The 121,961-nt window shown below is 40.6% G+C and overlaps 6 protein-coding genes across 13 annotated transcripts; 3 read left to right on the top strand and 3 right to left on the bottom strand.

Annotated features, from left to right (window-relative positions):
• Nucleotides 1–11: 11 nt before the first annotated feature.
• dync1h1 (dynein, cytoplasmic 1, heavy chain 1) lies at nucleotides 12–29,678 on the bottom strand. The gene is made up of 77 exons (XM_088432705.1): nucleotides 29,376–29,678; nucleotides 28,547–28,634; nucleotides 28,113–28,286; nucleotides 27,789–28,044; nucleotides 27,512–27,698; nucleotides 26,710–26,981; nucleotides 26,346–26,573; nucleotides 25,387–26,040; nucleotides 24,665–25,087; nucleotides 24,404–24,583; nucleotides 24,088–24,237; nucleotides 23,859–24,005; nucleotides 23,633–23,773; nucleotides 23,376–23,552; nucleotides 23,171–23,281; nucleotides 22,962–23,081; nucleotides 22,634–22,873; nucleotides 22,401–22,556; nucleotides 22,170–22,283; nucleotides 21,978–22,088; nucleotides 21,685–21,894; nucleotides 21,457–21,603; nucleotides 21,222–21,388; nucleotides 20,969–21,142; nucleotides 19,977–20,331; nucleotides 19,685–19,879; nucleotides 19,228–19,510; nucleotides 19,051–19,151; nucleotides 18,028–18,187; nucleotides 17,693–17,933; nucleotides 17,447–17,630; nucleotides 17,037–17,249; nucleotides 16,618–16,856; nucleotides 16,331–16,487; nucleotides 16,031–16,255; nucleotides 15,730–15,960; nucleotides 15,485–15,625; nucleotides 15,167–15,400; nucleotides 14,868–15,074; nucleotides 14,653–14,774; nucleotides 14,356–14,521; nucleotides 14,098–14,261; nucleotides 13,872–14,001; nucleotides 13,651–13,784; nucleotides 13,432–13,546; nucleotides 13,188–13,349; nucleotides 12,901–13,115; nucleotides 12,625–12,829; nucleotides 12,243–12,416; nucleotides 12,041–12,160; nucleotides 11,839–11,959; nucleotides 11,484–11,679; nucleotides 10,483–10,600; nucleotides 10,179–10,394; nucleotides 9,878–10,090; nucleotides 9,594–9,721; nucleotides 9,295–9,448; nucleotides 8,931–9,077; nucleotides 8,488–8,638; nucleotides 8,161–8,414; nucleotides 7,871–8,005; nucleotides 7,681–7,775; nucleotides 6,999–7,173; nucleotides 6,832–6,907; nucleotides 6,600–6,760; nucleotides 6,414–6,525; nucleotides 6,021–6,205; nucleotides 5,727–5,840; nucleotides 5,439–5,609; nucleotides 4,548–4,765; nucleotides 4,366–4,469; nucleotides 2,589–2,797; nucleotides 2,286–2,439; nucleotides 1,684–1,826; nucleotides 1,407–1,575; nucleotides 486–610; nucleotides 12–410 (listed from the first exon to the last, which is right to left on the bottom strand). The coding sequence occupies exons 1-77, from the start codon at nucleotides 29,623–29,625 to the stop codon at nucleotides 282–284; spliced, it is 13,923 nt and encodes a 4,640-aa protein (XP_088288831.1). The 5' UTR covers nucleotides 29,626–29,678; the 3' UTR covers nucleotides 12–281.
• Nucleotides 29,679–30,034: 356 nt separating this feature from the next.
• On the bottom strand, nucleotides 30,035–34,186 carry tmem30b (transmembrane protein 30B). Of its 2 annotated transcripts, none has more exons than XM_088434083.1 (8): nucleotides 34,076–34,186; nucleotides 33,605–33,803; nucleotides 33,295–33,402; nucleotides 32,594–32,701; nucleotides 32,426–32,516; nucleotides 32,204–32,341; nucleotides 31,435–31,641; nucleotides 30,035–30,713 (listed from the first exon to the last, which is right to left on the bottom strand). In XM_088434083.1, the coding sequence occupies exons 2-8, from the start codon at nucleotides 33,791–33,793 to the stop codon at nucleotides 30,535–30,537; spliced, it is 1,020 nt and encodes a 339-aa protein (XP_088290209.1). In that variant the 5' UTR covers nucleotides 33,794–33,803; nucleotides 34,076–34,186; the 3' UTR covers nucleotides 30,035–30,534. The 2 variants fall into 2 exon arrangements, with proteins under 2 accessions (XP_088290209.1, XP_088290210.1); XM_088434084.1 differs by having other exon boundaries at nucleotides 34,156–34,179.
• A 414-nt stretch (nucleotides 34,187–34,600) lies between these two features.
• On the top strand, nucleotides 34,601–46,744 carry kdm1a (lysine (K)-specific demethylase 1a). 6 transcript variants are annotated; one of them, XM_088433730.1, is made up of 23 exons: nucleotides 34,608–34,664; nucleotides 35,224–35,260; nucleotides 36,191–36,224; nucleotides 36,330–36,489; nucleotides 36,601–36,770; nucleotides 37,391–37,524; nucleotides 37,613–37,691; nucleotides 37,783–37,875; nucleotides 38,363–38,469; nucleotides 38,565–38,646; nucleotides 38,729–38,823; nucleotides 39,924–39,941; nucleotides 40,746–40,888; nucleotides 41,266–41,356; nucleotides 41,447–41,581; nucleotides 42,646–42,719; nucleotides 43,604–43,715; nucleotides 43,783–43,915; nucleotides 43,993–44,180; nucleotides 45,091–45,205; nucleotides 45,661–45,788; nucleotides 45,863–46,009; nucleotides 46,170–46,744. In XM_088433730.1, the coding sequence occupies exons 2-23, from the start codon at nucleotides 35,231–35,233 to the stop codon at nucleotides 46,371–46,373; spliced, it is 2,472 nt and encodes an 823-aa protein (XP_088289856.1). In that variant the 5' UTR covers nucleotides 34,608–34,664; nucleotides 35,224–35,230; the 3' UTR covers nucleotides 46,374–46,744. The 6 variants fall into 6 exon arrangements, with proteins under 6 accessions (XP_088289855.1, XP_088289857.1, XP_088289856.1 ...); XM_088433731.1 differs by lacking the exon at nucleotides 35,224–35,260 and having other exon boundaries at nucleotides 34,602–34,664; XM_088433727.1 differs by having other exon boundaries at nucleotides 36,191–36,490; nucleotides 36,605–36,770.
• Nucleotides 46,745–47,886: 1,142 nt separating this feature from the next.
• luzp1 (leucine zipper protein 1) lies at nucleotides 47,887–93,043 on the top strand. Its single transcript, XM_088433742.1, has 8 exons — nucleotides 47,887–48,144; nucleotides 71,736–71,793; nucleotides 81,013–81,380; nucleotides 81,473–83,690; nucleotides 84,114–84,670; nucleotides 84,746–84,892; nucleotides 91,820–92,040; nucleotides 92,938–93,043. Exons 3-7 carry the CDS (start codon nucleotides 81,258–81,260, stop codon nucleotides 92,018–92,020), a joined length of 3,246 nt encoding a protein of 1,081 aa, XP_088289868.1. The 5' UTR covers nucleotides 47,887–48,144; nucleotides 71,736–71,793; nucleotides 81,013–81,257; the 3' UTR covers nucleotides 92,021–92,040; nucleotides 92,938–93,043.
• An 11,158-nt stretch (nucleotides 93,044–104,201) lies between these two features.
• Nucleotides 104,202–108,204, top strand: ptafr (platelet-activating factor receptor). The gene is made up of 3 exons (XM_088432364.1): nucleotides 104,202–104,247; nucleotides 104,557–104,607; nucleotides 105,176–108,204. The coding sequence occupies exons 2-3, from the start codon at nucleotides 104,593–104,595 to the stop codon at nucleotides 106,379–106,381; spliced, it is 1,221 nt and encodes a 406-aa protein (XP_088288490.1). The 5' UTR covers nucleotides 104,202–104,247; nucleotides 104,557–104,592; the 3' UTR covers nucleotides 106,382–108,204.
• On the bottom strand, nucleotides 107,098–110,970 carry LOC148412671 (uncharacterized). Of its 2 annotated transcripts, XM_088432366.1 has the most exons (7): nucleotides 110,881–110,970; nucleotides 110,758–110,808; nucleotides 110,596–110,645; nucleotides 110,376–110,532; nucleotides 108,698–108,823; nucleotides 108,589–108,616; nucleotides 107,098–107,848 (listed from the first exon to the last, which is right to left on the bottom strand). In XM_088432366.1, exons 1-7 carry the CDS (start codon nucleotides 110,924–110,926, stop codon nucleotides 107,722–107,724), a joined length of 585 nt encoding a protein of 194 aa, XP_088288492.1. In that variant the 5' UTR covers nucleotides 110,927–110,970; the 3' UTR covers nucleotides 107,098–107,721. The 2 variants fall into 2 exon arrangements, with proteins under 2 accessions (XP_088288492.1, XP_088288491.1); XM_088432365.1 differs by having other exon boundaries at nucleotides 110,376–110,645.
• Nucleotides 110,971–121,961: the final 10,991 nt, after the last annotated feature.

A 121,961-nucleotide genomic window follows, 5' to 3' on the forward strand; every position in this document is an offset into this window, starting at 1 on the left:
TGCACAACTCATTTTAGTCCAGCAAGCTTTATTCAATGTAAAACACAACCTACCTTTACTTTCATATAAAACCTGATCTTCCTGCCAACGGCCTCTTTCCACACACAATTCCAACTGACAACTTCCTCAAAACTTTCTCACAGACTTACAAAAAAAGCATATATGTACTACTTCTACTACTGGACCACAAATGAGTTGGAGCAAACTAAATTGTTGATTAACAGCGGCGCATAAAAGTGATAGTATGGGTTAGATTATGAAAGTTTCTGACATGGATTTTACTACTCCGTGCAAAGGACAGCCACGCCGCGCTCGTAGAAGCTGTGGGGATCCTCCTTGGTGGCGATGTCAAAGTCCACAGTGAAGATGAGGTCGGACCTAGTGAAGTTCAGGTACACGGGCAGAGTTACCTGTAGGGGGGAAAAAAAGACACGGGTAAGCGGATTTGGGGGGGGGGGGGGGGCTGTTAAGGACGTGCTTCCTACCATGTGCCTCTTCTCGCCATCGCCTTGCTTGATCCAGCGAAGCTGCGTAAGCGGCAGCTCGGTGGAGATGGATGTGGACAGGGACAGCTTGTTGTTGCTGCATGTCGCCCCCTGCAGTTTCAGTCCTGCAGTGCACAATTTGTGTCAGTGTTTGGGAAAGCTGCTAACACATGCACGTAGTTCACGCGTGTCCAACTCATTTTTATCGTGGGCCATTGTTGTTTTAGTTTCTGTCAGAGGTAAATTTTAAGTGTGTTTGTCACACGCCTAATTTTGAAATCAGAGGCCGGCAAAAACTGTTCAAAAGAGATTGTGACTAAGAAAATTCTTGTTTTATTTTTAGCTCTTAATTTTTTAAAAGTTGCAAGTTTGGAATTTTAGCCACAAACTTGAATTCAAATCAGCATTTAGCAGGCCAAATAAAATAATCTGTGACATAGACCATCCTAATAGCTCCACTGGTTCTGAATAGGGTTGAGATCAGTGGATTTGGCTCTCTAATTCCATATAAGGAAAATCTTCAATAGTAAAATAAAAAAATTAAAAAAGACATTCGAATGAAGTCATGCGAAGAGAAATGAGTACTTTAAAAAAGGGAAATGCCTTTCTCTTCTACTTTCCCAACAACCCAAAAGAAATGTTTTTATTCTAGCGAAAAAAAATAGTATTATATAATATTGAATGACAGTTTTTGCCACATTTTTTCAGGCATTGGCATTGTTATAATTGTAAATCTTTGCAGAAGATAAAGAATACATGCATTTTGTATTATTTTTTAATATTTGGCATGGCAACAATGTGCCCTGAGAAAAGTTATACACGCCCAAGGAGACTGTAAGAAATTTCCCAAATTAAGATCGAAGCAAAGTTTGCTGGGTAAAAATTAGACACTTTTAGTAGCTGCTGAGTGCTCGGTCAGACCTTTGATGCCGAAGCTACACGCATCCAGAGTGGCGCCCTGAGCGTTGGTGACGTTAACCTCCAGGCAAAGCTCCTCCAGAGACCAGCTGTTGGCTTGGGCCACATACTGGCGCGTAGCGGTGATGTACGCCTCAGGTACAAACAGGCTACCCAGGCACACGTGGATGTTCTGGAAAAGCGACAGGAATAAAAAAAATGATTTGGGCATTCTTTTGTGCCGTGGGTAAAAAAAAATTACAATACGCTTGTTGGAGGGCACAATAAGTCAATGATTTACCTTCAGTTCTTTAGCGCCCCCGCTAGCAGCTCCCTGTGAGATCTGCTGCAGCTGTTTGATGCGTTCGCTGAAGTCCGCCACCCACTGGATGACGGTCATGGAGATGGGCACGGTGTAGCGACACCAGCTGCGAGGGAGGATGCCTAAAATGCACCAGCCAAATGGAAACAAATCAAGATCAAGAATTTTAGTGCATTTTATTATGCTTTTGTCAAGTGTTTGCCTTTTTAAGCAATGCTGATTTATCCTCACGTTTAAACGTTTTTTTGTATGTATCCTGAAATAATGAATAAAGGCTGAAGTATTTTACCATAACCCTTGGTTAATACAAACACACACAACCTGCTGACTATATTGATATATTATCTATAAAAATAGTATAACTAAACCTCTATCCTTTTATCACATTAACAAAAAAAAAGCAACACAAATCAACGTTCAACAACAGCGTTTATATGGGTTACAGCTTAGTCTAAAACTGAAAAAAAGTGCATCAAAGTGCCAGTAATTTTTATTTATTATGAAAATTCTTATTTTATTGCGATTACACTTGACATGACCAACCCCCTCCCCCCACTGCCATATCGGAATGTGCCTTGTACCTTTGACTAGGTCACTAATAAGTGTGCGTAGGTAGTTGGTCTGCTTCTTTTTGCCCTGGCACACTTGCACCACATCCGACAGATCCTGACGGACCTCCTGTAGCATCTTGCCGCCCATCTTCACCTCGCGCTCAAAGAAGCGGAACAACGGGTCCTACAATCAAAGCACACGGCAGCAAGTTACAGAAACAGCTTCCAGACTTGTTGGTTCAGTCATTTTACCTTGTTGCCTCACGAGTGACTAACTGAAAGGTAGAGCAGCTTTCTCCTCTCCTGTGTGTGTGTGTGTGTGTGTCTGGTTACCTTGATGTTCTCCACCGTGCGTTTGAGAGGATTGACAGTTTGAGGCATGAGCTGCAGCCAGTTGCCGGCGGTGGTGTGCAGCGTCCTCATCCAGGCGGGCTGGGCGTCGGCGGTGGACGACGTGCGCTCCTTCTTCTCGGTCTCGTAGGCGAGGTCATCCTCATCCTCCAACATCTGCATTTTCAGCATCTTACCCATCATGTCAGTGCCTGTGCAGCCCGGCAAGGAAAGGAGGAGGGGGGGGGGGGGGGGTAATCGTGAGTGGAGAAGGTAGGAAGACAGAACCATGGTGGGAGGAGAAATTAACAAGTGGAAGACAAAGCTCATCTCCACGATGGCTCATGGGTTGCATACTTGCAAAAACAAACAAATTAGGACAACATGACAAGGCTTCAGGCAACGTATCGATCACATAGAACATTGAAAAATAGTTGTTGTGTGTGTTTTTTTTTTTTAATATAGCAGCTGACCCCGTATTCTCAAATAGTGATCATCTATGTGATTCTGAACGCACTAATCTGCCTCATCACCAGTCATGCACACATGCGCCTTACAAAGCCTGCACAGTGCAGGAAAGCGGCTAAATACATAATGTTTTGCACTATCACCCTCAGAATTCCCTTTCTAGTTTAAGGCTTTGTAATAATGAGAGTTCTGGCTTTTGAGATGACTAAAAACATAAATGTTTAGGTATTAGATAATGGTATTTGTCAGGCATTGTTTCGCAAATCAACCAAGAAAATATAACACAATTGGAGCAAAAAAATCATTTGGTTGTGATTTGTTCGTTTTTCCAAATTTAAAAAAAAAAAGTTTTAACTGACTTCTAAAAGTTTAACTTATAAAATGGCGTCAAGTGAAAATGTGTATTTAGAACACCTGTTATTTAAACTGTTCATAGGCTGCTAAATGAGAATATACTGTATAATGTGTCATGTATTAGCAAAAAAAAAAAAAAAAAAAGGATGGGGGGGATGGAGGAGTGGATGGACGATGTAGTAGTGAGGGTAGGACAGTCAGTAAATTCCCCAAAATTATTATTAGGTACACCAGTTATTAATTTGCTATAACACATCACGAATATGTCTGCAGATTATGATTGTCTATTTCCCCTCAAATTCAAATAAAGCTTTTCCATGTTTAATTTCAAACCTGCAGCAAATGCCTGATGCTATCATGCTACACTATCCAGCACCTCATTGAATTTATGCCCCAAAAATTGAAAGCACCATAAAAGGCAAAGTGGGGTTCAATTTAGTGCTGGATGGGTGTACCCAATAAGGTAGCGAGTGAGTTTATAGAGAGGGCAGGTGAGGGAATGGGGTGTGGTCTCAGCAAAGCGACATGTTGGCTGTGAAATAACAGCTGCTGGAGGGTGAGGATACACACTCCTTTTACCTTGTAAACGTGATTAGATGGGGAGACAAACTGCACAACAACATTATACGAGGAGAGCTGCTTGACAACTAAAATATGACGGTCAATGAAAGATGAAGAGTCTGCTAAGTGTATCATCTCCTGCTTGGAGCAAAAAAAAACGCTGTCAGTGAAACATGAGAACACTGGAATAGAGAAGAAAGAGTTAATCAACTGTTGTGTTATGAATGAAGGATATGTTGGGAGTTTCCAGCTCGTGTGACAGAATAGACATTTCATAATGTTTTTAAGCAATAGGTATTAAGAGCATCTCTACTTGCTCTACATCGTTTTTAAGGCTATGGCGTAAACTGGAAATGTCTTTCGATCATGTGATTAAAGAGGACTGCTGGAGGCGTACCTTGAGTGGTGAGCAAGACTTTTTCTGCGTTGCTCGGCAACCCCAGCCAAGATGGAGTCTGCGTGTCGGGGAGCATCTCCACCCAGTGCATGAACTCCTCGCGCCTGGAGAAAAATAAAGATAACTCAAAGGCGGACCATTAACTGCCTGAGAGATTCTGAAATGTGGGAGCGGCTACTGACCGAATGCCGTCGGGCATTTTGATGTCTTTGTTCCCGTCCACTTTGAGTGCCAGTTTAAATTCGCTGTCAAAGCTTCCCTTGGTGAATATGCGATCCAGGAAAGTGATAAGAAGACGCTGGTCAAATTCGTTGTCGATGCGGCCGCCATAGATGGATTGAGCCATTAGGGTCTTAAGTGCCGCCCAGGGAATCTTGTCCGGGGCGATGTTCTGACGGCCCTGCGGTGGTAACGATGACATTTTAAAAATGTGGTGGGAAACCTAGGCTCCATGAGCTAGACAGTATGTGGCCCGTGAGATGGGTTTTATTCCGTCCTTTGGTGCCATCTTGTGGCCAGTGAACTCAATTGAAATGAGATATATCACGAACCATTTACAGCAGTTGTACAAAAATAACTCTGGAGTCATTATTGAATTAGACATGAATTCATAAAATTACATTGTATTGTTACAATATATATAATGGGTTTCTTGATAGGCTTATTCTGCAGATCAGTCATTCAAAACAAAGCAGCAAGGAATTGACCTTGACTTTGCACACATTTTAGTCTTTTTTTTTTTTTACAAATCATAAAATACATGGTGCAATATAAATTAAACAAATGTCACAAACACATGAGAAAAATGTGTTTATAACTTCATTAATTGCACCACACAATAAGTGAAATATGGTAAATTGGCAGATTGCTGGCAAACAGAATTCATGCTCCAAATGAGATTCAATATTTTTTGTCAGGTTTCAAAGTAATAACTCAGAGGATAACCTAGATTTTACAAACATATCCTAAAAATGTTTAACCCCCTTTTTTTCACTAAAATTTAAAAGGAAGGCTCTAACAGAAAAACTGTTTCCATCTTCTGTTTCATACACGTGGTATGCGTTTGCACAAACCTTAGCTGTGTCATCAAGCCAGGTGTCGACAGTATCGCAGGCCGAGCGCAGGTCAGACTCTCCAAACTCGTACTTTTTAGACCATCCCAACGGCGCGTAGCGCAGACGCTCCTGGATGACGGCGTGGAACCAAGCCAGCAAGAAGTATAGACGGGCACGCTCATTGGGAGCCTGTATAAACACAGGGTGAAAAAATTCATAAATGAAGAGAAAAAATAAATCCTAAGGCCAGGAAAATGTAGTGGTTGTGCGTTTAATAAGCAAAGTCTGAATGTGGTTGCTTTGTACCTTGCACATGCGAGAAACAGGGATGCTGCTGAAGGTGCGCAACATGTTGGCCTTTACGCCAGGAGGCGGCTCGAACACAAAGATACGACCAGCACGAAGCAGATTGACGGGGACCTGAGGGGAAGAAAGATCATTTCGTGAACTTAAAGTTGGAGACCAATTGGTAGCCTTTTTCTATTGAGTGACAGCTTTTTACACCATGAGACGATGTAGGTTTTCCTTTATATTTAAAAAAAATAAAAACCAAAATTGTACGCCAAAATTTGTACGTATGGCTGTATGACTGTGTGATACCTTAGGATTGATTTCCATGGTCAAGAAGAGCCTAAAGCTAGCGTGAGGCTGCATGGAATGGAGCTTCTTCTCCAGCTGCATCAGCCAACCAGGAGCCAGATGGACGTTCTCCAACATCACCCACCTGCCCGACTTGACGGCAGTGTTGATGTCTCTGTCAGCTTTGTTGAAGCCCTCAGCCGAACCTGTGGATGATGGAAGGATTCGTTAAGTCTTTAGCAGAGACACAATGAAAATGTACTTGGATACAAACAGCTACTTTTAAGTGTACCTGTCCACCCATCACGTGCGATATTTACCAAATATTTTATCTGCTTAACTTCATCCAACAAATTACACAAGGTGAAGATCCATAGCTCCTTTCAAGTTACAACAATTGTGCGTTGTTCTTACCGATGGAGATGGAAGTGATTTGTTTGTTCTGCTCGGCAGCCAAATCCCGAACCAGGCCGCTGGCGTCGTAACCCGGGACAGAACACATGAGCACCGGTGTACTGGGCTTCACCTGCACGCACGAGGCGAGAAGAACTTCAGCGATACCACCTATTACTCACAAATCATCTTGGAAAATATTTATACCTCACTATCCACGATGTTAGCCAGATCAATAGGCTGCTCAATGATGCTCATGAAGGCCTCTCCTAGCACCTTTGCCACAAAGATGTGCGACATGGCCATCAGGCGGTCTGGACGGAACGTTTGGATCAACAGCAGCTGGTGCACCGCTTGACCGATGGGAGCTGAGGAGGAGAAGCAGATGAGAGAGTGCAGAACCGCTCATGTGGACGATGGCTTGAGTTGAAATATTTACTGGACTGCTTCTCCTCAGACCACAGGTAAGGAACGGCTAGCTCGGGAGTGTTACTCTCCAGCCACATGAAGATTTGCTGAGGAGACAAAACACAACATAGTTGAGCTCAGCAAAACAAAATAATTTACATGATAGACACCACAGCAAAAGAGTTTGAGATTCCTCACCTCATCAGACTGAATTTTGGTCACCAAGTCCTTGAACGCAGGGAGGCGACCAAGGCGGACCATGGCCTCACTTTGCTCTGTGGTAAGACCCTTCACCTTGGGCAGGGATGTGCCAGTAAGCACAATCTCCTTACCACGGAGGAAATGCTGGAACTCTGCATCGTAAGAAGGCTCACTAAAAAGAAGATAGAATTGGATCAGTTATATACTTACTGACTTACAGGTTAAATTATTTCTGGTATTTCAAATGAATATTTTCCATTCAAATAAATTAAAATTTGATTCATTCTAGCCCTCCAAGAAACCTTTCTTTGCATTTGCAATAGATAACGTAGTATAATAATAAAAAAGAACATGAAGGAAAAAAAAAAATTCGAATCCAGAATTACTGCAAATTTGGACATGCCGAAAGTCAACATCAACTGTATGCCTTCAAAGTGAGCTGTGTCTAGTGAGTGACGATGGGTTACATGGCCGGTTTGTCTTTGTATTTTGACTGCTGTCGCTTTCAATCAAAGTCTGAAAGTCAGTGACTGTCAAGTTTCCACTTGATCTGAGTGGTTTATCTGAAGCTAACAGGGAATTAATAAATAAATCAATAAAACATTTGGCTGGCAACACAAACCGAATAAATAAAAAAATACATAAATTAAAAAAAGGTGAAAAAAAAGTCACTACTGACCTGGTCATTCCCTTGAGGCTGATCTTAGCCAGCAGCATGGCAAATGTGATGTGATCGAGGTGGAGCATTCCTCTGGCAACCCTGTTGAATGCCACCTATACACAGAAAAGCCCATGTAAAACGTTTTTTTTCCTTTCTTTTATTATTTTTGGGGGCGGGGAGTTCAACGTTAAATTTCTCCATGTTATACCTGGAAGAGGTCCTTTGTGATGACAGCCAACCTTTGCGAGTGGTCACTGATGCCCTTGAGGTTAGTATTCTCATACAACACAGTGTGGTATGTGTCCAGGAAAAAGTGAAGGGAATATTGGTACAGGAAGTGCATCTGGGAAATAAACACACACAGAAATATGTAATTTTTTTTCATAATAATCAAAAACAAAAAAAATTAACCGTCAAACCACCCATGCCGACTTGAGAATTTGAAAAACTGAAAAATGGTCTCTATCGGTATCTAAGAGCTTGAGTCTATGCTCAGACCTGGTTGAGCGCCTCCATTGTGAAGTAGATGCTGCTGCAAGCGGACGACAGGGACAGGTACTGTTGCGACACCGCTTCCACCTCAGCCATTATGATGTCTGTTTCCTCCACCTTCCTGGTCACCTCTGCAGCTTCCTTCTTCAGGTTCTCCAGCGTAGTGATGATGGTGTCGTCATCCAGGATTCGTCCCTTTACCTCATTGAGGGCTTGTAGAAGTGATTTCTCCAGCTGTCGCAAACGCAGCTGAAACTCGCCTAAATAGCCAAGACGGACATTTCAGCACCCCTGCTTGCTTATCAATGTCATTGTCATGGTTGTGTCTCTCACCCTGCAGTTTGAGGAGGTCTGAGCGTTTCTCATCCACGTCGGGCCTCTCTGCTTTCAGAACCTCGTTGAGACACTGGCTCTGCAAGCTGCTGCGGGTAACGGTGAAGTTGACGAATGTCACACGAGAACACAAGTCTGGTGGGAACTCAACCTGTGTTTGGATAAGACAGCAGTCAGAGTGAGAGAGTTGAACAAAGTGAATTGCTTACTGGCACCCAAATAGCAGGATGTAAATCATAAGGATTGGCAATAATGACAAATACATATTATTAACCAATTTTAAGAGGAAAAAGAAAGATGCGACAAACTAACAAGTATTACCGGAACCTGTGCACTGCAAATACTCAGTGAGCAGGATTAAAGAACAAGGTTGTTTGTGACTGTAATTTGGTTACCTCTGGGATACTAAACATCAATATTTAATAGTTTTTAAGCCTCCTTACTGTGGGATCTCTTGTGGAGAGGAAGATGACAAATGAAGGTGACAGATCAATATCCTGGTCTCCCAAAGTGATGAGGACACGGCCTCCGGTTCGCCGGACTTCTCTGTTCAACACTGGGTTCAAGATGGGGTCGTAACTCTCCACGTCCTTAAAAAGAAAGAAATTAATAAATACATAAACAAATAAAACACACACACACACATCCAATATCACCAGTTATCACTCTACCCTTTAATTATATATATATATATATATATATATATATATATATATATATATATATTCACACGTCACTCAGGGGGAACTAAATCCAGCCTGTTTGCAAAATCATATACGTGAACCACAACTCCCTCTAAGGTAATACCTGAACAAGTAGTGGGTTTCCGAAACGCAGGGCGCTCTCCAGGTTCTTTCTGAAGGCGTCATCCAAGAAGCTAGTGCGGGTGATCTTACGGTCTTTGTACTCGTTCATAATGAACTCTGTGGCTTGGCCAGATGGGTCAATTATCAACGGATACCTTGAGGAAGACATATTAATTAAAAGCCTTTGAGCTTAAGAGACACACTTCATTTTCATTTCTTTATTTTTTTTTAAATAAACAGATAGATACTTTGACCATTCCTGTGATAAATTGTGAGGTGGCGAGGGTGACGTATACTGACCTGTTAAATCGTTTTAGCATGATGGCATTTTCTGTACAGAGGTCGTCCGCTGGGAGTGAGTTGGCCTGCCAGCGGAGTCTCTCATCCGCGTTCGAGAGGTACTCCGTCCTGGCAATGTCAGTACGGAACTGGGAAATAAATGAAACGTGGATTCAATATTATTAAGCAAGGGTGCACAATGTTACTCATATTATTTAGTGATTTGGGAATTTCAGGTGAAAATTTGAGATGAATATAAAACAAATTGACTCTAAATACAGAAGTTTTGAATGTTAGCGCCATACCTGTATGTTGGCTTGCTGCAGGTGATGAGACCAAGTTGTAAAAAGATTCTGTCTCATTTGCTGCTCAAAGTATCCAGCGTACGTGATGAAGGCCGCAGAGAGCAAACAATCTCCAGCAATGGTAGACATTTGGTTCTTGAACGTCTCACTGGTCTTCTCCCAGCGCTCTCTCTCGGCTGACAGACTCTTCAGGAGGGCTGTGCTGCGGTTCACCTACAGGTATGTTTGCGTAAAAGAAAAAAAAAAAAATGTAAGGCAGTGACGGACAAGGACGGTGATACAATTTTCGAAGGTTGGTAACCTTGGCCTCCACTGCAGCCAGGTCAGCCTTGATGGCCTGGGCTTCGGAAATGAGGACGGCATATTCCTCCTTGTAGCGAGCGATGCTCGATTCCAGGTCCCTGATCATTTGCTCCACCTCTTCCGCCTTCGTCTTGTTGTCCGTGGCGTCATCCTCAAGCTTCTGAAGCTCATTACGGAGCGGCTCCACACGTTTCAGCATGTCGGCATAGTTGAGCTAAAGAAAAGACGGCAGTCATAAGTCATCAGTTAGGATATATGTATTTTTAATCTGGCCTCATTTTTATATTTGTATGTTCAGATACCTGAGCAATCGCCCATTTCACCATAGGTCCGCAAGCCAGTGAGGCCCTGTTGACTTGGTCATAATTGTAGCTCGGGTTGGACATGTAATTCTTCTTCATCTTTTCACGGATGGAGTCACTAGAAGAAAACCAGCTGGGTTTAGACTAAAATACCATAAATTGGCAAAAAAGTCCAGTGTTCTCACAAATAGGGCCCAGCAGTGTATTTTTATTCAAGAGAGAACCTTATTGAAATCTTTGGCTGACATGATGTCAGTTGATTGAGAACAATTGTGTGTGTTATTGCAACACATAAGCAACTTCTATTAAAAATGCAATAAATATGAGGACAGACCTAATAGTTTGTTGGCATAAGTTCCAAGTTTGCCAGTTTTGCTTCACAAATTGCTATGAGATAGGGAATGCTAAGACGTCAAGTGAAGCATGGAAAAGGGAGCAGAGGCAATAATTTGAGGATCAATGTCAATCAGGAATTAAAGGGAAAATCTAGCATGAATTAATGGAATATTTTTATCAGCAGCTAAATACCAAAGTAATCAACGTTTTTCATTCATGATATCTTTTTCATAAAAAGTGTCACTTGATTGGCGTTCTGATTCATTGATTTGGACGTCCATCTAACAGAGATCGGACAGAAGCGGGGACACCGGTCTGTACCTCAATTCCTCAGAGGAAAAGTTGACTATGCTGCTGATGAAATTGTCTCTGATAATAACTTGTCTGATTTTTTTCCAGTCACTGGTCTCCTCGCCAAGCAAAAGGCAGATGGACTCCAGGGCCAGTTTGACTGCGGCTGGGGGATTGGTCATAGCCCGCACTTCTACTAGATGCTGTCGTTTAATTGAGCTCACCGCTAGTTAAGTGAGAGGTGTTTTTGAAAGAGGTGGTGCAAAAGCACCATTTGGGGTAAGTGTTGGGGTTAGGGTATGAAAAAAGGGACAAGAAAAAAAGGGGAGAGAAAGAACACACTCTTTAGTGATTTACAGAATAACTCATTTCACCTGATCTCATCAGCAGAGAAGTTAACAATCGTGGGAATGAAGTTCTCCTTCATGATGATGGAGCGGATCTGCTTCCAGTCGGTGGTGCTCTCTCCCAAAAGCAAGCAGATGGATTCCAGCGCCAGCTTGACAGCAGCGGGTGGGTTGGCCATAGAACGCACCTCCACCAAGTGCTGCTTCTTAATGGACTTAACGGCTAGCAACATCACATGAACAGTGAGTAGGGATCGTTTCAAAAGATAATCGTCATGGAGTAAGGATCACAATGCAAGGGATTCCCAAACACATTAATGTGGTGTGAGAAATATCATCACTGTGAGAAATTAGAAGCAATGACGAAGTGAAGCACACATACCGTTCTGAGCCTCGATGACAGCTGGCTCCACCTGGTCCAAGTCCTGTTTGACGCTCAGTTGCTTGTCCTTGATCACTTCCTGCTGCTTGTACACAGCTTCCTGGATCTCCTGGCTCATTACCTAAAAGCAGAGTTTACATTCTCAATCATTGTTACTTTTAATTCCAGTCATATAAAAAGAAACAAAATGTTCAAATTTCACCTTTTTCTTCTCAGCCTCCTGCTGGTCTTTAATCATTTTCTTCAGCTTGTCATTGGCAGCGTCATTCTTTGCCTCCAGCTCCTGGCTCTTGATTCGAAGGTCACGACGAAGCTCCTCCACCTTTAAATAAACACAGAAAATTATAAGTGGGTAGCCAGAAAGGAAGCAAGAATCAAACAGTCAAATGTGACAAAATTCATACCTGATCGACTGTTTCCTTGATCTTGCGAAGACCGACGTTGAGGTGCATCTGCTGCTCCTCCAGCTCGCTGCGTTTCTCGTTGAACAAGTTTGCATACTGGTTGATGAAGTCCAAGTAGTGGCGAGGAGTGATGGCCATGGTGTGACCGCCTCGTTTAGCCAGACGGTTATTAGCCTGTGACAAGCGTCGACTTCTATTTATACTTGGTAACACAAGCTTTATCATCTTTTTCAGTGGGGGTAATTAAAATTACTAGCCATCAACAAGTCACACTCCTTTAAACATATCTGTACTGATGTAATATTGTCTATTCTGGGATGCACGTATAGCTGTTGTTGAGCATTCTATTGAATTTTGACTCCTTCGATAAATTTATGTTTACCTGATGAAGTGTCTGATGTACAAATACGCAGCCATTGACAATAGCCTCTCTGTGTGACGGCGGCTGGGGGAGTTTGTCATACACGATGGGCATGTAGTCCGGGACCTTGTAGTTGGGTTTCTCCAAGTCCATCTTGCTGGTGAACTCCTTGCCCACCTGGTAAAGAGCCTCAGTGGACCAGTCTCCGAACCAGTTCAGCACACACCTTGGGAAAAGATCTCATTAAACAACAAGTGTGTCTCCTGGTCTAGTTCTGATCATTCCGAATGAGTTTACCTGTTGAAGAGGGCTGGAGATGTGGCAGCCCTGTCCTTCAGGCCCTCCGATGAGGGGTTCATGGTGAAAACAACATGGAGATTCCTTATAACCTGGCTGGTAAACCACTTGTACAGCTCCTCGTGGGTGTCGAGCATCAGCCCCTCCTTCTGAGCACCCTCCTTACACTGAGTCATCAGGGTGGCATACTCATCCCCCTCAAACAAACCAGGAACCTGTGGATTTCATCACGTTAGGGGACTCTTAAATGGAACTCTGAAAAGACAGCAACTGATGAGAAATGTTACCTCTCCGTTGGCCAGCAGGGTGTTCATTCTCTCAAGGAAGCCAGAATCTAGCACATTGGACTCATCCATGATAAAAGCGATCTTTTCATTCTTGCAACCGGAGCGACGCAGCACAGTACGTAGATCTTCGTCAAAGTCCTCACCAGTGTATTTCCTGTGTACCTGAAAACCACAAAGATAATTGATCTCAAGACTATTATACCAGTGCAGCTACTGGATAACTTAAAAATTGTGGAGGACAAACCTTGATTTGGTAAACACTGAGTCCATTCATCCAGGCAACAAAGCGAGATAGAGTTGTCTTGCCTGCTCCACTGACACCAATTAACAGGAGATGCCCCTGCGGCTGGCGGAAGATTCTAGAAGAGGACATTTACTTTTCAGATTCCTTCTTTTAATAAATGTGCACAAAAAAAAACAATCTACTTTGTTTCTTTGTGGTGTGGGAGGAGTGCTTGCTCACCGATCAATTCTCAGAACATGGTCCAACACCTCATTGAACAGAACAAGTGGGACGTCCAGCTCCTCTTCATAGAAGACCTTAAGACGGGCCTTCACATAATCTCTCAGCTCTTCCTGCTCCACTGGGATATAGTCCTGCGTTCAAAGAACAGCAAGAGATATTTATAGGCATTTTGGTCATTGTGTTGTGTTTAATTCTGAGTGTAAATTCTACTTGTTTACCTTTGAGAGCCAGTTACTGTAGAGGATGGGTCTGTTGAGAGCCTTCTCCTTGTCAATGTTAGGGAAGTGCTTGAGTGCGACCACATCAATATTTTCATCTGTCCACCTTCTCTCTTCATCACCGACCAACCTAGAAACAAAGGAGCGAAACACCAACCAAAATTAGAGCACATGGCGGAGTTGAAAATGTGAATAATTATTGAAGATAACATCATCTTGTGCTAACCTATCCTGGAAAAGGCGGAGAGCCTCATGAGCCCATATGCGGATGAGTCCCTCCACTGGGAGGGTCTCAAGTGGTCGCAAGGCTTCAAAGATACCTCTCACCCAGCGGGTCATCTCTCTGGGAGAGTAGATGTAGTGAGGCTGTGTGTCCTGGGTGAAACGCTCCTGAAAGCAGACACATTTAACAAGGTAAACACTGAACTCTTATACAATAAGAGGCTATTCTGGTTAAGCAGGTGTCCGTTATTTGCTCGCTTGCCTGAGACATTGTGTAGAACTCGACCATGGCAGCAGTAAGAGGTTCTGCATAGGTTCGCAGAGAGGGGATGAGGCGCAGCATGGCTCGGTTGAAAGTGCCATAAATCTGGGTCAGAGAGGCTGGTCCAGGGTAATCCACGTACACTACGGGAACGTGACGCAGGAATCTAAGAGCGACACACACACAAAAAAAACATAAAATATCTGAATCTGCATCGGCCTCAAAAAACTAACAAACAAAAAAACATATTGCTCAGTATGTCATGGTACCACTGTCCAAAAGATGCAGAATTTCTACCTGTGTGTGAGTGGCTTTCTGCCCGGATCAGTGGGAGGATTACAAGCACCCACAAATTGGATCCTCTCTAGTTTGACCCAAGTCTGGTCTGAAGTGCGGTAGAATCCACCATGTTCCACCATCTGCATGAAAAAACATGACACCGAGGCTGTTAGTACAGCAATGGATACCAATCCTGCTGCTGCATCGTCTTGTGTGTAAACATCATTTCATACCTGTCTGAGGAAAGAGATGACTCTCTGTGTGCCGTACTTGTCCATGTCGGGAAGATTGATCTCATCACAGAACAATACCAACCACTTGCCCAGCTGCACGGGCGCAAGGACCACACCGTTGGGTGTACGACGGTATTCACAGTAGTGGTCGAAGGTCTTAAGCAGCAGTTCTGGGGTGGTGGCACTGGAGAAGTTCAGACCAACAACCTGGCAAAATCATCAAACGAATGTTCCTTTTACTGCCCGTTTTATGGAAAATTGAATTGCCTAACATATGTATAAACAGTATTGTCTCTTACTTCCATATCAGGCAAGGCCCTGAGTGCACTGAACAGTGTCATGGTCTTTCCAGAGCCAGGAGGTCCACACAGAACCAGTGGTTTGTGCTCAGCCAGCCAGGTGTACAGCAAAGCTTCATGGCGAACGGTGTCCAATGTTGGGACCACCACATCCGGCGAGGCCACCTTGTGGGTTTCCACCTCGATCTGGGGTACCTTACCCTGCCAGGACTGCCATTCGCCTGTGATACAAACCTGAGCAAAGAGGAAAACAAACAAAAAAAATCATTCAGATAAAAACAACCGGTAAAACTTCGACAAAGATTCTTGAGTCTTTACCTCATAGTCAATGATGGGAATATTGGGAGCAGTGGGGAGCGGTATGGTGGTAATGCGACGGATATATTCCCCGAGCTCAGCTCTCATCTTGAGCCGTCCGTCGCCGGAGAACGACCACAGAACGGCGTAGATCAGATACCTCTGTAGATAAACAATAACACAAGTTAAGATCACATTTGCCTTGTCAGACCATAAATCTAAACTACCATTTGAGAGGAGAAAGAAAGTTAAAATTGCTAGCTAACCTGCATATATCTCTCAAGCTGATCAATGGGCATTGGGAAGTCAGGGTGGTTGTTGTTGTAGAGTGCCACATTGCGGCAAGCTTGATGCAGCATGGAACACAAGGATCCCAAGCAGCGAAGGCGGGTGAAGTCCATGATGTGCTCCATCTTAGAGGCATACTCCAAGGCCTTGATGACCAGGCCAGTGGAGGTGAAGTATGGTTGCAAGATGGTGGCGGCATCACGCTGGATCTAGTGTCACAGATAAAGGGTGAAGAGGTCTTAACACATTGTGAAAAGTTTACAGTCGGCACGGCATTACCTGCAACATCGGCGAAGCGGTCTCCTCTTCGTCCTCGGTGCCCTTCCTATTTCGCTGAGCCTCATCCTCGCCCTCGTCCAGCGGGATGCTGCGAAAGCGCGCCAGGAAGTTGTTGAAGATCATGTCTGTGCTCAGCACGTCCTCGCTGAACCACACCATGCCACATCGGGAAACTGTGGCCAGGGTGGCGTACTTCAGGTCCTGGACCTCAAACATAATGCGCACCTTGAAAGAACCGGAAAGGGATTATTAACAGATTTGTCAGGAAGCGAAGAAAAAGACAAAAGAAGCTGCTGTTACATTTGGCGGCAAGCTGAGACGCTCGCCATTGGGCAGCGTGAGCAGCTTATTGTCATCCAAGACGGAGTTGAGATTTTCAACCCACTCAGGGTCGACGTCTCCATCAAAGATGATCCACTGGCGCTTCTGCAATTCACCTCTCACGTTGTCAATGATCCTGTATTTCACAAAATGATGTTAAAAACCGTTCAGACTTTTTACAGGCTGACATGTTGAAGCAGGCTCGCCATTGTTTTGCTAAATTACTCAAAAACAACCCAACCAAACATAATGAGCACGGCACTCACTTCCTGAGGATGTGTGTGAACAAGCCGTCGGTCCATTCGCGAGTGTTGGGGTCCAAGGTTCCATACAGGTGGTCCTTGCTGATGGCTTTGGGATCAATGATGTGAGCGACCCCCTCAACACCTTCCAGCCTCTCCAGGGCTTTGAGAAGCACCCTCCATGCCATGGTCTTTCCACTCCCCGAAGGTCCCACCATCATGAGACCGTGATTGATCTGTGTGATCTGGTACAATTGCAGCACCTAAAAACATTTGAAGGACACATTTTCAGAAGAGAACACAGCTAAATTGAACTGAAATATATTAACATTTCATATTTTGATACATATTTTGAAACATTTAGGTAAAATCTAACATCCACAAGTTTATTACTTTGTTAGAATCACAACAAATGCAGTTCAACATTTTTTGTGTGTGCGTACCTTCTCTACCCACATGCTGCCCACGTCATCTCCATCACCGTAGGTGAGGTACATCTCCTTGCAGACTTTCTTTAGCTCTTCCCTCAGAGCAGTCATCTCGCCGCGCATGTACTGCACGCCAGGGAAGACGTCCGACAGCAGGCTGAACAGAAGAGGAATGTCCTCCGCCACCAGCTTGGGAACCATGGTCTCACACACACTCTGGATCAAAATCTACAGCAACAAAGGCAGATGATGGAATGGCATGAGCTTTTGGTTCACATTATACACTGTTAATTATTTATGTTTGTAAAAAAAGTGTAGTGGTTATTAACACTTAATGCAAGAAGAAAGTGTGTGAAGATTTCAAGTTTAGTGATCATAGTTTATCTGTAAGAGCCATTGAAAATCATAATCAAAAATCGCCTTACCTCTTGTTCGGGTAGGTTCTCAGCAATATCATTCTCATCAACGACCTCCCCACGTTCAAGCTTCTCCCTTTTGATCCTCTGGATGCGTTCACGCTTCACATTGCCAGCACTTATCAGCACGCTCTTGAGAGCTCGGAGGCCAAAATCGTAGTGACTCTGGGATGAGAGCTGCTCGTCACACAGCCTGAAATGGAAGCGTATCAGTTACCAAGTCCTTTTGAATGCAATCTGATTTTTTTTTCTTACTTGAAGAAGGGTACAATTTTCTTGGCCAGGATCTCCGCTGTGCGGAAACCTTGAGAGTAGAGCATGACCTGGGCGATGAGTTGGCGATCCGGCTTGGTCATGGCCAAGCTGCGGAAGAGCTTCTTCAAGTTGTCGGGCAGGTTGGATCGACCTGCGTAGCCAGGATTCATGGTGATGAAGATGGCCATGTCTGGGCTCACCTTCACCTGCTTGTTCAGCAGCTCGGTGGTGACAGGCACACCTGAAAGGATGACAACAGATGCGTTTTATCATGGTACACTTTTAAGCATTTTTTTCCTGCTCCCTGTGTGTCATAGATTTTGGATATTTCATACTCTTATCTCTGTTGGGGTTGCTGTGCTCCCTCAAGGCCACCTGGATGTACTGGACTTGCTGAGACACGGCAGACAGCATTCTCTCCTCCAGACGATTGAACTCGTCGAAGCAGCCCCAAGCACCGACCTGACACAGTCCCACGAAGATACGACCCATGGCCTAGAGTGGAAACAAACGACATATTAAGCAAGACTCCATGAACTAATTTGGAATCATATTTTTGTACTTTAATCCCGAGTACCTGGAGCATGGACTTTATTAAATAATAAAAGTATGACATTATTATAGGGACACTGAATGTATGGTTGAAGGTATTTGAACCAAAACCGAAAATGCAATAGAACAATTGTGTATTTGGGTAAATGATATTTTTCTGAATACATCTCATTTTTGAATGACCAATCAAATGGTTTCTTTCTTTCCCCCATATATTTTTTTTAAATTTTATTTCTCAAATCACACTGGCAAGTGTGCATGGCAGTTGAAACCATTTTCACGAGTACTCTGATAAACAAGACGACACAAAAAAAAAATCACAATGACATACAATTTTAAAGCAAGAATAGAAAGACAATTCCACTAAAGCATTTTTTTTTAAATATATAGAATTAATGTCAATTTCCTATATTTCTCATTGGTAATTTCTAGTCCATGATCAAAAGACTGCTCTGAGAGAGGCCTGACAATAGTAACCGGTTACCAGAGCGAGTACCTTGAAATAAGTAAAAGAACTAGCCCCATACTTCAGTACTCACCCGTCTCATCAAAAAGACAACCTTTAACAACCTTTGCACAACTTTAACAACCTTTGAACAACTTCACTTGAGCAGTTAGAATTTTACAATTACTACTCTCAAAACAATAAAAACGAAAAACAAAACAATCTGAATTGTAATTTTTTACATTGTTGTTCTAATCATCGAGCAAATACGCCTAAAGACAGATGAGAGTGATGAAGGAAAGTATAACAGCGGTTCAGTGCAGTATGGAACAATAGTGGAACCAACAACACTTAGCTGTACCTGGAAGTCAAAAGTCTCATCACAGTTGAAGACCAAGACAAAGCGACCAAGCTGGTGACCCAGAGCTTTCACAGACTCAGTCTTTCCTGTGCCAGCAGGACCTAGAAGAAACCAGGTTTATTCAGTGAGATCCGTTTTTAAAACAAATTCTTAGGGACACTCAAAATGCAAACATACCAAACGGTGACCCTCCGAGACGAGCTTCCAGAGCTTGAGTCATGGTCAGGTAGCAACGGTCGGTCAGCGGTGTCTGGACAAGCTTATCCTGGACGCCCAAGTATTCGAAGCCGTAGTTGAACTTTGCGTTGGCCATCTGGATGGATAGTTGCTGCAGCACGTCCGTCTGCTTCGGATCGAAGTAAAACCGCATCTGACTAAGCCACTCGAAAGACTTGGGGTTGTCTATCTTGTTCTTGATCAGGGTCCTGGTCACGTCCCGTTGGTGCACGAGCTCTGTGATCTGATTGGTGGACAGAAAAAAGGACAATAATTCAAATAAATACAAATCTGTGCTTGCACCATTGAACAAAAACACACACACAAACAAGTGAGGTAAACTTGGAATTCGGGGATATCCGAAGTCAAGCTAGCACTGTGATAATAAAAGAATTTAAGATGTTTTTTTTTCTCTGACCAAATGTTCTAGTTTCCTCCTGCGAAGTGGAGGTTGCTCCATCAGCACAGTGTCAGCCAGCACGTTGAGGGTTGCCTCCACGTTTGACAGCACGCCGTGAATGGGACTCATGTCCCCACCGCCGGAAACTGTAGTCAAGGCAGACTCAATGTTCTCGGACCAGGCGATTTGTGTGGACAGCACGACCAACTGGGCCTGTGGAGGGCAAAGGCGAAGAGGTTCCTCTAATGATTCGCAATCTCAACAACTCTTGTGTTTTACTAAATAAGACAGGAACAGCATGAGAGCCAACCTGATAACGATCGATCCAGTCGATGTACTGGCTCAGGTCCACAGCGGTGCCCTTGTTGAAAGCCGTGACCTCCGTGACGGATTCTGCCAACAGCTTGGCCAACGTAACCCTCATCTCCTTCTCAACCAATGTGAGCCACTCGTTTATCTTGGGGTGCTCCGTGATGGAGACGGGCGTCTTGTAGACGACCTCCTCGCCCTCGCGGGATGATATGCCCAGCACTTCGGTGTTGTCATCATTGAGCAAGATGCTGGAGACGCCGGCGAACATCTTTTTGAAGTGTTTCTGCAGTTTGGCCACGTTCTTGCTGTTGCCGATGATCTCCAGGAGATCCTCGTCTCCCACAAAGTAGAATCTGGAGTGAGCAGTTTAAAAGAGAGTGTCATAAACGATATATATGGATGAATTGTAGCAAACTCGGATTTACATTCTTATGCTTGAAAATAATTCTATGCGATCTAAACTTCATAGAATATACAATTTTGGCTAGTTTATCACAGAAGCACTTTAAGACTACGTTTTTGCCTTAATGCAAAATAAAATGTTGCAACAGAGCTAATGTAAACAGTTTTAACGCAAGCGGGGTTATATTGACTTTGCAACTGACAAAAAGAGAAGAAATATTGGTGCCAACGGTGATCTCACTGTTGAAGCAGATTTCCCGATTCCCGATCTGTTTTCCTTTCATTGCGCCAAAGCAAAGTCACAACACAACTAGCTAAACTCATGTTACTTAAGTAGTTGTGTGCCTGCATGTGCCAGTGTGTAGTTGATGAAAGCACACGCAATCAAGAGAAGCACACTGATTAGTTCCTAGTATTGTTTTTAGCATTAGCATCCTGACTCGAGACTGCTTCTTCTTGAATTTTTTTGAGAGGTGTCAACACTTCACAAGAGTGCTTAGGACACCTACAGGAACTAAGTGGAACTGCAACATGTGTTTAAATGTGCATGATTTATATGTTATAGCTGTTACCAGGCTTTGAATTCACCTTGGAAATGAGGACCTTTCCCTCTCCAAGTATTCTCCCAGGGCCTTCTGGATTTTTCCTAGAAGATCAGCCAGTCTCTCCAGAGACCTTTGCACCCCTTGTATGTTCAGCACATCCATCACCAGTGGCGACTTGGTCACTTTCTTCATCAAAGCCAAGAACTCAGTGCTGATACTATAAAAACAAATTATTTGGAGTTAGATTACATTAAAGTTGTTGGCTGCAAGTAGGAGGAGCGTGGCTCTTTGCTAACCTCTGAAATCTCTGAGTTTCAACTGGCAGCAGATGCTTAATGTCAGCACTGCCCGTGAAGATGCCCTCCAGGTAAACCCATCGGCGTTGAACATCGATCCAGACATCAAACAGAGCCATAATGCGGTTCAGTTTGTCCTCCCAACTCAAAGCGTCTTCTTCAAACACCTAAGTGAAAAGGCAAAGCATGTCATGAATGCAGTTTTGCAGGCAATGGATCTAACTTTAACACTGACCTTGTAGTATGGCGACAACTTCATTGCAGACACGCTGTTGATGTGCTCTTTGACTTTGTTAAAGAGGTCATCCCATCCTCTGATCAGTCGACACTTATTTTGGTAATTGACCAAGTCGAGCTCATAGGAGTTCCACACCTCGCGGATCTGCAGAGCAGGCAAGACTTAGTCCCGAGCAAAATACTTAAAAAGTCAAATGTAATGAAGCGCTGCCTGATGCGAGCTGACCTGTTTAAGAAACTCCTCCAGAGCCATCTCACCCTGGGCCACCAAGAGAACATCTTTCACGACCATCTCGTTCTTCTGCAAATCCACATCCCAGATCTGACCCAGGGTCAGTTCCGACAGCACCCAGTTGACGTGCAGACGCTTCATTAGCTGCTTCCAGTGGCGGTCTTTCAGAGCCTCTGACTTCAGCTCGATCACCAACATGTTTACCTGTTAAAAACAAAAACTAAATAAATATTTAATCGAGGGATATGCATTTTAATGTATTTTGAGAGTCGAAGAACCATGTTGACCTTAAGATATCCTTTAAGCAGCCTCTGGACATATTCGTAAGAAGCATACTGTCTTAGCCTTGCTTGGAAGTTCTTCAGCTGGTTCAGAAGAGCATCTAGATTTTGACGAAGCTACAAACACAAAAAAAGGATCTTTAAATACCAGAATAATTCAGTAAAACATTTAACAGAGCTTTCTACTTGAGTTATTACCTTACGAGGTTGAACAGATACCCATGGCTGCTCCTTCATCTGGTCAATCTGTTCCCACACCTTTGAAAGCTCGGACCACACTTCCTTCAGGTCATGCAACTCCTCTAGTGCTACCTACAATTTTGAAAGAGCAATTCGGTCGTTGCGAAATGAACCAGTAATGAACCAAAAAAAAAACACCATAACCACTTAGGTTATGGTGGGTTTTTTTTGGTTGGTATTTCATCTTACCTGGACCCTCTCCTCACTGCCACTGAGCAAGCCAGTGTCAGTGAGCTCCAGGGCCTCTTTGGCACGAGCACATTTCTCCCTTTCAACTTTCAGACGACCAAAGTTGCCTTCATAGATGGTTAGAGATTGAAGAGCCTCCTCGGGGCGAAGGTTACCCTTTTGGACATTATGAAAGAATTAGGTTTGGTGTTATTTGATGAATAGCCCAAAATCCAAAACCAGTTTTCTCTTACAGCGACTGGTTTAGTCTTCTCCCAGTCATTTAGCAAGTCAGTGGTGCGGTTCTCTACGGCTTTGTCCTCCTGGACGATCTTCATTTGCAGGTTGGCCACCTGCTGCTGGATAGCAGTGTCCTTGCGCTTCATGATGTCACTGAATGCGCCCCATTCACCCTCAATGTTATCAATGTAGAGCCATGATGGAGGGAATTGGAATCTCTGCTTTTCCAGCAAACGCTGCCCATTGCGGAACAACTAAGAAAGAGAATCACAATTGAAAACAGCTCTCATCACAGTTATGATTTAATAATTAAAAAAAAAGTGTGTTGAACTGACTACTCACGTCCACATTTTTCTCAAATTGCTTGATTTTGCGCTTCAGAGTCTGGACATATGTGATAAAGTTGACAGCATCGGATGTGCTCGCGGTATCCACGGAATGCTGCTCCAGGTCTTGACGGGACTAGAATGACATATCAATGTGTTGTGTAACATTAATATAAACTCTATATTTGTGATGCGCATCTAAAAAAGAAAGTTGTCGGGGTTTACCTTGGATATTTGGGAATGGAAGTCCTGCATGTTCTGACCCAGCATCTGGCCAAACTTGCTGAGGACCTCTTTGTGCCACGAGTCATATTTCAAATTCACCTTTGACTGTACCTGTAAAAGGAAAAAAAAAAAATCATATTGCAGCAAGAAGGTGCATACGATCCGTACAGTCATAAAAATAATAAAGAAAAACTGTTGTTCTTACTTTGCCATAGTCAATGACCGCCGGTCCAAACTCTTTTCGTGTCTCTGCATTGTCAAAGGTCCCACGTGCTTTGCGGATCTGAACAAGCAGGGCCTGCCATTTGGTGAGGTCCTCCCCGAGACGGTTGTAGATGTTCTCAGCCTGCATGTCCCACAAGCACTGATACTGTAGCCACACCTGTATGGAGACAACCACAATTGAAGAAGTGAAGGAAACAGCTTGGATGTAACATGTAAATCAGGCTGAGCAATACTTACTTTGACATACTGCTCCACCTCACCGACTATGTCTTCCACTGCATTGTATGCCTCCTCCAAAGCTGCAGGCCCGTCTGGCATCCTAGTCAGAGCGTTGCGGTAGAACTTCTCTTCCTCTGATAACTCATAGTGGACCCCAACCTGGTGAAGATTTATTCAACAATTAACATGGAATCTTGGGCTTCCTCTGTGGCATCGTAAACCAATAGAATAATATGTTCTTTACCTGGTATCTCTGGCTCTGGATTCTGGGAAGTGAAAGGATGACCATTTTCCAAGAGAACATCTCTTGGTAGAGCTTGTAACGACAGTCTTCAATGGGCGGATTCAAGTAGATGACCTGGTTGGTGATCCTCAGCTCATGGACAACATTCTAGGAAAAGGAAGTGTTTTTTTTTTTTTTTTAATGGCAAAATTCACAATTTTAAAGCATCTTTATTTTCTATGACACTGACCTTGATCTTGGGCTCACCCCCTGGTTTATGGCTCACTTGTGGAGCCTCTGTATCCATGTCTACATCAGCTTTATCCTCCACTTGGCCGCGGAGCACCTGGGTCCAGGCCTTGAGTCCGGCCTGCAGACGTACTCCCAGGATACGCTCAATCTAAACAGATTTAGGGGTGAAATTAATATTCAGAGCAGTACGAAGAACAGATAGTTTGTATATTCTCTATATTTTCTGTACACCTGCATAGGTTTTGTCCAGTCACTCTGGTTAACTTTCAAATCCCCAAAACATGCAAGTTAGGTTAATCGAAGACTCAAATCACCTCAATGTCCAGCTTGTTGACCCAGATGGGCAAGTTGGAGTAAGAGTGCAAATTGAGGTCGTCCACAGCTTTTTGAACCCGGCTGAGAATGTCAGAAAAGGTCTTGTGGTCAAACATGCAGGTATCCAGGGAGCGGACCTCCAGATCTATCTTTTCCTCAATCAGCAAAAGGTCATCCACCTGAAAACATCACACAATACTCATAGATCACTCATCAATCAGGTTTAAATAAATAAATAATGCTACCTAGTCCACACTGACCTTCTCCTGAAAGTTGAAGACAGTTTCAGCCAGCCGCTGAACATAAGGATCCAGCTTGTAGGATTCCCATACAAGAGTGATACCCTCGGTAATAAGCGCCTGGACCTCCTTTTTCAGGCCGGCCACAAGGAGAGAGATGGAGGACCTCTCCTCCACCTTCTCGCAAGTACGTTCATAAGTGCGAACACTTTCGATCAGAGAGATTGCGAACGGGTAGAGCTGGTTGGCTTGGTGGGCCTTGTTGACGATGGCCAGCGGCACACGGAAGCTCAGCCACTTGAGGTTGCGTACTTCTTTGGACAGCGTGATGATTTCTGGGAGGAAGTTGACTTTGAGTTTCAGCATGTTTCCTGTGCGACCTCGGGCACGGGTGCTTTCAATGGTGAAGATGCGACCAGACACTCCAAGGTTCCGCTGCTGAACCTGATCATGAAAAAAAAGGTTTCAGTGAGCAAGGTGATGCTAAAAATAAATAGTTAAGTAAAAGAAAAGTGGTTTTGGCTACTGCATCATTTGCTGCCATTACAGTACACTTTTCAATTACATGTTTTCCCAATGGAGATAGGTAGGGAGGTTCTAATGTTACTGATACTTCCAATTACAAAACACATAATCAAATAGTCAATGTCAATGTCCTGAGGGTCTTGAAGATGTCAAAATGTTCTAACATGGCAGGCACCCAAATGATATCTTCCCCCAAATGAACAGAAACTACTTTGTACCTTGCGTGCCCAGTCGTCAAAAATCTCTTGAGTGTTGAGCTTGGCCCTGAAGCTATCTCCATCCTGCTTCAGCTTGAGCCCCTCCACGTAATTTTCCCAGCCTTTGCCAAGAATATCCTCCACTCTCTTCATATACGCAGTCAATTGCCGGTCGATCTGCTTGGCCCAGATGATGGATCCCGACACCGGAGGCAGGTCTCGCACGTGGCTCATCTTGCACGCTTGGCTCTGAGGGTACTGCACCTTGAACTTGTCGTGCAGCGACTCAATGTCGTCCTTCACGCGCTGAATGAGCTGCGTCTGGTACTCGCGGATGGCACCGCGGATATGGGGGCGCACGAAGAGCGCATTGAATCGGGAGAAAATGCGGAACATCTCGTTGGCGTTCTTGGCTGTGCCCAGCTGGTCACGCAAGCGGGCGGTGATGCGGGTCTCCACGCGATCAATGCGCTCGTCGTAACGCTTCATGGCAGCTTCCCAGGCTTCCATGCCCTCTTTGGACACATCCAAGCCATCCACCTCTTTGACGTTCTCGTAGGCCAGGTTGACCTCCTCGATGGCGTTGGCATCGGCCGCGTCGAAGAGAACTCCAGCTACCTTCATGTCCTGAGGCTCCACAGTCTCTCCTGGAGCATGCTGCGGCACAGCGGAGATCTGGAGACACGCAGTTGCAGAAATTTGCGATTAGATGATTTGATAGTAAAATATCAGAACTCTAACATATAGACACTAGTGAGCAATTAAAAAAAAGACAATGACAACAATTCCATTTTTTGATCCATTATTTTCTGGGCCAAATGTAGAAAAAACTTCAGCTACCTTCACAAAATAACATCAGTTGTGATACTGATAATCTTGCGCCGTTTACAACAGAGATCGGTTATTCCACGCAAAGTCCAAAAACGGTCTTCCGAGAGAAGTCAAACTTGAGTGTAAAATAATTTAAATAATCTGCTCACCTGAGGCCTTAGCACGCGGACAATGACGGCCCTCAGCTGCTCGTGCTGCCTTCTGAAGCATCTCATGTGATCCAGGCGGGACTGGAGCTTCCTGTGGGCGGGACTAAGACGCCACACCATCTTCAGGTTCTCTTCTCGCTTCCTCTTCACGATGTCCCTCAGGATCACCTGAAGTTTCTCACACTCATCCTCCCAGGTCTGGAACACCTCGAAACACGCCACCATCACCTGTAGAAGAAGAACAGTGAGCTCCCACATAGGTATTTTGCTGCCATCTTCTAACATTTATAAGCAATTGAAAACCAATTTGTGCACGTGTGTATTGTTAGATTTAGAAGAGGTGATTTAAATGCTTGAATCATACCTTTTCAAATTCCTCGTAGGCGACATGCATAAGCTTTCTGGTGCCCAACACCTTCAAAAGCTGTGAGCTCAAATCTCTGGAGATAGCCTCGACCAAGCGCAGGGCTCTCTGAATGGGGTATTTAGTGTTCCTGATTTTCTTCAGGTGTGTGAAAATGGCCATCAGAGCTTGGCGGATTTTATCAAGCTCAGAGGCGGAGAGCAGGTCATTCAGAGGGAAGTCTTTCATCAGAGGGTTGTAGTCATTGACAGTTTCCAAGGCATGTTTCAGACCTGCAGAGTGACAAATATGCTGATTACAAGAGATGAAAAAGGACAATGAGGCACAGCATTCTTTGACAAGATTTCAAGTTTTGAATGGCAGTAACTGAGCCCAACATGGGCTAAATTTGACACCAATTGGCTGTACCTCGCAACTTCCTGTTCACAAACATTTAGAAGGGACAGCAGCGTGGCATATCGAGAGTCGTCATGTTTTGACAATATATGCAATATTTTAATCTCCTAATACTTTAGTATGTTTTCCATTGATGTCACACATCAAAAATGTCAAAAAGCCCGAGTTAGGCCCTTAAAGACATTTCAACAAAGATCTGCTCACACTGTAGGCACATTTAAATCCGACATGGAAACTTTATTGCTCACTGTCCTTTTGTTATCAATAAAATTTTGCCATCTTTATGACTTTAGAGTTTCTGTTTGTTTTACCCCCTCAACAAAGCACAATAAATGTGCCCTGTGTACAAAATGCGTCATACAAATAAACTCAGCTTGCCTAAAATACAAACTGGCTGTCAACTCACCCGTGTCTGTATCAAAACTGACAGTAGCATGGAAACGTTTGCCGTGCTTGAGGATGTCCAGAGTGAGCAGAACCTCCGGGCTCTCTCTCTTCTCCTGGATCCTGTTGAGAGCCCGCTCTAGGTTGAGCCAGAAACTGATCTCCTGCAGGGCTGTGCCTGATGCAGGGTCACGGTCCAGCTTTGTCACCTAAAAGAAAAATAGGAATGATGTGAGCTTCACTTAGAAATGCGTTATGCTTTTGTACATTGAGACGAAAAAAAAAAAACAAAAACGTACTTTCTGAATCTCCCTGATCCAGCGGTTGACTCCAGACTGCAGCTGGTTCAAGAAGGTGGCATCCTCCACTTTATCCCCAAAATCAGTGACTTTGGGTTTCTCTCCACGCTCGTAGCATTGCTTTGCAATGTTTGTGATGATAGGGTGGATGAGCAGACTGATCTCGGGGATTTCGATGTTTTGCTGCAAATGCAGGAGCCCCATCTCAAGCTCTGCAATCTTTTTCTCCACCGAAGGTGCCATTTTGTCCCCGTCCCTGAAGGAAATGAAAAAATAAGTGTGGTGCACATGCAAGAGGGAGCATCGTCCAAGGGTAATATTTACCTGTCTGCCCTGCCGGACTCACGAATGTATGACTTGAAGTACGGAGCGACGGCATTGCTAATGAATGAGTGGAGAGTCTCGTAAGGAGAATCCTCGCTCAGTGTCAGGACGCGGACTTGGGTCGATATGGGTTTGTCTGCATCAATGACGCCTATCCTCTTGATAAGAGCCAAGCTGCAGGAGAGAGGTCATGATTGTGTGTGTTGAAAAGAACAACAAAATTCCAGGAATTTTCAATGTTGGAACCTTTCCATGAGAATTATTGGGAATTCACACTTTCGGTCTACTTTTTTATATATCAGAAATCATACATTTTAGTCCATAATCCATCTGTTTTTTAGTGTTACTTGTATGATGTCTATGAGTTTGTCATTTTTAAGTAAACTTAGTTACTTACAAAAAAAAATAGTAATGACTTTTTGAAGCAGGTTTACCTGTTAGACTTAAGTCCATAATGTATGTCGATGCTGATGTTGTAAGTGATGCACTCTTTATCTTCCTCTCCTTCGTCGCCAACATCCTCTGGGAAAATATCACATTATTACTTGTCATAAGTTACATCTTAGGATAGCATCAACAGCTTTTTATTCTGAGGCTCAGAACCACCTAGCCGGAAGGAAATAGAATATAATGTGTTCATTGATCCATGCTGAGTCACATGATAGAATCCAAAAAAGCCGCATGACTCTCCCAGTTTAGTGAGATTATTTCTAATCTTTTCATTTATTTCGTACAGTAAAGTGTCTTTTATTTTTGTCATAGTTACAAGGAATTATGTGCAGATCGATCATGTTTGTGGATGCTAGCACACCCAAAGTGGTGCAGCGTTGGTCTCCATTCAAAATCGATGAGCTGGATAAAGATGTTGACTCATTGTTCTTCTCTGCACCAATGAAGAAAAAATAAAACAACTTTTTCTTCAGGTTTTGTTTCTTAATGTTGTCTGCACTGAGAATGATTCGTGGCGGGGGCATTGTCTTGCGACAGCAATAAAACTCAACTCTGTGGCATTCACGAATTCTCAGTTTAATCGGAAACAACACATGCAGGAGTAGTGGATTTTTTTACGGTTCTCGTTAACATTTATTCTTGTTTTCGCTCATCGAGAACACGAGTGGTAGTTCGCCAAGCCTATGAAACTCCGCTCAAATTAATCTTGCATTGTCTTTTTGAGAACAACAGAACTATTTCAGGCCATGTCTGGTTCATGGCTGCAGACGGGCTAGCGAGGTTAGCCGCCCAAAAATGACGAAGAGCTTTTACCTTTAAGTGCGCTTCGCTCAACCAAGATAGTGTGGACTTGAGGGTCACTCAAGAATTTCCGCATTTGCTCCACCGTGCTCTTCTCCTCCAGGGAGGTTTCCAGGGAGGCCGGGGCCTCGCCGCCATCTTCCAGGAGCAGCGGGACGAGCTTGCGAATATGCTTTTGGAGCACCGATGTATCCGCCACTTTTTGGACGGCCGACACTTCCATGGAGCCGCTGTTGTCTTCGCCCCCGCCTCCGTCGGACATCCTGCTAAGCGGTCTGCGACCACCGGTAAACACCGTACGATGAACAAAAGAAAATTGACTTGCTGTGATGGATTCGGCTGCGGTCACAAACTGGGTGCCGCTGTCAAATCGCACCACCTCGGACGTCAGATTTATGAGCAATGAATTGTGGTACTTGTAGTTTAAAAGAGGCCGCTTTATATCGAAGCGTGGCCTTTAAAACTGCATTACCCAGAAGGCAAAGGAGAGACGCCGATGATTTTCGTTGACGTGTAAGACCGCTAGGGGGTAGGAGGGAGATGTCTGGATTTTGTAGGGTGTACAATTTTTTTTTTAATTTATTACGTTTCAAAATTAAAAAAAAAATACACAGCTGAAAATCCCCTTTTTCGCCATTTCATTTATGTGAAATTACACACTAAATTCAGCGTTATTGTATTTTTGCAATATTTTATTGTATAAATAAGGGGAACGATTGTTAAAAGCCTGTACAGAAATGACATTAGTAAAATTTAATTCCCTGTATTTACATTAACACTGTACTATACTCAATGTCCATGTGCTAATGCAATCAGGTAAATCTGTGTACTTTAAATGCTAATTTAAAATGAGTCATCCAATAGCGTAAAACGAAATAACTATCAACATAGAGGAAAAAAAAACCTGAGATAAAACCCCTATCAATACAGAATTTACATGAAGCAGATATATTCTACTTAAATGCAGTAACTCTCTTTGTGCAAATCTTCTTCGTCGTTGACCTTTGGTTTGACTAGAGAGTACACTCGCAACCAGCTGCATAAACTATACATGTTATTGTTAAGGTCTTGGGTTTTGGGTAATGAGCCAGACCTTCCTGTCTCCACTTATGTCCAAATAATTGTAGTGTGCATTTTTAAAGAAGCTGAATGTCCAAACAGCAGGCTTTTCTCACTCCTCCTCGGGGAACTTGAATTTGGCATAAACGATGAGCATGACCACTGACATGACGACGCACAGCGTGCCGATCACCAGGTAGGCAATACCCAGGAACTCGTTCTTGCCTCCCATCCATGACACATTGCTGAACACCACCTTCTTTCTGCCATTGAAGCTCAGCACCGGATAATCTGGGAGGGGGATGACGGTTAAGGAACAACAACAGTGGGACACAATAAAACAACCATCTAAGGTAGCTAGACATTTAAGAAAGCTTAATACACACACACAAAAAAAAAAACGATGCGAACACCACTGACGTGCTAACAGTTGGCATCAACAGCCAAGGATTTAAACACAATTTATTTCAACACAAATTATGGTGCCGTGCATAAAGACTAATAATACAGGTATTATATTCTTCATCCTCTCCAAAAAAAAAAAAAAAAAACGCTATTAGATTTCTTAATAGTAGTAGTTGAAGCATTCTTTTTCACGTGTGCCTGCAGGACTGTATTATACTGCCTCCTAGTGGCTGAGGTAGGCACACCAGTGGAAACAGGTGCAGGTGGAGGCTAACGTTTAGTTTAAATTTGGACCCCCACCCACACACACACGCATCAGAGTACTCATCTAATTCTCAATGTGTAAAAACAAAACCTTGCCCGACCTGCTAGACAGGTTATGTTGCCACTGACACACTTGATCCGCCAACATGTCACATGACACTTTCAGGGGCACACCTCTATGCTGTCTTTCTTCTTTCCAATGTACAATGTGCCATTACCCGATCTGTATGTTAATTAAGCTATTGTACTGTACTTATTGAAAAATATGAGTATCATACTGTTGTCGACATGTCACTTACCATACATTCTTAAGCAACAAATCTGTTACATGGATAAAGGATACTGTATGAGATATTTAAAGTATAGTTTCCTGCTGGCAGGCCTTTGGTGTAGTCCCCCTCGGTAATCCGCCGGTAGAGTTTGCGGAAATCCGGCAGCGCCGCCCTACGCATCCATACTAGGAAGTTTTGGTTGATGAAACCGTTATTGGCAGGGTCTGAGGGGTCCAGCTCATAAGCCGGTCTGGGCCAAAATGGCGGCTTCGCAGTGCCTGAAAAAAAGACAATCGGTTATCCATCTTGTTTTTTTTCTTTTTCTTTTTTAACAGTTTGGCCTCAGAGTGAAGTAATGAAATAAGAACTAATTCATTCACCCTGTTACCATTATAAAACAGTTATAATGATGTAATATTAACTGTCATGTAAATGTGAAGTCAATCATTTTTAGGTCTAAGTCTATTTTTTTGTCTCTCAAAAATGATATTTTTGTAAAGGGTGCGTAGTTGCCTCGCCAACATTCTGACAGCCTTTGTCAAAAAAAATGCATGCTGTTTAAAGCCCCATGGCAAATATCTTTGACAATTAACCAACTGCCCATTATAAGAAGATCAAAATATCTAGATTTCTGCAATAAAAAATAGATAGTCAATCGTGTTGCACCTACGCATGTCACTAACCTGATTTTTCTCTATGGTTTTGATAGTGTTACGGTTCTCTTTGTCTTATTTTCAAATTTACAGTAAGCATCCATTTTTTTAACAATCAAACAATCTTTCTGTCAAATTATTGGTTGTGCTATTTGTTCTTTTGCAGTAAGGGGGACATTGTACTAACCATTGAATGCGTTCCTCAGGGGTGCGACACTGGGGTTTCTAAACTTGATGTTATAATCGGTCCACCAAGCGATTCCTTTCCCATCAAAGGGCACTTCTCTCTGCTGGCCATTCACGTTCTGAAACAGCCTGAATGTGTCTTCAAGGAACAAAAGGAGTATGTGGATGGATAAGAAATCTCTTGACACAGAAAAACAAGATGATTAGGATGAAGCAAACGTACCGTTAAACATGCTGTTTGCTATGGAGCCACATGGCACAATCGGCTGGTTATTGCGGTCAAAGCGATAGGGCTCGCACTGATCATAGGGTTCCTTCGTAAAAGACCATTTGTTAAGAGACGGTGTGCTGACTTCATTTCATCGAAGTGCTTGCCAGTGTTTTAGCTCACCTTAAAGTAAGACAGGTCTCCGTAAAGCTGGCCGTCATCTCTGGACACACCGTACCTTCTGTAGTTCTGGAAGTAATTGGATAAGCCGTAATAAAAGAAAACCGGGCCCTGTCAGACACAAAATCATTCCCCATGGGGAAAAAAAAGAAAACAGTCAAGGGTTAGAAATAGGGGTGCTGTTCAATAGTATTTTTACAGTCTGTATGCAAACATAGAGCAAGATAGCAACCTAAGTGCATTAAAGAGTTAATGGGACAAAAAAGTTTTATAATGTGCTTGTTGGAACCATGATTATCAGTTATTTTTGCTTTCATTTTACATAAGTATTTTTTAAGTAAATTTTACTTGTTATAATTTACTCTAAAAACAATTGGGTTGAAAAAAAAACTAATTACAGGTCAAAAAGGACTGGCCTATTCTTTGTATTATGTAGGTTGAATTTTATTGCATAGAAAAACCCTAAAAATGTGTTGTTTTGCACAGGACAACCTACAAATTTGGGTTATTTTGCAGAAAACAATCCAGAAAATTAGGTCAAATTTACCCAAATTTTAGGTCGGTCCTTTTTTAACCAATCAATTTATTATGTTTTCAGAGCATGGTCTAAATTTTTCTACACAACATTGATTTAATATTAGAAAAGTGGGTGTTTAGACTTTTTAGATCTAATGTATAATAACAGTATAAACAGTCCAGAACACCTCCAACAGGCTGTTGATGGAGAACTGTAGCGTGCAAACACAGTCCCGCACGTTGGGGTCTGAGCACCTAAAGCAAGGCGAGTTCTGTTCAACGCCGGTGTAATCAAGCTGGAAGACAACAAGAAAGTTTGGGTTAGTTACTTACATCAAATCTTTGGTCAGGAGTTTGGTATCATCGTGTAAATATATTTTCCATTCATTTAATTTAAAGCACTTTTGTGGGAAAGGACAAACTCAGCCAAACATGGATCCAAAAAAGAAATCAAGGCGGACAAACATACAGCCAGAGGGTTTGAATTTAACCTTTTACCTCAAGTACTTGGATGCTGCGTGAGGTGATGAGGAGAGCAACGCCAATGCCGATGAAGGCCAGACCGATGATGACAAACCCGGGGATGACAATGCCAGCAGAGAGCATAGGCTGCCAGGCTGGGAGCCTCTGCTGGGTGAATGCAGTGTTGTCGGGCCGGTTGGCCAACTCATTCTCGTCCTTTACCATCCTTTAGGCTCTGAGGAGCAAAATGATGATCATATTTTTGTCTATCTCTCACAAAAACCGTGTTCAGATGTAGTCTCACTTCATAAACCACCTTATTTCAGATATGTATTGTTTTTTTTACTTTAAATGTGTTTTAATATGCTCAGGAACAGAAACAGCGATTGAACAACGTCTACTTCCTGGAACAACACCAACAAATAGCCGAACCCCAAGGTAATTCAATACAAAACCTTAAAAGGATTGATCATAAGTATCTACATGATAATTTTAGCGTTTACTTACACAACAACGATCCAAACAGAAGGAAATCAAACAGACAAAACCCGACTAGTTTTTGGTAGCCGTGCAGCACATCGGCTCACCTTTACCTGCCTTCTTCCGCCTGGTCTGTTAGCCCCGCCTGTTGTTTTGGTCGTTGTGACGTCAAATGTCCATGACAAACCTTAGCCCAGTCAGACGTTTGAAAAAAATAAAAAATAAAAAGGGGAAAAAAAGCCGATCATTTTTTTTTTAAAGAAGTCTGTCAACATTGTTAAAATATCTGAGAGAAATAAAAAAAAGCTTTCAAAACAATCATTTGAATTAACCTCTTACTCAAGATCCCTTCCATGTTTATTTATTGATGTACATGTTTGTTTGATCTTATTTGTTGTCTATGTATATTATTGAATGTATAGAGAAAAAAAAAACGCTAATACAGCGTTAACAACATGTTCGGTTCAGTTTTGACTGATAGATTTTTTAGCCAATCAAATACACGCAAACCTCTGACAAACCCTAAGCTTGGCCAGTCAGCATCGAGTTTTTTGGCAGTGGTGTTTGTCCAGGCACTGTGCGGTCTTTGTGTTGACATCTGCGGGGGATTTGCGAGGTAAAATTAAAAATTATAATAAACAAGGCCTACATTTATTCCCCCAATGGATACCAAGTTGCCGTTGGTAATGCGCCCAAATGTACCAACATTCGATCGATAAGAGTTTTTTTTTTTTCTGCACGTCGCACCTGCCGTTATGCGAATGCTAGTCTGAGCTCATTGTTAGCGGCTAATGTAGCTCGCTAACATTTCTGAAATGCCTTACCTTTACGAATTCTAAATAACAAAATGAACGTTTGAATTCCAGATTGTTGTAGTAAGACGTTATATAGTTATATAGTTATGAATGCAATGTTAATATGCTGTAGAAGGTCAATGTGAGTTAATATATCCCGTGTAGCTTTGAAACTAGCATTGCAGTAATCGCTAGCTAGCCTGATTGTTCATAATGGACGTGAATGGCGTTCCGATTAAAACAAACAGAAAAAAAGATGGACTGTAAACTATTAAATGACTTCTGAATTGTTCGATTTTTGCAGTTTGGCCGCTATGGATGTTTTGTTAAAGGTCACTTTTCCCGTAACACTATTATTCTGGTTCTGTCTCATCTCTTTAGCGTTTGAATGGATATAACCAGGTGCACGGAGAAATGGGTAAAACAAGATAATGTTATTGTACCACAGAGCATTCATTTTTTTCATAAAACCATGACATTCACGCACGATTAATGGCACTTAATTCATCCAGTCTTTTTTTTGACGTTTTTGGGAGCGCCAGTTGCTGGTAATAGCATGTTGTAACACAAGAATTAACAGGATCTGTGAAGTCTTCTTTTAACGACATTATATGCAGTCGTCATATGCACATCCATCCACAGTTCAAATTATAATGTGGGCACTGTTTTTTTTTTTTTTTTTTAATCCAAAAAGCCACAGAGTCGCAAGTTGTCATCTTCATTTTTGTGTTACGGTACAGTGAACCCTCGCCAAGGTGAATAGCAAAAACTGGGAACTTAACAGTGACCCAGCCTACGCCATACTGACCAATTCACTTTTAAGTCACACGTTATTTCGCTTGTATAAGCTGTATCTTTTCTGATTGCACCACACCAGTTCTAAAAATGACATTTTATGTTCTTTCAAGGCAGAGTTATTTCAAGAAAAAGAAATAAGTGAGTCATTGGCTTGTAAATATCCTGTCACCTACTGTTAGATTAGGGCTGGTTGACACAGATAATTAGATTGTTGAGCTTGGCTTTTGTATCACTGTGACCTGTCATGCTAGGCTTCCTTATCTATGGCCCTCTGTATCACACATTTCTAGTTGTAATCAGTTAAGAATGTGGTATTTTGTTGGTTATTCTTAATTTTATGTTGCTAGCATTAAAGATAAAATGACTGTGTGAAAGCCCATCAGAACCTTTTAATTGGTGTCATGACCTGGATCTTTCAATTAATATTTTTTAATCTGTTGAAGAGAAATTCATAAATGACCCGGGGTTTCACTGTACAACCATTTGTTTGTATTTTAGCATTGAAAATTGAGATTTTAATTCCAAAGTTTATATTTTTTTTTTCCCCCAGGAGAGGCCTCCAACATCCTCCATCATGTTGTCAAGTAAGAAATCAGACGCCGGCTCCTCGTCGTCCTCCTCTTCATCCTCAGCGGGTGCGGCGGGGGGCGACAGGGCCCAGGGTTCTGATACCCAGGCGGCTGCATCAGTGTCAGCTGCAGGTCCTGTGGACATAAAAAAGAAGGAGCGGTCATCCCCGAGCGGTGAGTCGGGAGGAGCCCCTCTGCCTCACCAGGGGGGAGGAGGCCCTGGCGCACTGGACCCGGACTCGGCTGAAGTCCGCAGGACGAGTCGGCGCAAGCGACAAAAGGTAAACATTTTAGAATTTTCTTCGCAGACGCTGCTGGCGGTATTGTGAAAATGGCTGTGCTGAGGTGTAGAAATGCGGGTTTTAATGATGCTTTTATTGTGCCTACTGTTGCAGGTGGAGTACCGCGAGATGGACGAGAGCCTGGCCAATCTGTCTGAGGACGAATATTACTCTGAGGAGGAGAGGAACGCCAAGGCAGAGAAAGAGCGGAAGCAGGTCATCCCCCCACCAGCCCCTCCGCCAGAAGAGGAGAATGACAGTGAACCTGAAGAACCATCTGGTGAGCCTCTAGACTGTTTGGAAGAACTTTTGTTTACCTAGAGATATGATAGAAATTTAAAGCCAAAAAATTTGTAGTTTTCAGGTGAAAAAAGTAGAAAAGGGTGAGTACCTATACTAAGATTCATATTGGTCCATTAGTTGGCCTTCATTTTAAGTGCTGTATTGGTACTCGCGATGGAAGCCGATCTGAGTATTGGACGCTTGCTTGGCGAAGATTTACGATCACAAAGTAGAAATTAGAATAGTAAAAAAAAAATGCCATTAACTCTGTTCTCTATTAATATGTACAATACTCTCTCTCTCTCTCTCTCTCTCTCTCTCTCTATCTATCTATGAACAATAGCTGTCATACACATTCAAGAACATATATATCACTGTCAAATAAAACTAAAAAAGATGATATATATAAAAATGCTCATCATTCGAGGAAGCCTACAATTGAATGCATATGGACCAAGATTATGACAGATAACACAAAATAACAAATTAACAACATTAGAAAAAAAATGAATGAAAAATAAAGAGTGTTTTGAAAAACTATTATTGAAAGCCGAGTTTTGCTATTGTACTGTCATATTTTTGTAAAGATAAACATTAACAGACTATGTCCATAATCAGGTGTGGAAGGCGCTGCTTTTCAGAGTCGCCTCCCTCACGACCGCATGACATCCCAGGAGGCTGCCTGCTTCCCAGACATCATCAGCGGCCCCCAGCAGACTCAAAAGGTCTTCCTCTACATTCGCAACCGTACAGTAAGTCCTCTCATACTCAGCGTGACCTCCTTTTCTAAAAGGCCTTACCACGGACCCTCATATTCCCATCCGTTTACCTGTTTACTAGCTCCAACTGTGGCTGGACAATCCAAAGATCCAGCTGACTTTTGAGACCACCGCACAGCAGCTCGAAGCTCCGTACAATAGTAAGACTCTCCGAAAAATACTCATTAATAAACTTTTGAATGATATTATTTTCCTTTCAGTTGTGGTTACATGTTGTTGATTCCTTTTCAGGTGATGCTGTGCTGGTCCACAGGATACACAGCTACCTCGAAAGGCACGGGCTTATCAACTTTGGCATTTACAAGAGGGTCAAGCCTTTACCTAGTGAGTTGACCTACGGCATAAGAAAAAAAACAAATTAGAAATGTCTTTACAGTGCTGTTTTAAAAAAAACAAAGTGCAGTTATGTTATTACACCATCAAGTTATCAGATGTGTAGCATCTTAAGAACATGACCACCTCCCCTCAAAAATGCTTATCCAACATAGTTATTAACTTATTCAGCATTGAAACATAAATAATTTCAGATTGGAAATCAAACAAGAATCCACCTCATTAACACAAAGTAGAAATGTGAACCAGAATTATATTTATTTGAAGATTTTTGACACTTTGGCCTGGAACAGCTAGTGATTTAATGGCTTGATATTAGTAGTAACAGATGGATTTTGTACCTAATTCATATTTCACAAATTAATTAATAAGCAGAATGCAATGTTTAGACTACTTGGGGCGCATAAAACATTTCTTGAGAAGAAAGGTTTTTGTTTGACTTCCCCTCTAAATGTATTGTTTTTATGGCTTTTTCCAGCCAAGAAGACCGGAAAGGTGATTGTAATCGGTGGAGGGGTCTCGGGCCTAGCTGCGGCCCGCCAACTTCAGAGCTTTGGAATGGATGTCACTGTATTAGAAGCCAGGGTATGTATGCTTAAACAATTATACTTTGAGCCTGAAGTTTGACATTTGGCGTCTAACTGTTTGATTTTCTTTATCTTTTGGAATGTTGTTTGTAGGACCGCGTTGGAGGCAGGGTGGCCACATTCAGGAAGGGCAACTATGTTGCAGATCTAGGTGCCATGGTGGTGACGGGGCTAGGTATGTGCGACCCAACTATTTTATTTATCAGCCTGTAGAGGGTGCTGTTTTGTATACATAGCGCGACTGTCTGCTTGTTCAGGGGGTAATCCAATGGCGGTAGTCAGTAAGCAGGTTAACATGGAACTGGCCAAGATCAAACAGAAGTGTCCGCTGTATGAAGCCAATGGCCAGGCTGTGAGTATGACCAGCTGAAATTCTACTGAAGTTCAAATATGTCTCACATTGCAGTTATGTGCATGCAATGTCTGATTTTCCTCATACAGTGGCAGATAGAGGCCCAGGCAGGTGTCTTTCACAATTGAATATTTGTAGAATTGATTATTCTGTCAATTATTTAATAGATGAATGAAATAATCTGATACAATTTCATTTGAATTAAAAGTGGATTGCAAAGACAATTACTGTTTATTATCAAATTACAGTTTATTATTTGGAAAAAAAAAATCAATGCCACATGAGCGGGATTGATTCACACAACAAACTGTTTCAGCTTCTGGTTCGGTCTTCATTTTCTAAAGTAAAAGTGGATGTTTTCAAATGTCTTATTTTGAATAAACACCAAAGATGATCAGTCTTTGTCGTAGAAGCTAAAATCAGAAGGTTTACACAATTGTAAATGCTCCAAACGATTACTCGATAATGAAAACAGTGGTTGATTAATTTGATATCCAATTACTTTAACTCAATTATATTAGACAGCTCTAATATATGATAATCCTTGCACACCAAACAATGAACTAGATTTTGTAGCAATATCATATTCTTGGCATTTATTTGTTCTAGTTTAGGTGATTACTTCAAAGTCAGTATTTCAAATAGCGGGCCACTCTCTGAGGAAATACAGTACCTGCTTGCTTTGTGCAAACTACAGCAATTAACCAGCTGACCACGACACTGTAATTTCAGCTGCATTTAATGTTTGGAGCCAATGTAGTGCCTTTTTCTATTTGGACTGTGTTTTGTTTACCTCATGATAGAAAATGTTCACTCCCTCGTGGCCTGAACGTGCTCAAAGTTTAGTTTTGTGTTGTCCGCAGGCTATTTCCACAACACAATGAACCGTGGCTTGATTTAACATCCAAACAACTGGCGTAAAGACCTTAACAAGCATAGAATAATGTTGTTAAGTCTTCTATAAGACATCAGTAATAGCGTGTCCAGGTTGTTGGGTTTTGAGGCATCACAAATGGAATGTACATGTTTTCCTTTTGTTGACTTTATGTTCTCTCTCCTTCCCTCCCCTCTCTTGTTTCGCCAACTGCTGAACAACTAAGGGTGAACGGTGCACTAGTGTATGTATTGGTTTACTTACATCATCCATTCCTCCTTTCATGTGCTGAATATCATTGTGGAAGCAACACCATTTCCCTTCTCATTTTGCTGTTTAGAATAGGATAAGCCTTTTATTAGCCCTGTATTAGGGGAATTCCAGTTTTAGGAAAGTGGATACTGGCACACCAGGATAATATCAAAGAATCCAAAATATGTCAGCTTTGTAAGTGTAAAGCTAAGAGATTGGACAGAATGAACAGCAATCAATTGAAACATGAATAATACTATATATAAAGATGCAAATGGAAACTATTTATCGTATTCTTCCTATACTGTATGTGTGTGAATTTATTTATTTTTTTACAAATAATTGACCTAAAGCATTGAAATTTGCTTGGTAACTTCTACAATGTTATGCTACTGGCTGACATTTTTTTTTGGGGGGGGGGGGGGGGGGGGGGGATTATGACTTTGGAGAGACGAGGATTCTCCCCAACGCCATTAAAATGTATGACAATAGAAACTTTTTTTTCATTTTTCAATTTTCATTACGTGTCACCAAAGCTTAACAAAGGTGTATTTAGAGTTTTTGACTTATGTCACTCACAATTCTTTCTTTTTAACTGCTTCTGCATGCTGTATATGTTAATATTGAACTGTCTTTTGCATGGGGATTTTATATAGACATTAATTTACTGTGATTATCAGTGTACATCAACTTTTGATACAGTATATATTATAAATACTTTTTTTTTCAGTCATAGCCAATTCTGACCATGGCCTAGCTTGTTTGTTAAAAGAACTCTTTGTTTTTGCGCATTCAGGTGCCAAAAGAAAAGGATGAGATGGTGGAGCAGGAGTTCAACAGACTGCTGGAGGCCACCTCCTTCCTCAGCCACCAGCTGGACTTTAACTTTCTTAACAATAAGCCTGTCTCCCTGGGACAGGCCTTGGAGGTGGTTATACAGTAAGTAGTTTTAATATTTAGTGTCCTTTGTAGAGTCGAACCAATAAGATTTTTTTTTTGACTGATGCGGATTTTTGCAAGAAAAAAAAAGTTAATGGGGTGATTACGTTTATAAAATAGAATTAATACAACAGCATTTGTATTTGCACAACTTCCTTGCATTGCTCACCCAATTATAAAAATTATGATCGGCTTAGTTTTGAATGAATAGTCTGCTGAATGACCTTATCAACAAGTGTCAAGATAAATATTTAAGGATACAAATAGTATTCGTTTATGTGTTATAATTTAGTTGATTATTTTTGGCTGACAAATCGTCAGCCCTTGATCCTATACGGTAAAGTACACACTAAATATACTCTATATATTATGTTTAGGCTGCAGGAAAAGCATGTGAAAGATGAGCAGATAGAACACTGGAACAAAATTGTGAAGACACAAGAAGAGCTCCGAGATCTTCTCAACAAGGTGAACAACTTCTCAAACACAAACTGTTCTGTGAAATTAAATGAAATTTTATTAGGAATTTAAATGAAATGATTACCTTTTCCTACTCAGATGGTCTCCACCAAGGAGCGTGTGAAAGAACTCCATCAGCAGTTCAAAGAGGCTAGCGATGTCAAACCGCCCAGGGACATCACGGCCGAGTTCCTGGTGAAAAGCAAGCACAGAGATCTGACATCGCTCTGCAAAGTAAGCTTACAAAAGCATAATGTTAGGTTCACCCAAAAATGGAGACTGCAGAGGACGACTGAGAGAGTTAGTTGTTATCGGGAGCATTGCAGCTAAACAAGAGTTCTATTTCTTTTCTTTCATAAAGAAGCGATCCGACAGAACCACGGCTGAGTGGGTTCAGTTCTATTAATTTTTGTAACGCTACACGAAATAACCTCGCAGCCCGGATTAAACCTCCTCTAGGGCTGGGTCCCGCCCGCGGGTCGTATGATTGACATTTCTGGGTTAAAGGTTTAGAGTTCAAATGAAGTTCACTGGTAAAGGTTATAAAGCGATTTAGATCCATTCTGAAATTTCACCCACAAGCTAAATTGACCTAACATTTTGAGAATAGTGATTGAGCTCAAGTTGTGACACCACATGGAGATGTCATAACTTCCACTTTTCTGGGAAGACTTTGGGGCGTGCCCGTGGGAATTTTTGTCTACTCGATGCTTGTTGAAACGCGGTGACGCCAACGGATTCCTTAGCGACGTTTGAACACAGACGTCTCGACCGAGGCTTCAATTACAATGTTCCGGTCAAAGAACGCGCACTCGCGATATAGAAGCTAACTCTTTCCAAGCGAGCGTTGCGGCTTTACATTACATACCGCCTGTCTGCCTCGAACACTGTCTGCAGCTACTTTTGAGGCGCAATTAGATTTCCGAAAGGTTATAATTGGTAGTAAGGGATATTTTACGGATGGCCCGGAATCTTTTCATACAGTGCTATCTAACTAAACCAGACAGGCTATGTTTAAGTGGTTTAATGCCTCGGCGGGATGTATTATTAGCACTAGTTTTATTTTGAGGGGGGTGCACAGATAAATCACCCGTGTGGGTGTTTTAGAAGGAAGTCTTTTTAAGCTTCTTCAAACACAGCTGGTGTCTGAAGGATTCATCTTCTGCCCCATGAACCCACTTCAAGGCCTCAGTGTGTCTTTACACGCACTCGCACATTCGACATTCGATAGGAAATATTTACGAAATATGCAGCCTATGACGCATTAGGTGAACGTCAGCTCTTTGTGGTTTTTGCAGGAGTATGACGAGTTGCAGGAGCTGCAGGGAAAGCTGGAGGAAAAGCTCCAGGAGCTAGAAGCCAACCCACCCAGGTATGTCTATTAGGCTGGAGTACGTGTTTATTCAAGTGGATGAAGCAACCAGCAATTAGTTGGTGCACGGTGGCTATTAGAGCAGAGGCCACTACTATATGAGGAAATAATGTGGATGGCTTGTTTGTGGCATAGTGCCAGGAGTGAGCTTAACTCATCACACACTTCACAATAAGTAGCACTTTGACAAATTGCGATCGTTCAGTCAAAAAGTATTATTCTGCTTTTTATAGACACTCCCAAGTTGAGGTTTTCTGTCAAACTACACCCAAGACAAACAGAATGGCATCTTCTGTACTTGAAACAATCTCATAGCATAGCTTTTTGGGTTGCTAGCTTGATGCTAATGTGAAATCACATGTGGGTTGTGGTGCTTGATTAGCTTATATTAAAGGTGATGTAACGTATTTGTGTGGATCCTCAAGCCTTAGTGTCATATTGATGTTATTATGAGGCCTATTAATTTAGGTAGCAATAAATATGACAGCTCGGGGTTGAAATGCACAGCCTGCAATTTGTCTTAGTCAAATTTGAATGGCTTTGTAAAACAGCAAAAACACAATTTTAGAATACACGTTGTTTTTGTTTTGCTTGTTTTTAATATTGGAACAAGAACTGCAACTAGATTTGTGCATGAATAAGCAAAAGGATGAAGTCCCAATGAACAATAGAAGTGTGTATTTTAAAAATGTGTTTTTTTTTTATACTTAGGCTATTATTATCCTTCTTGGTCAACAAAATTCTTTGTCCTTTTGGCGAAGAATAAGTAATATTTAATGGTTTGATATCACATTATTACACACCTAGCCCTACTAACGTTAGTGCCGTACTGATGAACTAGAGGAGTGGCAACATCTCAACAAACTATATCCGTTTGTCCGCAGTGATGTGTACCTGTCTTCAAGAGACCGCCAGATACTGGACTGGCACTTTGCCAATTTAGAGTTTGCCAATGCCACGCCCCTTTCCACACTTTCGCTCAAACACTGGGATCAGGTATGTCTTTTCTTCAGGAATTGCAAACCCTTATTCAGCTGGTCTCACGGGTGATTATCATCCACAGGACGATGACTTTGAGTTCACCGGCAGCCACCTTACTGTGAGGAACGGTTACTCGTGCGTGCCTGTGGCTCTGGCCGAAGGCTTGGACATAAAACTCAACACAGCGGTGCGGCAAGTTCGATACACAGCGTCTGGTACGTCCTCTCCATCGGGTTTGATTTTTGCATTGAAGATACGGAGCGTTTTGACGTGTTACTCCCCCGCCTTCCAGGCTGTGAGGTAATCGCCGTCAACACCCGCTCGGCAACGCAGACGTTCATCTACAAGTGTGACGCGGTGCTGTGCACGCTGCCGCTCGGCGTGCTCAAGCAGCAGCCGCCCGCCGTGCAGTTTGTTCCGCCGCTACCCGAGTGGAAGACCTCCGCCATACAGAGGATGGGCTTTGGAAACCTCAACAAGGTGAGTGAGAGTGTAAAGCGCAAGAGAGCTTTGCTGAGTAACTGGTGTTTAACTTGTGATGTTATTTTTATTATTATTAATATTTTCATCTAAGATCAAATATAACTGACTTTGCTATCTGTTGGATTTTGGCAAATAGTAAACAAGGTCAAAAGGAGGCAAAAAGATGTTTGGCCACTCTCAGCTAAAGTTTATCTTGAAATGAAACGTACAACAAAGAGAATTACAAACAATGAATCAACGCATCGCTTTGCCTTAGGAAAGTCATTTTAGCTTAATGCTAACAAGCAATGCAAACATCATTGACATTGCTAATGGTTAGCATTGATTGTGGGGGTTTTAGAAGCAATGAATGTTTAAACAGTGAAGCAATACAAGTATACAGATCACAAAGCTTTCAGGCATATACAGTATGTATCCTCTATGGAAAATCAGTAACATTATAAAAAGTATGCAATGTTTTTCTAAAAGACTAATAGGATATTATTTTTCCCGCATACCAATTTTAGGTGGGAAAAAAATTGAGTCGCAAGCGCGGTCATGGAACAAATTAAACTTGTATCTCAAGGCACCGCTGTATTTGATCACCGTCGTTTGCTGCAGTGTTTTGTGGCGTTGACCTTGATGTTGAATGTCCAAAGGCAGGTGTAATGCAACAGAAAGCATCTCATTGATATAATGTTACCATTATTACTATTACTGCTGCATTACCCTGACGTAAGAGTGTGGGCATGAGGTTAGGGGATGCATCATTTTGCAGCGTGAGGACATAGGTGTCCTCTCCCGTTCTGCCGCAGTGCATCATTATGCAATGCGCTGCAAAGCCTCCTCTCTTCAGCAGAGGGAGCTCACTCAAAGCGGTCAGACAATACTTTTCCTAATGGTCAATTGTTCTGCCCTTCTTTTTCAGGTGGTGCTGTGTTTCGACCGCGTGTTCTGGGACCCAAGCGTCAACCTGTTCGGTCACGTGGGCTCCACCACAGCCAGTCGAGGGGAGCTTTTCCTCTTCTGGAACCTGTATAAAGGTGACTGTTCGTCAGTTGGCCCTCACAAGGGGGCGTCACTTGATATTGATGTCTAAGTGGCAAATCGCAACAATGAACTTTTTTAATATTATTATTATTATTATGCTATTTAGTTTTTTTTACATCAGAAATAGAGGTATATAAAATGACATTTGTTTTTTGTTACTACAAAAAGAGCGAGGAAAAGATACTGATATCATGTTCAATTCATTATGAAGATTTACATTTTTAAATTTAAATATTACAATACTATACAACCCTAACCCTTATTTCAATCTTAAAGCAGTATATGAGTTTTTCTACAACAGTCAAAGAAGTATAATAAAATGTCATTTGGATGTTGTTTCTTTTTCCACCAAAAAGGGCAACAGAAAGATATTATGTTTACAAGCATAATATGAAAAGCTAAAATAAAACATTAGTCATTATTAATGAAAATTTGACTTGTTTGTCAGCCCCCATCCTGCTGGCTCTGATGGCGGGCGAGGCGGCCGGCATCATGGAGAATATCAGTGACGATGTCATCGTGGGAAGATGCCTCGCCATCCTCAAGGGGATCTTCGGGAGCAGCGCCGTGCCTCAGGTAAACCCGGAAGTCCAACTGCCACTGGGAGCCTCCCGCGTCCACACCGTAATCTCGTCCTGTTGCCGCGGCAGCCAAAGGAGACGGTGGTGACGCGTTGGCGTGCCGACCCCTGGGCGCGGGGCTCATACTCGTACGTGGCGGCCGGTTCTTCAGGCAACGACTACGACCTGATGGCACAGCCCATCACGCCGGGTCCTGCTATCCCAGGAGCCTCACAGGTGAGCGTATATGTACATATAAAATAGAGATGAAAGCATTAAGTAATAATATAATTAATAGAATGTCAAGAATTAAAGAATTCATTATAGTTCTACAGGGGCTGGATAATAAATGCTTACTAGAAGGAATGTACTATTTTTTTTTTTTTCCTCGTCGCAGCCAGTCCCCAGGCTCTTCTTCGCAGGCGAGCACACCATCAGGAACTACCCGGCAACGGTACACGGCGCCCTACTCAGCGGCCTCCGCGAGGCCGGACGCATCGCCGACCAGTTCCTTGGCGCCATGTACACACTGCCCAGGCAGGCCACGCCCACCGCCGCCAGCAACCCACCTCAGGCTCAGCCTGCCGCCACCACTGTGTGAAAATGTCCTCCTCTGGTTACAAAGACTTTTTTTTGGTCTCCCTCCCTGGATTTGTGAGCCGTCGTCAACATTCCAAATGAAAGCGGCCCAGATGATGAAATGAGACTTAGGGTGGGGGGGGACATCTTTATTCTTGAAGCACGGACTTACTTCATTTGTTTATACTTGTCAAGCCGCCTCACAAAAAATGCCATTCAAGTGTAGCTGGATGTGTCTTCAATTAGGGTGCGAAGTGTAGTAAAGTATAGTTTATATGAAACAGATATATTGAAAAAAATGTCATTAGCAATGACGAATTTCGTCATGTTTGCAGTTACTGTTTTGTTGTTTTTTTAACTATTTGTTTTGTTATTAAATGACTGGAACCACAACTTGAAATCGTCGTCGTGTATAATGCTCACTAAAATGGTTTATGACATTACAGAGAGCATAAAAAGTCTGCACACCCCTCATTAAACCCCTCATATAATGTGCCCCTCATTAAATTTTTTTTGATACAAGTAAACACAACGAAAAAATTGTAATGTTTTTTTCTCCACATAATCTGGTGTAACCGGTGCAACGGGAAAACATTTGATTTTTGGTTTTTGCGAAGTGGCTAAATAGGAAAAATTCAGGCGAAATAGGAGTCACTGTCACTATTTATTCAAGATGTTCCATACCTCCCCAAAGCGGCAGACTGATAATGGTATCGTCCGCCGTCACAGTATTGGTACTAACCCATCCTCACCATTTACAATGCCTTTGAGTAACCCTGCAGCTTCTATACCTTGTTTTTTAAAGCTACATGTTTTAAAGGGCCTGTATCGTTCTATTTTTTTCTTTTCACCTAACTAAATGATTACATATTTTGCACGATGAAAATGCATTTCCGAAATATTGGTTATTTTGGTGGCTATATATCCAACCTGGAAGTAAGACACCTGGTTGATTTAATTTTTGCCAGCAGAAAAGAATATTCCTTCAAATGCCATCGATGAGATATAAATATAGGCTACAAATATAGATTGGTGTTTCTGCTACTTCAGGTCAGCAGAAAAAGCCTTCCTATCCCTGACTGCTTCCCACTGCTATCAAGTATATATGTGCATGTCATGTAGTCTCTCATTATATTTCTGCAGCCCTGTTATTCCTCATAACAGAAGATTTAAGTAGAGTGGGGAGCTTAAAAAGAGATTGTTCTTAATCTTGCATCAGCAACTGCATTTACCAAACGCTGCTTTAATGCAGTTGCAGATGCCCGTGTGGATTTATAGCAGACAAAAAGCCAGTTTTATCGTGCCACAACTTGCTTCGTGCGGCATTGTGTCTGTATTAGAGGAAATATGCCACATTGGCTGCGATCACCGACTTGACTCGCTCTTGTACGTGTATGCAGAGGAACAAGAAGGAATGGGGGAGAGGCGGGACCTCGCAGCCGGGGAAGGGCGTTCTCTTTGCGGTCACAGCGGGTAGAGCCATCCCGAGGGGTGGGTCCAGCTCCGGCAACAGGAGGAGAAAAAAAAAAGGAAAACCCACCTTTTTCATTGTTGGGGACGCGGTGGAATGTGTTCATCTCGAACGGATTCGGGAAGGGGATATCCGAGAGAAAAGTCTTGATTTAAGGGCGAAGCGAAAGGGCCTCGTAACCGGGATGAAGTTATCGTGTCCTCCGCGGCCGCAGTGAGGGCGACCGGGGACCGCGTGAGCAACACTTCAATCGCCGGTTGGCATCTTTTTGTGTGGATTTAATGATCTCCCTTCCCGACTCGACGACGGAGCGCATTTGAAGGTACAGTCATGTCTCGTTTTCACTGAGTTATCTTCACATTTGTTTGGCCGGACATGAGCCAACATGAGCCGGGGCGGCACAAGTGTTCAACTGCGGCAAGTTTCCCCCCCTCCAACCCCCTTTTTCCCACCTCCCCGGTCTCGCTTTTTTAGCCAAATTGTAACAGCTCAGGTGCTCGCTGTTTCGTCGACACGTCGATAAATGTTACCGCACTAAAGTTCGGCGGCGTGTTTGTCATATTTTTAGCTCATTTAAAACGGACTCACCGGGCCAGTACGACGACTGGTCTCGATTTAATCGAGAATCTCCGCGAACATGAACATGCCATAACTGTCTGTAAGCACGTTCTCGAAGCTGTTTTTAGTTTTTTTAATGGCTCTAATTTATTATAAGATGACCGGTGATTTTTAAATCAAAGAAGTGAAAATTAGAGTGGTTGACACAATAAGCTAGCGACTGTGAGACTTTGTACCCGGACCAAGTGTTTGTTTGGGCTTCACTTCCGTCCGGGACACCGCGGCACGTAAAACGCAGCCAAAAACGATTTAGAATCGAATTAGGAATACATTTCGTTCTTAAATGTATTTTTATGTCGCAAGAATGTGTTGGAGTTGTTCTATAAATCTCAACACCACAGAAAGCTGTCACAGAATGACAATTCGAAATCAAAAATCGAAATTTGGGTTTTGTTTTCATTTTGAATTGATAAAATACAGCTGTTCTAGCTTCATTTTTATTTTATCTGGACCAAATCTTACTACACGATATCTCAAGGACAAGGTACCCATCATAAGGACTCTAGTTGGGACACATGATCTACCAGAACCTCAATTCATAATTATTTATACAGAAATCCATTTCAACAGGTTGAAACATTGGACAATGCAAAGACTTTATATGGGCTATCAGTTTGACCTGCAGGATCCATGTAGAGGATAAAGAAAATGTGCCAGTGAGTACTGCAATATTTCCTAGCAAATATTTATGGCATTCTGCATTGTGTGTTAGCATTAAGCTAGTGGAATTTCCTCAAGCAAACTTACGCGGTGGGTATTTTGAACGCACAAATATACTTTTGTTTTCTCTTTAATTTGGCAGCTAAAAATAGTAAAAAAAACTTTATATAGGGTGTGCATTTGTCTTGCCTGACAGATCCATGTAGAGGATAAATAATATCTGCCAGCGAGTACTGCAATATTTCTTGCCTGCTAATATTTACAAAATCTATGACCTTTTGGATTGCATGCTAGTAGACTTTAGCAAAGCTATGTGCTTTTTTGAAACGCACAGAGTTACTTTTATTTGTTTTATGTTTAGTTTGACAGTAAACTAACTAGTACTGTTAATAAACAACTTAAATCCTCTTGTTTTGAATAACTTCAAAATATGCCAAACCACTGCTTGTTATGACATGAGCGCCATTTGCTCAAATTTCTGTTGCAAGTCAAAACAAAACATTTCAACTGAGCAATCTTTTAATCTATCCTGTTTCTCGAAAGACTCGTAAGTCATGTCAGTCGCGACATGCGAGTCAAGGTAGCATTGTAGATTTCAACTTGTGTCTGGTCAAACATCTTGTTCGACTTGTATGACCGTGAGGAACAAGAGAATGTAAACATTATAGACTTGAAGATTATTCGTTGTCATGGAGGACACGAGGACATCAAATCGAAACAACTTGAAGATCAAACGGTATCACTGATAAGATTGTGTAACATTGATGAAATTTTCTGACTCACTGTTAAAAACTCATTTATTGTACGTAGTTTGTATATTTGTATTATACTGGCCGTGGTGATTAAATCATGAAGATCACAATGTGGAACAGATTAATTCTTTATGCATTCGATTGAGTGGTGAAAGATGATTTGAGATGAATTATTTTGGGTTACAAACAAATTAAGGCACCACAGTTGTCTTTTTGAACCTACCGCAAGCAAAAAATCGTGATGGGAAGGTCTTTGCAGTTATATGGTCACATTTCTTCCCACGATGGAAACTGTTCACCGGCAACATTTTTTTTTTTAAAGACAATCATCATGTTGAGTGACTATTAACTGAAGAAATATTTTTATGTTTTTTACGAGTCCAGACATTCACTGTTACTTATTTACATTTATTTGTTTTAGGGGTTTGCCTAATGTGACTCTACAAATTACTACTGCTAAATGAATTAAATCCAAAAATAATCAAATATTTTAAGTAATAAGGTACTCAAGTAATTAATTACTTTAGGAAATTACTAAAGGAATCGAATATTTTTTGGTAATTATGTACTAAAGAAAATGATTACTTAATTGCTAAAGATTTCAATGACTTTAGGTGCTAAAGTACTAAAGTAATTGATTAGCTCAATAGAATACTTTGTTACTCAGTTATTTCGATTAATTGAGTATTGTAGTACTGGAATTATTTAATACCAGCCATTTTTAGGACATTCTCAAGTCAAACTCTTGGGAAAAAAAAGTGCATATTTAGGATTTAATGAGTTAAGAACAACGAACCATCAGTTGCGATCCATTCGCAGCGCTACTTGTTTAAAATCTGTTGGCTGCGTTTTTACGGCACACACATTTGTGTTCATTGCATGTGTTGTGCTGGAGTGCATGCACTGACCCAAGGTCACTAAAAGCTAAACAGTACAGTGTGTGTCCTGTGCTACCAATAGACGAGTCTGTGTCAGCGCTAGAATAGGTTCTTGTGCTGTATGGAAGAATAATCTGCCAGGTGGGGCTCATAAAAAAAAAAAAAATGCAGCAGAGGGAGGTGGTGGGAACTTGCCTTGACCTGTTTGCAACATGAAGGTGAGCAAGACTAAGAAAAACATTATTGAGGAGCGAAGACATTCTGGAAAGGTGACTCTCGATCACACCTGCTGAGCTTATGCTTTTGAAGCCCTCAAAATCCGTATCTCAAGCGTCGCTATACTGTATTTGCTCTTGTGCGTGTGTGTGAAAAAAGTTTTTGGTTCCCTGCTTCCTGGGATGGTTTATTACATGTGGAGGTTTTGAAGTTAAACAAGTAACAGAAGGCAAATCAAAAGCTGTGGCAAAATGATCCATGTGTTTACAGTCTGAGGAGTTTAGCTTCCAACTTTCTGCAATTTCAGGACTAATTTGGAAATGATACCCGACAGCGAACATTACAGTTGCCTCAATTGAACTTTTGCAAATTACGATGGTCTCTATAACTGAAAACCTTGAATGAATATTTTTGCCAATGTTCTATTAGCAATTAGCAACCATATCATAAATTATTGTTTTCTGCAATCTCAGTTTGAAAAAATGTCAATTTTTTACTAAACAGATTAGTATTTTAAAACATCTGATTAATCGACTAATCAGCATAATCGACTGCATTTGGTTCTATTGTTTCGAGTCGAGACCAAGTTTGTCCAAATTTGTTCAAATTCTCGGAATTTCAGCCTCTCATCAATAAATATTATCTGGTTTCTGTAATCTTCCATGTAAGCAGCTTTATCCTTGCTGAATCAAAATAAATGATTTGCAGGCATTTACTTTTTATTTGGAAATAAATTACCCACATATTGACCAATTTTCTTGCATGCTATGGACCAAGCAAGTGGCCAAATCTCAATTTAGGTCTTGCATTTTTTGCATTGTCAAAATAATTAATGAATGAACGAGTTTTTTTTAATATGTCTCTTTGACTAATTGTCAGATTAATCAATTATTAAAGTAATTGTTATTTGTTGTCCTAATTTCCTTTTCGACATGCCCGACCGCCACCTCATTTGTGTAAATCCATTCACATTCAAAATATCCTCATTGAAAATGAATTTTCAGTTGAATTCTGAATTACCTGCGATTAGTGGTCTTGAATTTGAAGATTCGCTAGAGTGTGACGCCTTGAATGACCTCGTTGTCCTGATGTTTGACCGAGACGACAAATAGTTCTAACCACATACCGGTCCATGAGTTATCCCTTTTTTTTTTTGCAAGGTGATAATCATACCTCTATCTCAAATGATCCCTTGCGTAATTGTTTTTCCACTCGCTCCGCGACCACCCTATGAAACTAGCATACCCTGCTTCGGGAGAAACCAAAAACTAATCATTATGGGTGTCCAATATGGGTAATTATCAGACTAGGCTCTAAACCTGAGGGATTATAGAGTGGCTAAATGACTGTTCCTAGGGATTAAATAAAAAAGTATTGAGGCTTACTGCCTGGGAGAACCAAACCACTGGGAATGTCCAACCAAGCTTGTCAGTGGTAGCATTACCGCCAGTCCGCACATCAAGTTTTATTCACGGAGCCCCTGCTGTTAGTGGAGCATGGTCACATTAGTGTGGAATTACAGCTGACGTCAAGTGTTGCTAGCGTGTCGAACCAGCTTGGAAGGTTGCTTTTTTTTGGGTTTTGAAATCTCACCGGAAATTATTATGGTGCGACTGGTGATGTTAACCAATAAAACAAGCAGAAGCGTCAGAGTAAGCGGTTTCTTCCGTGCAAATGTCGGAATATTCTCAAAGCACATGTAGCGTAACCTGGATATTAAATGTAATGGATAGCGCCTGACGAATCAGGACCGGATGGTGTTGATTATATTTAGTGGCGGACCCACTTTCAACCCCGCTAAACCGTCCGACCCAATAATAGAGCGGCCACTGTACATCGAGTGGTATTTTACGCATAACAAAAAAAGGCCTCTCTTGAAATAGCACACATGAATCACGGACTCGCGGAGAAGTCTCTGCATGAAAGCCAGCGACTGTGTGTCCGTTTCCAAGTGTATTTTTTGCGATAATGCTTTAACGGGCTCTGTATGCCTAACGGAGGCCGTTATTGACAATGTGCAGGACATCTGCAGTCAGATCTGCTGGGAGATAAAGACGATTTGTACAACTTCACAGAGTTACGTTTTTCAGATATCCTGATTTTTGTTTTTGACAAGTAGTCGACACATAGCGCAATTTCATATATCGATTGTCTCGTAACGGGTTCCCTTTTCAACCAAAATCCGCTAAGTCTGCAGCAGGGTGTGTGCTACCCCGAATTGGATCTCTAGGAAAAAGACATTCAGGGTTTGGTCTACTATGAAATATTCATTGATGGATTAGTCTCTCATCATAGCTATCGTCATGTTTCAGCCCGACAAAACAAAACTAGCTTTCCATTTGTAAATCTGTAAAATATCCACAGATGTTTAGTCATGGCTCTACTGTCGTATTTTCATACAGTGACCATCTCGTAAAAAATACTACAGTAAACTGTGCTGCATGTACTAGATTCTATTGTAGAAATCTACGTCGAAATTTTCACAGAAGCTTGCACAACTGCAAGAAAAAAACTATTTAAAAGTATTTATTCAAGATTTGAAAATTTTGTGTAGAATAATAGGGTATAAAAAATAGCAATTTCAACACATCTTCCACAAAATGTATCCCTATTTACAGAGAGCCTTCACTAGAACAACTTAATCCCAGCGCACACGAAGGTGTCGCGCCATGATGGCACCTTTTAAGCGACCGCATGTTTTGATCACGTGACCATTCAAGATGGTGCCCTCTGGGTGTATAAAGCTACATTAATGTGCCAGGCTAACAGTAATTGTGACTAGGTTTTGCTTGGGTATTTCATAGTCAACCAACATTAATAATAATGTGACAATTTGAGCTTTGAGCCTCCCTGGTAAGGTCAACAACGTAGGAGCGCTGGAGAGGAGGAACCAATGGGAAGTGAAATCTCAGATTCATGAGGATCTGTGTGGTTTTTCGACCTGGAGCAACCTTGTCAGGGTCCTCAAATAGAAGGCGTCAGTCTGAATGGAAGCCCCACCCATATTTGATGACACAGGTGACACATAGCTGTGTTATTGTGATGGTTTTGAAAGGTGCAATCACTGACCTTGTGTTTAGGATTGTGGTTGCAGCAGTGTCACATTTCTGTCATTGCTACTAATGAAGCACTATTTGTTTTGACACCCAACTGTTCTCCTTACAATCAAAAATGACCTACATACTTTTTACCTACTTGTCTCTAATACTGCTACACCCTCGTCTCTTGCCAGTGTTTTTTTATCCGCAATTAGCCAATGACATTCCTGCGATTCCAGCTGATGTCCAAACAGCTTGAAGTTTTTTTTTTTTTTTTGACTGTCTGTGCCAAAGCGCTTTTGAAAGGTGCTACTCCCAGCTATAGACAGCTGTCATCAGGTTCTAGAAATTAATATGTCAGTCACTCAGTCAGCAAGCCCTAGAAGTGCATTTCAACACCGAGATTTCACACACCTATGCGTAGGTTCTTATTAAATTCTCACAAACACGCAAACAGTTATTTCTGGCAAATACAGAATGGTGCAAAAGTTATAAGAATTTACTGACTATATTAATTTGTTTTTTGTATATACATGTATTCTTTCAGATAAACACCTCAAAATGATGCAATAAATCAGCTAAAATCTTGAAACAAGGACTGCAACTAATAAATATTTTTATACTCTGTTGATTTTGTCAAGCGATGAATAAAAAAAAAATACTTTGTTCGATACCAGTGTGAGTATTTAACTCTTGAGTAGTCAATGATACCAATACCACGAGTTCTTTTGACACACAAATTCCCCCCAAAATAATTACAGATTTTTAAAGGAAAAATATTAAATATACAATAGTATTAAATTAATGGAAAATGATCTTTTTTTTCTAGTTTGTAATTTCTACTCCAAGGGAGCAGCTGGTACTATTTTTGGCTTCCATCACAAAACAGTGTCAGATATCGGCTCAATACCAATACTTATATCGGTATTCTCCTATACCCGTTTTTAATTTCCGTGATTTTATTCAAAAACATATCATTATTTCAAAGGGACACGAATGAATTGTGATTCATTTGTAGATTTGGTCCATAACAGGTCAGAAAAGACCGCAAAATGTTTTTCATTGTTTTCCAAAATGAATTTCAATGGATGACAGAAATCAGATAGCGTTATCATTTACATGCTTTTTGAGAGGCTGAAATTCCCACTGATTGATAACTAGGGGGTTGATTAATTTGATGAATTAGTTCTTGATTTATTGTTCCAACTTAAAAAAAATCTGCAGTATCAACACATGGATGAAGTCTTCCAGCTCAGTTACTCCATCTTGTAAATTGTTAAATTCCCAGTCTTATTTATCTAAAAATAAATCAACAATGAATAATAGACTTCTGTATAACTCATTTAAGCAAAGATCTGCTTTTATACCTTCCTGAAAGTACTCTTGCCTTCAAAGAATCCTATTTTGAAGTTAGAATAACTCATGTTTATACAACTTCTCCTGCGTGTGTGAGGGTGAATGAACCCCCCTCTCGTTAGTCCCCGAAAAGCGTGCCAAACAACTTCCTCATTACAGGCAGAGCAAGTGGGCCCTCTTCTCCAATTGAGGCCTCACCATTTGGTGTCTTGGCGGACACCAAACAACTTGATTTCCAGAAAACGGATCATATTCTAGCTTCAATGTGAGATGCCAGAACACTCACAAATATCCATCCATTAAAATATTTTATCTGAATATTTCTTTAAATTGAACTCGCTGAAGCTATTGCTAACGTCACTGCAGGCTAATTGTTGCTTCTACCGCAAATAGACGGAGTATTCTGAGTCATCAGGTTGAAGGAAAATCATTTGAAGCAATAAGTCGAAACGTGACACGCCGAATTCACTCGCCGCTTCAGGGGAAAATCCTTGTGTTCGACTCTGACACATTGGATACCCTGTCAACTAAGCATTTGAAAGACATATGCTTTTCTTTTACTTCCATAAGACTCCAGCACTTTTGGCCTTCCTATGATTAAAGGGAAAAAGATCAAAACCAGCATGAGATAGTAAGCTGTTTTCACATTTGTTCACATGCTCCTATTTCACTCGCAAAATTCCAAAATGACTCAACTGATACCTTCAAAAAAAAAAAAAATGGGTGTGGCATCAAACGAGGAAGAAAGCATATAGTTGTGGCTCTAGAAACATTTTGTTGAGGTCCAAATATCTCTTCTTTTTTTCCAGTCAGTTTGGACGATCGCGATTTCAATTGATTATAATCGAAGCAATAAATCCGACAACCATTTATCTAAGGTTTGATTGATTAAAAATCAATTTTAAACTGTGTGCAGTAAGTTCAGACAACAACATACTGATTTGAAATCAGTTTTAAAACTATTCATCTTGCTTAATGCCACAATTAATTCGTTAATGACTAATGTAAGCTGTTCAAATCAATCTTCAGTTTCACGATTTTGCTCATTTTTAAATGGACGATTTTTAAAACGATGAAACATTTGAATGAATCGGATTCTTCTCCAACTTTGCATACAGCTCAATCGCCATCTGCTGCCAGCTGCTCGCCATTTCCTTTCTATCTCCAAAAACGCTAAGCCATCATGATAGGATGTAAGACGTTGTTCCAACTTGCTTGACATACATGAACAACTTTGTTGATCTCATTGTACAGTAAATTTATGAAGCAAAAGTAGCTCATATTTCACTGCAGTTTTTACACAAAGTGGCACGAAACGGATGTCTTCCGTTCTTTGATATCTCCGTTCCTCGTGAATTATTCACAAGGATGTAACGGTGGCCCGAGCCAGACTTCTGAACTGCTTCCTAATGCCATATTTCAGGTAATTTATGAACACTAGTTGCTTCCGTTGTCATCCACAAAGCAATACACCGCTGCCCCGCTGTGGTCCATGTGAAGGTTCGTGAACTATGGCGTGTAACCTAAGAACGTCATCATATGGTCTTCGTTTAGCGTCTCTACCGACCATGGTTTTTCCCTATTGCAAAGGCACCGAGATGCAGTCAGAGTCAAGTCCAAAGATGCCACGCTAGAATGTTCTTCATTATTTGTGGTTTTGTTGGCTGATCATGAGCATGTGTTTGACATTTTTGCCGGCTGTTCCGCCGCTTCTCGAGGTGTCTGTACTTTAGCAGCCCATTCCGCGGTATAGCTTCTGTTATGTCTTTTAAACAGTCCGATTTCCCGTGTGTATAATACGCCCTTTTATTTTTTTCTTGTCTTTCTGTATTTGTGTACGATATGGCCCGGATTTGCCAGCGTCCTTTTTTCTTCTTATTTTTAATCTCAAGCAAATATCTCCCTATAGATTTTGGTGTATTTGCTAAAGTGGATGTCAAAACCGCAGCGGCAATTTTTCTGGCTTAAACAGGACAGCTTGCGCAAGCTAATTTGTTAAAAGGTAATACTGTAGTAGGAGCGGCAACTGTGCCGTGCTGTCAAATTTTGCAGAGGCATTTACATTTATTAAACAGCTTTTGCAAATTAAATCTCGCCCGGGGCACTTGAGTGCTGCTAGCTGCTAACAATGTAGCCGCTAATCCTTGGGCGCCTCCTAAACACTAGCAAAAGCCTCTGTATAAGCGCAATTAGGTGTTTTTTTTTTTTTTTAAGAGTCTTAATTAGAGATTTCACAATGTCATTGTGCTGTTGACAAGGGGTGCCATGGCTACAGTTTGTGTGACGCCGCAGGAACAACTTCGCAGTAAAAGCGTAGACGATATGTTAGATTATTACTGTAATTGGAAAGATTTTATTTTGAAGTTGGCCTCACCATTTTCGCTGGCCTGACTAGTTTTGGCCAAGGTGATGGAACGAGAGTTTGTATCACTGTGAAAAATGGCGACATGATTTTGGATCATATATAGTATTATTCAGAGCATTTTATTGTTGCCTTTGCTGGATGAAACCTCACATATGAGTCATGGTCTGAAGTCTCACCTCTGTATGGATCAGCAAACAGTAATTGGTGCATGTGCAAACGCTCCAAGAGAGAACCTCACAATCAGAAGGTCTATTCATTATAGTTAGATTGCTCAGACAGGTGTCCTTATAGTTGCAGTTGACAAGAAGTCAAATATATAATCAGAACAATTCTGATTATGGCTGGAGTTTGAGCCCTGACACATTCTATTATTTTGTTTAGTCCAAAATTAATGATGCAACAGTGAAGTTTCGTTTGGGGACTTTGTCTTCACGAGCGACTTTTTTTTTTCTTACCTCGATCTCCAGTTTTTGTTCTGACACTGCGCAGGCCACCTTGTTTACGGTTGAGGCAGAGAAGGAAATGGTTTTCAAAAGCATGTAGGAGGCACGGCGAGCCAGCAAGCGGGAGGCGAGAACGAAGGGATGTTTTAACAATGGGCGCTACAGTTAAGCGCTGTAAATTCCTCTGTCTTCCTTTCACTTTTTTAGGTGTGCTTGAATTGTATCTCTTGCGATCAGCCTTAGAAAAAAACGGAGCCCCCTATTTTCCCTGTGCACACTTTTCTTCGCCTACTTGGCTCAGGAGTATTTTTGGACATTAATGAAAAGAAATCTGAACTGCCTACCCTGAAAAGCCACGTCTGGGTCAACTGGGTGGAAACTTGCGTTACTAATGTTCTTAACATTGTCTGTGTGATCCATGTGTTGTAAATGTGCGTTCTTTTCAGTCAAGTGTACAGCGCAGGAATGTTGTGGGTTGTGGGGGGGAAACAGGGTGGGCTCTGGACCTAACAGGCCTATATCTTCTCAAAAAGAGAGGTGAGGGGGGTGGGAGGTTCTGGGACATATTTGGCATATTTCAGGAGCCATTCCAGTCTGGTTCAAGATGCATTCCTCCTGGAGATTGACCGAGCGGACAGACGGGGAAGGGAGGTGAACGTCATGCTCGCCTTGTGATCCTGACAATGATGATTCAGACGAAGACTGAGATGAGAAGTCTTAGTAATTGTTAGTGGGGTGATTGTATTGTATCTTAGCATTGTGAATGGGATTCAAACGTCCAATACAACACACCTTAAACAGACCTAACATGAGCTAATCCGTTTGGTTGATCCAGATTGCTGGAAAATAAAAAAATATAGATTCACTGATAGCTTATCTGGCTCCACGTGGCAGCAAATTCTTGCCAAGTCTTTTCGTTGGCATTTCTGTTGTGGTACACTTTCGATACAGCTCGGTCAAAAAGAGACTGGCGCAATTTTTTATGTTATTCATTTGACAGCAATGCAGCTGTCACTCAACAACCCAATAAATTGGGTAAAATAAAAAACCCACAAATCAACCAAAAATTGCTTGTTTTGTGGGCGGAATTTATCTGTTTAACCAATCCAATTTGGCTTTGTTTTTGTTTTAGTTATTTATCTACGGGCGTACATTCGAAAATCTGACACAAACTGACATACCTGATCGTGAAAATGGGTCAAAATGTAAAACCTACAAAACAACTCAATGTTGGAGTGTTTTATGGGTTGTTTTTGGGTTAATACGTATATCCTGAGTGCCATTCTATTCATTTATGTCCACTGTAGTCGACTTTTGTTTTTGCCTATTTGTTTTGACAGATTCTATAGAGTTCCAATGTGTTTGCTGTTTTGATGAGACAAAATAGACACAACAATGGACACAGACGAATAGGCTGGCTCTCAGTAGGATCTTAGTCTGTTTTTGACCCAATGTGGGTTATTTATGACACAACTATTTTTATTGTGTGAAACTTGGAGGATTTATTATTGTAAGAAAGCTCTCGTTTACCATTTTTTGGAATTTGGCACACCCCACTGGGCCATGGTGGGTGTTCTGGCTAACCAAAGGCATTTTTCTTTTACATATGCCCCAGCACGCATGACAGTTTGGTGAGTGAAAGTCAACCAGATTTCAGACCACCTGAGTGGAGGTCTGAGTTGTGGTGTCAATGTTGTAACGCGATGTTGGTAAGTTCGATGGAGATGCTTGGAGAAAATTGTGGTTTTGGTTCCGTGGTTTTAGTTCATTGACATCATCAATCAGATCCACAAATGAAGACACTACAGACAATCAAATAAATAAGAATGAAATGCAGTCTTGGATTGGTGGAAAGTTAAAAAAAAATCACATTGTGCCACCTATATTGGCCCTTCATTTTTTCAACCTCATAAAAGGAAAAATGTTGACCCAAAGTTCTTCACCCAACAGCTGGTTTTGTATGCCTTGGATACCGAGTACCTTTTTGATTGTTTTTGTATCCAGCGTTATAATATCTCTCTTTCAACATCCCCTCCCATGACTACAGTTACTGCTTTGCTCCTCCAGGATTTATGAGGCGTTAGTGTGTTATTTGCAGTCAGTTGGGTACTAACTGACGCGACAGTGGTTGGCAGGAGTTTGTTGTGGAAGTCAGAACCGGCGCAGGGTTCAGGAGAAGTCGAGTTCATCCAGAGGCCATGAATCAGTGTTTAAGGCCGAGTTGGGGATGTGTGCTTTTGCATGTTTTGTTCTGTATAACAGAAACCGCAAAATGTCATTCACACAAGTGTTAGCAATTAGAATATGATCAAATAATCAGCTTTTCTTTGTTTGGACCGGATGCCTGTTGTCCTCGAAAACCGTATCAAAGAACTTGCCCATGCTTTGATTTGTCTGATGTCTTCATCTTTTCATCTCGTGTGCCACGTTCAATTCAGTTCCTCCTTTGAAAGGAAACTCATAAAAGTGACTCTGAAGAGCAGTTATGTTTGTGGTTGCTTAGCACTTTTGCTTCACCTCTTGCTAGTTGTTTTGTCTCAACATATGACATTAGCAGTGAACTTAACTCACTTCAGAAAAAGCCGCAATTTTACAGATAGTGAACTATTCTTCAAGTTCTATTCCAGAGGAATTTTACTGTCACACTAAACCTTAAACAGAATTGCATGTTGTGTATTTGAAATAATCACATTTTTCTCACTGCTTGCATAATGCTAACACGCAATGGAAAAACGTCATTAACAGGCCAATGAATAGAAATAATACAGACAACATTTTTTTTTTTGTCAATATCTTGTCGGTCTAGTAAGGTTAGGCCAATTCCGCTTTAAAATCGTACATTTTTTGATAGGATGTTCAATAACATTTTTTTAAAGGCAATAACCTGTACAGGTATTCAACTGTTGAGTTTTCACTAATATGAATACAAAGTTATTGTTACCCCAGAACCTTTGATATAAAAAGTTAAACCGATGCTTGATAATTTTAAAAAAGGGTCTTTTTTAATCAAAAACATACAAACACCGAATGGGCAATTTGGCCCAAAAATAAAATCTCTGCTTTTACCAGGCAATCTGGATGATTACAATTCTAATTCATGCAATGAACCCAACAAAATGTAAAGTTTTTATTTATTAAAGCATAATTTCTGTGGGAAATATTTAGACATCAATAATTTATGCTGATTTTTTTAAAATCAGTTTTAACGTAAACTTAACATTCATAGCTTGTGTATAACTTGCTTGAATTTCACAATTTACTCATTCAATCCCAAAAACGTATTTTTACGTATCATGAGTTAATTACTTTCAAGTGTTTGGGTCAAGAAGGGTCTAAAATGGTTTGACACTGAATACATTAAGTAGAATAAATAAATTAAGCAAATTAAGAAAGCATTCGTCTAGCATTATGCCACTTTTGCAAAAGGGCGATTTCACGATTTAGCGAATTTTCTCATTTATGATTTTTAAAATGAGAAATTCATCAAATGAATAATAACCAGTACTCATCCATCTCTAATAAGGATAAATGGTGATCTTTTACACAAATGTCAATCTACTCACTCTACCTTTCATACAGTTAAACTAACATAAAAACAATCATTGCCTCTTCTTTTTGTAATCAACTATACAACAAAAGTGCCGCCCAGGCCCATTAGCTCCATTAGCTTTTGTGTTGTTGTCTTTTGGATGACTTCCAGAACGTTGACCTTCACGTGGGTTTCACGAGTTTTTAGCTCAGTTAGGTGAACCGCGTGAGGGGAAATATGACACACACTCCTATCCAGGTCTCCAATCTGCAGGGCGGCTATCAAAATAAAATTCCTTTTGCAGATTATTTTACTTGTGATCAGCAAATATACATGTTCTAAGGGAGAGGAATGTTGGGATGCCACCAGGGTATTAATCACTTCCCTATCTTCTTTTTCCTCTGCTGCGTCTTTGTTTTCTATTAATTTTTTTTCTTCACCTCGTTGTGGACCTTTAACATTTCTCCCTTTTTCATGGAATTGTAAAGCAGGTCAATCCGGTTGACTAGTTCAAACGTAAAAGGAATTAAAATAATGGTAATGTATGAGAAAAGGGATGGGAATCATAAAGCCTAGCAAGATTATCATTAGGATCATGACACAGTGAGTGCGATAATGGTAGTTAATTCTGAAAAAACAGTCCTTACACCCATGGAAAATAACTAAATGTTGCATTTTTTTTGCCAGATATATGTTTTGCACATTACACTAATAAAAACAGATTTGAAAAATAAAGTCACAGATTTCGATTTCTGCTGGTATTTAAGGGAATGTAACCCCTTCACTGATAATGAAAAAAAAGACTAATTATACAATGACAGATTATTTAAAGAAATTATTTATACACCTAAAACTGTAATTGATGGCTTCACAAGTCCCAATCGTTTATTGATTCCAGTATTTTTGGACTATAAAACGCACTGGCATATAAACTGCACCAACAAAAATTGAGGAAAAAAGTTGCGTCCTATCGTCCGAAAAATACGGTGGTTAAAAATAATGTTTGTATATAAAATCATTTGAGAACATGTTCTCGCCTGTGCAAATTCGAAATGGGCTAACATTACGCATGAGGTACATTGCGTCATTTCAGCTATTAGATTTGTCATTTCCAAAAGACAGGCAAACTTGCGCAAGTCGTGACGGCAAGTGTCTGTGAGGACTGTTTTCTCCAGCAGTTTATCTTGGAAAAGAGGAGGTCTGTCTGGCAGACCCAAAACCACAACACAAACAGCTCATCGCTGCCTCACGAGACAACGGCCTCAGGCAGTCAACAGTGGTCAAAAATGGCAACGCAATAAAACCACTCGGAATAGATATTCTTGTCTTTCCTTACTTTTAATAAGAATAACCTTATTTGGTTTGAGAAGCTTATTGAGGGAATAAAAAAACCAAACTATTTTCATCTTTCTACATTCCTCCATCAGCCCATGTATTGGCATGCCTTGATTTAGGGGCTTTAATCAAGTGTGGTGCAGATGCTTGCAGACCATGACTGCTTGGCTATTTCCAGCACTTCTTTTCTGCTTTGTTATTTTTAAATTATTGTGTTATTTCGGTTCTGTCCAACTGAAGGCTGTTTTTCGGAACGTGCCAGCATTGCTTTTGAGGCTCGTTCTCACGATATAACCACCGAGGCCAAACAATCGCTGGCTACGGCAGCTGAAGAATGTGGAGTCTGGATGTTTTTTTTTTTGTGCTTTTCCAAATTTGTGTAAGTCCGTAATCGTTTACTTGCTTGATCGTTTAAAAGTAATGCATCGTCTTGTCGGTTTGGGATTTTCCTAGTGCAGCAAACATTCCTTCCTCAAGGTCATTTACTGATTTGCTGTCATAACCCTGAATGTGATAAACAAAGGAAATATTGATAGGTGGGGTCAAGATGACATCAATAACATTTACATGGTCCACTTTTAACTTATATTTAGTTGTCAACCCGGACCGTCTTTCCTTGCGTTATTGTTTCTGTCACAACGCGATCATATGAACAGGAATGAGTTTGATAAACTCTTCTAAAATAATAAATGACTGTAATCATTATCTTAAACCTGCAGTGTATTAATAATTAATTATATCAATCTATGTGAAGACACAAGTTGTTAATGATTTGACAAAGTAGGAAGAGATAAATGTCAATATGCAATAATATTCTAGGGTTGCAACAATCAAGTGATCGATAATTAATCTCAATTTGTTACTTGATTATTACATTTAAGGCTGCAGCCATTAGGTATTTTTGCTAAATTGATATCCTACAGAAAATTTGACTATATTATACCCGGACAAAAATAAAAGGTTTTTTAAATACCGAAGACCATTTAACAAATTTCCAACTATGCATAACGTTTGTATTTTTTTTTTTTTTATTGTAAATATTTTTTTTTTATTTTAACTTAGACGTAAACTGTACTTAGCAGTAGACTTTTTTCCTCTTAAGCCAAATTCCTCCCTGTAAGTATTCCCCATGTACTGAAATGGCACATTTGGGTCATTCTGATTTGTTAAAAAGTGATCTGTAGAAACGGCAACTGTGTCATGCTGTCACTTTCGACTGCTTTCGCCATCTTATACGGGCCGCTCTAGCGCTGCTAGCTGGTGGTTAATTTCTGCTAGACTGAGCTGTTAATACGGTATCCCACTGATGAATGAACACTGCCGAGTGTGTGCAAAGAAATCTTTTGATTTCCTGCTGGCCTCATCCAAGGTCGCCAGAGGAAGCTGTCCTTAATTTTTGGCGTCCTTAATTGGCGATAGAACGTCATTTTTAGAACAAGCGCTGATGACGTCGGGACTGAGGAGCAACAATTCATGGTGAGCTGACTGCACATCGTCAATGCGCAAATGAGTGAAATAAATCTTTCGCCGCCACATGCTGCCTGTAACTTCAAAATAAAAAGCGTTGAACTGAGGTAGTCGAATCCATCCATCCATTTTCGTAGCCACTTTTTGTATTAAAAAAATGCATGGAAAACAGTCCGTTTTGTACACTAACATTTTGAAATACTGACGTTTTTTGATTCAAAGATTAATCAACAAAATAATTGATTATAGGAATACAGCTGTAGCCCTGCTTCATTTCTCCAAATTTCTGCATCTGTTTAAATTTTTTCAATGATCTTATCATGTCAGATGCATAAACAGCAGCTATTTTGTTTCCTAGACGAATTTTCAAAATGTGTTGAGGAACTTCCTTTTCTTTCATAGCAGAAGCTGCAATCAGGCCGATACAGTATGTTTGTATGCAAAACAAGTTAATTATTGACTTCTCGATCTAGCCGGCATTGGTCATTCTCAGTTTAAGGTGCAACTTATCATGAGATAACGCTCATGGAGCTGCTGAAGGAATGTGCGTTCATGTGGACACATTGAGTCCCAGGAGGCTCACAGGAATCCCGTAACCCTCGCAGGTCCCTGAGAGGCTCATTTGTGCACTGTGGAACATTGTTGAATACCAGGCATATTTTATGATCCTACCTCAGCCCGTTTCCTCCGTTTCTCCAAGCGTCTGGGTTTATTTGTCAAGCCCGGCCAGTTTGAGCCCTGACACCTCATTCCTTCTCCTTTATATTGCAGTACATTTATCCGCAGCATGTGCGGACCTTAGAAGATTGCTGAGTTCATCAGCTTGTTAGCGGGATAGTTTATTGTACCTGGGTGTTCCTGGAGCCGTGACAAGCCAGTGTATAGAATAGTTGTTTTGGCCGCCTGGTCAAACACGGATATAAGTTGAAGGCTTCTGCTTCTTGTTTTTGCGTGCCTCAAAAACAACAAAGTAGTCAGTCACGTTAACAATTTAAGATTTATAGTCCATGTTATGGGATCGTTAAGGGAGTGATTTCCTCATTTGTCCTGTAGGCCTAATTAACTGAGCATAAATTTGCTGAGATTCAATGCGTTCCACGTGTATGTCATATTTAATAGCGTGACTATTTTTGGGCCATTAGAGATTCTGTTTTATAAGCGCTAGCCTAAAACTTAATGAAGCTGTTGTCATAATTTTTCAGTTTTTGTTGTTGATAACTGTCCTGTTTTTCATTTGTGAAACTTTTGTAAAAAGGCACAAAAAATGTATCGTTTACAAACAGTAAAATGAGAAACGTATGGCCAGCCCGAGGTGATACAAGGCACACAACAAATTTTTATCATTGAATAATATTAGGGCTGTCCAACTGATGGTTACGTTAATAATCAATTGAGCTGTTATTTATTTTGTCCGAATCTGATTGAAGATCAATAGAATTTCTGTAAATTTATTAAAAAAGATGACAATATTTCAAAATGACTGTAAAAAAGTAGACAAACATCAATTAATCCTGCTGAGTTACTGATCTGGACATGAGTTGTTTTTGTTTTTTTCCCTTATTTCCTTATTATTTTTTTTTTCCTCATTTTTTTATTTGTTAATTTATGAATGTATTTTTTTGGTTTAGAATTGAAATTGAGAATCGATAGGAACCAGAATCGGATGGAAGAACCGGAATAAGAGCCGAAAGTTATTAACTAATGTTATGTTTTACTTTTGAATGCGCCGAACTGTGTGCTCTTTATTTGGAACAACATAAAACATTTGTACCACATTTGCAAGGAAATGATATTCTGGCTCCACTTCAAATGCCCATCTGAGCGTCAATTGGCTAATCTTAAAAGCAGCCATAGCCTTTAATAGAACTACCGTGGGTACTGTGGAAAATTATGAAACACTTCTTTGTTGCTTTTCTTTGCTGTATCTGTGAATCCTGATCTGCAAGTACAGCAAAAAAACAAAAACAAAAAAAAAAACAACAGTGTACCCTGTCATCATTATTTGTCGTCAAAGCCCGTCTGCAGTGTTTAATATCGTGTATGTCTTGTTTTCACTAGCCTGCCCTTTCATTCCAAATGGGCCCCCCTTCTCCTCTCTCTCCAGGTGTGTACCGGGCCAAAGAATGCTGCTAAATTAGCGCTTTATCTCTCTTTGGCGAGCGAGCCGCATCTGCGCTCCCAGCCATGCCAAGCATTTCAGACACAATTGACCTTAAAAGGAAACAATAGCGGCCTATCAATTCTGCTCTGCCAGTCAAAGAATGGCTCGCTCCCGCATGGGCAGGGTCCGACTCGCGCAGTAACAACAGCACAAGGAAGTGCTTGGCAGATGAACTTTGAAACTGAAGAGAAATGGTGGAGGACACTAACACGTGGTGGCTGTTTATTTTATAGGAGTAGATCAGGGTTAGAAGATAACATCCAAAAGTAATATAAATATTTTATTGAGATTTTTATAGATATATTTTACACCGCATACACCATATTTATGCAGTATATAAGCTGCATCTGCAAAAATTTAGCAAAAAAACTTTTTGTCACCCATGGACCACACTGGATTATAAGGTGCAGATCATAACATCAGATATTTATGCAAACAAAGAAAAAAATTGCATATTAGCCGCACTGGACTATAAGCTGCAGGGCTCAAACCATGAGAAAAAAGTTGTGGCTTATACAAAGTAGTCCGAAGAATAAGGTGTATGTGTGTGTGTTATATATATATATATATATATATATATATATATATATATATATATATATATATATATATATATATATATATATATATATATATATATATATATATATATATATATATATATATATATATAAAAACATGCAGGATTCCGGCCCCCGAGGACTGGAGTCCAGATATATATATATATATATATATATATATATATATATATATATATATATATATATATATATATATATATATATATATATATATATATATATAAAAACATGCAGGATTCCGGCCCCCGAGGACTGGAGTCCAGATATATATATATATATATATATATATATATATATATATATATATATATATATATATATATATATATATATATATATATATAACCGGGCAGTCGTGCTAATTGCTTTTTTTAATTTATAGACCATCATTTTACCAGTCCAACCCACTTGGGAATAGCTTTTCCTCCATGCGGGCCCCGAGATAAAATCAGTTGAAACCCTTGCTCCAAACCAGGGGTCTCAAACTCCAGTCCTCGAGGGCCGGAATCCTGCATGTTTTTGATGCTTCTGTCATTAACTCACCTGAATCAAATTATTAGCTCATCAACAAGCTCTGCAGGAGCTTGAAAATTTGAATCAGGTGTGTTTAAGAGAGTAGTATGGAAAACATGCAGGTTTGCGGCCCTCGAGGACTGGAGGACTACAGATCGTTTAGAGTCCAAACGATTACTCGATCATCAAATTAGTCGATTATTTTGATCATAGATAAGTTGTTGATTAATCGATTAATTTTGACAAGTAGAAGACTTTTAGTTTTGATCATGTTTTACTCTTGGTTGATGCAGTCTACCCCTTAAGTTCAACATTTCCTGTTGCATAAATATACAGTGCTATGGTAATAGTCCATGCAGCAGCACTGCGAGCGTGTGTGTAACGCTTAGCATGTTTTTGTGGCACAAGGAGAGCTTGAGGGCTGTTAGTCATTAGATATTAAGACTGGTTCTGCTGGTTTACAGTCGAAGTTGGAAGCAGTGAATGGTTTTCTATCTGACAGCTTGTCGACCAAATTGTCGCTCCACCTCTCCGCTGTGCCGGAATGCAAATAGCAGCAGGAGTAGGAATGCTGTTCAACACATGAGAAATCAACTTTCTCGCTCTGCTACTCCCACCTCCTCTTTTCCTCCTTCTGTCTGCGACATTCTGGACCTGGACTTCCTGTCTGTGGCCGTCCTTCTCCCCTCGGCGCTTGTTCTTTCTCACCCTGGTCCTCGCCTCTTGCAAGGCATCCTGTCCGCTTTGTTTGACTTGAGCATTCCTTTCCTCCTCGAGCAGACAAAACAAGCCCAGAGCTCTCTGTGCTGCAACCCCCAGCGCGCGCGCGCACATACATATCCTGTTAATCACTCAGGAAATGGGTGCCCGTTCAAACGCCTGCCCTGGAACCCCGGATGGAGTTTCAGGCCTTGAAGGTTTCTCCAGCCCCGTTCTTTCGCTCGTCCACATTTCCCGTTTTGTTTTGCCCGATGGGACGCCCCGCGTCCCAGCAGACACTCCTCTTCTGCGCTTCATCTGAATCCAAGTATTTTGCTCGAAAACATCCACCTTCGATTGAGGTTACTTGCTGCTTGGCAAAATTCTATTGGTTCTTTCTGATTTTGCCAATTGATTGGTTCAAACAACGTAAGCGCGTTACAGGAAATTTGTGTGAATAAAGCGGTCCAGATACTAAGCCCGATTCCAAGATGGCTCACTCATTTTTCAGGCCAATTTCAGGTCAAGTCGTGGTCGTGCATTGTATAAGGAGAAATTGGCAGCTTCCAATTATGTGAATGCATTTCTAACAAGAAATGTATTAGCTTGAAACACTGACAAATATTTGATCTTTTTTTTCCATCTTGGTTTCTTGTCTCGATCCAATGAAAAAGACATTTGCATGTTTATTTTTTATTTAGTTTTCCCTCAGTTTGTACAAATGGAAAGGTTGTCTGATGCTTGCCAGTAGTTGGCAATGTCATATTGTCTAGAATAGATCAGTGTTGCTTAACCCCCCCCCGTAAAAATATTTCCCCCCCCCCCAACCAGCCCATTAAAAAAAGAAAGAAAGATAGATAGATCAAGTTTTATTTCCGACTAGTCTGCTGGAAAATTACGTTACTAATGACAATTTGGAATAATTTAATACTTAAAATAAAGCCATACAGAACTTTGCAAGAGGCAAAATAACTTTAGCTGGCAATAAGTTGTTTCTTGTTGCAATCAATTTGCTCTTAATTTGAAGGGAAAATGTAATATTCATGACATTTAAAAGAAATTCAATATGATTCACTGATACCTGCAGAAACTCTTAAAATCTCGCATACTCCCTGGGTTACTAGTACCTGCTTTTGAAAACTGCTAATCGAGATGAATGGATTTAGTCTGAAGCATTTTTTTTAATGTATATTAAGTATCTTGAATAACTATCACATGCAACCACTATGCTTATTTGAACATGCTTACCTTTTAGACACTTTCAGTTTATAGACAAAAGCAATGTCAAAATTGAAATCAAATGTTTGCTATTTCAGGCTCCAAAACACACTTGTTACTGTGAAAATCAAAACACAGAGCTATTTTTAAAAAAAATCAGAATTCAGTGGCCTGAACCTCCCCTAAATTATCTATGATAAACTTGACACCAAAAACATTTACCTACATAATCTAAAAGATAGGCATATCTGGCCTTTATTAAACCGTAGCAGACATGACAGAACAAGAATAAATGATATTCCCAGAATGATAAATGTGCAAGAATAAATCTTTACAGCATGTACAGACACATTTAAGAGCAGATCTTCTCCTGGGAAAACAGACTGTGCTGGTATTAAAATGTCTGCTAACTGTACCTGCACCGGCTGGATTTGCAAAATTTGTTTTTTATCAAATGAGACTCAAATGTTAAAAAATATGAAAATGTCTCATTTGAAAGTCCTCCAAAAAAAAAAAAAAAAAAAAAACGCTCAGTACCCTAGCTTAAAATAACAAGATTCATACAAGTCTGCAGTTATTCCAGTGCTTGTGTAATATTTTGAGAATTTGTCAAAACATTACATTGGATTTAACCACTGTAACATAATGTTGGGCAGATGCAAATGCTTTCATATGGATTTGCAAAAACTCAAAGGCTGTTAAATGTGTTCACTCTGCTCAGTTTTTCCATCATCATGTTGTACTCCTTTAGAAGGCAAAATTAACAGCTCCAGTGATCCAATTCATTTCACACGGAACTCTTATCAATCAATGAATCGATTAGCATTTTCCCTGCTTAGTTTTTTGCAAGTATATTCATGCCCCAGATGGAACACATTTGTTGCATCAAAGACTTCTGCTAGACTGTTTATAAAAAGACTTTTGGCTGCAACCTATGTTTTAAGTGAACAATTTATGATGTACTATAGTGTTTTATCATGCAGTGTGGAAAATCCCGTTTTGCGGCAAACTTTCACAACAATCCGATGACATTTCGTATCCCTTTTTTCACTCAAGTCGGAAACAGGTCGGAAATTTGCACGATGGCAACAACAACGTGGCGGTTTTGGGTATTAAAAAAAAAAAAACTGTACGGGGATTTTGGAGAATGTCTCACTTTTGAGATCCACAAGAGTAACACAAGGATACCAATAAAGGAAGAAAAATAGGCAAGCCTTTGCAAGTAGTTTAAAAAAAGTATAATAATACCATACAAGTCATTATGGAAGTAATACTTCCTGTATCGGTCCTTAAAAATATTTTGGACTTTCTCTAACCAAAGACTAAGAAGAATACTGCATTCATATGAAAATAGCAGAAAAATCACACATCAAAACTTTCCTTGAAATGCAGTGGTGGTCAGAGTTTCACAAGGTGTGGGCATGGCCACCACATAGCTCCGCCTCCATTAAGATTTCCTGACCACACATTTTGACAGATGGATATCCAACATCTTTGGAGAAACGTCATTTTTTTTGTACTGTTCCATTCAGTTTTTTTTTTTTTGAGCTCCCAATTTTTACTATTGCTGTAATTTGAAGTTCTTCCGTCTGCCTCGTCTTTTTTCCCTCCACACTCATCCTTTTAATTCGGTCCAGACTGCTGTCTTAAATCTGGATTCTCTGTGCTTAACCAAACATATGGAATGCTACTGTAGTGGAATGCTTGTCTTCTGCGATGTGTGTGTGTTTGGAAGCACTCAAGAGCTTCTTGGGTCCTTGTTGATGATGATGATTATGATAATAGTGTGCGTGCGTGTGTGTGTGTGTGTGTGTGCGTGCCAGTGCCTCCCCAGAGAAGTGAATAGGGCCTTGTGTTGCCGCGGCCAAACATGGCTTGTCTGCTCATGCATGAGTCTATCGCAAAGCCCACAAAACACGTCTCCACTCCCGGGATGTTAGTTTGACTCCATCACATACCCTTCATTCATTCCACTCACAGATCAGTCTGAAGGTCAAATGCAGGCACGAGCAAAAGGTGCTCCTTTGAAAGACCGATAAATTTCATTTTTGCTAACCACGTTGTTTATTTGTTTCCATTCACAGGATGGAGACTTTGGGAAGAGGCGCTTAACATGTCACAGATGAAGGATGTGTCTGAAATGTGAGTTTTATCTTTTTCCACTCATCTGCAGTTCATTAAGAGCGCTTGAAATGTCAGAATTAACCTTAGATGGTGCTGAACTTGTTGCATGTGGTAATCCTGCCTCTTGCTTTTCTTTTCATGGCCCAGTTCATTGACGTTTGTTGCAACATTTCCTTAAATGTCTGTAAGAGGAGAACAGCTGAGCTAACCTTGTTTACGCTTATGCAAAACAATTGGCACTAAGTAAAACATTCAGTGACCCTAGAAAAACGAAAAACATTCAAATCTATGCTACATGGATTCGAGTTCCATCAGGCCAATTTCTTTGATTGAAAATAAAAACGATTTTTGACTCATTTATATTGTTTCCATTTTTTTTAAAGGGTGAAGACATTCAATGCTTGCTGTTTATTTATCGATATATTCTGCACTTTTTTTTGCTAATTCAGTGTCCAATAATGACTGCTACTAAATTTATTAAGTACTAAATTAATCAGTTACTATAGGTAAGTAAGTATTAAAGTCATGAATTACTTTTGTATAAAAGTAATCAATTATTATAGCATTTAAGTACCTAAAGTCATAGATCACTTTCATACTCAATTGCATAAACAAAACAAAAAAATAAAAGTAAAAATAAGTCTTAGCGATTGAGTTTGTTCATATTTCTTTTTTTTTTTTTAATGGTCATTGACATGACCACATTCACTGCATTTTGACTTGCTCTGTTGTCAAAAACAGCAAATGAGTTAAATTATTCACCAGTCAAATGACTTTTGATCTTTGATGCATCAAATGAATAAGTTAAATGAACCACTATGAAAATCATTTAGGCGTTTTTAATCCCAAACTTAATTTTTATAAGTCTTGTTGTTGATATTTTGGATGAGCGAAAGCGTCAACATTTTGTATCTTAAAGGCTGACCATGGAAAATAGATTGAGATTATCAGAGTTTACCAATATAATTAATCCGTGTACTGTATATCGGTTACACAAATTCTGTTCTTTGTTTTTTTTAAACCTTGCCCCAGTGTCTCTTAGTATCTTGATTCCGCATATTTACTTGAACTTCCTTTGGCCATCCATCCCCCTTCCTCTTCATCCTCCTCATCTTCATCTCTTCGATGTGTTTCCTGTCGGGCATAAACGCCGGCGCCAAACTTCCTTCCCTGTAGCCTTGAGTTGTACACAGGAGTGGCACACTCCACTGTACTTTTCATGCAGGCTATACGGATCAAGGCGCTAATGTGTTTGTTGGTGGCAATAAGCACAATACGGGGGCCTCTTCCCTTTTACATGAACTATTCTGGATTCTCCGAGTTGAATACATGACATGATGTTGCTTCATCCTCCCCCTCCCGGCTGCACAAAAAGCCTTACACATTTGTTGTAAACAGAGCACGCCATGTATCAGCCGTGCCATTCATATCAGCTGGCAACATGTAAACACAATATTTTTTAGGTTGAGAATTACAGTGATTACATTTCAAACTCAAGGAGTGGAATAAGGAGTTTTGCGTTATTGTTTGCTGTTGGGAATTTTGGACTTTGCCGTCATTCTACCGAAGTGAACTTCAAAATAAACACCCTAAGTAATACATGAAAAACAATGCAATGGCCTGATCGTTTTGTAATTTAATTACAAACGGAGTACCGGTTGTGTTCTGATTAGCTTGACATGTTCAAGTTTCCGGTAGCTGTAGGTTACAGGTTATTCAAAAACCGAAAAAAAAAAAGAATAAATACAATTACCGTATTTTCCGCACTATATGGCGCACCGAATTACAAGGTGCACCCTCAATTAATGACATATTTCCAAACCTTTTTCATATATAAGGCGCACGCTCAATTCATGACGTATTTTCAAACTTTTTCAATCACAATATAGTAATACTCAAAGTAATAACAATAATAACACAAATAATAACTCTAAACTCTCAATGGCATAATAACTCAATGTCAATATGAGCAACCTTGTTCAACTGTAAACACACAAAAGAAACAGGTAAAGCTTACTTTATCATCTACGAATCCCACTCAATATTAATCTATATATAAGGCGCACCTGATTATAAGGCGCACCATCAGCTTTTAAAAAAATTAAGGCTTTTAGGTGCGCCTTATAGTGTGGAAAATACAGTACAAAGCACATAAAGACTACACACTGGGTTCACACTGCAGCCAGAAGTGACCCAAATCTAATTTTTTTGCCCCTATCCAACCTGTATCTGATCTGGTAAAGCCAGTGTGATCGACACATATTTGCCATTTAATAAATCAGACAGGTCACATACAGGTAAATTTTTTTTTAGAAATGTCAACGGCTTCGGATTCCACAAAAAATTCGGAATTGAGCGTTAAGCCCTGCAGTATGAACCTAGCCAGTGCTTGGAAAAAAAATGACGCCAATCCTTATATGATTGCAATGACACTTCACGTGGCAAAAAACAAGCCTTTTCCCTGGGGTCATTCACCCCCCCCCCCCCCCCCCCCCCCCTTTCAAATAGGGGGGTAAGGTTTCGTAATACTTCAGTCCATATTGTTTCTCCTCTATGTACGTCATCACTTTCGCCTCCCGCAACTTTTCCTCCTCCTCCTCCTGATCCTCTCCTCTGCCCGTCGCCGCTCAGCAGCAGCGTGCTGCATTCCTGCCGCAGTAATCCACTCAGTCAGCTTCCTACTCTGCATTCTGCGGCCTCGCACTCATCCTCTCTCTCTCTCTCTCTCTCTCTCTCTCTCTCTCTCTCTCTCTCTCTCTCTCTCTCTCTCTCTCTCTCTCTCGCTCCACAGCCTCCTTGACTTGCTTTTTCTCATGAAACTGCAATAAACATCTGACGCCAAAGTGCGGGGAGGGTGAAGAGGAACTAAGCAAGGCAGCCAAGTGGAAGGTCGAAGGGAGGGTGTTAGAGGTTGGACGTGTTGGCAGTGTTAGCGGTGTCGATCCAAGTGTCATGATGCTAATCCCCTATCCGATGCATCAGATTTACAGAAGTTATTGGTAGGGATTGAAACGCCACTGAATTTCCATTGATGGATGATGGTGAACTTCAACCATTATGAACTTTTGTACCCCAACCCACGTCATATTTTGCTGAAGTAGGTGTTTCATATCGCTGATATAGCTCAACTTCCCATAGCTGCTGCCATGTTATTTTATTTTTTTTTTCGACAAGCGCTTTTCAAAAGGTGAGCCCTAAGAAAAACATGAATTGGCAAATTGAATGAGACATACAGTACCAAAACAGCCTCATGCTAAACATGTTAGGATTAAAAGAAAATTCTCTTGCAAAACTCTTACTAATGCACAATTCTAATCAAATAAACCCAACAACCATTTATTTAAAGGTTTGATTTATTAAAAAATATGTCTATCTATATCCGATGAGATTGACGCACCCTTTTTAGAAACTAAAAGTCTAAGTTAGAGCAAGGCAACACCGATGTTTAGTAGTCAAGGAGGCCGATAATTGATATTTGGAGCTAATCTTAATTGTCACTAAAGACAAAAAATATTGCCTTAAAAATACTCCAACTTCTAAATCTGTTTAAATGCTTAAGTAATTTTTTCTTGAACAAATGTTCTGGTTTGCATTTGTTACAATATGTATATTTTTTCGGAAATGCTACCTAATGTAATTTTTGGGGACATGTGAATGTATAAAAAAGAATCTTTTGACTACTTCTCTATGGTTTTCCTGACCGATGGAAATGAGGTGTTCAATGACCCGCTGTCATCCAAATCGAATCGGTTTTCTGTCGAGACATTTCAAGCACATGCATACTTGACAAGTGATTTACTGGCAGTTCCTTCACACTCATTCTTCCAGCACATCTGGGATGAGTGTGCTCAAAAGTACGAGGGGGGGGATAAACGGATGTGAGGTAGCGGTTTCACCATAAATCTCTTTTAGCGCTTCGATAAGCCTGCTAATGCATTTGTACGCTCGGTGGCAACTGGTTACTTTTTTCCCCCCCATTCTGGCCGGCCAGCCTCGCAGATGTCACTGACACTCCGCGAGCCTGTTCTACAAATCAAAATAAAAGTGAGCACGTTCACATCACTGTTAAGCTCCAATGTGTATGTATGTGCTTATTCTTTATGAGTCCCTGGCTCAGCTTTCCCTGTCTTACTCGCTTAAATCACACCGACAGTTTGTCGACACAACAAGTGTCATCATGTTGCCACGCAAAAACATTTATTTTTCATTTCGCGCTTGGATCCCCGCTGCGCGTTTAGCTGACATCCGCCGATAGCCGAGAGTGCTTAAACAGCTGTAAATGTACAGTAGCTTTAAATAGCCAGCCAACGGCGCTGGCAAAAAGTTATGTCGTAATAGTTAGAAAGTAATAAATAGTACACAAGGACAAATTACATCGTAAAAATATTATTTTTAATACGTTTCCGTCACGGCTGCGAACCTGTGTGGTCTTTTATTTTTAGAGTTCAGTTCAGTCACTGTGCTTCACAGATGTAGTACTAGTATGAGAGATTATCATCTGATTGAGGGAAAGCCGCTCCAAGTAGAAAGTGCTGCAAGTAGAAACCAAGCGAAACTTCTGCTGCAGGCTTCTTTTCGCCGCAGTGAGTTTCAGCGCAATGCAAATGCAGAAAAAATTTGGTATTTTGCAACGGGCATTTTTCTTTGTATGGGGCAGTAAGAAAGAGGGAAATGTTTCAATGCATGAATTTCACACTGCTGGGTATTTTTGCACATGAAGGTTCCTTTTAGAGGAGTTTTACTGTACCATACATTACTATATATAGTATATAGTTACTATTTGGTCATCGAAAAAAGTTGCAAAAAGTTCCTAAAAGTTACTATTGTTACAATTAGTTATATAGTTTTTAAAAAGTTCCTAAAAGTTACGATTGTTGCGATTAATTATATAATTTTTATTGGCTATATTACCATATACTATATTACTATACTTCCGTATACAATATAATTACATATATGTTAGCTCTATAGTTTCTATTTGATAATCGACTAGTTGTCGATTTAATCGTTGCAGCTCACCTTTCCATCGGTTGCTCCAATTTCTAGTAATAGAGATGAAAAACAGCTTCAGTTTCAGCATGATTAACAAAAACGCGCCCACCTCAAGTAACGAGCTCCGTGACGTTCTGCTTAAATGCACGGCGGCCTTTAATTTCTTTACCGATTTTCAGTCAGAAAGGCTTACATGACTGCACAGGAAACGACAAGCCGAACATTATGGGCTGCCGCGTTTCACTTTCTTGGAAAAATGCAGGCCAAGCACCAGCTCGCCACCATCTTGTGGCTTCCATTGCTGCGCCAGCATCTCTACACACACATTCACAAGGACTAACTGGCAAACATCCCGCACATGAAGATGCGGTGGAGCTTATTTTGCTTGGACTCTTTATTAACCACCATCTTTTAGGCAAGGGAGTTTGGAACCCATAAGTTGCTAATGTCAAGTGCAAGAGAGACAGATTTTTTTTTCCCCTTTTCCCTTTCGCCTGCGGTGGGGGGAACAGAATGTACGAGAAAGACAGAAGGCAGGGAGGAAAGAGTGGCTGAAGCCCTAATGATATGGTGTGTGATTGTAACTTTGGTGCGTGCGTGTGAGAGAACAAGAGAGACACTCAACTTTCCAATAAGTTTTATTATCGGGCCCCCACCTCCTCTCGGGAACATCAATATCCGACCTGTGGTACCTTTTATGTGTTTCGATGAGTCAGAGCCCAGTTGAGTTTGGTGGAATACACTGTAATGTATCAAAACGTTCTAAATTTGGAATCTTGGTTTAACATTCCACTTACAGCTGGGGAAAGCAACTGCGGCTCTTAAAGCCTAGCCATGTTGACTTTTCTGTTACCCTTGCACTGCCGAAATGAGGTTTGATTTGTTTTTGGCCGCTTTCAATTTTCTTTTCCGAGCCTGTGTTCACAGTACAAGAAGCCGAGACGGGGTTGACTTTTATTGCGACGTGTGAGCGATTAACATTAGTCATACACTCATTTAAAGCTGCAATTGAAATTAATTGGATGCAGGTGGTGCTAATGTCAACACGACAACAATGCGACTTAAAAGTTGGGGTTTTTTCACGGGGTCGCCTAGAGCAGTTGTTCTCAAATGGGGGTGCATGTGTTTCTGAAAGTATGTGAAGACACTATGACAGGGGGGTCAAACTCGTTTTAACTCAGGGACCACATGCAGGAAATTCTTATTTATTTTTTTTAACACTTCACAAAATAATCTTGCGGGCCAGATTAAGCCTCCCGGTTTGGCTAGAATAGGCTTCATACCCCTGCTTTAAGGGGCGTGTGAGATTTTTGCAGGATTTTTGCAGGTACTGTCTCAGCTAATCAAATTTAATGCTGTGAAAGGAACAGTACTTTTTTTTCAAATTAGGAGCAAATAAATTGGAACTTGATTTTGACCAATTACGGTGACTTCTTGCAGCATTTACTAGCTGTAGGGTCCAGCGATTTACAAAACAATATTTCAAATACAAAATACAATTCACCCCAACAACACGCAAGAGATAGACTCGATTTCAAATAACAAAATTCTCCAAATAATTTACAGCCACACCTAAACAGGGTTGTGGCAGAGGACGATAAATCTTCAACACGATGAACCTATGTTACATAACGATATTCGGCAGCTCAATTAATCAACACAAACTTCCTTCACATGAGACTTGTCAGTAGTATTAGCTAGCATAGTAGCCATAGTAACGCATAACACTTTATAAATATTATGATGTGAGATATTATGTCTATATCTGTTCATTATTAGTAGTAGTAGTAATTGCTGTGTGAAATGCTTTAGTACATGTGGAAAGCTGCCAGAAAATGGACAGCAGGACGAAAATTGGCGGATTTTAAGTACACTTGGTCCAAGCCACTAGCTTCTCCCGTCATGAATGCAGCTAATGAGGGCCCAGCCCCCGTGATAATCACGCTTCAGGTATGTTGATTGGTTTGGCAGAGGTGGGTCCTTGCCAGAGTCATTTTGCACGCGCCACTGCCCATAAAAAGCGCCCCCTCGGCCGTGCTGGTGTGCGTGTCAGACAGAAATGCTGGGGAGAGGTTAGGTAGGGAGGAAAAGATGCCCGCAATGAAAGAAAATACACAAGATGATGAGATTATTGCTCCTACGGACTTGTAAATGATGCCTAGATCCCTGAAAATGTAAAATAAAAACATGCAAATAAAACGACCTCAACAAAGTTATATATATATATATATATATTTATTATTATTATTATTATTATTATTATTTTTTTCCCCCTGCTGTCCATGTCCTGTTATTTCCTCTAGCGCTCAGCCGCGTGCCGCTCGCTAAAACCGCCAGACCTCATGAAAGTACAGAATAGTTGGAATAAAAGGCTCTCCTCATCACGGCGCTTTGAGCTCGCCATTGTGCGTTCAGGAGCGTAATCGGTGCCAGATTGACTTTCAAAGTGCTCCGTTTGGTGTTCGACAAGATGTTTAATAAATTGTGCTACGACTACTTTTTTCCACAGCAAATGAAAGGTTGGAAAGTACATAAAGTCGTGCGGGAATAAAACATGATGGCAAATTGGTGTGTGTTTACTGCTGTACTTGATTTTACTTTTCTATAACAGTGTGAACTGTTTTAAAAACATCAAACGGTCTTTATTTGCAGTGGTTTGCACCCTTTGAACACAACTGAGGGGAGACACGAAAGAGAGGTTTAGGAGGAGTCGATAAGTGATGATGTGTGCAGATGTGTCCCACCCTCAGGCTGATGTCCCTCCCTCGTGGTCAATAGCGGCGCCTACTTAGCAAAATGAAAGAGAGAATGAAGGGGGCGTAATTGGAGCAGGAAAGCCCACCACCTGAATCATGCATGAGACAAAAGCTCAGACTGTTTGATGTGTGGAGCTTCTGCTGACAGGAGGCCTTTTGTGTGCTAATAATCGGTGTCATGCTTGCGTCTACGTACTCTGGACGTCTGCTGTGGTGAGGTCAGAACATCTGATGCCCCTTTTTTCGATACACGCTACCCATTAACGCTTTTCCGTCAACAAAATTCCAAGCAGAGTTAGGGGACGTGAATTGTATCTGACAAAAAAAAAATGCAATTTTAGGACTTACTTGGCTAAACGAAGAAAAACTTATTTTTACTTTGACTTGGTGTTAATGAGACACGACTGGGCAATTTCAAGCTACGGCTGGGCAATATGGCCAAGAAATCAAATCTGAATTTTCTTCAATATTCTGGACGTTAGGGTTTCAAATGAATTTAATGGAAGAAATAAACACAACAAACATTTATTTCAAGGATAATACTTTAAAAAACATATTTTTTCACTTGCTGTCGGCTGAATCTGACATCACCTGTGCTCAAGGCTCAAGAAATGGCCAATCATTGCTCATCTGTTGGTCTTGTGATGTTCATGAACTGAACTGTGATTGGTTGGTCACATTCAGCACATGCAATGTCATTTCCAGTTGACAGAGAAAAAAAAAATTAAAAATATTAAACGTAAGGGAAAAATCATTTCATCAAATGAACCTATTCAATTCTAAATTAATTGTTAATTGCAGCGATAGAATAAGTGATTAAATATTTAAAAAGTGATCACAAAATGTGATTTATCGCATACAACATATGCACTTGACTTTATCACATAACGCACCATTATTAAATAATGTGATGCCACAACATGATTCGTGCCCACTGATGCAATCCGCTTCTTTGCATTTTCTTGTGCAACATTATAAAGCAGACTGAGTTGACTCTTGTAATATTACCTCAATCTATGATGTTGACGTTACTGTGATAATGGAGTATGTGTGCAGTTAGGGGTTGTGTATAAAGGCTAGTGTTATTGAGAGATGCTGCTGTCAGCAGAAACATGCAGGCGAGCAAAAATCAATGTCGGGGATAGCAGAAGACAGACTGTGTGTGTGTGTGCCTGTACAGGCATGTCTAATCCCCCATCCATACTAGCAGACCCCCCCCCCCCCCCCCCCCCCCCCTCCCACCCATCATCACCATCGACACAGTTCCTTGTAAAAGGACAAAGCAAGGTGAAGAAATGAGCCTGGTGGTTCAACAACAAAAGAAAAAAATGTATTGTTGTAGAGTGTATCTGATCTGTTGTCCTCCGTACAATTTCTGTTTTGATCATATTAACATTTGTTCCATTGTATGTATATCCTCTGTAGTTTATGTCTTACAAACAACAAATGTCTTACAACAAATGTCATTTTTCTTCTCTCTCTGGTACAGGTGACAGATTCATCTTCTTAACGCCAAGCTGACAAAACTTCAAACTCTTAAAGAACCACTTAAAAAAGTGGTAAAAAGTGCAAAGACGGATCACTGATAGATGCAAGCCACTTTCACATTGGCCATCATCCAACAATCAGATTGACTTGATATCAGCATAACACAAATGTGGACCTCCGCGAGTGCCCAAATTACCTGAAGAAAACCCAAGACGCTAGAAACGCAACAAAAAAGACTTTGAAGCCATGTCTGATATGACACATCGCCACCTGCGGCACAAGCTACAAAGTCTTAGTAGACGGCTTGATGAACTGGAAGAAGCCACCAACAAGCTGCAAAAGTCTGAAGATGAGTTGCTCGACATTCAGGTTAGTGACGGTTGGCTGGTTTGTAATCATGTTTGCACATCACAGTCACAGCAGAGAAATGGTTGAATCAATGGGTAATCTCTCCCTTACAGGACAAGATCATCCAGGCAGAAGGGAGCAATTCATCATTGCTTGCTGATGTGGAGGCCCTGAGAAAGCGCCTCTTAAAGATCCAAGGTAAAGATGAGGAAGTACGCAAAGCGGAAGACCTCTGCCGTACTGTAAGAGAGAAACTGGAAGAAGAAGAAAACCTAACGATGGAGCTGAAGGCCGAGATTGAGCATCTACAGCAGAGGATGACCGAACTGGAGAAACTGGAAGAAGCTTTTGGGAAAAGCAAGTCAGACTGCAGCCAGCTGTGCCTCAGCCTCAACGAAGAGAAGAACCTCACCAAAAAGCTCTCAACTGAGCTGGAGTCGCTCAAAACACGTTTAAAGGAAATGGAGGTGTCTGAGGGGAAACTGGAGAAAGCAGAGCAAATGTTAGCCGCTGACCTGGACAAATTTAAGGGGTTGTGCCATACCTTTGAGAATGAACATAAGAGGATACAAGAGAAACAAAAAGAAGACGAGAAGATCATTCTTATGCTCACAGAGAAACTGGAACGCCTTGGCATGTCTGTAGATCCTGGCCATGCTGACTTCATGAGGTCAAGAATTGAAGAGGAGCTGTCTTCCACAGGCATCCACACCAGTAACTTGACTGGACGCAAGAAGAGCCTGGACTACAACATTGGCCTGCTGAATAAATCTGAGAATCAAAAGAACAGCGGTCTTGCGGGCTCACCTGAGGAGGACAACAAAGTTAAGGAGTTGACTCAGGAAGTGGAACGGCTTAAGAACCGTCTCAAACAGCTGGAGATTGTGGAGGATGACTTGGAGTCAAAAAACGGTGAGCTTCACGAAAAGTTCCAGATGGAACGCGACCGAACTCGCCAACTGAGCGAGCAGGTGGAACAGCTTAGGACACAGCTGTGTAGTAAAAGTGGCATCGGAGCCCACAGAACTAGTAACGTGGATAAGCAAGGCAACGGAAGTACTAACATCTGCCCCAATAGCCCTGCCAAACACCTGGAAAATGGCAAAGCTGAGAACGAAGAAATTGTGAAGGGAGGTTTCAGGCAAGAGAAGCCGAAATACCGCAGCGCTGCATCCATCACTGAGCCCAGCTCACCGAAACACAGGAGCAGGGAGCTTTCTCCTCAGCACAAGAGAGAAACCAAGTTGAGATCTAAAGAGCTCAGCAACTCGGAGGAAAGTCCTGCGATATCCCTTAACAGAGCCCTCAGCCCTGCGCATAAAAGTAGGAGGACACCCAAAACCCCAAATACTCCCATCTCGTTCGATAACGGGATAAAAGAGACGAGCAGAGGAACTGAGGAAAAAGCATACAAGGGAACAATGTATAGCTCTTCAAATACACCGTCCAGTGATATGAAAAAAGTGTCTGTACTCAGTCGGTATCCCCCAGCGGCGAATGACCAGAAGCCCCAGAGGACAGCTAACAGGCAGAGTGATGGGGACGGCAAGAAGAGCAGAATAGAACAATTTTCAAAATTGTATGGAGGTAGTGACAGTGAATCAAACAACTCAGATGTTGTACCGGAGAGCAGTACAGCCGTTACCGAGAAGGACGCAGAACTCACCTTGGACCAGGAATCTATAGACCAGGTTCAAAATTCTTCAGCTGTCGTCTCCAGCCTGTCCAAGGCTAATGGATCCTACAAAGCCTACAAATCCAACGTCAATCAACTGCTGCCAAACGACCAGGGGTCTGAGGGTCATTCCTCCGCTTCAGAAACAGAGTCTACTGGCTCGCGGCCCTCAGAACCAGAGACCCTGAGTGAAACGACTACTACAACTCAAAGCAGTAGAACTGCAACCTCGAGATATTCTAGATTTGCCCAAAACAAGGAACCTCATTCTGAAGTTTCCTCATCCAGGAGCTCGTTCGACGAAGAACTCCACAACAGACCACATTTAGCGGAAGGTGGGGGCACTACGTCATCCGGGCTGGAAATCCAGCGGGTTTGCAGTCCACGCGAGGCGCTGAGGTCAAAAGCGGTCATCAAACCTGCCATCGTTGAGTTCGACAGGAAAGAAATGATGATTTCCGAGCCCTTGCCTGCCAACGGCAAGCCGAGGATATCCAGCAAACCCGTGTTGACCAACACCAGTAAAATGACCAGCAGTATAACATTCTATCCCAATGACCCGAGCTCCTCCCGAACCAGCAGCCGCAGCAGCAGTGTGTCCAGTGAGCCCTTGTCTGCCAAGGAACGCCACACTTCCACCAGTAACTTTGTCATAGGTAAGTTGACCAGCATTTTAACGTTGTTTTAACGTTCCCAATTCAAAATTTGTTTTATTGGCTTCTGACTGAAGTTCAATAGTTAGTGAAAAAGTCATTTTTGTTGTTTCTGCAACTATCTCTGCGAAAAAAAAGTTAGGTTGTGCAATGGTAACTTGACCTGAATGGTCTTTCTTATTTCTTTGTACTTTTAGCAATCATTTGAAACTTTAAAAATAAGAACATTTGGACTGAGCAGCTGCTGTTGGCCACAGCTTATCGTGACGTGGTTTTATTTTTGGTTTGGTTGCTCTATGAACTCTGAGTTTTTATGAGTTTTGTTGATTGTTAGTTTGGGTGTCAGATATATTGTTAGATAAGAAATTCACACACCCCCATACATGTACTCAGATGTCATTTATTTCTGCTTCTTTTGTTGGACAGGCCCTAGTAGCGAACACCATGGTAGCGTCTCAATCCCTTACGAAATCTCCATCCCTAAGAGCGAGATCACCATGCGGTCAAACCCGGACCAGGACCCTAGAGCGGTCAACCACAACGATCCCTCGTCCAAGTCGAGGCTCCACAGCACCTCCAGAGTGGAAACAGCCACGAGGCACACAACCTACCAACACTCCACCTCTACTGACCCCAACGAGTCGGATTCGGCATTCGAAAGCTCTAATAGCTCCGCCACCTTCACCAGCTGGCAAAACCAAAGTCATTTGCAGCACTCCCTGGAAGAGCATTTACCGGACGCAAAGAATGTAACCGTGAGAAGCACCTGGAAGAACAAAGGCACGGCATCTGACGAGAAGGGGAGACGAAGAGCGGGCGGGAGGGTGATTACTGATGGGGGTTCTGAGGATGAGGCGGAAACCGCAACCACATGGAGGGCTTATCTGGCAACAACAGTTGACTCTGAGGACTCTGCGAGCCGTGGGCCCAGAACTGGCGGGATCGTTTCGGCCCTAAGGGCAGCCAAACCATCCCCTGCAGATGTAAGGCCATTTCAAAAACGAGGAAATTCAGACAAGATGTTGTTGGCCTTGCCTGATTCCTTTGCGCCGTTGCAGATGTACAAGCGCACCATCGAAAAAGAAGAGGAATCGGCGCTCCATCGTGGCGGAAGCGCGAGGGAAACGGGAGCCCTGGGAAGCACTGTGCCCCACGCGCCCGTCACCTCTCAGTCCTGGAGCCGCTCGCACTCGCAACGACCACAGGTACAACTGATGACTTTAGATATTCTGATTCGGATCGTTGCTAAAAACAAAAATATATTTAAGTGGATCTACTTTCCTGTTACAATTTGTAAGGGGAAAATTGGAAATTTGTCTTAGTGTATATATCATGCGACCGCTTATCAAGTGGGCTCCATGACTGCAAAAACATGTCATTCTGTCAGATTGATAAAATAGGCAGAACTGGGAAAGAACTTTGTGTTTCCTTAAATGAAAATAAATATACAGTACACTGGAAGAGAAGCATTTATCATCGTTAGTGCATTTTATCCAAATATTTCATGTAAGATTAGCGCAGAGGATTATTCATTTATGGATGTAGCGTCGCATAGATGGATTCGAACTGAAATCTTTCAGAAAACAAACATTTCATATAGTAACACGATTTGCATGGCGAGGAACTGGCAGTGCTTCTCAATTATATTTTGCCAAACCCCCCTGAGGAAACAAAACTTTTTGCGCCCTAAACTTGGCATGCTGACTGTATAAAAAATGTTTAATTATCCTAAACCTGTTTTCTTTTTAACATTAAAAGAAAAAAGCAATAAAATGGAGCATTCAACAACCGTTAATTATTTTTTTGCAGTGTTTATACAGGTTACAGCTTAGTCTAAAACAGAAAAAAATAACCAAGTGCATCAAAGCGCCTGAAACAATAATATAGGAACATTCTTGAGAAAACCTCTCGCCTAATTATTAGGATTATGTAGCTTTTTTGGGGTCCATCTCTAAATTACATAAAGAGCATACACTAGCAAGCAGCACAACAGCTGTATGCAGCTTGTACACTAAAACTGCAGATCTCAGAGCCCTTCAATCAGCAAGCATGATCCAAAATTTCACTTTCTTACTTCATATTTGGGGAAATAATGTAGATTCAGAGCTTATTAAAGGCAGAACCGGCAGTGGCGTTTTTGCCGTATGTACTGGGAGAATAAATAAGCCTACACCGCAGGACCCCGGCACTGGAAACTCCGCTGGAGTCTATCATCTCCAGCCAGACGATTAAACTAATTGTCCAAGGGACTTCTCCCCCTCAATTGCTTAATAAAGTCAAGTAGTAGTGTAGGGCGGCGGGAAGCGTACCGCCCACCACCCACCGCCGTACAATTGGCTATTCAAACCTTGGAAGGAACGCTGCGGAAAGGCCTCTTCTATTTGCGGAATTCTGTCATGGTCAGGGTCCACCTCATCTTCACTATATGGCCTTGGCAGCGGTTCTTTCATTAGTTGGACGCTGACAGACACATTGTAAGAGTTGGGAGCCAATGTTTTCTCTTTCGGTTTGTCTCCTCTTTTTGACCCCGGCTAACATCAGTCATCCTTGAGTGGCGCTGGTTACCTTGGAGCCACGAGATAGGTTTTCAAAAAAGACCCCTCCAAGCCACCGCCCCCCTCCCATCCCGCAGCTCAGATGTGGTCATTCAGCAATGACCTGACGTATTGCCTGCCTCCCTCGGTTAGCGTTTAGTCACTCGTGCATTTAGGGAATTTCCGAAAGCCGTTTGCTTGATTCGGAACCGTGTTCATCCTGATTTTTGGAACGACGGAGTGGCCGCTTCATTTGGATAGCGGCGGTTCAAACGGTGGTCATTGTTAGTCTCCTCCGCATTTCTTTCAGCGCGGTCGATAATGTTTGGCGTGGATCGCCGGCACATTTTCGGTGGTTTGTACTGTGCTCATTCCCGGGAGGTTTGGATAAATACAGCTGCAGTCAGGACAGTGGGAGGCGGGGGATTAGTATGTGATTGCAGTGTCAAAGGTTGACAGCGGAGGCTCGTGTTATTACGAGATTGCGTGTAGACCCCGTGAATGCGTCCTAAACTGCCTTGATTGGAGCATAATAAGTTGCTCCGAATCAGCGCGATTCTATTGTTCGAGAGTCTGAACATTTATTCTTCGGTAGAGAACCAAAGGATAAGAAAATTGCAGAGGTCTGCTTGCTGTAGACCAGATGGACTCCAACAAATCAATAGTCATTGAGGAGAAAACAATGCACCGTTTCTTTGATTGGTTTGCGGCCAGCAATCATTGACTTTTTTTTTTTTAACTTATGATCTTCACATATGATGGTCATTTATACGTCGCTGATGTCACTTTGGTCTTATTTAACCCCTTGATGCCCGAATTTATTGTCGATATTTAAAAAGAAAATGAGTGTGTTTAGCTATCATGTAGCTCAAGTTTGTCCAAATTTTTTTGCTCTGACACATACAGAAAAATAGAAAGTCAGGGTAGCATAAAAAAAAAAAATCAGTAAAGTGAGCAAGCGTTTACGCATAAAAAAAAAATCCTGATAAGCTGAGGCTTTCTGTTAAAGATGACGAAGAAAATTGGGATTTTTTTTCATACCTGTAATGCTGCCTACCATCAAACATTTGTATTCCTTTTTTAATTTTAAATTGTATCCTTTTTAACATTAAAAAACATTAGAAAAAAAGCAATAAAATTAAACATTCACCAACTGTTAATTGTATTTTTGCAGTGTTTATACGGGTTACAGCTTAGTCTAAAACAGAAAAAAATAACCGTGCATCAAAGTGCCTGAAAAAAGAAAGATAAAAAGTCTTATTTTATTGCAGTCACTCTACACATCACAAAAACAAAGGTGCCAAGCTGCAAATCCTGGACTGTAGTTTGGACATTGGACACCACTGATAAAGACACTAAATTATGTTGAGTGTTAATTTGAGTACAGCACATAAAATAGATAAAAATTTAGTTATGAGGAAAATTATGGACAACATGCAATATTGATAAAATTGGTTTAAAAAAAGCACTTATTCCCATTTCATGTATCACAATTGTTTTTTTTTTTTTATGTAACAAAGCTAGTTTTAAATCACAACTCTATACTATTACAAGATACTTCAGGGAACTATTTACATTGTAAAGAAGTTTCCGTCCCTTTATTCCCACTCAGTTTTGGATCGCCTAAGCAAGAACCAATTAAACAGTATGTTATATTTGTCACTTATATTTGTCACTAATTTCAAGTCTTTTTTTTTTTTAACTTAGACACTCGAGTGATTTTCTAGTTACACGGTTCAATGATCATTCAGTATGTGTTGCTATTTTAGCATTGTACTGGTCTTGGTACATTACTAGAGTAGGCATCAGGAAACCTCATCATGCTTACATGAATGAGGTATATGTTATTACAACTAATGAGAAAGATACCAAAAACATCCCGTGTTGAGTCTAAAAGCAGAGGTGAGGTCTATTGCGCGTCTGGAATTTAACTTTTGGACCAGCAGTCCGATGTTGGTCCGACCGCAAAAATAGGTTCGGGGTTGCTTCTTCCGGACTAATCAAGCGTGACCAGCAATTTTCTGAAACATGTGACCCGGATTCTAGAACATATTGTGTCGGACGAGGTGATTTAATACTTTGCCTTGGCGTAGCCAAGTCATTCTTTCAAATTGCATGAGAGACAAAGGGCAGACAGGTATTACTGTAAGTGGCGACATAATTGGTTCTGCAAACATTACTTTATTAAATCCGCAGGCAACGGAGATTACATGGCAGACAGCAGCTCTACATTTTAAGTATAAAACCTTGAATGCCCCATTACCGTGTTTTCCACACTACAGTATAAAGTACATCTAAAAGCCTTCGATTTTCTCCAATGCTAATAGTGCACCTTATAATCGGTGCACCTGATACACTGCGTAAACTGTAATTTTTCACTTTTTAGCAGATGAAAAAATAAAATAACTTAATCGCCATGTAAATACTTCAATTTTACCTCTGCGTTTCAATTATAAATTAAGTTTTTACAACGAAAATTTGTATAAAACAATGTTTGAAATTTTGATATGCTGCATATGCCCCAATATTGAAGCAATTTATAAGGAAACAAGGCGCAAAAACTTGTAAAAACAAGAAGCAGGATTTTGTAAAATAAATCCAGAAACTGTTTTTAAATCAACGAAAAATATATTTTCAAAATTTTGGTTGCAATCTGATTTAAAAAAAAAAATGTAAGTTTAACATTTGATTTGATTATAATTATACTCTTAAACTCATGATTAATCTTAGCATTGATCTAAACAGTTTTATTGTAATCGAGGTATTTTTCCCCATTCTTCACAGTATTTTCCACAAATAATATTTATTTTTGATTTCTGATTGAAAAGTTTGACTGACTTATCTGATTGTTTTGTTGACATTCTCTTTAGTGCAGCTCCATCTAATGGATGCATAACGCAACCCCAGCCACTAGTGCAGCTTCTATTCTATGCGCCTTATAAATCAGTGTGCTCTATATATGAAAACTGTTTTAAAATAGGCCATTCATTGAAGATGAGTCTTATAGGGAAGAAAATACGGGTACCTGCATGATGGTCAATGAAATAGCTTACAGCATTTTACATTTCAACCAATAAAACACATTTCAAGCCCTGACCCCCATTTTGGGAAACCCTGATTTATAGTCTGTCAAATTCATGCCTAATAAGCCAGCCCAACTCCACTGTTTTCTTGTTGCCAGACATAATTTCCTGTTTAAATGTGGCATTTGGTAGCATTCAGACACGTGAACAGGAGGCGCTATGTGTGATGACGCCAGAACCTTTCAGTGGCTTTACTCTGCCGGGACACATTAACAGCATTTATAGCGGGCTGACGTTCCTCTTACCCAAATATTGACTCAAAGCTACACGTGGACATGTTCTCACACTCGCCAACCTACTTTACTTTCGCCTGAACCGTAAGAAAGTTTATTCTGGAAGTTGTGACATTTTATTGTGAAGCGAGAAAAGTATGCTTCTTGCTGAGGTCAAGTAAAAAAAAAAAAAAACGAACATTTTAAACAGTTTAATGGGCATCACAGGTGGCGGAATTTGTTTGACTGAACGCAACACAGATGCGGAGCCATTTTCTTTTGAAAAACTCAAATTCATACAAAAATGAATATCTCAAGTCAAGGCAAAATATATTGTTGGAAGTTTGTCAACATAGCGTAATTCTAAGTCTTTGCTCAAGAAATGCTTTATTTAAGAAATTTAAGCATTAAAAAATTAATATTTTGTCTATAATTAAGTTGAAAACACTTTTCATGTACAATTAACACCTTAAAACCCTTGTGTAATATTTTGTCCAATCTTTTGATCGTTACATCAAAGGGATTTCACATCTTAGGGAAAAGAATTGAAAGAAAAAGCTTAAGGGGCTGAAATTTCACCCAGATAGTGACAACATGTCAAAGTTCAGCATGGCATAACCACATAGTTGTCAGTTATCAACTGTATGGACAAAAATGTGAGGAAGATTTTAATTTCCAGTAAAAAAAAAAATATATATATATATATATATATATATATATATTTTTTTTTTTGTGTGTGTAAATGTATATATATAATATATATTTTATATATATATAATATATATTTTATATATATATATAATATATATTTTATATATATATATATATATATATATATATATATATAAATTAAATAAATAAATAAAATAAAATATATAATAAAATAAATAAATATATATATATATATAATTTTTTTTTTTTTTTTTTTTACTGGAAATTAAAATCTTCCTCACATTTTTTTCCATACAGTTGATATTTTATTTTGTAACAAGAAATGCTGACCATGCAACTTTACAACAGCCTTTTTTTCCTTGGCTTTGTGTAAAGGTGGTTTTCAGTGCTCCCAATCTATCTGCCAGCTTTTATAAGGCCTGACATTTCAAACACATTGCTCGCGCTTATTATTCCGAACACAATTTTGCAAGCGTCTTGGTGTTGGCAGGAGGAAGCGCGTGAAGCCACTTTGGCTCGCAGCTTGCTGACCATAGAAGGAGAATATTGCCACCCTAATGTTTCCTCCCCTCAGCGACCGGGAGCAGGAAGTGACCGCAACCGGCACGCCCTCACTGCAGGCTTAGCGGGTGACTTATTTCCTGTCTGTTGCCCTCCGAGACGCAACGCAAGCAGTCCGGCGGGGCGCTAATCGAAGCCAATTAGCCCGAATGGCCATTAAAAAGGACCTCCGGAGCCAAATCACTAAATATAATTACAGTAGTGGAAATGACAGTAAAAGTCTCACTTTGCGAGGTCACTCAGGTTGTGGATGTGATCTCATAGCACGTTTTTATTTTGGGGGTGGGAGATTTGGTTTCCAAAAGGCAAACTTGACAAGTAATACGTCCCCACATAATATACATGTACAAACTACACTTACAAGGCGTTGTCAGTGAAGAAAAACCTCTAAAGTGGGAATTCATCAAAAATATACTATACCTTTGGGAGTCATCAAAAATATTATTTGTTGAAAAACTCACCTATTTGCAATTTTTGTATTGTTCTGGAACACCCTAGCATGCCACAAGACATAAATAAATTGTTTTTTTTTTTCTGGAATCAGCCTGTCAGTTTAGACTGGGTTGTTAATGGAAATCACACTTTGTCACATGTACATCTGCAATTCCGGAGCATTTGAGTTTTTGATTTTTTCAGTTAATACTGTAAGATATCTTAGAAATTGCAGTTTTGTGATCATAGTTATTTACTAAATATTTACAGGTTAATCTTTTAATATAGGCATTTAAATTTCAGCACCCTAGTGTTTTTTTTTCCCTATGATATCTTCAAAAAAAATCAAAGGAATTTCCATAATTTGTAACGTAATGCCATGCGCCTTAAAATGGCTGTTTTGTTTTTTGCACTGAATACTTTAATATTAGAATGTTCATTGTGCAGTTCAAAACAAAAGCCAAAATTCACTTCATCTTTAATTCAAAAGCCTTTTTCATCGATGCATTTTATGACATTCCATAAAAATGTAAATCTCTGCAGAATAATAAAATAAACGATGAACTTGATAGTCACAATTAGCTTAGTTTCCTTTCATCTCTCACCAATTTTCACTATTTTCTTTTCATTCCGCCCAGGGTGCAAACACCGAGCAAGTCCTGTGGAAACAACACCTCTCCACCACAAACTCCGTCCCTCTGGGAAGCTCCTACGATCGGACGACAAAGACGACGGGGGTCGCTTCCAGAGGCGAGCAGTGGTCCAGTCGGGGTCAAGTGTCGGGGAGGAGCGGCGCCGGCGGCCGGGTGTGGACCCATCGCCAGGCGGAACATCATTAGCGCAAACTGAGGGAAGGCGGGTAAGAAGAGCTCGTCCCTTCCGTTAGCATATCACAACAGCTGGGTTACATCTTTCCCAAGGATGAATGTTATGAGCATTAGTATCATGTCACATTTGATATGACTATCTAGCTATCTATCTATCTTGCTAGCTAGCTATCTTGCTAGCTAGCTATCTTGCTAGCTAGCTATCTTGCTTGCTAGCTAGCTATCTTGCTTGCTAGCTAGCTATCTTGCTAGCTAGCTATTTCATCTATCTACCTATCTATCTATCTATCTATCTATCTATCTATCTATCTATCTATCTATCGTGCTTGCTAGCTATCTTGCTAGCTAGCTATCTTGCTAGCTAGCTATCTATCTATCTTGCTAGCTAGCTATCTTGCTAGCTAGCTATCTTGCTAGCTAGCTAGTTATATAGTTCTAGCTAGCTAATTTTCTATTTATATTTTTATCTTTTTTTTTGTTGTATTTAAAACCTTTTATAGTGTGTCTAATTGAACTTTTCTCATGTTTGTTTTAGTATTCTCACACAAAAGCAGTTGCGTCAAAAATAACACAATTTGGGTCATAAATGGACCAATCCACTACTTAAGTCAATTTGTCCAACTGGTAAATTTCTCACACCCAAAATTTTGGTTGTTTTGCACGCAAAAAACGGGTCATTTTGGTAAAAACAACCCAAAAAATTGGGATGTTTAGTATAAAACAACACAAGCAAATTGGGTCATTTTATGACAAATAATGCCCCAAATCGGCTTGGTTTTCTTTAAACCTAAATCATTTTCGATTGTTTTTCTTTTTTTTTTTTTTTTTTCTTTTTTTTCAATTACTTGGAAATTAACTGGCTATTTCCTATAAAGGAAAAAGCAATCAAACGTTTTTATCTGACTTCACATTCTTTCTTTTTCCAACAGACGGCCAGAATAGGGATCATGTACCACCTTCTCCAGCACGCAGCAACTTCCAGAACAAAGACAGGAAAACAATCACATCCATGGCTTCAAAAAAAAAAAAAAAGAATCAGAAGTAAACTTAACTGTGACCTGGAACGCACGTGGAGGGACGGCCTCGCCAGTGCACGTATCATCTTCCGCTTGTTTGGATGTACTTGTAGTCAACCTCGTAGTCATGACAAAGGAGAAGCTCCTGCAAGGACCAAATCAGTCCAAGTCACATCATCTCACCACAAACTGCTGCGTCATGCCGATACTTGACAAATAGGATGCTGATTTTGTGTGACCAAAAACAGGAAGCGAATTACTCCGTTCTGGGGGGGATAAATACTCATTCCCCCTGTGAGATTCTCTTGGCATGTTCGGAAGCATGCCCTCATGAATTTGTTCACAGGAAAAGGACTGAGAAACTTCAAATCTACAAAATATGAGAATACAGTATGTTGTTCAAGTCTAAAGTCATCATAGGAATTGATATAGAGTGTAAAATGTTGACGAAGTTCTCCTATTTAACTCAATTCTCATTTCAGTTCTCCTATTTAACTCAATTCAACTCACATTCAATCCCAAAGACGTATTTTTATGTTTTTTTTTTTGTTTGTTTTTTTTCCCTCCAGACATTCAATTCCAGGTACTTATATTTATAATTTTCTGAAATGTTTGGCTAAAGTAGGCTCTAAACATGGCTGGTGAATTAAAAATTAAGTAATTTATGAATTCAGTACGGACTTATTACTTACTAATACTCTGATACGAAAGTATAATAGAATTACTTGAGGTTATATGTCCTGAAATAATCAATTACTCAAGTAATTGATTTTTTTGTGTATTTAATTACCTTCTTTAGTAGGTAATTAAATACAAAAAACCCAAAGTAATTGATTAATGTATGATGTATTTGATGACTTTAGTACTTAAGCTATTCTTACACATTGCGTTAGCCAAACACTTGAAAAACATGGAAAAAGATCAAATTAAGTACCTGAGATAGAATGTCTGGATGATAAAAGTTAAAAAAAAATGTTTTGGGGATTGAATGAGTTAAAAAATATTTTCCCTAAAAAGGTTCCCCACCCTTTTGCTTTGTAAAACAAACGGAGAACGTTTTTGTGCTTAGTCATCATTACACACAGTAATTCGCTTCCTGTTGCGTTATCATTTTTCCTCAACTATTTCTTGCTTTCTCATTCAAATGCACATGCAGGGGGAAATAGTTTTTTAAAATTATGCTTATACTGGATTTCCAACGGTGCTTTTTTTTTCCCCTTCTATATCGAACGGGCAACTGTTGAGGGACGTTGCATTCTGGCTTACCAGCAGACAGTAACTTTGCACATCAGGTGATTAATTTTATTCACTGGCTGGCCAAATTTTGAGTTCAAGGGAAATTTGATGTGGAAAAATGCAAGAAAAATATTCCGTGTTTACTCTAGAAGCCGATAGTAGACTTTCTCAATAAACCCGATTCCTCTGAAATATGCAATATCATTTATATTTATGAATATTCTCGAAATTGGAAATGAATGTTTTTAGGGCGAAAAAAATACCCTGTCCTCACCAAACAAAAAATTTCTCCAACTCAGCATTATGGCCAAGTTGTGAATCAGTTATGCATTGTTATTTTTGTGATATGAATGAAAAAATTACTGGAAAAAAAAAACATCAATGGTGTAGAAATTCTATCCTGGAGAAACCACCCAGACTTTTTACAGACTGCGCTTTTGAGAGAAAAACCGCTGAAGTTTTTGACTCTCGGTTCACAACCACTCGTCATGATTCAACGGGAAACGAAACAAAATAACTTTGGTTTACTTTGATCTTTCTATTCAGTGCTTGAGTACTCATAAGAAAAGCTTTGCTCTGGTTTATAAATCATCTAAGATCCGCTAGAAAATTCGAGCTAACGTCGGTTTTAGTGGAAGGGGAACACATTCTTCCCTGATGGATTTCGAAACAAGTTTCTCAGTGTACTTCAAATCCTCCCGGAGAAGCAGGAAAGCAGAGAATTTCCTTAAGATTTGCCTTGTCGGAAGGGAAAATCCAAACCCCATGACATCTTGTTAGAACCTCACGTCGCATACGCCAAGATGCGATCACACAGTCCCTCTCTTGGCTAAGCGCCGTTTTCCTTTCGAGGGTTTCCAAAGTCCACATTCCTTGAAGGCGGCGCTTGTCCTCTTGAAGCGGAGACCGAGATCCCGTCACCGGATCACGACAAACGTTAAACCCAAAGGTTAAAGTGCTTGGCTGCATCTAATCTTGTCATTAGGGTCTCGTCTGACCCGCCGCCGTCTAAATGCGGCGGCGATGCGTCGGACGGCGAGACGGCGGTCGAACGGACGAGGGTGTCCGCTTTCTTAAGCGCCGTCGTTAATATTGACGGATTTTGGATCTGAATTGTGTCATCGCTGAAGAGTGACATCACCGCAGGCTTGGTTAGCTCAATAAACTAGCTTCCTGTTTGGCTTCAGTTTTGAAGATCCCTGCTGTTGGTTTTTTTTTTTTTTTGGATCTTCAGTCCTCTTATATGCCTTATCCCGTGAATGTTGCCAAGTGTTCCTGAAGGTAGCATTGCGCATTCGAGGTCACCAACGTTCGCCAAAATGTTCAGCAGACTGTACCGCGAAATTTTGAATGTTTGATTTTCGAATGCTCATCTTGGAGAACGTTGGCGACCTCGTTGGAACCCTGGCAAGATCAGTTACATTTGCCGAAACCCTCAGTGGGTTAGGGGCTAGCTTCCAAGGACAAGAAAGATCATCTCAACCGAGCCTGATGGTGTTTTGTCAGACACTCCAAAGCTTTGCAGAAAGAAAAAGGGAAAAAACACAGGAATGTCCTCAGTCCGGGTTTCTGCTTTTCTAAACAGATAACGTCGCATCCCATTTCAGTTTGTAATTTGTCACTTGGAAAATCCGTCTTGTTGTTTTTGTGAGGCGTTCAAAGGTTTTGGAATTCCATCCGCCTGCTATGCACTTTGCAGCTTGATTTTGTAAAACATCCGACAAAGCCCAAATGTTTTTTCATCTCAGTCGTCGCTAGTGATCTCGCAAGGATTTCGAAACCCCGACCATCTTCTTCTCCCAGTTGTCCAGGATTCTCCTAAAAAGTCGTTTTGTCTTTCGATCCAGGACATCGTTAGGTTTGGATTTTGGTTCATAGCAGTCTCAGGAAGAAGCCGTCTACCGGGAACTTGTTTCGTGATTGATTCTAACGTCTTCAAAACTCAAGAAGTCCGTCCCACCAAAATCTGACGTCCAATTAGATTTAGAAAATTCTCGGTTTCTGGTCTTGGTCTTCTTTCCAAAGTATGACTTCACTGGGCCGTGATCTCTTGAAGTAAAATCCTGAATCGTCATAGATAAAACATTATTCCGAGAGCAGACTTTGATCAAGGCTGTTGGAAACTCCGTGCTTGAGGTTTTCGAGATTCGGACAAAAACTAACGTCCTGAACCTGAATGCTAGGTGTCACGTCAGTTATTTTCATCTTTATATCCAAGAACTGTATTTTTCTTTTAATACCAACTTGTTGGCACTGGTGCCTCTTATGTCACGTCGGGAGTTTTGTCCGAAGAAATCCTGATGTTTTTCTGTGTTAATAAAACGCCAAATCGACATTTTGTCTAACACAGTGTTAGTGGCCATCCAGGAGTTTGCTTCTCCACGAAATCCTCTACTGGCCAATGGACAAAAATTTAATCTAGAATTCAATTTCAGATGTACTTAATTTTTCATCCTCCAAATTTTTGTTAGCGGGTCATGGTGTTACTGGCTAGACTGTAATCTGCACTTAACCAGCACTTAACTTTAAGATCTGCAATGGATTATTCCCCCCCCCCCCCCCCCCCCCCCCCCCCCCCCACACACACACACACACACACACACACATTTTTATTTTTTTTTTTGCTGGTCAAAACCTGCTATGTGTACCTGTTTGCTATCATGTCGCCAGATGAAATGCATTTTTGGGCTCCCTCCATCTTTAGCCTGTGCCAAAATCATTCCGCCATGTTTGTAGTCCAGCTGGATCTCCCATTTTATTTCTTTGTTAGAAGAAACAAAAAAAGATGTCTTATTTTGGAAACGTATAGATTTTATTTAAGGTAAAAAAATCATGTAATTTTGTAAAGTGGGCCTTATTAATGGAATATATTTGTCCATCTTGGTTTTAAGAACGATATATATATATATATATATTTTTTTTGTTTTGTTATGACACACTCCTGGAGAGTTTTTTTTGTGTGTGTTTGTTGTTTGAGTACATTTCTCACAACCTGAGGGAGGAGGGGGCGTCCCCTTATTTGTTTGGGCCCTTACCGTCAGGGTTTGTTCGTCTTCTTCTGTTTGTTGTGCCAAAGAAAGAAGCGCGCACACAAATAAGAACTTTCGGACCATACCATCAATCAAACCAGGGAAGGCAGGGGTAATGTGACACTTTCATTATTTCTGTAAATTCACGTCGTGCGCGGACATAAACATGTAATCACAATAAAAGGCTTTTATGAGTTTGTATGAGCTGCCAAGGTGTGGTGGGAGGCGGCTGCTTATGACTTTTTTTTTTTTTTCTGTTCACCTTTTTAGACTTAATCCATTGTGCATGTTTTAACTCTCCTGTGGCATGTAGGTAAGCTGCCAACTGTACAGCAGACCATATGTATTCTAATAAAAAATTTAAAAAAAGCAACCCATTTGTAACACGCTGACTCGGAGCAAATCTCTGCTTTTTAATGCCTTTTTCTTCGCTTTGGTTGGCAGGTTTTTGGTTGTGGAATGCAAAATGTCAGCGGTTCACTTATGTCCAATGCAGGTGTTCTTTTTATTCCCCTACAGGTTGCTCATTTAGTCTTTTTATGATTATACCCCTGATGATTATAGGAGGTTGCACACTGTGTGCATTGTCAGTCATCCACCAAAGTTGAATGAAAATTGCTGTTTAGTCTCTAATCATTTGTGTGGGAATGTAGTTACTTTTTGTATTACAAAAAAACAGGGACTTGTAGTGTGGTCAAATATACATGTCAATTAAAAAAAAAAAAGACTAGTATAGGAGATGGCAATAAAATCAACTGCAGAATACTGCAGAATAAACACTGCAAGTATAATTGACTTTGTTCAAAAACAAGAAAAAAAAAAGGAAATGCAGGCTGAACAGTTTGCAGACTACACAGAAAAAAGAAAACAGGCTTAATTTCCATTCCATCAATACCGTTGATAAATATCCCATATTTTTAAATGGATTGAAGTCTGAATATTGGCTGTGAATGATTACTTCAATTTTTTAAAAATAAGCTTTTTTAGAGTTCAGTATACATTAAAAAAAAAAAAAAGTAGAAAGTAGAACGTGATACTGACTGGAGCTAGCGAGTTTTTTTTTCTTTGAACCTAGCTTCCAAATTACGATTTAAAAAAAAATCAAGTTACAAATGCATTGTTTTCAAATGTATTTAAAATTATTTTTTAATTTAAAATTAATATTTACATTTTGATGAACCGTTTGAAATTTAATGCTAAGTGTATTTTTGAATAATAGATGAATTAAAAAAAAAAAAGATTACCAGTTAGTTTTACGAGACGTAATCCAATCAGAAAAGGGATTCGTACGCAGGTAGCTGAAAAGAACTAATCAGAAACTTGAATAGGCGGGATAAAGGAGAGAACCAATCAGAGGCCGAGTTGAGCGGGCATCTGAGGCCACACCTGCGTCAATCACAGGGGGGATCAGTCTTATTGTAAAAAAATAAGTGCAATATGAATTTTTACGGATGGAAAAAGTGACGAGATTTGTTGCACTTATAACAAGGAGGAGGAAACAGAGTAATCTGGAAAAGTAATTCTTGGGAAGAGGACGGCAAATCTGAAAATTTATACAACCCGAGATGTCCCCTTCAGGTAAATTGACGTTCATGTAGCATTAAACATTGAAAACAATTGTGCGCATATTGGTGGTAAATTACAGCAATTTGAAACCAGAAAATTTGCAGTAACATTAGCACAATGTGCGATACAAATTTTATTGAACTGTTTGTTTAAAGGTAATCTTTTGTCAAACGATTTTTTTCCTCTGTACGATTAATACCTTAAATCACACGGTGCTCATGGCTCACCTGTTGTCTGCCTCACGTGATTGGAAGCTTTTGTAAATGTTGACGGATTTTTTTTTTTTTTTTTTTTACTGACACGTGATTCTTTTACATTTCACATGAAGATAATGTTAACAAGGATTTTTCTCCATAACTTCAATGCAAAGTATGAAATGTATAAATCAACAACTCTGAACAAGCTGGACCGACGGTTGTCGTTATCGTATTATTTGTGACGTCATTTTCAGGCGACAGCAACTGTTAACTTTTGTTTTAATATAACAGAATACAATACAATGCAAAAAAAAAAAAAAAAAAGCAACAACGCCAGGGGGATACAATCCAAAACTCAAAAACAGTGCAACATAATATTAAACAAATAAATAAAAGAAAAACAAACTGTTAACTTGTCAAATTAAGTATAGACTAAGGAATAACTCTTCAGTGTGGAAAATGGCTAGTTTAGTAACCCATTTTTAAATCATTAACATGACCAGTATCTTCACATAAATAATTAACTAACCCATTCAATCCCAAATATATATTTTTACTTTTTTTTTAAGAATCCAAACATTCAATCCCAGCTATTTCTTTATATTGTTTTAACATTTTGTTTCAAGTGTTTCAAAAAACGAGGGTTTAAAATAATTAAACGTTTTAAGTACTGGAGTAATCAAATACTTTATATAAACAAGTACTAGCATGATTGATTACTTTGGCTAATCAAGTACTACATTGATGACTTTTCATACTAAAGTGCTGAAGGTTAAGTAAGGTTTTTGAGCTGGTTTGGGTTCAATTAATTCTGAAAATCCTCCCTTCTACAGGATGGGAACATACCAAAGAAGTCAACACCGAAGTGCAATCTTTCAAACGCTGGTGTGAAGGCAGCATCAACGTACAACCCCGGAAAGCTTGAAAATTTCATATGTGAGTGTTTTTACATTTTATGACAGACACCATGATTGTATTTTTTCATTTTTAACTGAAGATTTTACCATAGAAAATAGAAGTCAAAGTGTTCTATTTCTGCAAACAAAAGCCTTCCATTTTCTCAAAAATCCAGTCAACCCTAAAATTGGGTTATTGGGTAATTAAGCACTTATTTAACTTGTATTTTTTTTATATATATTTTCAATAGTTTATTTTGAAAACACTCTTTGAGCACAGCCATTGATTCACATCTTTTCAGTTCTATTTTATCGTTATTCCATAAAATGACACCTGTACGGGATACACACAATTTCTTTCCTGGTGGTTGCCCCCTAATGGCTAGTAAAATATAAAAAAAAAAAAAACCTGCACCAGACTGTGAGCCTCGGGCCTCAAATATGAGAAAAAAGTTGCTACTTACACTCCAAAATTTACGCTATTTCAAAAAGGACAATGCATCTAGCATTATACACTGTAAATGTATTTTCAAATGTAATTTTCCTGAAATGTCAAATCCCGACTTCAGTGCCTTTAGCTGTTGGACAGACTTGGATCTTTTCATGCAGCCATGCATATCTATCTTGTTTCACCCCGCCCGGGAGCATTCCCACACATGTTTCTGTCATGTGGGAAGTGGTTCCCATATATCAAATGACATCAACGCAAATGCACGACACAGACGGCGACGCAAAAGCGCCAACACGTGTTTTTTTTTTTTTTTTTTTTTTTCCTGTGAAGGCCTCGCCTCGCACTGTATGGCGTACGGACCACCTGATTCAGGAAGAGCCAACATCCTCCCTAATTGCAAACATCCTTCACCATCAAAATCAACACTCCAAAAGGCGCACATCTCATGGCCTCTGATTTTTTTTTCTTTTTTTTTTGTTTCACACAGGAGGCATTTTTATCTTATCCAGAAGCACTTGCAAACACTGCAGCTGTGCTCTAATCTACATAATCCCATGCACATCCCTCAAATTACACACAGTCAATAGTGTAAGGGTCCGCTGAGCCGGTCAATAGTCACCTGACGATATCATGACTACATCATAAAGCAGGTCGAGAACTGAAACCAACCGAAGCAGGAATTTACGCTCCGATTCGGTTTATGTGGCGTTACTGCTTTTTTTGTTCTTTTAACAGAGAGGATGAGGATTAATGTGCTTAATTCGCTGTGCGGGAGTGGGTTATGGCCTGTATTTAAACACATATAACCCGGATGAGTCCAAATGTGGGGCAGTGATGTCGTGCGGGGAAACATGTACTTATCCGAAGACATGCAGCTCTTACAGCATTGCTGCTTGGTAGCCTTCAATGCATTGTTGCTCTTGTGCTACACTCATTGTGAAGTTACAAAAAAAATGGAGAGCTTTAGAGGTATAGTATTTAAATGGAAATCTTTGGTTTTTGTCTGTTTTTCAATGGGAATGGGCCATTAGAATGGGACTATTGGTGAATTTTTCTATTGTTTTGGGGGCTCTTTATTTTATACATTGTATGTTGAGAAACAAACAAGGTTGAAATCATTTTCTACACTTTTTAACTCCATGGCTCATTTGAGAAATGCAAAACAAACTTTGCGCAGTTTTTTCCCATAAAACTGCATAAATGGCCATCATTGACTATTTGTGGCTTAGTTTTGTAGTTAGCAGGGTTCACGGGAAGTAAATCTACTTTCTACTTCTAAATATATACACAATTTCCTTAAAAAAAAATCCCAATATTGCAATTTCTTCTCATTTCTAGTTACTGATGATAAAATGATCACAAGCAATATTGGCTGCCATTGCAAGTACTGATACCTTGAAATAAGGCTGATAATGGCACTCATTAAAGAGGCAGAGAAAATTTACGGTAATACGCTTTATTGATGTAGCATTTATCTGTCTTGAACTGTAGAAAAAAAATCATGAACGCTTCATGAAACTCAATTTTCTCATCACAGGAATCTGCACTGATATGATACCTAATATACTTGATACTTTTCAATCCTTCAACTCTAAAATTCTCATGGTGCTCAACGGGCTTCCTTCGGCCCTGAACAGCAGAGAGAGTACCAGGAAAAGTGATAATACATTTGGAAAGATGCTCATATGAAGAACTTTGTACATAAAGCTTTCACAGTCGAATTTCTTCATTGTATTCGCTTTAAAGCAAAAGACAAACGAGATTTCTTCAACAACAGTGCCATCTGTTGGTGAAAATTGGATCTTCAAGTATTTAAAAAGATGATCAAAGTTTTCATCGAGCTTTGATCGATCACAAAAAAAGATAAAACTTGACACTGGAATGTATCTGGACGTACAGAGCTTAACCTCACATGTTCTACTTTGTCAAACTGCGGGGGTTACTTCCTGAAAATTCAGCCTCTGGCATGCAGTAAAACTCCCTGAGAGAAATTTTCCAGTGGAACGCTGTGCCAGGCACTGACTTTGTATATACTGTAAAGAGCCAATCGCTCAGTTTGGTCAGCGCACCCATCTTTGGTTTTGTCACCAAGAAACATAAATAGGTGTTGACGGGACATGGAGCCTTCTGCAAATATGGCTTCCTCCCTTCCCTGTGTCTTCCAGGAATGCCTCTCTTGTTAGACCATGAAAAAAAAAAGCTGTTAAGGTGCTGGCAGCTCGCCTTTTGCCCTCTCTCTTAGTCAAACTACATGAGAGGAAACAACTGTGCAGCCCATCACGGTCTGCCTGCTGTAATCGGATTACAAATCTAAAAATGAGAGGTGCTCTAATAGCGTGCTGGCAAAATGAAGCATCAAAATTTAAATGGACATAACGGCTTTATATTTTAATAGACAGATCGATCGAATAACTGACCTATCTACCTATGTGTCTGATGAAATCTGATTGAAAAGAACCCTGTCCAACAAATATCAGGGCCATTGTTTAACAAATATTGTCACATGTAGAGACAGACCGTAGTTTATTTGTAAAATTCATTTTCAGTAAAAGGGAAAATATCGACATAGCATTTAATGAACACCTTTTCATGAAGGGCAACATAAATAAATAAAGAAAGAAATGAGTAACCTACTGTTGAGATCCGAATTAGAGGTGAATGTTCTACACAATTTTGTTGCACCACCATAATTGCACCAAATAAAATTTAAAATCATGGTTAAAAAAAAAAAAATACTTAGAGGATCCAAAAGTCCTGTGCCGCCCTCTAGCGGTTTTAAAGCAACACTTTCCAACATCTCTTCTGAACTCAAAAGCACCACTCTCAACAGTGTGAGTTCCACGTGGATCTGGGATTACAATTGTACTGTTTTGCGAGGATTATGATGTCAAATTGCGATTTAAAAAAAAAAAAAGAAGAAGAAGGAATTAAATAACATGTTTATTTACTGCATACACATGTATGCTGTTTCTAGAAAATCATAAAAAAGATCAAGAAATGATCATTATCGATCGTGCATAAAAACGGCAGATATCAGGGATAAAGTCAAAATACAAGAACTTTGCTACCAAGGAAACTGACGTAATTTAAACATGAGTTTTAAAAGTGTCTCAAAGTAGGAGACAGTGAACTTTACGTTTTTTTAATAAAGTACATGAAAACTAAATAATCACATGACGCCAAATGGGGAAATGACGGCATACAAACTTTTAATTTCCCGAAAGTTCTCCAAAAGAATAAGAAACAGACATTCCTTTCACTTCACCGTTTCAAGAAACATTTTAACGTTGTTAACCATCATACAAGTGTAAAATGTTACCATTTATAACTACTACTCCTCTTGTATGTACACTTTCGTAGTACAAAGATTAAAAAAATGTTCTTTTACCGACAAGGATCTTTGGTCATGTTACATTAGTCAAATTTGGTGCTATCTAGCATTCAAAATGAAAATAAATCTTTTAATACCCTTTTTTTTGCCATTAGAGGTACTGTATGCATGAGTTCCCCAATATGTGTTTTTAATCGCTTTGGGTTTTGCAGCTCAATCAAAAAACTCCGAGTCAAGCCTCTGGTATTCAGGAACGTGAATATCAATCAAATAAATCCATTCAATAGCACACAATGACCTCATTAAAAACCACATTTCAATGTGAAGCAACAATAAAACTCCGGAGTGGGCGCGTCTTCTTCAAAATCGTCTGACGATGCCGTCAGTTGCACCATGTGGGATTTCCCAAGACATTTGCACCTCCTTCTTCTTGACACTTGATGCCCTCCTTCTTTTTGACTCCCTCCGACACTTCCAGAAGCGCAGATAACACACAGACAAGAAGACGCGGCGTGCGGTAAGTCAGAAGCCGTCGTTTGATTTTCACATCCTATTTTCAAGTTTCGCGCTTTAAAATCCTCGCATTTGAAAAGCTCAGGATGTACTTTAGGATATGAGTCGTATGATTGCATGAGATATTCACCCTCAAACATCTGGCAGCTGTTGTTGGGCTTGGGAAACTTGTAAAAGGGAAATATTACTTTGGGAGAAGCATCGTTAGATCCTTGATCAGAAGCAGATGTAAAAATTGCGCAAGGATTGTTTTCTTTTTCGCATATCGAAATAAGGTGACTTCCGCTTAACGCGTTCTAACTTGCTTTCACAGTTGAAATACAAGTGGACGGGACACAAGAACTGCCGGATGCGAGGAACCATGGTAAAACTTCCTACTTTTTTTTTTCCAATATCATTCTCACAGTATTTTAGACAAAAGATGGCACGTTTTTGCTAGCGTGATAACCGAGCGGCCGTGCCATGTGAAGTTTGACGTGGGTGAAATTTCAGCTCCCTAGAATCTTTTTTTCAATAGCATCTTTTTCTTTTGATGTGAAATGCCTTTTATGTCATGAGAAAGGGAATGGACAAAACAGCACGCAAGGGAACACTTGTTAAAACACTCAAATGTGTTTTCACAGAAAATATAACGTGTGTGAGTGCTTTTTTGCCTTTCATTGGTGGTATTTTGACTTCCCGCTCGAAGGAAATGCCATCAGATTCTTGTAACAGTCAAATGGTTCACGTTCCTTATTTTTTCAAGTCTTTTTTTTTTTTTTTGGCTTTTCCGTCGTGTCTAAATTGCAGCGATTTATTTTCTTCGAGGTCGAAGGCCTTTTCTTGTAATGTTGTGTTTCCACCAGTTATCTCGTAAAAAAAATCCGTTTTTTGTCAACTTCCTTTGCAAATGGTTCTTGTTATTCCAGCATGATGTGTTTTGTCTCTTACAGAGCGATTTATGGCTTCCCGCGACAGAAAACTCCACAGCAGTCGCGAATGCGTCGTTATCACCTAGCGATGACGCAAACTTCCTGGACTCGCCTTTTCGTTATCACCTTTTCCCCGCCGCCTACGGCGTCATCTTCATCGTGGGCCTCTTTGCCAACATCTACGTGCTTTTCGTGCTGCGCCGCCTACGAGAAGCCAAGGCCATGGGGGAAATCCGCATCTACATGACCAACCTGACCATCGCCGATCTGCTCTTTGTGTGCGCCCTCCCCTTCTGGATCGGCTATTACAGCCGCCAAGGCACGTGGATCTACAAAGACTTCCTGTGCCGATTGACGGGCTCGTTATTCTTCATCAACACCTACTGCTCCGTCCTCTTCCTCTGCGCCATCAGCGTCAACCGGTACTGGGCGGTCACGCGGCCCCTGGACGCGGCCTCGTCAGACCACAGGCGGCGGGGAATCGCCGTTTGCGTCGTCATCTGGTTGACCACCGTCTCCATGGCTATTCCGTTCCTCGCCAACCCGGGCACCAACCGGGACGGGAACGTCACCCGCTGTTTCGAGGGCTATCAGAACGGGGACGACTCGTCCAAAAGGGTCGTGGCCGCCACGCATTTTGCCATCATCGCCGTGTTTTTTGTGGTTTTTGCGCTGGTGCTGGTGTGTAACCTCCTCATCGCCCGAGCCTTGTTCACCCAAAGCGCCCCCCTGACAGAGTTGAAGTCCGGGACGGCTTTATCCAGGAAGTCCAACGCGACGATCTCTTCATCCAGGAGACCCACGGGGGTGAAACGAAGGGCGGTGCAGATGCTTATTGCGGTGGTGGGCGTATTCGTCCTGTGCTTCCTGCCTCATCACGTCGTTCAAGGTTTCTGGACTCTTGCGGTGCTGCAGATCCAAAACGGATGGGGACACGTGGACTGGGACGGGGAGACCGTGCAGGCGCTCAACGACGCGCATCAGGTCACGTTGCTTCTCATGGGCCTCAACTGCATCCTGGATCCGGTGGTGTACTGTTTCGCCACCAGGAAGTTTCGCCGATTCATCACGGCCCATCTCAAGAGGCTGGCCAAGGGCGAGGGCTGCTCCAACACCCTCACCTCGCAGATATCTCTGGACAGTCGGCACCAGAGCCAGAAACATCCCGACGAGCTTCAACAGCCGGAGATGAACGGAATCAAAAACGCCCCGACCATGGAGCGCTGAAGTATTATCTTACACCGGGAGGTCACGTTTAGACTCATCCCCTCCATACAGCTGTTTCCTGGACCGCTTCATCGGGGCCGGACCCGATCCCGGCGGACTACAACGTGGACTCGTCGAAAATTAACTTATTCATCACTAGCCCGGTAAAAGCGGATCTTTGACGGCCCGTCAAAGATGCCGAAGGGCTTCGTCAGATGTGTTTTGATAGCCGACAGATTTTGCCCCGAGCGACCAATCAGAGGGCGTGATAATGTCTCGGAGGGCTCGGCCCCTCGAGGACGCGTATGAAACCTGTTTGCTCAGAGAAACATCGAGTGGCGCTCCTGATGCTGAGAGATTCCAGTGACATGACAAATCTCATTGGACTGGAAAAAAATAAACAAGACAAGAAGCAAATATAATCACTATCAAGGAAAGAGATTAGGCAGTAAAATTCACTTGAAGAAAAATGTGAGTTTGTGTTGGAATCTTTAGACCGGGGGTGGGAAAACGTTTTGACTCAAGGGCCACAAAAAAAATTGGAAAAAAGGGCGGGACGAGGAGCAGATGCATCGTGTTTTGATAATCCACCTCATATTCGAAAAAAATTCAATTCCAAATGAACAAAATCATTGCAACAGTTAGTGAAGTCCCATAACTATTTATTGAAATGAATCTTACAACTGAAAATTAAATGAACAAAATAGTTTTTTTTTTCTTTAGTGCTGACCATTTTAAAGCGTTGATAATTCTCGCTATCCTTCAGTATTTTAAAATGACCACTATCTTCCTGACTGATCATTTCTTCAAGTTCGGCTTGGAAATCTTAACGGCCGCCGTTTAGAGCCAGAAGAGAAAGCCTTGCTGGCATTTTTTTTTTTTTTTTTTTTTAAATGTACAGACTGAATTGCGTCACGCCAGCTTCCTGTGTGAAGTACGCACAAAAAAGAAGAAGTTTTTCAACCACAGTTTGTGAGATTCTTTGCAAGTCTCTCATTTGATGAGAATACGCCACAAGAACTAACCATAGATAATTCTGCCATTTAGACGCGGGGGCGAGTTTATGTAGTCACTGCCTTTTATTTGATATGGTGCCAAATCAAATCGAGCATTTGCCTCCAGTGAAAAATGAGGGTGCAGAAGTACCAGAATACTCCTCGAGTTTTCAAACAAAACAGCAAATGTCTCCACTGGCATACCGTGGGCTCGTTTCAAAAATGTTCCGGCGTGTTTTTCACCATAGCGACGAGTTTACAAGCAGTAAGCGAACGCTGCGGACGGTCGGCAAGATGTTTTCTCCACGAGATTGATTCTACGAGTCGGCCTTCACGTTCGCCCGATATATCCGCGTTATGGGATGTTCACGGCAGAGCTGCGTACGCGCTGTCCGCCGTGGCGCTGGTGGGATCCAGATCTGTGTAGGTTAGGTTTGTGCTTGAGTAATTCATGTACACGTGCTTGTCATTTTCGGCCTGGGGGAGACCTCCACTGCGATGCAAAGAAATAAACAAAAACATTAAACATGTACTTTTCAATGTGGAAAAATATCTAATAACTAATAGCACACCTATCTGATTCTACTGTTAGAATCATTATTAGAGAATAATTATTTTATATTTTAGAAAGTGTTAAACAGAGAATAACTCCGTTTTTTTGCTTCCTGTGGCAGCTAGACAATTAAATCACAAACTTCAGAGTTACTGACTCATGTAGTTTTAAAAAGTTACATGACAGCTCCTTGAAAAAAATTGCAAAAATGCAGACCATAAGAGAGCAAAACAAGATTTTGCCCAAGTACATATTTGTTACAAGATTTGTGGAAAATAGTTGTTGAAAAATTAATATATATACTCGATACATATATATATATATATATATATATATATATATATATATATATATATATATATACGTGTATCTATCAGAAAGTTCATAAACTTTTTTTTTCAAAGTAAAAGCTCATTTCATATTGAAAGAAAATCTCATAGAGGACTACATAAATCAGTTTACTGTTGAGAAGCTGAAATTTGGACCATTTGGACAATTTCAGAAAAATCCCATGATTAATTGATGATCAAAATAATTTTTATCATTATTTAGTTGTCTTTAAATAAATGTAATTGTTGCATCTCCACTTCATACTCACAAGTCTTAATCCAAAGTTTATATACCCGCAGGATACTTCCCCATTCACATAAATAATAAATCACGAAACATTCGCGGCTTACTTTGGTTCCTTTGCAGCGCTCGGGAAACCTTGTAAAATGTCAACAAGAAAACACCAGTTAGAAATACATTTGCCTTTTTTTAAGGTTTCTCTGTTGCGCAACGTTGTACCTTCAGCGCCCGTGCTCCTTGGGCCCCCCTTGTCTCGAATTCTTTGCCAGCCCAGCCAAAACATGATTGCCATATTCATAAGCAAGGCCAGAAGAGAGACAGCAAAGGCGATTATTCCTACGTTCTCTGTAAAATAAATAAACAGTAGACAAAAAAAAAGGAAGGTCAGATGTACGTCAGCGTACATGTTGGCTTGATGACTGACAAGAAGTTGAGATCATGGTGGTGTCACCACAAGGCTTGATAAGTGTTTTGCAACAGTGAAATCAAGTACAAACATTAGTCAGTCTTTCCACCACTAATTTACATGACGTTGGCAAATGTTAAAACAGGTATTGGTCCATTAAAAAAAAAAAAGTGAAATATCTGTATTGAGTTTTGAATTAGTGAGTTCATTATTCTGACCAATGTCATTTTTTTATTGAGAAAAACTGTATTTTGTCATAGTAAAGTAGGGAAATTATATTGTTTGAATCCCTGTAACGTCTTATGAAATGCTGAAGTTACAAGGCTTAAGAGTTATGAGTTTATATTTCATGCAAGATGTCCTGATATTAAGAGAATGAAATAAAACGTTGACGTCACTAAAGTGAAAAAACAAGGGTTAATATTGACTTGAAAAAAAACAGGAAGTCCTTCACTCAAATTCAATGTCAATTTTCCAAGGAATTTTTTGGAATAATTATTATTTATATTCTAAATTATTGAAACAAAAAAGTGGCTATCTCCAAGGAAAAATTTTGGGAAAATTTGTGTAAAAACGCGATCATAGAAAAAGTACATTGTATATTTATATATTTATGAAATTGACTTGGAGTTCAGGCTAAGCCAATCATCAAAGTCATTGAAAGTCTTGCAAATGTCATAAATTGGCCGCTAGCACCACCCAGTGGTTTTGGGGTGTCAACACAAAAATTTCTATTGTGCTGCATTGATGCGGTACCGTTGAAAGGATTAATGCACAAATCGTGGGAAATGCATGATAAAAAATCGGGTTTTCAACATGTCCAAAATTGACAAAATTTCCAATTTTGAATGGCAGTAAATGAGCCCGACATGGGCTAAATTTCTCACCTATAGGGTGTACGTCTCGACCTCTCGTTTTGCAAAGACGGCAGTGTGGCATATTGAAAGTCATGTTTTGACAAACTATTGCAATATTTTAGCCTCCTTGTGTTTTTTCGACGCTTTTCCTTTGAGATATCAAAAACATCAAAAATCCCGATATGGGGGCAAAATTTCCTCCAGGGGTTAAGATTATCAGAATAAAGAAAATTACTTTTGAGACAAGTTATCTCATAATGAAACAATAAGTCTACGTACACTTAACATAAATTTTCTTTACCCCACTAGTCCAAAAAAATCCATCTGTTTTTATCCAGCTCAAGGGGCGGCCATTTTGTCTCTTGCTGTCGACTGAAAACGACGTCACAGTTGCTCGCCAACTAATCCTGACCGGTCACGTGACGTTTGCAAGCTAAGCAGTGATTTGTCGCGACCCGAACTCCGAATAACCGTTATGTCATTTCCTGTCAACGGCAACAGACAAAATGGCCGCCCCTCAGATAGATAAACGAGTTTATTTTGGATACAGTTTCATAGAAAATGTTAGTTAAGAATATTTATGGGTCGCCTTTCCCTTTAAGGCCGATAAAAGGCTGTAAAAAGCAAAACGAACCCGTTACATGCACGTCGACGATAAAAACGGCGCGACTGGGACTGACGCTGTCGCTGCGGTTGGAGCTTTGCGCGAGGCAGCGGTACAGCCCGCTCTGATGCGGCTCGCTCAGGGTGAGCTCCGCCCCCTCGGCGGCTATCTCCCACGTCTCTTTCCTCTGTCGTTGCAAGTACCAGATGTGGAAGTCCGGCGGGGTCGGTGCGTCGCAGTGCAGGCTGACCTTTTGACCCGCCGACACCGGGTAGTCCGGTGTGACTGTCAGTTGCAGAGCTGGGAGGAGAAAAAAAGAAAAGTCGAAATTTTAAAAAATGACAAGGAAGTTGTCTAGTTTCTATTCAAAAAGTTGTAACCGTATAAGATTCTGTTTGGATTATAGGGTTACCGTAAAAAATGTCCTCTGCGGCGGCGACGCTTACTGCATACTGGGCGACAACTGTCAAAACAATGGCAAATTCGGATATAAGCATCTGCATATCGTGCGATATGATACAAGGTCATTTTTTACCTGCGAAGAAGACGGCGCATAAGAAAAGTCGGCGTGACACGGCCATTCTCTTGACTGACGCGCTGTCAGTCACATGTGAGTTAAATCTCAGGTGAGCTTGGAGGAAGTGAGACCAGGCAAAGGGATGAGAGGGGAAGTGATGACTTCCCTTGCGCATGATCTGTGATAGGATCCACTTTTTTTTTAACATTTATTGTTTTTTTTCTTCGTTTTTTATGAAAGAGAAACAAAATGCACCATGAATACAAAGTTACAAGGCGTTGTCCAATTAATTTTGTCGGTTAAAGTTTCGCCATCGGTTGTATTTTATAGTTTCTACTTCCTGTTTTTCTTCCCACATCCGCTGGGCTTGAAAGGACTCTCAAAGTAGGGTTTGGGGTTCTCAAGTAGGGTTTTAAATTAGGAATAGGGGTAAAAAGAAGGGGTAGGTTTTAAAATGAACAATTTGAGTGGTAGAAGGAAAAAAAAACAACTTTGTTTATTAGGCCTTTAAAAGCATTGACAAAATTAAAGAAAATGCATATTGTATAGTTAGCAAAGTGTGCACAAATAGGGCTTCAAAAGTAGGATTATGATTTCAAAGTAGCATTCTGTTTTTAAAGTTTTCAAAAAAAGTGTTGTGGTTTTAATATTTTAATATTTGGCTTTCAAAGTAGGGTCTAGGTTGCAAAATACGGTTAGGATTCATAAATGCTTTCAAAGTACCGGTACTATTGTTTCAAAGTAAAGGATGCTTTAAAAGTTTTTTTTTTTTTTAAAGATGTCTTTTCTGAATGTTAGACAAAGCCGTAGACCCACACCCGATATCTATGATGCAATTTTTAACTTCCTACTAATATTCATTTTGTCATTGTACTCGTTCTATTACACTTTCTTCTACATACTGGAAAAAAAACCCATAAAACAATAAAATACTCAACAAAAAGCATCGTGACTTCCTCCTAATTAACCTGTTTGGACAGCCGAACATACCACAGCGTTAAGTCAAGATAAATAGTCATGCACTTGTCATATGTGCGCGTAACATGTGCACATGTAGAGTCATTATTCATCATAATTATTTCATAACTCATTACTCATTCCTTCATTATTCTGCTTGTCCCAGATGTGCCACAGTCATGCCTGTTGAGTCGCACATTACCACTTAAGGAGTGTGTGTGTGTGTGTGTGTGTGTGTGTGTGTGTGTGTGTGTGTGTGGGGAGCGCAAATTATATATTTTATTTTAAGACTTTCATGTGCTAATAATGCTTATCATCTGCAGGATGCAGGACATGCCTCCTGGTTACAACACGCAGGGTGCTGTCAGAAAGTAACTGAAAATGTTTTTATACTGAAAAAAAAATCTTAACTAACTTAACTTTTTTAAAATCTAATTAATTGGAATTTATTTAATAATCCAAATCAGAGCTGTATCAAAAATGTTCCTTTTGACAGTCGTTTGAGCATATATAATTTTGGCCGCCAGAGAGCGCCCACTACCTTTCAATCTTTGAGCAGTTTGGCTTTGTGGTGGGGAGGGTTTTACTTCTCATAGGCTCTGTTTTAGCATTTTGGTTAAGAAAAACAAAAACATCCTTTATAAAAAAAAAAAAAAATCAGAAGTGAGAAAAGTACTCAAAAACCGATACAGTTGAACTCGAGGGGAAAGGGAACGGGCTTGCTCATGAATTCAACTATTGACGCTCAGTGAAATGCTTTAGGATGGGATGGGACATTTAGTATATATTTCTGACTGAAAATAGTGGAAAATTTTGTTACTAATTTTTAATATGTATACACAGTTTTACCTGGCGTTTGATGCGCATTAGCTAATTACCGTCGGTTTCTATTGTTCAGCATATGACGATTTCGCCTTACGATCTCCACTACGGAACGGAAAATTCCCAATGGCGGGGGGGTCCACTTCCCACCACTGATAACAATATCACATTTTTGTTGTTTGCATATAGTTGACTGTCACGCAACCCCCTCCATCTTGTGAGCACCATCAGGTCTATTGGGGGCTGCAGTCACTTGTCTTTTGAAGAGGCGACATTATTACGTTGCTCGGCGGTAACGCTTGAGGAAGGATGGCATCCAGTCACATTTGCTTGCCTTAAATTGCCGTGATGATGAGTAGCGGCTACCGTTTGGCTTCTCCGTGGGGATGTCACAGACGTATGGGTTGCTGTCAAGTGCGCCTCTCGAGGCGTACAATGAACTAGTTTACGTAGTGACGGGGTACAAGGTGTGCAATTATCAGTTTACTACTGCATTAGGAGAGATTAAGTAACACGATGGTGAGCGACCCCGACTAATCGTAAAGTAAGCTAGCAATTGGTATCAAGGGAGTCTCTCGAAGTAAACACAGTTCAACTTGATACAAAGATTTTCGTATATTTTACGTCAGGCAGGATATAAGTTTAGCCTGGGCTGTTAGCGGAGAGTCTTTGCTACATGTTTTTAAAAAGGTCAAGCCTTGTCTTAACACATGCTCACACTGTACATGTTAAATTCCTTTTGAGGCCTTTTTGCATATGCTCACAAACACCTTTGACTGCTTTTATTTTGAAGTTCTTCTCAGAAGCAAGACACAATAATTGTGACTTGACTTTATACTGCACTGATTCCCCTGAAGCGAGTTGAGATTTGCGACTCAAGATGTAAACAACACAATGTTCCGTCGCCAATTCAGTGCACTAAAAAATCGACTTTATTATACTGATATTTTATTGTATGGCGTCAGCGTTTAGCACAGTGTCACGCTAGCCACAAGCTAGCAGTCGGATTACTTTATAGAAGTTAATAGCTGAAATTGACTGCGCACTTTGACGCTGGCATCCTGAAACGGTTGCCGTTGCTACTGCTTGGGAAATACGGTAATAAAGCGCAAGTGTAAAATTTGTCATCTGTACTTCCTGCCTATGCAACGGCACATGTAAAATTTTCCTATGTTACCCTTTCCACCCAGTTTGATCACTCAACTCCACGTGTCTGTTTTACAAGACAATAAAAACACCCCCTTTTCCTGTCGTCGTGACCTTTGTTTCACACCAAGAGAATCCGTTACAAGTTCATAAAAGGTTGGCTATTCGATATTATAAAATACCTCACTTCAAAATGCCATTGCCTTGTCCGCCAAAAAGCCCCCTAGGAAACAAAAAAAACAGCGTTGCGTTTATCCACTTTTAGCTCCAAGTGGCATTTTAAACTAACAAGTGTTTCCCCTCCATTTCCCTCCGTTCACCCCCGCGCGGCGCTTCGCAAACAGCGTAGAAACGAGCGGCGGCATGTCACGAGACATTGCAACAGCGTGGAACAGCAATAACAACAACAAAAGGACGGACAGCACTGGCGTCCAGATGGGCGCTTCCTGTGCCAGGCAGGAAATGGCACAGTGCTTTCTGTCATATTTCATCGCGCCACAAAAGTGACAGCGCCATGCACATGGCAACCCCCGGCAAATTCATTTGCAGTCTCAGCTTGCTTTTGACTTAGGTCGTTGGCAAAAAAAACATTAAATTTTCACGGGAACTTTTTATTTTTAACCTCATTTCGCTGTCTTGTTGAAATATGGGAGACTTGACTTGATGCTCGCGTGTGCGCTTGCAATTTGACAAATATGGGCTCTTACAGAAATAACATACAAAGACGTTTCACTTTAAGGCGAAAATTTTTTATTCAATGGCTATTGTGCTGCTCCTTATTTTACACATTAGCCCCTTGAAAGCAAAATAATGCAGACAAATGATAGATTGCCACTGTAATGTCAGTCATACTTCACAGAATCTAAAGAATACTTGTATACGCCCGCTAGTGTTTAGATTTGTGTTTAAATCGCCATTTTCTCAATTATTGACCCTGTTTGTGGTGTTTCTAATGGAGTTAGCATTAAGCTAACGGACGTTAAAGGGAAAGTCACCCCAAAAATAATTAAATGATTGCGTATGGGAAATATGAATTCAGCATTAAAATTTACCCATTTTCCAACCGCTCCTTGCTGTCGACTTAAAATGACATCACGGTTGCTCATGTGACAACCAATCACCGCTCAGCTCGCCAAAGTCACGTGACCAAACAGAAAACAGATGAGCCATGAGTTTGTCTGCCAAGCAAGTGACAAAATGGCTACCTCAGAGGTGGATAAAACTGTGAATTTTCCTGCTTAATGTAAATTCCACACATAAAATATTAATCTGAATTTCATGTTTAGGCTAATGAAGGCACACAAATGGGCCACTGTGAAGCAAATTGTGAAGAAAATTTTGAGTTTGACTTCCCATTTAACAATTGTGCATACACGGTACCATTATGGGACTTTTTCAACGATTTCTTTGCAAAAGAAAAAAACACTAGGGAGTTGAAACGTCACGCTAAATACATAATCATGTTAAAGTTTAAATCCCAACCATGCTGCAAATTCTAAACTGTTGCAGCTTGGCGTACTAAATTCGAATTACGCGTATGTTTATCATCCCAGTTTGGACCCACACACTCTCATTAAATTCTACATTTTTTAATGCATTTTAAACCAATGTTATATTGCATTTCCTATGATTTTTTTTGTTTGTTTTTGCACCATGCTATTGAGCGGCGGTCGAGAAGCCGACGGACAGGAAAACAAAAAAATAATGAGTGCAATTCATACTTTCTACTTATTATGTCGTAAACTGGGGACCTCAAAAACAAGACACGAACGAAACAGATGAACCCTTTTTTCGAAACGATCCGAACAGAATCCACATAATCAATTGACCAGTGTTGAGCGTGTGTGCGCGCACACCGATGTCACGATGATACTCAGGCGGCCCTTTTTGTCCCGCTACCCCACCGTACAGATGCTGCCCTCAGCCTCATGTTGAGCAGATGTCGCGGGGAATATGATACCATCCCAGCGCCGAGCGGGGGACAAATTACCAAATGTGCACGCACACACACACACGCGATGTAAATATAACCTTCAGATTACAGATGGCGCCTATCAGAGGCTGCCGGCTGGATTTGCAAAAAAGTAAATACTGTGGGGGGTAATCCAACATGGGAGCCAGCGGGCCGCGGAACGGGCACCAGATGGTACTCGTGTATCTGTGTGCGTGCGATCGTGTTCAGCGTGATCTGACGTCCGGATTATGTTTCATGTGTCGCAAATGAATTTGCAGTCCGTCGGTGGATAACCCTTGACTCGGCGCCGTTTGTTTTGCCCCTCTAGTTTACGTCCGCAAGAGAGTAAAACAAACCCCCGTACCCCAACCTGTTATTTATTAGCCAGCGCGGTGTTTCCTAAATTTAATGAGCCAAAGTATGAATTTTGCAATAGCAAAACCTCAAAACACAACACCATACTAGAGCATTGTAATTAATAATTACTTTAGCACAGATTTGCTTAAATGAGCTAACAAAGGCACGTTTACATTGTATAAAGTTCCTTTTCAAATATATACATGAAACGAATATCCCAAAAGGATGAGGATCTTGTCAAAATTTGGTTTATTGCTGCCAGCATATGTTCATACTGTATGTATTGCGTAATGTTCTCCGATTGTTTTATCGCTGCTAGCATAGTCCATATTCTTGACGTCTGTATTTTACCAACGTTGCACAATAACGTTTTTACAGATACACACACAACGTGCAGCGGATTGGAGGGCGCACTTTGGATTTTGGGAAAATTAAAGGCTTTTGTTTTATTTATAGCTTGGTTGCTTGTTAGTGCTTGGGGAAAAAATAATAGCATGCGTCTGTTCACGTTCACGGAACACGATGAGATGCTAGGTTACAAAAATATTCCTGTGTACTGTACCAAAAAGTTGCATGGTTGAGAGGATATGTACAACAAAAAAAAAAATAGGCAAATAGGTTGATATGACATGCTTCTTAACCCTTTTATTACCGATTTTTTTGTTGTTGTTGATAAAAATAGAACTTATGGCAAATATTACGTATCCATAAGTCTAAGATATTTTGAAAATTAGTTCAAAAAAAAAATCCCACTTCCATAGATCAGGTTACAACCCCTGGGATTTATTTGACCCATCGGTATTTTATACTAATAATAATAAGAATCATAATCATAATAATCATCATCATATAATAATAACAACATAAATGTGCAATTAATCCGTTTTGGAGTTGGGATGTAAGGTGAAATTGTCGTATTGTGGGCAATAGAAACCTATGCTAATTAGCTAACGCATAAGAAAACCTCAGGTAAAAACATCAACATTTTATATACATATGAAAAATTAGCAACACAATAGTCATCTACTGTAACTGCTATTTATGTATAATATACATGTATATAATTAAGTAACATCAAAATAAAAAAAAGGAGAAATGAAACTAATTTACCTTTGGAGTTACGTCAATATTGACTTGCGAGGCTAACTATTCACACTAATCATCTTCTAACTTCTCCCTTTAACATCTTGGGACCCAAGGCTAACTGATTAAAGTTTGAATTAAGCACTAAAATGCACAATAAATACGATATTGTAAGTTTTTACCACCCTAACCCGTCTTCTAGCGGTCTGTAAAAACCTCACTAAAAACCACGAGTCCAGAACACTTCAATATCTTTCCCAAATTCAAATGACACCCTTAACCTTCAACGCAACCGGTAAATAGCCATCGTTTGTGACTTGATGATTTCTCACGCCGCGCTAATGTTCGGCGGCGCAGCGGTTGCGAACCAGCGGAGGAAATGGAGTCCCGCGCTCGGGGCGACCTTGGGCGAGCCGGCCAACTATTCGAGCGTGCGCACGTGACTTTCAACCTCGATTTCCTCCTACGGCGGCAAATATCAGACGGACAGGGAAGTGGGAGGCCAACTGCAAAACAAAGGCAAAGAGACAAGCGAGCCCCGTGTTACATTTCCTCCGACGCGTTCTGTGTCCTCTTCCCGCTCACACCCTCTTTGTCCTTGCCGTAATTTCATCCCCCCGTACGTCATTAGCAAGCGGGCGCCTAATGAATTTCCTTATCTCTGTCAATTCAGGGGCTGTTGTGATAACGCTCATTGTTTTCACTTTTGCGATCCCCCCCCCCCCCCCGTCGGAGGCGTAGGTGAAAGCAAAGGCGAGGAGGGAAACAGAAATGGCGAGTCGTGGAATCCCTAATTTACGTTCACCAGAAGTTGAGCAAATTTGACTTTGTTGGGTTAAACTGCAAGGTGAAACATCTTAACAGGTTGACTCAGCTCTTCTCAATTTGGCCTACGCGAATGCGCTTAATGTCTCATTTAATGCCGAGACAGGAACAGTGCATGTTTGTTTTCGAATTAAGAGCAAATGGATTATAACAGGAAGCAGCTTGTCGCTTAGTCGCATACGAACTCTATCGCAAAATGAACGTACGCGTCTATTTTGTCACGTTTTATTTGAAAGGATATTGTCATTAGCGATGTAATTGGCAGACAAGCCAAAAATCAAACGTGACACAATCTTCTGTTGTTGTTGTTGAATAAAACATGCCAAATATAGTTCTAAGGTTTAATAAGTAAGGCACAGATGACACAGCGGATCGAATTTAATGTGGTGACAGGAACAGTGCAAGTTTTCAAATTAAGAGCAAATTCATTGGAACAGAAAGTCACCTAATGCTAAATTGCGTTATAGTGTTGCAAAATGCTTTACTCCTTTGAATAGTTTAGTTTCATATGGAAGTATATTGTCATTAGTGAAGCAATTTTTTTTGACAATCAAAAAATAAAACACCATCTATCTTCTGGAGTTTCTGAATAAATGTGTCATTAGGGTCAACTACAAATATAGTTCCAAGGTTTGATAAATAAGACAGAGCAGATCTAATTGAATGCTGTAATGGGAACAGTCCACATTTTCAAATTAAGAGCAAATTAATTGGAACAGGAAGCAACTTAATGCTAAATTGTGCTATAGTGCAAAATGTTGCATGCTTTTATTTTGTCTTGTATGTTTTATATGAAAGTATATTATTTTCTTGACATTATTGGTAGACAATCCAAAAATAAAACAATGTAAAAGCAATGACAAAACTGAACAAATCTCACCTTTGTAAATTCATTAGATTTTCTTGTGTTCATATCCGTAAGTTATACTTTTGTTGCGCGTTAAGTGTGTTTCAGATTTCCCACATTGTGAGTGGTCAGTGAATGCCTCGCCAGTGTAACATTGAATGCACTCAAAGCTCAGTTTTCCTTTTTCCTCGCGATGTGGCTCGAGTTGTTTTTGCCATAAATAACCCAAGGTTGCGCATCATCTGTCCTCCATCTAGTTCATAATTGTGTGTTAGTGCCAGTAAATACATACATAAATAAATAAATAAATGAGTCAAATGGCTTGTCCTATAACTGGTGCACTTTCAACTTTTACAAGTTTTAGTAAAATTCCTGTGTGTGAACAAGGATAAACTCGGACATTGGTTCAGCCTGCTCGCTTCTTTTATTGAAAATAACCCCGTAACAACCTCAAGCTACATCCTTTTGGCCTTTACTTTGAGGAAAAAAAAGAGCACCTTCTATATGGAGAATTACGGCAAGTAAAGGCAACGCCCTGTAACACATCTACCCCCTCGACATAAAAGTGTTAATGACAACGTCAGGGAGCCCAGAGCGACTGTTGCCATTTAGTGACTTCATGACCCATGAGGCCCTTCTAACACCCGCGTTAAGTCCCAGTTGTACGTAGCGTACGCTCCATTCCGAGTGTCACCTCGCTAAACGCCGGCTTGCCCGCGCCACCGTCAGCGTAAGTGCTAAACGCATCCTCCCAACACCTTTCCCCATCACAGAACGCAAGTGGGGCGTGATGTGAGGAAAATTGAAAAAGAGGAGAGCGCTTTTGCGACAAAGGTACGCGAATTTTACAATGCGGCGCATGGGGATTCTCAAATTAGGGTTCTGCGTCAAGGAACTTAATTCCATAAAATTCTGGCGCAGGGCCAATACGAGGGTGACATTTTCCAATTGTTTTGTTCTCGGTACATAGAGGTTTCACCACAGCCGTTTTGTGTGGCCACAATCAATCTGAATGAATCTTTTGGGCCCAAGGCTTCATCCACTTCATTACTTTTATGTAAACAAAGATAAGAGGAAACTCGGCGCGCACCGCATTTACTGGATGGATTAAATTAAATGGAGGTGAAGAAATCCGCAGCAAAGTGCCTGTTGCGCGGCTTTAATACGCTCTTCTCTATTAGACGGATGCAGGCGCGTGAGATTGGACCATTTAATGTTGCCTCACTAATGAGAAAACACCGCGGGCCTTTCCAAATAGCGCTCAAAACGTGGACTGTGGAGGAACCTGAATGCTGAGGAGATCCCCCAGAAGATCTTCCGGTTATTGCATCATATCTAATCAAGAAAAAGATTCATAACATGAAAGGAGATTTTGCCATTTCCTGCAATTTAATTCTTCTTTTTAGTGTTCGTATTTTTTTTTGTATACAATCGTTTTGAAACTTCTATCCTCTTCTTCTCATCTCCTTCTAGTCCTTCTTGTCCATCATCATCTCCCCCTCCTCCTCCATCATCTTCTTCTCCCTCTCCTCCTTCCCATTTTTCATTTTCCTCATCCTCTTGTTGTTCTGGTTCTTCTTTTCCTTCTTCTTCTCCTTGTGCTACATCATCATCTACTCCTCCACCTTTATCTTCTTCTTCTCCCTCTCCTCTTTCCCTTTTTACTTGTTCTTCTTGTCGTTCTTTATCTCCTTCTCTATTTTGTTCTCATCCTTCCTTTTCTTCTCCTTCCCTTTTCTCAAGGTCCTCCTTTTGTCCTTATTCTGGTTCTTCTTTTTCTTCTATCTTCTTCTCAACTCCACCTCCTTCTCCTCCTTCTTGTTTATCACCTTCTCCTTGTCCTAAATCATAATCTCCTCCTACTTCCCTTTCTTCTTGTTCTTCTTCTTGTTCTTTATCTCCTTCTCCTTCATCTTGTTCTCATCTTCCTTCCTCTTCTTCTCCTTTCTTTTTCCTCAAGTTCCTCCTCCTCTTGTTGTTCTGGTTCTTCTTTTCCTTCTTCTTCTCCTTGTGCTACATCATCATCTACTCCTCCACCTTCATCTTCTTCTCCCTCTCCTCATTCCCTTTTTACTTGTTCTTCTTGTCGTTCTTTTTTCTTCTTCTCTATTTTGTTCTCATCCTTCCTTTTCTTCCCCTTCCCTTTTCTCAAGGTCCTCCTTTTGTCCTTATTCTGGTTCTTCTTTTTCTTCTATCTTCTTCTCAACTCCATCTCCTTCTCCTCCTTGTTTATCACCTTCTCCTTAAATCATAATCTCCTCCTTCCCTTTCTACTTGTTCTTCTTGTTGTTCTTTATCTCCTTCTCCTTCATCTTGTTCTCATCTTCCTTCCTCTTCTTCTTGTCTTTCCTTTTTCCTCAAGTTCCTTTTTTTTTGTCCTTGTTCTGGTTCTTCTTTTCTTCGATTTTCTTCTAAACTCCAAGTCCTTCTCCTCCTTCTTGCTTATCTCCTTGTCCTAAATCATAATCTCCCGTCCTCCTTCATCTTCTTCTCCTCCTTCCCTTTCCTCATGTTCTTTTCCATCTACTTCTCCTCCATCTTGTTCTTTTAGTTCTTCATCTTCTTGTTCTCCCCTACACCTTCCCTTTGCTCATGTTCCTTCTGTTGTCCTTGTTTTGGTTCTTCTTTCCCTTCCTCCTTCTTCTCCTTTGCCTTGTACTCCTTGTTTTTTTTACATCTTCCTTCTTCCTCACCTTCTCATTCTTGTTTTCTTTGACCTTTTTGTTCTTTTACTTTGTCTCTGCCTTCTTCACCTTCTTCCTCGTTTTTCTTTACCTTTTTGTTCTCCTGCTGCTTCTTCACTTTTTTTCTTCTTCTCCTTGTTCCCCTCCTAATAATTCTTCCATATATTTTGGGAAGTAATAAATATGGCCTTCAAAACAGGGTTTGGAGGGAATACTTGTATTGTAATACTGTCGTTGAGGTCATTGACCTTAGATGGCATTCCAAACTTCATGGTTCACTTTTTAGCTGGGTTTGGTCATGTGATTTTCGCAATGTGTGCCTGAAGGCACCAATACTGCATCAAATTCCAGCTTTAATTCTTATTCCACAGACATAGTAGAAGTATCGAATTTTTGGACCTGTAGTGAGTAGGAAGCTGTAGTA

Source organism: Hippichthys cyanospilos, chromosome 14, assembly GCF_059441005.1.
Source record: "Hippichthys cyanospilos isolate Australia breed blue-spotted pipefish chromosome 14, RoL_Hcya_1.0, whole genome shotgun sequence".
NCBI lineage: Eukaryota > Metazoa > Chordata > Actinopteri > Syngnathiformes > Syngnathidae > Hippichthys > Hippichthys cyanospilos.

What these genes read in the sequence shown, in the direction of transcription:
- LOC148412671 (XM_088432365.1), bottom strand. Translation starts at nt 110,926, where the DNA reads ATGGCCGTGTCACGCCGACTTTTCTTATGCGCCGTCTTCTTCGCAG. An exon ending in CGTCGACGTGCATGTAACGG is followed by an intron (nt 108,824 to 110,375) that starts GTTCGTTTTGCT and finishes TTTATTTTACAG; the next exon opens with AGAACGTAGGAATAATCGCC. An exon ending in AAGGAGCACGGGCGCTGAAG is followed by an intron (nt 108,617 to 108,697) that starts GTACAACGTTGC and finishes ACATTTTACAAG; the next exon opens with GTTTCCCGAGCGCTGCAAAG.
- luzp1 (XM_088433742.1), top strand. Translation starts at nt 81,258, where the DNA reads ATGTCTGATATGACACATCGCCACCTGCGGCACAAGCTACAAAGTCTT. An exon ending in CACCAGTAACTTTGTCATAG is followed by an intron (nt 83,691 to 84,113) that starts GTAAGTTGACCA and finishes TTTGTTGGACAG; the next exon opens with GCCCTAGTAGCGAACACCAT. An exon ending in CCAAACCATCCCCTGCAGAT is followed by an intron (nt 84,671 to 84,745) that starts GTAAGGCCATTT and finishes GCGCCGTTGCAG; the next exon opens with ATGTACAAGCGCACCATCGA.
- kdm1a (XM_088433726.1), top strand. Translation starts at nt 35,231, where the DNA reads ATGGATATAACCAGGTGCACGGAGAAATGG. An exon ending in AGTCGGCGCAAGCGACAAAA is followed by an intron (nt 36,490 to 36,600) that starts GGTAAACATTTT and finishes GTGCCTACTGTT; the next exon opens with GCAGGTGGAGTACCGCGAGA. An exon ending in CTAGAAGCCAACCCACCCAG is followed by an intron (nt 42,720 to 43,603) that starts GTATGTCTATTA and finishes GTTTGTCCGCAG; the next exon opens with TGATGTGTACCTGTCTTCAA.
- dync1h1 (XM_088432705.1), bottom strand. Translation starts at nt 29,625, where the DNA reads ATGTCCGACGGAGGCGGGGGCGAAGACAACAGCGGCTCCATGGAAGTG. An exon ending in TGGAGGAGTTTCTTAAACAG is followed by an intron (nt 21,604 to 21,684) that starts GTCAGCTCGCAT and finishes CCTGCTCTGCAG; the next exon opens with ATCCGCGAGGTGTGGAACTC. An exon ending in TCTCCACAAGAGATCCCACA is followed by an intron (nt 8,639 to 8,930) that starts GTAAGGAGGCTT and finishes ATCCAAACACAG; the next exon opens with GTTGAGTTCCCACCAGACTT.
- tmem30b (XM_088434083.1), bottom strand. Translation starts at nt 33,793, where the DNA reads ATGGTAAAGGACGAGAATGAGTTGGCCAACCGGCCCGACAACACTGCA. An exon ending in GCAGCATCCAAGTACTTGAG is followed by an intron (nt 33,403 to 33,604) that starts GTAAAAGGTTAA and finishes GTTGTCTTCCAG; the next exon opens with CTTGATTACACCGGCGTTGA. An exon ending in CCATCAACAGCCTGTTGGAG is followed by an intron (nt 32,702 to 33,294) that starts GTGTTCTGGACT and finishes TGTGTCTGACAG; the next exon opens with GGCCCGGTTTTCTTTTATTA.